The 144179-nt window shown below is 41.8% G+C and overlaps 3 protein-coding genes across 5 annotated transcripts; all 3 read left to right on the forward strand.

Moving 5' to 3' along the window:
* The first annotated feature begins 4340 nt into the window (after window positions 1–4340).
* Window positions 4341–10483, forward strand: LOC306701891 (trypsin inhibitor ClTI-1-like). Its single transcript, XM_079167322.1, has 4 exons — window positions 4341–4453; window positions 8095–8174; window positions 9856–9962; window positions 10296–10483. Exons 1-4 carry the CDS (start codon window positions 4405–4407, stop codon window positions 10345–10347), a joined length of 288 nt encoding a protein of 95 aa, XP_079023448.1. The 5' UTR covers window positions 4341–4404; the 3' UTR covers window positions 10348–10483.
* An 11237-nt stretch (window positions 10484–21720) lies between these two features.
* LOC306702093 (storkhead-box protein 2-like) lies at window positions 21721–83776 on the forward strand. Of its 3 annotated transcripts, none has more exons than XM_079167597.1 (4): window positions 21721–22051; window positions 62121–62273; window positions 74675–77063; window positions 78325–83776. In XM_079167597.1, the coding sequence occupies exons 1-4, from the start codon at window positions 21727–21729 to the stop codon at window positions 78527–78529; spliced, it is 3072 nt and encodes a 1023-aa protein (XP_079023723.1). In that variant the 5' UTR covers window positions 21721–21726; the 3' UTR covers window positions 78530–83776. The 3 variants fall into 3 exon arrangements, with proteins under 3 accessions (XP_079023723.1, XP_079023721.1, XP_079023722.1); XM_079167595.1 differs by lacking the exon at window positions 21721–22051 and adding an exon at window positions 32885–33125; XM_079167596.1 differs by lacking the exon at window positions 21721–22051 and adding an exon at window positions 55346–55440.
* A 4204-nt stretch (window positions 83777–87980) lies between these two features.
* On the forward strand, window positions 87981–118385 carry enpp6 (ectonucleotide pyrophosphatase/phosphodiesterase 6). The gene is made up of 8 exons (XM_079167113.1): window positions 87981–88244; window positions 104346–104525; window positions 106946–107057; window positions 108351–108492; window positions 108596–108775; window positions 113371–113508; window positions 114136–114259; window positions 116484–118385. The coding sequence occupies exons 1-8, from the start codon at window positions 87989–87991 to the stop codon at window positions 116687–116689; spliced, it is 1338 nt and encodes a 445-aa protein (XP_079023239.1). The 5' UTR covers window positions 87981–87988; the 3' UTR covers window positions 116690–118385.
* The last annotated feature ends 25794 nt before the right edge of the window (window positions 118386–144179 follow it).

Here is a 144179-nt window from a genome sequence, read left to right on the forward strand (position 1 = left end):
CTCTTTAAAGTGAACCCTTCAGAATATACATCTCAACATCCACTGCTTTATTTTATCCACTTTTATCCACTTTATTCACACAATTACAGCATGACGACACAAAGGCCATTTTATACTTGTCATTGCATGTATCTGATATGAAAATCATTATTTAGAAGCAGAACTGGATCATGTGCCCTGTTAAAGATATCGGGAATTGTTTTAACAATTACTACCATTTGTGTAAACGATTAGTTTCAGCAAACCAGTAGCAAAACGGTTGCAAAGCCACAGTCACTGCCAGTGTAAATACAACCGTAATGGTGACACTAGCCTACACTGAATTAAGCTTATACAAAAATCATTATCGACCCACGTGGTTTTGTCTAGTTTGACTTGTTAACAAACTGCTCTTATATGTAACACAACAAAAGCTAGTATAGATTAGTTCATCATTTCCAAATCGTTTATCTTCTTCCCATTCTGACGGCGTTCCATGAATGCAGCATAAGGGTGGGGACCATGTCGGTACAGGTGAGACAATCAAATGCGGTAAATCCTGTTTGAGCATTAGATCGGCGAGTTTGAAGGTTTATCCGAAACCAACACACAGGAGGCTGAGTACCAAAGCTGAGCCAAGGCGCTCCTTACCCCAGAAAAAAACCCATATATAATATACAGTCGTCACAGGAAGGATAACATTGTGCTGATACAATTAATTGTGGGTTATTCACTATAACGTGTTTTCCAACAAATATTAAAAGGTTACATTACTACTGCTGGAACAGTGCACATATTTTGCTGTTTTGTTGCAGGGCTTTTTTTTGGTTGGTTTTGTGCAATTTTTGGTCACTTAAATGAACATTATCTGGATTTCGTTCTAGGAGGCTTCCAAGTGTTCACGTCAGTAAGATGATGTCACTGATGTTCACTTCTTCTAAAACATGACACTACTCTGTCACACCAAGTGTTCTCATACAGACTAGGACTTCTCTCCAGTGTCAACCCCTCTGTACTGCACAGCTCAGTATTGCCCGGTCCACTGGCACCACCTACTGGTACTCTTTCAACAACACACACTCAATGTAATGCGGAGAGGAAATAAATTACAGTGATTCAGAAATGTTATTCAGTTCAATTCAATACAACTTTCTAGCCCCGAAAGTGCATTTATAAGCACCCTGATTAAGAAATACACAATAAATAAGGGTTGAAAAAACATTGTCAATCACAAACAGATATAAATATCCAAAGAAAACACAAAGCAATGAGGCCATATAAGGGATAGTATAGTATTGTTCAGTACATTACAATGTGGTATAATAAAGTATAATACAACAGACAGTATAGTATTGGACAATAATACAGTAACATCAGGGATACAAAGATTGTTAGAATATTTGATAATCAAATTCTGAAAAATGTTAAAGAAAATAGACATTGGTTCAACAGTTCATAAATAGAAATGTCTTCTTAAAACCCACATAGACCGTTTTCAAGACATTTCTGACATTCACCCATGTTTTCTTATTTAGGATTTGTTGTTAGGTAACAGCAGAATCTACACACACTCAAGAGCTCACTTACACACATTTGAGTGCTGACATGTTCGTGCAAAGTATTTGGAGATTGTGTTTTTCTCAGTTCTATCGTTTTAGAGCACAGGATTAAAATGACAATAATCATCAATACCATTGCCATAGTTTTATATTTCTTGAAATATTGTTTGGTAATTATGTTTTGTTATTTTACAAAGCAACAAGGTCTTTTAAAAGGAATAAACGTTACACTAACACTATATTCAGTGTATGCTAATCCACTACTGAAGTATTTATAACCTTATCTTTAAACATTGTTTTAGATTTAGATTTCTTATCCTATTCCACTAAATTCATGTTGGCTCTCAAACAACATCTGCATACAGTTAGGAAGCAGATGGTGCTGTGCTTTAAATGATCTGAGCAGTTTTAAGATCAACTAGATTACAACATTTTAAAGCATGTGAATTAATAAATGGTGTATTTTTAGGAGCCACTCGTTATGTCTGTGTATTTATGTCTTTTTATGTCGGGAACCTCACCCAAAAATGAAAGAGTGATTGAAGAGATTAAAGAAACATGATCTTCTCCCGCACCCAGCCGAGTGCTAGTTGCTGGAATTAGTCACTATAGTTGTTATTGTATAGTATAGTTATTTGTTGTTCATAATAACCTGATCAGTTAACTATTCATTTAAGACATATTTGTTTTTACATTATTAATGTGTGCTTTCCAACATAATTTATGATCAATTATCTTGTCCAGACATTTTATTTCAAACACTTTTTCTATTCCAACATCATTTATCATCATTTTTACTTCAAATATAATAAATCTTGGTCCGATGCTTCGCACTCTAAAGTTTAGACTTTTGTTTGGGCATTCTTGATTTTATTCTCTCTTTGATTTCCGTGTGTGCACACGGCCCTACAGTGCCATGCCCTTTTAAGGGGATTGGCTGGGTGTTCACCTGCTGATTGGGATCAACTGGCACACGCCTTTCATTTACGAGGGCACTGGGATTCATCCTGGTGAGAACACAGGTGCAAAAAGTTCTGTTGTTTAAGAACACGTCATGTATCTGACAGAGACTTTTGTCGGAAAACTTTCTCAAGAACAAATTTAAGAAAATAACTTGTGTAAAATGTATTTAGATAGAAGTGAAAACGTTAGTTAAAATGTATATACTTTTAAATTATAAGCATTAATAATATTTACAGAGTAGATATTATCTGTTCAAATTTATTAAATATCAATTACAGTATTGTATAATATAATATATTATAATACAGTATAATATATATTATAGTACAGTATAATACAGTATATTGTAGTTAATTATGATATCATATATTTTACAGTATAATATAGCATATATAACACAGTATAAAATAGTATATCCCAGTACCGTATAAATGGACTTGCATCTGGGCAGTGCTTTTCTGCTCTTCCGGCCACTCAAAGTGCTTGGCATTATGTCATCATTCACCCATTCACATCTATTCATACACTGATGGCCGGGGCTACCATGCACCATCAGGACTGAAATATTTAAATTCACACCCATTCATACACTGATGGCACAGCCTTCGGGAGCAGTTTGGGGTTCTGAGTCTTGCTCAAGGACCCTTCAACATCATACGATAGAAGACATGGACTGGAGGAGATCGCCAATCTTCTGATTGGAAGACGACCCGCTCTACCTCTGAGTCACACTATGATATAGTATAATACAGTACATTATAATATAGTATTTTACAGTACAGTATAATACGATACAGTATATTACAGTACAGTATATTCTGGTTTATAACAGTACAGTATAATATAGTTTATTACAGTATAATATAATATAGTATATCATAGTACATTATAATATAGTATATTATAGTACAGTATAATATAATATGTTACAGTACAGTATAGTATAATACAGTACAGTATAACATAGTTATACAGTATAGTATAGTATGATACAGTACGGTATGATGATGTTTTTAAAGTCCAGTTATTGTATATTAAGTACAGTGTGATATAATATGTTACATTACATTATGATATAGTATTTTACAGTACAGTATAATATAGTGCATTGCAGTACAGTGTATTTAAGTATGGTATAATATAGTATATTATAGTACAGTATGGAGTATATTTAAATATAGTATAGTGCAGTATAGTATAGTATATCATGGTATAGAAGCCTATAGTACGATATTACACTGTACTGTAATATAGTATGTTACAGTACAATTGAATGTATATTATTGTACAGTGTTGTATAGCATATTATGGAACATAGTAATGCATTACACATAGTATATCATGATAGCCTTTAGTAAAGTATAGTTTAGTTGAGGTTACTACAGTATCATGAAACATCTCAGTACATACATGGAAATACATTCTTATAGAATATTTATAACTAAAACAGCATAACTAGGCTTTATATAATCTGAATTTTATGATTAAATGATATACAGTACATCATTTGTTTGTACCTTTACACTGTTAATACTGTATTCAGTTCTGTGACAAAGTAATTTAAACTAATCTAAAGTCTAGTTACTAACTTTCTCCTGAGCTTTGAACTGCATCTCACTATATACCGGCAACATAATGTGTCAAACTGCAGTTTATTTATCTCAAACTATTTCCAAAGTCACAGATGAGCTTTAGCCTGCTTCTATAACTGGATGTTTGTTTTTCCTTTGACTGAATGACATTATTCCGAGAGAAAAATAACCAGGTTTGTGTCACCTGGCCTTTACAATGCAGCCAATCAGAGCACAGCTAGAGCCAGCTCAACAGGTTGTGCTTGAAAGGCAAACATACAGTGTGAAACACACACCTGCTGCCCTCAGAGACACGTCCACAACCTGAAGTCATGAAGCTGACCGTGCTGTTCTGTTCTGTTCTGCTGCTCTCTGTCTCCGGTGAGTTCATTCACAGCATAAACTAATGATCTCTACGAGTCATTTAGTTTCAGAATGTCTTTGACCTTTAAACCAGAAACAATTGAAAGAGTAGGAATTTTCCACTCGTTCTTGGAGTAGCCCTCGTAAAACGCAGTAGGCTACACAGAATAAAGCAGAACACTGTATTGTTGTCTAGAAAAATCTGGAAAAAAACATATTGAAAAAGGATTGAATAATATCACCACACTTCTTTAAGAAGAGAAGATTTTAGGACTCATTAAGGGACAAAGTGATTTGTGGAGATGAGTTTTTTGTCAGTGTGTTGTTCAGAGACTGTAATGTGAAACCTGCTTAACTTCTTTATATGTAAACAAATAATCTAAACATTTAAATAATACGGATATTGGGCATTTTCATCATCTAAAAGTGGTATTTCAAATCACACTGATTACATAACTAACGTATGTGAGCCAAACATTTGTATTTTATGAAAGCAGAACTAAAAAGAAAGAGAAGTGTGTTCTGGACTGGTGGCATGACAACACTAACAGTGGTGGCGTGACAGCACTTTAACAGTGGTGGATCATGTTGTTGTTGTTTTCCCTCTCTATGTTCAGATATTAACTTCCGTGGCTAATATGAACTAACTTAAGCAGCCATGCTTATTTACCAGTGATGCTACAGGCCAAGACCTCACCACATACAGTCGAAAGTCAGGTTTTAAGAAAAACCAAGGACCACAATCTGACTCAATCTGCATTGACAGTGAAATGATGACAGTAACAATCAACCAGAACCCTCTTACCAAATGGCACACACATAAAACTGGGCCTCATTCACCGAAGTTTATTCTTAAATTATGGAGAAAGATCCTAAGAAAAGTCTACGTCACACTCATAATGTGTTTTTAACATGATGAATAGTCTTCGTCAATTAAAGGCGTGTGCCTTTAATTGATCCTAATCAGTAGGGAAGCACCCGGCCAATCCCCATAAAAAGGCATGGCACTGTAGGGCCGTGTGCACAGAAATTGAAACTAGAGAAATAAGTCACGAAGACCCAAACAAAAGTCTACAGAGGGTGAAGCACCGGAAAAAGTTTACAATATTTGGTAATCTGCAAATCAATACTCAAGTAAAAATGATGATAAATAATGTCAAAGTAGAAAGAGTGTATAAAAAGATATTTCTGTGCAAGATAATTGATCCTAAATCATGACATCATATATAATGTAAAAACAAACTTGGATCTTGAAAATACCTCCTGTAATATTCTCTCATTGTTCCATTTATTAATTACTGTGTAGAGATTCGAGGAAACATACAAAACCAACACTAATCACATGTTCATGCTACAGACGAGAGCGATGAGATTTGTAAATTGATCACTTTGTAATCTAGTTGATCTTGAAACTGCACAGATAATGTAGACACACAACATCATCTGTTTTACATTAGTGAGAGCAGGTATGAATTTAGTGGATATATGTTTAAAACGAGAACAATTAAAACTTTGCAAATTAACATTAAAAATAAGGTGGTAAACGCATTATTATTTTGTAACAGTTCTGGGGCAGAGCAGGGACTATTATCCTATATTTATCCCTTTAAGGGGGAAATTTGTCTCCACATTTGACCCATCCTTGTATCAGGGAGCAGTGGCCCATGCCACTGCTCAAGGACACAGAACCGTCAACTCTACGGTTACCAGACAACCCTCTTAGCCCAGTGAGCTAGTAGCCTTTCACTAGGCTCCAAGCAGCTGACACAAGAAGTCAGTCCGTACAGGCTAACAAATCCGACAGGGATCAGGCAAAAATCCCAAAACCCAAAACAAGGCAAAGTCACAAACCATAGAAACTAACACGAGAGAATAATGCTGGAAGACGATGAACACGCGGGGTAGAACAAAGACAATCTGGCATCGGAACAGGGAAAGCATGGGAGTATACATGTGTGGGGTTGACAGAGGGGAAAAACAGGGGCAGGTGATTGACACACTCAGGAGACACACATGGGACTAACAGGGTGTTACATATTTAGTATGAAACATCTTTTTGTTTCAGATTTTGTAAACGTAGTCAAAGAAGTCAGCAACCTTTTTATACAAATCACATTTCCGATAGATCTGCAATTTAATTCCATCCCTACAGGCAATGTGCATAGTAATATTTACAAAAAAAATAATCCCATCAAACTACTGTAAATAACTGCTGTTGGTTGTGAAAGAAGTCATTTGGCCTGCGGGTGAGAAGTAAAACGATTATTTTTGGAAAATTGGCAATAAGAACTGAAATAGGAAACAAGCAATTACTACTACTACTACGACCACTACTACGAACGTTAAAAACCCTTCATACAGCTACCTCTGCTCCGGAATAAACACAGTTACAGGCAGTTTGATTTGTCATCAAAATGAATAAACCTATCATCTGCTGCTCCTGCTAAAGTAGAGCCGGAACGGAGAGAAGACACAATCAGGGAGTAAAAAGTATCAAATAAATACCCTCAATTGTACATCATAATTGTTGACGTTGTCATGGTAACGTGGTGTGTTGCTGTCATCGTCTCTCACACTCCACCACTCACCAGGTGACTCTGTAAGTCCCTGAGGGTTCCATCATGCTGACCTCTTTTTACTTAAGCCCCTCCCACTGTCCCACACACCTGTTCCTACTTCCTCATCCATCATCACCACATTGTTATGCAGCCTAACAGATAGGCCTACTGTTAGAAACAATAATGTCAGGGTAAAGAGGTGAACTGACAGAAGTCAACACTATCAATACCAGACTTTTCATGAGAAATGAAGTTGTTTTTCATGCTGTAGCTTGAAAGTCAGTCCTGAGACACTTTCTTTTCTCAGAAATGTAACATGTTCAGTTTCAACATTTCACAAACAACAGAAGCAAAACACAAAGAGCAGCAAAAGGAAACAAGATGAAGGATTGTGAGACTTTGCTGGGTGACATTCCTCTGGAGACAAAGCTGGTGACATTGTTAGATTCTCACAGAATGGACTTATTGTGTTTGAGGGGTGAGGCAGAGAGAGAGATAGTGTGTACAGTATGTATGTGTGCATATTGGGAATAAGAGCATTTGTACAAACTGAGGACATTTCTATCGTTTCATATCTATCTAAAATCACAAATTTGCCTCAGAGGGCTTTACGAACTGTTCACATATGACATCCTCTGTCCCAGGACCCTCACATCAGAACAGGAAGAACTCCTCAAAAAGCCTTTAACGGGGAGAAAAGAGGAAGAAGCCTTAGGGAGAGCAACAGAGGAGGGATCCCTCTATCAGGATGGACAGAAGTGTGATAGATGTCATGTGAACAACACAACAGAGTTACAACACATTCATACTGAATGTATACACATGCTGGGCTCCATGGAAACAGAGCTCTGACAACTTGATGGAGTCGCAGCAGGGGGCGGGGCTTAGTGAAGGGTCAATTAGGTTTAGGTTAAGTTTAGGTTTAGGTGTTATGTCATTGAGGGTTCTCACAAGGATAGAAGTTAATACTTGTGTGTGTGTCTGTGTGTGTGTGTGTGTGCGTATGTGTGTGTGTGTGTGTGTGTGTGTGTGTGTGTGTGTGTGTGTGTGTGTGTGTGTGTGTGTGTGTGTGTGTGTGTGTGTGTGTGTCTGTGTGTGCAGTCCTGTCCCTGGAGGATGACGCTCCTGTGACAGCGACACATGGATCACCAAAACAAAGTGCCCAGACTGGACCCACACAGGTGAGACTCCTGAGGGTGTTGATCTAATTCTGTATTTCTTTATTGACTGATAGTTTACAGTACAGATGCATCGACACCAATGCTGATATCTGAACGGCTTCTCAACATGTCTGTGGCTAACGGTGCTTACAGCGCTAGCAGTGCAAACTTTGGCAATGCTGACAGAGCTAACCGTTTTAACCTGATGGGGAACTGGAGGGCGGGTGCTACGCTTCTGTAGGCAGAGCAGCGGCTGTGAATTAACCAGTAGTGCACGCTCACATGCACTAACATGCACCAACATGCACTAAAAGCACGCCTGGCTGGTCTGCCTATGTCACCAAAGCAAACACACAGACGGAGAGACTCAGGTAGACATTACTCCTCTTTATCTTTACATTGATAGTAGTTGTTTGCTGCTATATTAATGTTTAGAATGTTAAATAAATGGTGCTGGTATCAGTTCGGTACTCGGTACAGATCAATACTCAATATCAGATCAGTACTCATTATCAGATCAATACTCAATATGAGATCAGTACTCATTATCAGATCGGTACTCGATACAGATCAGTACTCGGTATCAGATCAGTACTCGGTATGAGCCGATTCCGAAAACCCACGTATCGCTATCTATATCAAGACTGAAAAAGTTGGATCAGAGCATCCTTCGTTTACAGAAAAAAAGATTTAAAAAAGATTTGATTTTCTGAGTTACTGTTGTTGCTGCTGCAGAATTGAACAATGCAGCAGGGTATTTACTGAAGCCAGAACCAGAACTGTGGCATTGGACTGCATTGCTTTTAGCTAGGTGTACCTAATAAACTGGCAAGTGATCAAGAGAGCCAAAGAGACCTCGATCTCTCACTTATAATGTCTGAATAAATAGACCAACTAGCTATTACAAGCTGGCTGGACTCCTGCAGTGCTTTATGGCTCGCTCCACTCACAGATCATTTTGAACACATCACACACGTTCTGAAGTCTCTGCACTGGCTTCCATTTAGTTTCAGATTGATGTACTCATCTCTAAGGGCCTTTTTACACCTGAAAGTACAAACCAAGGTCCAAACCAAGAGTCACATTTTTGTTACATTTGATGGTTTCACATGGCGGTGTGCCGGGCGATGCACACTGTCCTCTTCATTGTAATGAAGTAGATCCGTTACATCCAGTGGGCCTGATGCCCAGGAAGCCTCATGTGTGACGACAGAGGTAGAGACACATGTCTGCTCTCACCACACACACACACACACTTGGCTTATTACTGAGATATTCCTTAAAGGAGCTGTGCTACTCTTATAACATGACTGGCCTCCCGGTGTCTTCTGTCTGGTTCGGACCTCAGCCCGGGGGAGGCTTCACTTTCCCTGTCATTTTTTTTTTTATCAAACTGAAAGGTCAGAATGTCCGGACCAAACAAGGTAGGTGTGAAACGGCCCTACATGTACTTATCGGCCACTCTCCATACAAAAAACAAAGGCAAAGACATAGAGTGAAACCACTTTCTGTAGTTCTGGATCGATACTGTAGAATCTCTTGTCACATCAAGGCAACATCATAATTAAATGCCTGTTAATCACTGACAGGAAGTGCAGTTATTTAACAGAATATGATTCAATTATTGTTTAGTACAATGTAAGTTTATGTTACCTAAATGTTATTCATCAATAATCCTGTAACTATCTGTGTTTGTGTCCAGTCTGACTGTGACAAGTATGGGACCTTCTGCACCAAGGAGCTTGATCCAGTATGTGGCAGTGATGGAGAAACCTACAGCACCGAATGTGTTCTCTGCCAGAACAACAGGCATGTAACATGTACACACACACACACACACACACACACACACACACACACACACACACACACACACACACACACACACACACACACACACACACACAAATAATAATAATGAGGATCATGCATGTCCATTGTATTAATATCAGCCAGCATTTATTTACTGTGGACATTGTTTCAGGAAGTGACACTGATTGCAGTGCTAAAGAGCTGCCAGTCACCCGTCATGACAACATCCACACCTGTTGCTGCTTGTATTATTGATACAATAATACCCCCATACACATACACACATAAAGCAAACCACAATGCTGTAATGTGTACTGTTTTTTCTTACAGAGAAAAGAAGACGAATGTGACAATGGCAAGCAGAGGGGAGTGCTCTTCTTAACTGACTGTGTGGCCCAGAAACACACGCACACACACACACACACACACACACACACACATTCACATCTGGCTGTTGAATTGGCGTATCATATCCATTCCCTGTATCTTGCCTTCTCAATAAAGATAACATACTACAACATGTGTATGTTTATTCAGCTCATGAAACATTATATACATTCTGGTAAATATATCCAAAGTTAATTTACACCCTGAGCTCCATGTGTGATCCCTCTTTCAAACACCCTGGCTCTATATACAATGAGAAGTGTTGCACGTGGCAGTCCTATATTCTATGGTTCCTATAAGTTGGGCGACCCATGAGATACAGATATTAACTAGAGACCATCTTGCAAGGGGATCACACCAGCCACGACCCCAAATAAAGAGCATGAAATCCTCACTTCCTACCCCCTTACTCACTCTGATGAACATACCTTGATGAGTCAGAGTGTCAGGAACAATCCCTGTGCAATAACCCTGTAACACTATCATCACCTGGACCTGTGAATTATCATATGTTTAAATGCACTGTTTTTTAACATGCACACACACATATATACATATATTTTATATTAAGGAAAGGGATCTGAACTGCTCTTTGAGTCATGATCTATTTCATTCTAGAGATCTCCATAGGAAGTGTTGATGGTGTCTGCCTTGACACTAGTAGAAATTGTGAGGTTTTCTATATGAAGGCTATATACAGATATATATATATCACATATATATATATATATATATATATATATATATATATATATATATATATACAGTGGCTTGCAAAAGTATTCATACCCCTTGAACTTTTCCACATTTTGTCACATTACATGCCACAAACATAAATATATTTTATTGGAATTTTATGTGAAAGACCAACACAAAGTGTCACACAATTGTGAAGTACAAAGAAAATTATACATGTTTTTACATTTTTTTCACAAATAAAAAACTGAAAAGTGCAGTGTGCAAAATTATTCAGCCCCCTTTTCTCTGAGTGCAACCAATTGCCTTCAGAAGTTGCCTGATGACTGCTGAATGATTGAATGTTGACCTAATGACTAAATAGAGTCCACCTGTGTGTAATCTCATCTCAGTACAAATACAGCTGTTCTGTGACGGCCTCAGAGGTTTGTTAAGAGAATATTGGGGAGCAAACAGGACCATGAAGTCCAAGGAACACACCAGACAGGTCAGAGATAAAGTTGTGGAGAAGTTTAAAGCAGGATTAGGCTATAAAAAGATTTCCCAAGCTTTGAACATGTCACGGAGCACTGTTCAATCCATTATCCGGAAATGGAAAGAGTATGGCACAACTGCAAACCTACCAAGACACGGCCGTCCACCTAAACTTACAGGCTGAACAAGCAGAGCACTGACAAGAGATGCAGCCAAGAGGCCCATGGTGACTCTGGACGAACTGCAGAGATCCACAGCTCAGGTGGGGGAATCTGTCCACAGGACAACTATTGGGCGTGCACTCTACAAATCTGGCCTTTATGGAAGAGTGGCAAGAAGAAAGCCATTGTTAAAAGAAAACCATAAGAAGTCCCGTTTGCAGTTTGCCAGAAACCATGTGGGGGACACAGCAAACATGTGGAAGAAGGTGCTCTGGTCATGATGAGACCAAAATTGAACTTTTTGGCCTAAATGCAAAACGTTATGTGTGGCGGAAACCTAACACTGCACATCACCCTGAACACACCATCCCCACTGTCAAACATGGTGGTGGTAGCATGATGCTCTGGGGGTGCTTCTCTTCAGCAGGGACAGGGAAGTTGGTCAGAGTTGATGGGAAGATGGATGGAGCCAAATACAGGGCAATCTTGGAAGAAAACCTGTTGGAGTCTGCAAAAGACTTGAGACTGGGGCGGAGGTTCACCTTCCAGCAGGACAACGACCCTAAACATAAAGCCAGGGCTACAATGGAATGGTTTAAAACAAAACATATTCATGTGTTAGAATGGCCCAGTCAAAGTCCAGACCTAAATCCCATCGAGAATCTGTGGCAAGATCTGAAAACCGCCGTTCACAAACGCTCTCCATCTAATCTGACTGAGCTTGAGCTGTTTTGCAAAGAAGAATGGGCAAAAATCTCAGTCTCTAGATGTGCAACGCTGGTAGAGACATACCCCAAAAGACTTGCAGCTGTAATTGCAGCAAAAGGCGGTTCCACAAAGTATTGACTCAGGGGGGCTGAATAATTTTGCACACTGCACTTTTCAGTTTTTTATTTGTGTAAAAAATTTAAAAACATGTATAATTTTCTTTGTACTTCACAATTGTGTGACACTTTGTGTTGGTCTTTCACATAAAATTCCAATAAAATATATTTATGTTTGTGGCGTGTAATGTGACAAAATGTGGAAAAGTTCAAGGGGTATGAATACTTTTGCAAGCCACTGTATATATACAGGCACTGTCGCCTCACAGCAAAAGGCAACAGGAACTGGGTTTGGTTTCCAGGCTGGACGGCTCTTGTGCAGACTGCATGTTGTCGCTGTGTCCGTGTCTCTCTGGGTTCATCATAGGTGTGAATCTGAGCATGTCTCTAGGTTCCCTGCGATAGTCTGGCATAGACATCAGACTGAAGCCATGTTTTATTCCTCAGTCTGCTTTTTGCCGTTCTTCTTTGATCTACTTGGTTTCGTGTTGGCTTTGGCTGTTTCTGTGTCCATCTACATGTCTTTACTTGTTCAGTAATCACATACATGACATAATTAAATATGGAGATCAATGCTAGTTATGACACAGAAGGGCTTGTACATGTATCTTCATATGCATATGCTGTGTTCACACAAAATAGAAAAGTTTCCTTTCATGTATCAGGCTGTATCAAAACTAGTATTTGGCCGTGTAGTACTGGCAGAAGCATTGATACTTACTCATGACAGAAACTAACACACGAGTATCGGCTTGTATCAGCATCAGTCGCTTTTGTTGACTTTTTGTTTGATAGGTGTGCTTGTGTGGGAAAAGCCAGCGCAGGGCCCCAGGTGTTGAAACTATGTGCTGCAGGGAGGGGAATGCCTTCTGGGCCCTGGTGGAGAACCTCACCCCCAGACCAGACATACTTTAACATGCCTGATACTGCACCCAGGCTTTGAAGCATGCTGTGTGAATCCCTCTGTGCTACAGCCTGCAGCACGCCCCTCTGCAGGCCAGTAGACATGAGTATGTTTATGGCACAAATGATCGATTACTCTGTTGAGTTCTTTCAATTATCTGATTTTCTATACAAATAGAAGTAAAGCGTAGGGGACCAAGGTAATAAAGTACAGCTATAGTTCATTTAATGGTCTAAAACTAACGTCTAACTTCTTAACTTTCTAACCGAATATCGTTTTAATCTTTACATTAGTTTTGACTTCACCAGATTTGGCATGAGGGCACTGATGTGGGTGAATTAGCCATGTGCTAACCTTAGCCTGGCTCAGAGTGTTCAAACCATAGCTTTAAAACAGACACCCTAATCTCCCTGCTGTAAACACGGGGCCCTGCTGGTTTTTTGGGGGTGTTAAGTTGATCCTGGGTCGCCCAAATCAGTTGTGGAAGAAGTGCTCAGAACTCACCATAGAGTAAAAATACAGTAAATCAGTCAGTCTTGCATTCAAATCTTACTTGAGTAAAAGTACAAAAGTATTAGAATCTAAATATACTTAAAGCTACTACAAGGAACTTTCATTTTGTGTTGATTTTGGTGGCCCCTGTATTGTGTTTCCGAGCCTGCATCCCTTTTGGAAATCTTTCTTTACTGCAGCAGGGCCTGACAGTCTGCTCAGCACAGTGCTGGTTCTGGTTCTCCCGTACCTCATCCCTTCCATAGACAGAGGGCGCAGCAATACGGCTCCCAGCGGGGACCAGCGGAGCAGAGACGAGAAGCTCTGCTCCCGGCCGGAGGAGGAGCTGCTGCCGCGGAGCACTGAGCTCTCTGCTGGAGGACCTGGGTCTGTCCACGGTGGACCGGTCTCTGCTGGAGGACCTGGGTCTGTCCACGGTGGACCGGTCTCTGCTGGAGGATCTGGGTCTGTCCACGGTGGACCGGTCTCTGCTGGAGGACCTGGGTCTGTCCACGGTGGACCGGTCTCTGCTGGAGGACCTGGGTCTGTCCACGGTGGACCGTTCTCTGCTGGAGGATCTGGGTCTGTCCACGGTGGACCGGTCTCTGCTGGAGGATCTGGGTCTGTCCACGGTGGACCGGTCTCTGCTGGAGGATCTGGGTCTGTCCACGGTGGACCGTTCTCTGCTGGAGGATCTGGGTCTGTCCACGGTGGACCGGTCTCTGCTGGAGGACCTGGGTCTGTCCACGGTGGACCGTTCTCTGCTGGAGGACCTGGGTCTGTCCACGGTGGACCGGTCTCTGCTGGAGGATCTGGGTCTGTCCACGGTGGACCGGTCTCTGCTGGAGGACCTGGGTCTGTCCACGGTGGACCGTTCTCTGCTGGAGGACCTGGGTCTGTCCACGGTGGACCGGTCTCTGCTGGAGGACCTGGGTCTGTCCACGGTGGACCGGTCTCTGCTGGAGGATCTGGGTCTGTCCACGGTGGACCGGTCTCTGCTGGAGGATCTGGGTCTGTCCACGGTGGACCGGTCTCTGCTGGAGGACCTGGGTCTGTCCACGGTGGACCGGTCTCTGCTGGAGGACCTGGGTCTGTCCACGGTGGACCGGTCTCTGCTGGAGGACCTGGGTCTGTCCACGGTGGACCGGTCTCTGCTGGAGGATCTGGGTCTGTCCACGGTGGACCGGTCTCTGCTGGAGGATCTGGGTCTGTCCACGGTGGACCGGTCTCTGCTGGAGGACCTGGGTCTGTCCACGGTGGACCGGTCTCTGCTGGAGGACCTGGGTCTGTCCACGGTGGACCGGTCTCTGCTGGAGGACCTGGGTCTGTCCACGGTGGACCGTTCTCCCCGGTGGACCGGTCTCTGCTGGAGGACCTGGGTCTGTCCACGGTGGACCGTTCTCTGCTGGAGGATCTGGGTCTGTCCACGGTGGACCGGTCTCTGCTGGAGGACCTGGGTCTGTCCACGGTGGACCGGTCTCTGCTGGAGTCTGAGCTGAAGGAGTTTCTGGCGAACCTGCATGATTTCATCTGGTTTCACCAGAATCCAACCTGGTGGCACCGATCGATTAAGAATAACTAATAGAAATACACAATGTTCGTATGATGGTCTCATTGACTTACGGAGGTCGTAGAGGATCAGGATTAAATAGAGACTCTTTCAGAACCAGTTAAAAGTTCCTCACAGTTACTTTAGAGTCTCAAAAGTACTCATTATGCAGAACGGTCCATTTCAGAATACGTATTATTATATTATAGTTATTGATGCATTACTGTGTATACAATATAGGTGGTTATGGTGTGGCAAAATGACTTAGCAAGTGGCAATCTTGAAGATTTTCAGTTAAATAACAACATGGTGATTGAGTCTATGGCCCACTCATGACAGTATTGGAATATTCATATATTTATATACACACACAATTCTGAAAAATAGCATATTAATATGGAATTTTGGACGCAGCTCAAGACTCCGGACTGCTAAACTCTTGTTTTCACTCAAATAGAAATTGTAAATCACCCAGGACTGAAATCTAAAGGATTGCAACTTTATTCTACAATAATATATCATAATTAGTTGATCTGTTAAATAATTACAGCTGTAAAACAAATGTAGTGTATATTTACCACTGAAGTGTAGTGGTGTAGAAGTATAAAGAAGCATATAATAGAAATACTCAAGTCAAGTACAAGTACCTCAAAATTGTGTGTAAGAGCAGTACTTGAATAAACGTATTTACATTCCACTAGTGGCCCAGATTAACATCAATGCTGTGAACACTTCCGGAACCGTACACTGTCCCTCACATAACATGACATGTCTGCTCCAAACTACGCAGTGAACGCTCCCTCGTTTCCATTTACAGTTCATACCGCCACCTGCTGGATGTTTGTTGAACTCTCTTCTCCTTTCAATCACTTGCAAACACACTTGCAAACAGCTGATGCATGACAATTAGTAAGTATGCACATACACTGATGTATATAACAATTACTATCATTACACACAGAGTTAGATTTAGTTTTAGATTTAGGCTTTCACTACAAACATAAGCTTTTATAATTGAAATGGTAACTTTGAAAAAAAAAAGACAAATGACTAGAGAAAATGATGGAAGAGATGATTTATTCAGTGAACTAATAAAACAAAAAAGGGCAGGACAAAAAAAGCACAAATAAATGAATGAAATGAAACACCAACAACATGAGTCATCAGCGAGCAGCTCCTCCTCCCAGTCCTTTGTAGCAGTCTGGACCCACGTCCCTGCCTTCTCTTTCATACTCACAGAAAAACATTTTCTCAAGACAATGTGCCTAATTGTAATGGGTTGGCATGCAGAAATAGTGAACATTAATGAGACTCCAGGTGGAGGTGCCAGCAGCTGGAATGATGGTGTGCTGAGGTTGAGAGGCTGCATAGCAAACAAGCTGAGGGGCATACGAGAAGGAGCAGCGATGGAACATGTGTTTCAATAAATATTAAAGAAAAACATATAACGCCACACTAAGTAATGGTTAGGAGCTCAATTTGAAGCCAAATCATTATCAATATTCTAATTTTACTCATTTAAAATAACAAGGAACAAATGCCACCCTTTTGCAAAAGACAGTTTCTTTCATTATTTTTATTTATTTATATTTTATTTCATTTATATTCTTTTTTGTGTACACGTGTAGACATGTTTGAAGATATATATATGTATATGTGTGTGTATGTATGCATGCATCTATGTGTAAGTGTATATATATGTGTATTGACTTTAACAAACATCCAATTGTATCTTAAAGCCACTGGGGGGCGAACGGGAGAACTTGTTCGGACGCCTGTTGTCTGACACAAACAAATCACTGTCCAGTGCGCTGTATCTCTTTCGATCCGTTGATCCATTTATTCCGTTGCACATTGACACCATATCATTAAATCAGCATTGTTTAATCTTACTTGTATCAGTGCATCTTAATTGCTTAGAAACAGAACACCACAGGATAGGACAACACGCTGACACGGTCAAAAGCTGTTTGCTTCCCGTCCACACACCACCAGGCACTTACCTATATGCACTTTTACATCAATGCGCCATCCTGTGGTCAATGTCAGAACTGCATGTCTAAATTCACCTCGTGTTTCCCTCAAAGATAAAAGAAAACAACAAAACTACATTATGGCTCCAACAATCAGAGATGGGCAGTATTTCTATTACTTGTATTTGAAATACTTTTGAGTATTTTGTAATTTGTATTTGATAGGGCCGATAAAAAATCTAACGTAATTTGTAACAAAATACTTTAGAGTGGAGTAATTTTGTATTTAAAATACTCAAAATACTTTCTCCACAAATTAAAAAACAGTTCACGAGTTCAGTCTTCAGATCTTCAAGTTGTCTGTCAAGTTAAATATTTTATCCAAGTGTGACAGATGTCAACTAGCTTGATGTATAATTTATGTCTGGGTCTGGCTACATAGCCTATTGTATATACATGGTGATGGTTATAATATCAAGCTAGCGATCGATGCTAACATGCTAATGACGCTAGCATGCTGTCTAGGCTAGTGCCTAGCCAGTGTTTAGCAAGTTAGCTTATCAGTCGAGTAGCTAGCTATAGGAAGAGGGAGATTGGGAGCTTATATGTCATATGTGATGAATATTTTCTTGTTGATACAAAGCCAACATTTATGGGCTGTTAAGTCCCATAAATAAAAAAAAATATATATACATAATCAATTAAGTAGTTGTCTAATAGCTTTGCTTAGTTACACTGACATTCTGTGACTGTTCTTCCTTTTTGTGGGGTTCACCAGAGCTTTGTGTACATTATATAAACCTGAATGCTCTGCTTTACCAAATTGTGAGAAAACGAAAAATCCAGAAAAAAGTATTTCCTATATTTTAAATACAAAATACATGTATTGTATTTTGTTACATTTTCTGGCACCAGTATTTTGTATTTTACTTTAATAGATTTATTTGAGGGGTATTTACCATGCATTTAATGTATTTTTGCCCATCTCTGCCAACAATGTGTATATATGTATTCGCTAGCTAAACTATTAGTACTATTACTATTTGTATCATGTGCCATGTTTTAGGCACATATGAGTTATATGTCAGGGACTGTTCTATTTTGTTAAAAATGTAAAAATACAATAAAAAGTAAAAAAATAAATAAAAGAGGTGACGGAACAACAGTGACAGACACAAAATACAAGGGTTAGGTAAAGTTGGAAAGATATTCAAAGATTTGGACTTCCCGGTTCAATAATCAAAAACATATTTTTATCAAAATAACAGTTGTATCACAACAAGGAGGAGCCCATTGATGTGTGACGTGATTTTGGTTACATTACATTGCATGATAGTGAAGTAATTGAATATTGTTGTAGTAGGTATTTTCCGCATTGCACTTTGTAGACGGTCCCTGTGCACTCGTCTCGCAGCCGGTGTTACGGTTCAACCAGGGACCCTGTTAACTGGCGACCTTCAGCCGAATGCGTCTGTTGTTGTCCTAGCTACGGCAGCTGTTGTAAATGGGAAGAGAACACGTAGCTGTCCTCGTGAATGCCGCATTGTTTAGTTTTGCAATACAGTGTCAAACCCAAGAATTTAACCAGCCAAGAACACAGAGTGCAAGTTGAGTTGAGTCAAGTTGAGTGCAAGCTGGACACAGAGTCTAGAAATCAGAAGTGCAGTTCTGATTTCTAGACTCTGTGTCCAGCTTGCAATTGAAAATGAATGTCATCAATGTTTTTGACAAATTGAATGTGATTATGTATTTTTTGACTTATTAAAGTCACATTAACTCAACTTGCACTCTGTGTTCTTGGCTGGTTAAATTCTTCATTTTATAGCATTGCCATTTATGTTTTTTTCTGATGCATTAATGTCCACATTGTGTATTTTCACCTCATGAACACATCACAAACGTTTGCCTCATTAATTAGCAGCGCTACAAAGATTTGTTTCGGAAACCAGCTGTATTCAAAAGTGCTCCGTGGTGCACTTCAAAATGCTGCATAGTAAACCGAAGTGCAGTCACAAGTTGATCTGGTTACCTCCGCTCTTAGGAGCGACTACTGACTGTATTTTAGATTTGTGTGTATGCCTCCAGCATGTCGTTGTATCTCTCGTGGCGTAATGGCACTGCCTCTGGCTGCCAACTATTTTTCCACTCAATGATATGAGTTCGAATCCCGTATATACCTTTACATTTCTTTCTTTTTTTTTTTTTTTGACTGTGCCACAGAGTTCTTCTACGTAACACATGTTTCCACAAAACAGGCTCCAAAGACGATTATGTGTTTGTTTGTTTTTATATCAACTTTATTATTTCAAAGGAAGGGGAATTTGCTCTTTTCCTGTTTCAACACATAAACAAGCAAGCGACGTTTCAAACTCGAGTGGACTAGTTTTCCTCAAAAGACGCTCCAACGTCGATTCCGGTATGTTTTCACCAAAGAATGTAAATGAGAAGGTTTGACACTGTATTGCAAAACTAAACAATGCGGCATTCACGAGGACAGCTACGTGTTCTCTTCCCATTTGCAACAGCTGCCGTAGCTAGGACAACAGACGCATTCGGCTGAAGGTCGCCAGTTAACAGGGTCCCTGGTTGAACCGTAACACCGGACAGCACAGCACAGGCCTGTGCTGTGCTGTGCATGTCTAATAGCATTATGGCATTATTTTGAATCTAAAATGTTCCAAAAAGATGAACTATGTGTTGTAAATGTGTTTTACAGCATGTTGCTGTGTGCACCAAAGATGCCAACACTTAAAAACAACATGTCACTTCATATTAGAGTTACTACAACAGGCTGGACTACTGCAGGCAAAGAGGGCTACCTCAATGTCCCCAGACCCTTTATTGCTAAAAACGTGGTTACACCTACTGTAAATCAGATTACCACACCACACACCTGGGCCGCCGTTTAATATTACATTTTAGTGATACACTATTTACAAAGAGGAGAACAGGATTTTTTTCACGAATAGATAGAAGAACATATAGTGGAAAATACGCATATGTGAAATCACACATACAAACTTGCCTAATGTTGTGAAGATAAGAGATAATAACAAAAACTATAGCCTAATGAATCATTTTGTAATAAATCATTATAGTAGGCAAAAAAAAGATAAAATAAACAATTGCTGTTTCATGTCACATGTCACAAAGTGGATTCAGAACAATGTTTAATTCATTTTTGCTTTCTGTTTGTTAAACAGAGAGCAAAAAATGAATTAAATATTAAGATAGCCGGTGTCCACATTCATAAAAGAAAAATGATATACTGAATTTAAGTTTGGAATTGTTCGGAGAGCAGAAGAATACAACACCAACATTCAACATCCTCAAAGTACACACTGACAATAGTTTGTCTGACAAGTACTTTTTTGTTTGTCCTATATTTCTCAGTCTATAGACAACTGAAACATTTGTCTTCACAGACTCAGTTTATATAGCTACACTCTTTTCTTACAGTAATACTAACCCTACTTGTAAAATACGTCGTTACAGAGGGAGCATGAAAACCTCTCTTACTTTAAGGGCTCGTATCCTTAGTTATTCGTTCCCAAACGACCTGTTGCGTTATGAGTCTTAATTTGAAAATGTGGCCCGGAAGATAGTGTACTCAGTCTAGTCAACGCTGCCTTTACGCAGCTCCGTAACGATGCCTGCCACCACTGTACCTGAATGAGACGGTCCTGCGTCCAGCTGTGTTCTCGCGCACCGTACCGAAGCGTGTCAGGCGCGAGACGGGACAATATTTACCGGCGGCTGGAGAGTTCTTACCTATTCGGTAAAAAATAAGACAAAGTGTCCCACGAAATCCGAGTGATACCTGGCGACGAGGAAGAGGGGTGGGAGGGGGGGGTCTCTCCGCATCTGTTGCCTGGGTGAATTCATTAACACGTTAGCATCCAGCTAGCTAGCCTTATTCCAAGGTACCCGACACTACGAGGTGTAAATTACACCGAAAATCACGAATGACATCTCTCGTTACTCGAGGACAGCGCTCGACATGAATCTTCGGTAAATACCGGTTTCGGTTCCGGTGCGATATCTTACGTCCGTAGAAGAAGACAGACCTAACGGTGTAGGAATGGGTTTCATGTAAGGCTAGAGAGCTAACGGGAGCTAGCAGGCTAGCTTCATGGATACACAGTTGTAGGCTATGCGGCTGCTGCAGAGCGTAGCTTGTAGCTACACACCCTGCTAGCTAAGATGGAGTGCTTGTTTCCCATTACGCCTCACTGTGTCTCAGATAGATACATACAATGATAATACTGTATTCGATAGTCAGCTAGAAGGCCGACGCGACAATGGAGTCTTTCCTGCAGATAGCTCCTCATTCCCTGGCTATAGTGCTGTCCAGGGAGGCGGTGGGGGCCGGGGTGTCGGAGAGCGACGCGCTGCCGAGACACCACACCGGCTACGAGATATTTGCCGATTTCAAAGCAGAAAATACCCAGCAACATGTGTGGAACCAGAGGATTACCGAGGCTGTGTCCGAGACCTTCTTCCTGGGATGGATAGACGAGCATGTGCTGCTGATCCAGGGAAAGGAGGACCACCTGGAGGTGCTGAGGGAAGGATGGATGCGGAGGTCCCTCAACCCGCCACGGGGATTCACCATCAAATACCTAGGTATGGCCTGTACACCCCCCCTGCCTGCTAAGGTTAAGGCCGACTCATGTTCGTGTTTTTCCATTGACACGATGCACACATCTCCATTCAGCACGATACTTAACTGATGCCCATCATCATAGCGTGCTGGACTCTGTCTCTGTTGCATTCAGGCTCATTTCTGTCAGAAGTTCCAGTGGCATGAGCCACATCACAGGAAAACTTCATTATAATTTCCATTGAGGTGGATAGAAAATGTAATTGTCTTGCAGTGTCTAGCTTGTAACAAAACCAAATGATTTGGTTTAGTTAGTTTTTCTTACATTGTATTTTTATGCCTGTACATGTTCAGAGCAAGGGGAGAAATCCGTCCCTGTCTGACCGTAATCCTTTGGATTTGGAAACATGTGTAATAGGGTAGACCATTCTTTACATCCTCTGAAGTTTTCATGTTGTACCTGCTATTGGTCGATTAACAGCAGCCGTCTGAGTATACGGTGGGTCAGTCAGTGTGATGCTAGAATCTTAATGTTTCACCTCAAACATGGCCATTCGTTAATCATCACATGACTGAAACCCAGAACATTTAAATGAGATCAAATAATACAGAACCCCAAGTCAGCAAACATGTGTAAAGCAAGGCAAGGCAAGTGTATTTGTATAGCACATTTCAACAACAAGGTAATTCAAGGTGCTTCACATAAAACCATTAAAAGCATCAAAACATAAGGCAAAAGGAGATTTTAAAACAATTAGGAACATTCATTGAAACATTAAAAAGCAGTGTAAGAAATAAAATACAGTAGTAAAATGCAGAAATTGATTAATATCCTTGAATATGGTTCAATTAAAGGCAGCAGCAAACAGAAAAGTCTTGAATCTTGATTTAAAGGAGCTGAGGGTCTCAGCAGACCTGCAGCTTTGTTCTAGATATGTGGAGCAGAAACACTGAACGCTGCTTCTCCATGTTTAGTTCTGACTCTGGGAACAGGAAGTAGACCGGTCCCAGACGACCTAAGGGGTCGGGATGGTTCATAAGGTAGCAGCAGATCAGAGATGTATTTTGGCCCTAAACCATTCAGTGCTTTATAAACCAACAGCAGGATTTTAAAGTCAATTCTTTGTTGGACAGGAAGCCAGTGCAAAGACCTCAGAACTGGAGTGATGTGATCCACTTTCTTGGTCTTAGTGAGGACTCCAGCTGCAGCGTTCTGATTGACTTTTTTACAGAGACCTGTAAACACACCGTTACAGTAGTCCAGTCTACTGAAGATAAATGCGTGGAGTTTTTCCAAAGTCTGTTGAGACATAAATCCTCTAATCCTTGATATATTCTTCAGGTGATAGGAGGCTGATTTTGTAATTGTCTTGATATGACTGTTCAGGTTGAGGCCTGAATCCAGAACTACACCTTATCTTTGTTTAATTGAAGAAAATTCTGGCACATCCAGTTGTTGATTTGTTCAATGCATTTACCCAGTCCTTGTATGGGATTATAGTCCTCTGGTGATATAGTGATGTAGATATATGTGTCGTCTGCATAATTATGATAACACACTTTGTTGTTTTCCATAATCTGAGCTAGTGGAAGCATGTAGATGTTGAACAGAAGAGGCCCCAGTATTGAACCTTGGGGAACACCACATGTCCTTTTAGTCAGCTCTGATGTGTAATTAGCTACAGACACAAAGTATTCTCAGTCCTTCAAGTAGGATTCAAACCAGTTGAGTGCTGTGCCAGAGAGTCCTACCCAGATTTTTTGTCTTTCTAGTAGTATGTCATGGTCGACCGTGTGGAATACAGCACTGAGATCCAGTAATACTAAGACTGAAGTTCTGCCATTGTCTGTGTTTAAGTGGATGTCGTTGAAAACCTTAACAAGAGCAGTTTCAGTGCTGTGGTGCTGTCGGAAGCCTGACTGCAAGACATCAGAACAGTTATTTACAGCCAGGAATTTGTTCAGCTGTTGAAAAACCGCTTTTTCAATTATTTTACTTAAAAATGGGTGTTTGATATTGGCCTATCGTTTTTCATTGTTGCGGAGTCTAAACTAGCCTTCTTTAGGAGTGGTTTAATAACTGCAGTTTTTAAGGCTTGTGGGAAGACACCTCAGAGAAGGGATGTGTTTACAATCTGTAAAAGATCAGAGGTCATGCAGCTTGAAATATTTTATAAAAAGTGTGTTGGTAGAATATCCAAGCAGCAGGAGGATGACTTCAGATGTTGTATAATGTCTTCTAGGCTTCTAAGGTCGATTGAATGAAATTGTGTCATGATATTTGAATGGATGTTATTCAGAGATGGGGACAACACACATCCTGTGGTTGGTGTGGAGGCACTGACTGCTTGTCTAATTTTCTGAATTTTGTCAGTAAAAAGGGAGGCAAATTGATTGCATGCTCAGGTGGATTGGAGCCCAGCAGCTACTGACACTGGAGGGTTTGTTAGCCTGTTGACGGTAGCAAATAAGGCGCGTGTATTGTTATTGTTTTCGGTTATAATGTCAGAGAAGAAGGACTGCCTTACATTTCTAAGTTCCAAATTATAATTGCGAAGTCTAATGCAAACTGAAGGTGTGAACATCTGTAGTTTTTATTTTGAAGCCACTGGTCTAGATCTGATGAGGCTTTCCTCTGTGGCTCAGAGGTAGAGCTTTCTTTCAACCAGGAGATCGTCTGTTTGATCCTCTGCACCCATGTCCATGTGACTTTGGGCAAGACACTTAACCCCAAGTTGCTCCTAAAGCCTGTGTCTAGGTGTGTGAAAGGGTGTGAATGTTAGTTAGTCGTGATGGGCAGGTGGCATTTTGCATGGTAGCTCCTGTCATCACTGTATGAATGGGTGTGAATGGGTGAATGATGACATCTAGTGTTAAAGAGCTTTGAGTGGTCGGAAGACTAGAAAAGAGAAATACAAGTACAGTCCATCCGTGTACCATTCATGTACCGCTTGGTTTTAGGCAGTATGTGCTGCATGTTGCTGATGTGAGCATCAAACAACCCAAACCATAATGAGTATGAAGTCAGCAGTAACGTTGTAGCTGTGAGCGTAGCACGTAGTGTGTGTACAGTCTATTTGTTGGTGAAGACCCAGGCCAAGCTGATATGAAATTATAGGATTTAACCCTGAAGTTAGGAACCCCTACGGCCCAGGCCCACTTAAGGTGGACTGACCTTTTAAGGTGGACCAGCGTTTCTCCTTTCACTTTTTAACTGATAGCATTAATCTGTCAAAATTCTCACCGTCTGTTAAAGGATAAACGGTTGATTATTAACATCCCAACTTCTTTGAAGCTTTGAAGCCACAAAAATGTTTTTCGTGACAGCCCTGTTCTGTTATCAGTCCTGCTCAATGGCTGGTTTGATTTTGGACTTTAAAAAGTTTTGTTGTACTAAAATGAGAATCTTTGAATAGACAGAAAATATATGAGGGAAGCAGTCACTGGGTTCTTGGTCGCCTCTCTAACTAAGGCCCTTCTCCCCTCATCGCTCAGTTTACTAACTCTAGAAAGAGTCCTGGTTGTTCCAAACTTCTTCTGCTCTAGAATAACAGTGCAGGGCCGTTTGGAACGGGCCGATTGCTCGGCAGCAACACTGTGAGCCGAGCAGACGACCTCACACTCAACACTTCCTTGGGTCCTGAGAAATACACCTGCCATGACAGATGCATCCACTAGCAATACTAGAGTACGTGCACCATTTGGGTACAAAAGCTTGCACAAACATCCATATATCCTCGTGCTAAAATCGTCTTTTTTAAAGCTCATATTTAAAAACCGTCTTTGTCACATTTTTGCATTGCACCAAATGTCATTCTTATGCAGAATGATATTGTTTTCCTTTGGATTGGGGTTACCGCCATACAGTTCTACTTTCATAAATAAGAGGGCAATTATGTTGCAAACAAAATATTTCTGTTATTCAAATTCAGTAAAACTCAATAACACTAATGCTGTTGTCTAGCTTGTTGATCACATGCAAGTGATAGTATTATTTTTTCCTTTTGGAGCTATTAAAAAAGTCTTTAAATTCCTTAAATTTGTACTTTAAAAACGTGCAGATACCCTGTAACTGTTTGATAGAGGGAGCGGTTTGTCTCCTTCATATAGTGAAACACTTAGCCTGCAGGTGTGTGTGTGTGTGTGTGTGTGTGTGTGTGTGTGTGTGTGTGTGTGTGTGTGTGTGTGTGTGTGTGTGTGTGTGTGTGTGTGTGTGTGTGTGTGTGTGTGTGTGTGTGTGTGTGTGTGTGTGTGTGTGTGTGTGTGTTTTCTGCTCTGATTAAAGAGAAGAAAGGCAGGAGTTCCATAAATAAAGGTCTTATTCTCCCCATCACCACAGGCATGTACACACACACTATGAGGGTAGAAATGGTCATGGAGGACAAAACGCACGTACATACGTACTTGATTATTTAATGACCGTGTGTGTGTGTGGGGAGCTCAGCCGTGCAGTGTGACTCCTAACACAAAGGCATGCATGCGTTTGTAAGTCCTGCGACTGCACGTGCACACCCACGTGCGTGAGCATATGTGACTCTTAACTAGGCTGACCCGAAGCTCCGGCCGTTGCCATGGTAATCAATGTCCAGCTTAGTATTCCAATGGAAGCTTTTTTTATTTAAAATGATTCTACTGTGTGTGTGCATCACTTCAAACATCACACATGACACCAGGAATAGTAATCCTGCTCTGTTCATTATGCATCAATATTGAAGGGGAATTCTTTGTGTCATTTACTGAGTTTGAAGAGTGATTCGTTGCATTGAATGAGTTGCTGTATTTGTAATAGATATAACAGAGAGCCAGCCCTTTCTAGACTGCAGGGACAATGTTGTTTTTGAAAGGTTCAACTCCAACAAATATGGAATGAAGCAGAATATTTTGTTAGACGAATATATGAATTGTGGAAATGATTACATCTTATCTTTTTCCAATAAATGTTGACTTTTGGACTATACAAAGCTATAAATGTATTAATACTTAGAGGTCTGTGGCAAAGAGGCGTTTCACATGTGATGTGTTGATGGTAAGAACAATATAGAATATCCTTCCTCTCCTACTTCTTCTGCCTTGTTCAGCTCTCCTCAGCAGTATCAATGAGAGCCTGTCTGTGTTTGGCTCTGGGGCACTCAAACAGCTAGGCCTGTGCGTGCTGCAGAACAGTGGAGCTGCTATTAGTCAGAAGATCTAGTTTCAACAACTATGTGGTTACTGCACACCTTTCTCTGTGTGTCTACACACACACACACACACACACCTGATCATGTACAGACAGATGAAGTGAATTTTGAAGGTAATTGAGCTGAGCCTTTCATCAGGAGGAAATTACTATTACCTCACCTTGTGTGTGTGTGTGTGTGTGTGTGTGTGTGTGTGTGTGTGTGTGTGTGTGTGTGTGTGTGTGTGTGTGTGTGTGTGTGTGTGTGTGTGTGTGTGTGTTTGTGTGTGTGTTGGGATGCCAGCTGTGTGTGCCTGCAGGCGTGGAGTTTCCTGGCCCTTTAACTCGTGCCATTTTTCTCTCTCCTCTCTAGTTTGTCTGACTCCCATTTTTGTAACCTTTTAATTCATTTAATTTGAAATAGAAGTTGTGTGCTGACAGGACAGGATTTTTTTTTATGTTAACAAAGCAAAAACATAACAGCTGCATCAACAACCCAACTGCAAATTGACTTCTGCTCTGGCTCTATCAAAGCAGCTCAAAAAGCAGCGCTGGAAGAGATGCTGTAGGGTGAGCGAGACGGGACAAAGGTCCATTAGACCTGCTGTGATGTGAGCAAAGGGTTTATACAGACTCAGCAGTGTACAGTCTACATTTATTGACATAAGTGCTTGTAGGTCAAGATTGACTTCTTCTCTTGTTGGTTGATAGCAGCGTCATCTTTTGCTGTTTCTAGAAGCTGTATCTGACTCTCTTCATGCCGGGGGGGGGGGGGGGTTAAAAAGGGGAGGGATCTCCATTCTTGTTCAAACTATAGGTGGCTGACAACAGGTTGTGTTTATGTCGATGCCGTTGGAACCTTTATGTCGTGTTTAATGCTGTAACCCTGTTAATCCACTGGAGGACAGCAGTTCACAGTCAAATGTGAACCTCTGTACCTCCTCACTGCTGGTGTCACATAAAAGTAACTTATAAATACCCACAAAAGAAGAATTGATCTTCTCAATTTCTTTTTAATGTTTTCAAGGAAATTAATCCAAATGTTGTGTCTGTCTGCTGTTTGTCTGCTCACACTGCTGGAGAGTGACATGTCAGAGGAAACCTGCTTATTTGTCACTGTAACTACACATTTTGTGTTTACAAACTCTTCTGATACAGTTTAGCTTGGCATCGCCACTCTGCGAAACCAATAGAAATATAAGTATAAGTAATGTCAGCGAATACTTTCTTTTATAATAAACACATTGAATGCATTTCCTTACTTACATTTGCAATGTTAATTGGTTTCAAACTTGCATTGATAGCTTGTCATCATCCCACATGAAAAGGTTGGATTGCTGTCACCAGCTGTCCACCAGTGGAATAGCACCGCGCACTAACTTTGATCACAGCCCACCACAGTTAGCACAGAGTGTGTCGTGTCCCCCTCACTGCATCACCACATTACTGTACAAAACTCCACAGGCTTCATTTAAGTGACTGCTGTAGTGCTGTGGTTTCTCATTTCATTTGACTCCAGAAAACAACAGACAGAAACCATTGAGATCATTTACACGTTCATTTCTTATCGGGCTATAGATGTTGTGCACAACAAGGAGGAGGGGCTCAAATGAGCCCAGCTGTACTTAACACAGCGCCACCCAAGGGGGGCATGAAACAATACTACCAGGTTAGGTTAAATCTACACTAACACATCTGTTTGACTGGCCTGACGGGCCTGAACTTACTGGTCCAGAATGGGAAATGTAGAAAGAAATCAAATCAACAAAAAACAGGAAAACATTTGTTATCCTTTTACTTTATTGTCATCTATAGTGGTAGTTTGTACAAACACAAAATTCTAGTGATTATGAAAAGAATTATTGTATTTTTATTAAAATAGTAGCTTTGATTAAAAAAATCTTGGCATTAGTAGTTTTAATCTAATATCAATTTTATATTGTTGTGGAAACAACTACTAAAATTACATTTTACAAGATTACAATTGAACACATGATACCTTCGCCCAAAACTAACTTTTACTCAGTAGACCTTGAACACATCATGTATCTCAATGCAACCTCCGATAACGTTAGCTGTTAGCCACGTTATTCAGCCAAGTAGGTCTGTGCTGCCCACGAGCTGCAAACAGCTTACGTTAACTAGCCCTCCTACCGATCAGGGATCGGCAGCTAGCAAGCATTCATGCATATTGTTACTACACATCGGCCGACGACGATTGGCATTCCGGATAAAGATAACATTTATTTTTCACTTACCCGATCCGACAACTTCATGAAGCATTCCACTTGACCAAACACAGTGTCCTTGCCCTAAAGTGGTAGGGGTAAACGAAAACAATATGTAGTTTGGTGCGATACGTAGTGAATTGGATTAGGACATGAAGCACATCTCCCATGGCCACGGTCATCAGAAATGGGTCAACAAAACCCAAGCTGCTCAACAGCAAAGGACAAGGATGGCCACTCTTAATTTGTACTTGCAATATGCTTTTAACCATTTCCTTGTGCTATTTGTCCAAAACCTCTACATTAAAGGAAATCAGCATACAGTTGTCCCGTAATGTGCAGCTGTTCCTTCAGAACCCTCACATTTCCCTCCAAGAAACCGCTAAAGTTACTGATTTCTTTTCAAAATGGTCCCGTTCCTCCAAACCTGGAGCAAAAGCATGATCTTACTTCTAAACAAAGAAAAATGGGATGGAGCAGCCATAACAAGTTGTGCCGTCTGTTGTCAAACCACTTTGCTTTCCAACTAAATGTAGCACGGTGAAGTTATATAACCACCTGAATTAAGGACTGGGCATTATGGCCAAAATCCTCTATCGCGATATACGTCATTTGATATGTCGATAACAATGTATATGACAATATAGCATGTGTTCTGGTAATTCAATAGATAAACATCTCTATGAAATAACATGATTCTCTTTACTCTTTCGTGAGTCAAATACTTGACAAATGGAAAGTACGAAGTATTTTTCTCATTTAATTAAGAACTTTCGTGCAAAATAATCTGATTCTCTGAGAAACTTGAGTAATCATGGGCTTGTTGTTGTCATTTAGACAATGTAATTGTGTATATACAGTATGATTTCATCACAACATGATACCATTGAAAGACGATGAGTAATCATATTGAATGATCGTAAACATCGCCCCACCACTCAAACATCCAGTGAAGCATTACGGTTCTGTCAAACAACAGATTGAAGCTTTGCTGAACATTCGCTGCTTCCCTCAGCCGGTGCTCATGTTGTTCTACCGGCTCTAATGTTCCACACTAATGTCAAGTGTTGAGCAGCAGAGAAACGGAGACGTGACAAATCACAAAAAACACCTTTTTGAGGCCATCCCAGATTCCTGATCATTTCCCCCTTGATGTTTGATGCAGTTGCAGATGATCTGCCTGTTTAAGCTCTAGTTTGTTGTGTCTGCATGAAGACATGGTAGATCAGGGCTGGAATCCTACCATTGGATTTGATTATGATTCTTGATGTGACAATTTCATTCTGAATGCATTCTAGATTTAAAACCCATGTTTGGATTGAATAGATAGAAAGGGGTGCACTATTCTTTGGTTCTTACTCTATTGAAATGCAGTATGAAACATAACATAGTTAAGCTGAATGGTCATGATAAGGCCACTGTCTGACCAAACAGGAAAATACAAAGAAAGGTCTGAGTTTGTAGATCTCCTTGTGTTACTACCATTACATCACAACATTAGTACTGGATACAGCTGTACAGGTCTTCTGTGGATGGATTATGTTCTTCACCTAACCAGAGATGGTTTGATGTTGTGTGAGTTGGTGCTGGAGTTCAGGGCTCCACTCCACTAACTGGACCTGTGGTTGGATAGAATAGGTAAGTTGAGGACATGGCTGTGCCACAGATGGTCAAGTGTGTGTGTGTGTGTGTGTGTGTGTGTGTGTGTGTGTGTGGGCATCGTAAGGCAGCAGATATTGCTGAAGTAGCAACAAACATCACAATCCTCGATGCTGAAGTTGCAAAAACACACAGTGTCACAGCAAAAATAAAGAAATCACAAAAGGAGACTAGTAGTTAGTGGATATAACGTTAATTTTGGTTCATTTCAATTTAATATGCATATTGACACAAATGTAACAAGGACAATACTGTATAAGCGTCAAGTAATAATGAGCTCATAAAGAAATAGAAAATAAGGTATGATTGATCAAATCAAGTGTGTGTGTGTGTGTGTGTGTGTGTGTGTGAGAGAGAGAGAGAGACTCGGAGTGTGTGTCCACTGCAAGGAGAAGAAGAGGGAGTGTGTTGCTGTGTGTTGCAGCATTTGGTCAGTGTGCTGCGAGCTGAAGAGTCAACCTAAGAGCTCCATGCTGATTGGCTGACTCGTGTACTCTGCTTCCCTCCAAATAGAAGACTTTGAACACACACACACACAGGTCTTAGCGGGTCCTTTCAGAACCACAAATGTGCTCACTGAGTAGCATTCGGCTGTGTTTTCTATGACTGGGTAGCACCGCTCTGCTTTAGCAAAAGGGAAACCTGTGAGTGTCTGTGTGGGTTGACTGACACGATTCTCGCACTCCCCTCCCTATGCCTCCTCCCTCTCCTCCCTCCTCTCCAACAACAACACGGTGAGCGACAGAGTGAGAGCAGACAGGCGAGCAGCAGGCAGAAAGAGAGAGGAGCAAACGGACGAAGGAGAAGACAAAGGAGAAGCAGAATCAGCGCGCTCTGCTCTGGATTAACCCTTTCTCCCCACTAAATGTTGCCTTTTGTGGATTTCTCCCTTTTACATGTCTTCCATCATCCCTGTGCTCAGCCGTGGTACGATGTCTCTCTGTCTCTCACACAGAGATACCCACAGTTTCTTTCCCAGAGGATCAACTACTGGTGTGTGTGAACGGAGTCCTGGAGGAGCGGTCGTGGATGGATGGAGGTAGAAGGGAGGAGTGTCTTCTTTTCCCATGGAGATTTTGTCGTTCTCTCTCCTTCTGCTGGCTGAGCCGCCTCTTTGCTCTCGCTTTCTTTTGTATTAGCGCCCCCGCCCTCACTCCCTCTTTTCCTTCTTCTCTCCCTTTGCTGCTTAGGCTTTTGTCTATCTGACAGGGGTCCAGGCTTGTCTTTTTACCGCCCTCCCTACCCCCTGTGACCGACTCAAAAAGTGCCATCCCCTCATTCCTTCTGCTTCTGCTAAAGCTTAGACCAAACGGGTCTGACGCTGAGCAAAGGAACCAGGCTAGGCTAATTGCTAACCACTGGAGTGGAGTAGACACCTCAGCTTGTGTGTCTGTGTGTGTGTGTGTGTGTGTGTGTGTGTGTGTGTGTGTGTGTGTGTGTGTGTGTGTGTGTGTGTGTGTGTGTGTGTATGAATTCAGACATCACAGCAGAAGCATTAGCTGACAGTTGACCAGTCCTTCCATCGTGGACTTGGTGTGACCTGAGAAGGACGGCAGCAGCAGGAAGGAGAAGTGTGTAGGCAGCTGGAGGTGACCGTAACATGACCATGAGAAAGTCTTGCAAACGCGGGACAGGAATTCTTTATTTCACAACATGGTGATTATTTGATTTTCATTAGTGGATTTATTACCACTTACGTTCCAGGATGGAATTTACGTGAAGAACTGGGGACTTGCAGCCTTGGGTCAACCAGTTGGCTCAAATATTTAGAAGTTTGCTTGTGGGAAAAACTATTTTGACTTGTAGATAGATTTGCTATCTGTCTGCCACCCAGCGTGGTGAGGATGAAGAAGACAAGCAGCCGCACGCTCCGGCGGCCATGGCCCAGCTCTGAACTGTTAGAGCGCCTGCTGCCACCAGCAGCCTCTGTGGAGCCTCACAGGAGTCGACGCTCGCGGAGTGAGAAGGACTACAGAACCCACAAACACAGCAAGAGGAACCACTACCCTCCACAGTATCTGTGTCAGAGTCCACCTGCTTACATACACACAGGTACTGTACAACTGCACAGATGGAAGCACTACCCAGGGTCTCACTGTTACAGAATGGCTTTACACAGGTTTGAGACATCTGTCGGACGCTGTTCATGTGCTGTTTGGGTGCTCTGACACTGGCTGCATAACAGCATTGTTTTCACAAGTTGATGTCTGATTAGAGAGGTCGCTTTACCATTATATACACATGAATACACTTAAATGGCTCTTTGATGAGGGGCTTAGCACTCAAAGTGTCAGTGATGTGAAATGAATATATTTAAAGATACTCCAGTGATTTAGTGCTTTACTTGCATAAAGTAAGGGGACTCCGAGACAGATTTTTTTTAAATAGTCAAAATATGTCCAGTAGTGTTTGTAATATACTGACTTTGAGGTGCCCTGGAGCAAGGCACCATACCCCAACTGCTTTGTGGTGCTGCTCAGTGACCATGAGGTCAGACTGGCTGTTACGGGCAGCTTCAGGTGTGAATGTTTAAAACTATGCAGGTGTGGTCAGTGAAAGATAGAATGAACTGGTGATTGTCCTTCGTGCTCATGTTTGACATCAAAAGGAAATTTCTGAGTATCTGCATCGGTACCATAGATTAAAAAATGGATAAGATGGTTTAGAAGTGCCCTACTTCCGTGTTCACAGCCAGCTACTGAGCTAAGGGACCGGATGACGGTTGTTACCATGGATACTGAATGGTTTCCATGGTAATGGTATGGTAACTCTAACCACCGCCATTTGTGCCAGTTCATTACATATTGTGGTTACCTTGACTGGAATGCAGGTGATGTGTGGTGTTTCTTTACATTTGCTGCTTAGTGAAAACAATGAGCGAGTGATAAATGATTGTTTGTACCTTGAATTATCTAACTATGGCTAGTTCTACATTTCTGCGTGTTGTAATTTTGGTTGCTCCTGGAGCATTGGGACCTGCATGAACTGGAAATTGGAACTAACATGTCTCGATCAAGTTTTTTTTGGCCCCAAATCTAAGTGGTTGAACATTGGGTCTCTGCCGAGTCAGATATGATCAATATTTACACAATGGTTGATTAAATATGTATGTGACACATAACAGCTGTAGACTTCTATGTTCTTCACAAGTAACTTCTTCCTAAAACTGAAACATTTTCAGTTTGTATGCTTCAATTATTGATATTGTAAAAATAAAGTTTATCTGGAGAACGGGACACAACAAAGGGCAGTAAAGTAACGCAACAGAGTACACTAAAGAGTACAGTAAAGAAACAGCAGAGTACAGTAAAGAAACAGCAGAGTACAGTAAAGAACACAGCAGAGTACAGTAAAGAGTATATTAAAGAAACACAGCAGAGTATAGTAAAGTAACACAGCAGAGTAAAGAAACACAGAGTACAGTCAAGTAACACAGCAGAGTACACTAAAGAGTACAGTAAAGAAGCACAGCAGAGTACAGTAAAGAAGCACAACAGAGTACAGTAAAGAAGCACAGCAGAGTACAGTAAAGAAGCACAACAGAGTACAGTAAAGAAGCACAACAGAGTACAGTAAAGAAGCACAACAGAGTACAGTAAAGAAGGACAACAGAGTACAGTAAAGAAGCACAGTAGAGTAAAGTAACACCGCAGAGAACAGTAAAGAGTACAGTCAAGAAACCAGTGGTGGGGCGTGCATTTTATACCTGGGCCTTCACTGCTGTCCTGCAGCTGAAACACAGCTACGGTTATTATTTGTTTCGTGTAAAAATGAAACCAACACCTATAAATACACTAACTGCACAGAATACGCAGAGAGTGCGTCTCCTCTCTGCTCTGACTGCAGCTGGGACTGCTGCGCGAGGCTGCTGTGAGAGTAGCCGCCTGTGAGTGCTTTGGAGCGGCTCACGGCAGCACCCGCTGCTTGTTCACGGCAGTAACTGTAGAACGGTACGTGCTTTCACGTCAGAGTCAAAACACCAGAAAAGTCTCCAACAACACCAGAAAAAGTCACTAGATGTGTTGCTAGTAGCTTTTGACAAAAAAAGTCTCCATGAGGGTTCGGAAAGTTGCCGGATTTAGCGAGAAGGTCGCCAAGTTGGCAAAACTGGCACCGGCTAAATATGTCCCCAGAGCAACATTGGACTAACAATAGTTCCTATCACATATAAAACCAAACAAAAATCCATCTTCATAAAAACAAGTTGTACAAATAATAATATTAAATATAATAATAATAGCATATTAAAGCTACTGCAGATGTAAAAAAAAAATCTGTTAACTTACCAGAGCTGTTGTTCACTTAAAGACAAAGTCCATCCTCCTTTCTTTGTTAATAAAGAGTTTAATCTCACGGTTGTTCAGTACATCCGTGCGTTTTAGTTCCAGTAAGAAGTCCTTCTCAATTCATGGACGCCAGTGAAGACAGTCGAGCCTCCCCAGTTGTATTTCTTGAATACGTTTTAATGCGTTTGAGGGCTGAAAATGTCCACTCTGCAGAGGCAGCAGATATTGGGATTGTCACCTCCCAACATGTCAGGCTAGCCCACTGACCAATTGCGTATGGCTAGGCCAGCTAGAAGGCTCTAGCACAGGGGTCGGCAACCCACTCCGGAGCCGCATGCGGCTCTTCGGCCCGTCTGCTGCGGCTTCCTGAGGCTACATCCACACTAATACGTTTAATACGAGTTTTAACAAACAAAAACTATCTCCGTCCACACGACGTTTCAGCATTGTTTTCGAGATCCAGACTAAAAGGCCTGAAAATGAATATCACGTGACTATTCACTTACACTGGGCATGCAGTGGGTGCCGGTCCAACTGGTTTTCAAACCTACTGGTTTCCTTCCGTGCGTGTGTTGTGTTCGCGTAACAGCAGCAGCTGTTTTCTGCCTCTGTTGCCAGATTTGTCACACATTCACAAACATATTGCTGGAGATCTAAAAGCCACATCTCATATATATTGCGGGGATTACAATTGTATAAGTGAGCACTACATCACAGCCACGTATGATGAAAATATATTTATGGAAAGACCACATCAACCTGGATTCGAATCCTGTCGAGCAAAATGGAAATATGTTCAAAAACGGCCACGCTACGCGATCCGCCACGTGCATCTTACAATGTGAAGTGCCTTTCCTTGTAGTTGGCTGATCATGGTTTGCAGACCTCCGCCCTCGGTAAACTATCAATGGATAAATCCAAAAGAAGACAAGTCACGGAGGAAAATGGAGAGTTTAATTCTGCGTGGACGTATTGCTTTCATAGGGCAAAATGGCTCTTTGGATAGTAAAGGTTGCCGAACCCTGCACGTCAAAGAATACGCCCAACATGTCAAACTAAAGATCTGATTGGTTGAAGACTATGCCAATCAACAATATCGTCCCCATTCACTTAAACTGCACATGGAGGCACTGGTGAGTCTGCAGGCCTCGGGCCTCTCTTCTTACCTAGAGACACAGAGGTGAAATCTGATTGGATAAAAGCTCTACTTAAAACAAGCTGCACTGGAAGCAGAGCAACTGAGGAAGACAGTAGCTGTGCAATGAGAAAATAAGATAATGGGAAAAATATTGTTATAAATGATAATACATGTAGTGTATTAAATTATATTAAATTATAAAATAGCTATAACTTTGTGATTCTGTCTAGGCCAGCAGAGAAGGCCTTGCTGGCCCTGACGGCCCACCACTGCAAGAAACACAGCAGAGTACAGTAAAAAAACACAGCAGAGTGCAGTAAAGAAACGCAGCAGAGTACAGTAAAGAGTATAGTAAAGAAACACAACAGAGTGCAGTAAAGAGTACAGTAAAGAAACACAACAGAGAACAGTAAAGAGTACAGTAAAGTAACAGCAGAGTACAGTAAATAGTATATTAAAGAAACACAGCAGAGTACAGTAAAAAGTATAATAAAGAAACACAGCAGTGTACAGTAAAGTAACACAGCAGAGAACAGTAAAGAAATAGTAGAGAACTGTAAAGAAACACAGCAGAGTACACTAAAGACACACAGTGCAGTAAAGAAACAGCACACTGCTGTCTTTCTTTACTATACTCTTTACTGTAGAGTATAGTAAAGAGCATAGTAAAGAAATGGCACACTACAGTAAAGAGTACAGTAAAAAAACACAACAGAGTACAGTAAAAGACAGCAGAGTATAGTAAAGAGTATTGTAAAGAAACACAGCAGAGTACACTAAAGACTACAGTAAAGAAACAGCAGAAAACAGTAAATAAACACAACAGAGTACAGTAAAGAGTATATTAAAGAAACAGCAGAGTATAGTAAAGAGTATAGAAAACGTACAGTAAAGAAACACAGCAGAGTACAGTAAAGTAACACAGAGTACAGTAAAGAGTATCTTTAGGATCGTCTTTGGAAATCTTTACTAAGGTCATGGGTGTCACTTCCCTTCAATGTTTGAAACAAATGCAAAACATTGCTGTGAATAGCACTCTCACATTTTTATGAGTAGTGCTGACAATATAAGTGTTGATTTAAATAAAATTGGACTAAAACCGAATGTACAGTACCCTCTGTAAACCATCTGCTTTGTTGTATGTTGTGGGTTTACTTTCTTCACTGAGACAGACAAAAATGAAACGACAGTCAATCAAAGCTCGGCTTTGGGACAGGAAGAGGTCTGTGATGAGAGCAGACTGAGAGATAAAGATAGAGAGAAGGTGATGGAGATGAGAGAGGAAGAGCAGGTACTGCGAACAGGATAGGATTAGCATAATACTGTTCAACACAAACAGAAACACCTGATCCAATACAAACATTGGATCAGATTACCGATCAGCACAGCAGAAAAAAAGGGAGCAAATATAACTTTTAGATCCCTGATCATGTTTTTTTTGCCGCGGATACTAATTGCAGATCAATGATGATCCATACTGGCTGATACAGATCTCTTTGTTTGATTATAGCAGCTGGTCTACAAGGCTCCAGACATTTCAACCATCAGACATTCTAAATGTTATTGTTTTACTTTATTTTCATTTAGTGTTTTTTCATAAAAGCACACAATTCAAATGATTAGGAAATAAAAGATTGTATTTTCATTGATTGAAACAATCCTGTTATTAGTAGTTTTAATGTATTATAATCTGCTTAGAGCTACCGTAAACAGCTCATAATTCATCTCTAATATCTATTTAATATTCATGTGAAAACATCTCCTTCAAACTACTGGATTTATTCACACATCATGATAACTTTATAATTTACCTTTGCACAATACTCATTTTCACCGAACAGAGCCTGAACGCATCATAATGTAACTGGATGGAACTTTTGTTCGTTGTCGACCGTGGCTCACTTGGTAGAGAGGGTCGTCTGGTGACCGCAAGGTCAGTGGTTAGATCCTTGGCTGCTTCGTGTCCTGTGTCGAAGTGTCCCTGAGCAAGACACGATCCCCGGGCGCCTGTCAGGGGCAGCCCACTGCTCCCTATATATACAGGGATGGGTCAAGACTAATAAGGGATTGTTTAATCTTTAATCTTTAATTAACTCTGTTACCAGCTCTCATCTGGTCGTTTTCAACACTGATTGGTTGTAACATTATCAGAGATCGACGTACATACATTTATGTGCTGTTTGAGACACATTTCTATCATTCAAATCCCAAATGGTGAAAACTCAAACAAAAAGATGAAATATGGAAGGTGTATATCCTTTTATTAAATCATATTTGATCCATTTGGCAAGACAGGCAGTGAATACAGAGTGTGAGAGAGAACAGTGGTGGGAAGTCTTTACTTGAACACTAATTAAACATTGGCAACATTCATTTTCAGATGTTTTGTAATCATTTTTCTTCAGTATTGTCAGATTGTAGTGTGGATCATTCTTTGCAACATTGAACCTGATTGTTTTACTTCTTGACAGATCATTCATACCAAAGCCCACTGACATGGTTTGAAAGCTATCGGTATCCATGTTTTGTTCTCCAAACCTCTTAAAGTGCACATATTTAGAGAAGGGTAATCAAAGTAGCACTTGGACTTTTCTTACAGAGAGCTGCAACTCCAGTTGTTAAACTGCTGCTGCTGTGCTTCTGCACTTTGATGCTATTGACTGTGTTCATCAGCATTGACCCTGTGTCCTTGTTTATCACTGCAGCACTGCAGAGCAACAAACACCTCCTAGTTTCCCCAGAGGATACATCACTGATACTCATTTATTGGATCAAGTCAAATATTGGTCTATGATGTTGGTTAGATTTTAGAATCCACCAGCCACAGTATACAAAAAAATTCATTTCCAACCCTGCCAATGAGTGTTTCACACCTAGCAGCATAGATTGTAACCAATAATCATATTTAACCTGAATTAAATTAAAGAGCTGTGTTTTTAATTAGCCTCTAACTCACCTTATTACTTATGTCTAAAGCTGTAGGAAGTGAAATTATTATTCAGTGATTATAAATCATATCTTTAACCAGCAAATTCAGCCATCTGATTGTTTCCGATTACGCAATACCTTACTAACATGAGCCTGTGAAAAACAACAGTGATTGATGACCCTCATCCCTGAAGTATTTGGGTTTAGTTTAGTTTCTGTCTACATTTGTTTGCTACTCCAAATCACAATCCTTTAGTTGTTAATGCTTGAGAGGGAGATCGGGGCTGAAGAGATTTGAATGGGATATTTCTGATATGTCAGATTGCTTTCACAAATGGAGTGGAGCTTAGCAGCATACTCCCAGAGCTTCCTCCGGTCTCATAGTAACCTCAGAAAGGCTGCTTGGAATAGAACCAACAACTCTCAGCACGAGAGACTCCGTGCATCCTGAAGCTGCTGGCTCTCATTCATGCACACTCACAACAGTTGACCTCTGTGTGGACAGTGAGAGCTGAGGAAGCTGCTGGTCCTCTGGCTGGTGTGTGTGTGTGTGTGTGTGTGTGTGTGTGTGTGTGTGTGTGTGTGTGTGTGTGTGTGTGTGTGTGTGTGTGTGTGTGTGTGTGTGTGTGTGTGGATAGACTCTTCCATGTGCTCCTTGGGTTGTCTCTCTTATTACATGATGAGTGTCAGATCTGTAACCATGATGGAAATGGGTAGGCTACATTAGAGTTGTAACACTTAGTCAATTTGTCAGTTGGTCGGTCTACATTTATGATTTCATCGTCTATTAAGGCAACACTTGAAAGCAATTATCCATTGTATTAACATTGAACAAGTTATTATTATTGTATTATAAACGTACTAATAAGGAAAGGTGCTCTGAGCTGTCTGTAACTGACCCCTGTCTGTGTGCACTCTGGCTATATGTGTGCGTAATCCAGACTTTGTACTTACACACACTTACACCGTTTTGTTCCAAAGTCATGGGCGGGTTAAGTTTGTCACGTTTGAGGTGATAAAGGAGATTTCTAGGAGAGAGACACTTAGGATGTGATATCGGGAGCTTTGGTCTTATTTGAGGAGAAGATGCAAGTAATCATGTTTCTAGTACTTTTAGTCTCTCCAACCTTTCTGCTGAGTGATTTTAGTTGAAAGGAAGTAAAATGTGTATTATTAGCACTCGTCTTTTTCTTGTTCTTATTGTGTGTGTGTGTGGTAAACTGTAGTGTGTGTCGCAGTGCAAACATAGAAGTGATTGTCTTGTGATGGTTCTTGCAGTGCCACAGGTGGAGCGTGCTGAGATCCTAATGTCCTGCACAAGGCCAGAGACTGGAGAACAGGATTTTAGATCATATCACCATTCTACACGGACCACTGTTTGGATACATTCTGAAAACTTACATATCTACCCCTCCGTTTGCTATGCCAAGATGTATTCCCTCATTATGTGGTTGTTGTTATTGTTAATATGTATGACATTAGCTACAAGTGATTTTCGCTTTAAAAAAAATATGAATTTGATTGGCTTGTGATCACGTTTGTCTGGGTCAAATGAATGACTATAAACAGATGATTATTCCAGCTTTTCTATTTTTATTTCTCATTCCCTATCTCTACATTACCATCTGAGTAATCAATGATTGCATGGTGGAGTAGTGGCTACCACTCTGACCTCTCACCTCGGGAGGGGCCCATGTTCCATTCTGTGTGGAGTTAGCATGTTCTCCTCTTGTCAGCGTGGGTTCCCTGCTCCCACAGTCCACAGACATGCTTGGGTTAATTGATTACTCGTAGGTGTGCAGGTGAGCCTGAGTGGTTGTCTGTCTCTGTGTGTCAGCGCTGCTATAGTCTGGCGGCCTGTCCAGGACCTGTCCATGATCTATCCATGATCTATCCATGATCTATCCATGATCTGTCCAGGACCTGTCCATGATCTGTCCATGATCTGTCCATGATCTGTCCATGATCTATCCATGATCTGTCCAGGACATGTGTTTTCTTTACACATACAGTAACATCAGCAGTGCAAATAGGCTACTAAGACACAGCTTGGTGCTGCTTTCAGTGCATTTCCTCATTATTAACAGGCCTGACAATAAACTGTAGTCTATCATTGGCATCAAAACAAAATATAAATGATAAATACATTATTTTAAAGTATTTCTTTCCATAGGTTGTCATATATAAAAAGACCCTAAACGACACTGTTAGTGGACTACTTGATGACTTTAATCTAGTTATTCAAACGGCATGTGTACAGGTATGCTTTTTGATCCAACAGATCCCTAAGAAGAAGACACCAGTGAATGTCAGAATCTTTGTGAAAATGGCGTAAGTGTCTTTTAAGACGAAATGAACAAGGCTCAGTACTTATTGGAGTGATAGCTGCTGTTCAGTGTGTGATTGTTAATGCCCTCATGTTCAGTCTGTCTACTCCTGTGTCTGCGTGTGGGAGTCCACTTTATCCTTTACTCCTGTCACTCCTCTGTTCCTCCTCTCATCTCTGGTTTTAGAGAATCTCTCTTCCACTGTGCATGTGTGTGCTCTACATTTAGGTGGTCATCTCTAAATTTTAGAGCCTTGATTTCATAAACGGTTGGATCTTGAAAAATAGTTTTTTTACTATGTCTTTTGAAGTGTATGAATTCCCCCATACTACAGGGAGCTCTGTATACAAAGCAGCTCCTCTGCCCTTTTTCTTAATCCATTTTAAGTTACTAAGAGAAACTTTCATTTAGTGTTGATTTTGGCGGTTCCTGTGGACGAAACAAGTAGTGTTTCCAGAAACAAGAGTCCCTTTAGAAAACCTCATTTTACTGCAGCAGGGTCTGACAGTCTGCTCCTCTCAGTCCTGGTTCTGGTTCTCCCGTGCCTCCCTCCCTTCCCTCCAGTAGGTCCAGAAATAAGGCCTGGGCCTCTAGCAGCGTGGCGTCTGTGTTTGCTCCCAGAGAGGAGAAGCTCTGCTCCTGGAGGAGGAGACGCTGCTGTCAGGCGCTGAGCTCTCCTTCTGATATAGTGGAGCTGGATCTGGGTCTGTCCACGGTGGACCGGTCTCTGCTGGAGGACCTGGGTCTGTCCACGGTGGACCGGTCTCTGCTGGAGGATCTGGGTCTGTCTACGGTGGACCGGTCTCTGCTGGAGGATCTGGGTCTGTCCACGGTGGACCGGTCTCTGCTGGAGGATCTGGGTCTGTCCACGGTGGACCGGTCTCTGCTGGAGGACCTGGGTCTGTCCACGGTGGACCGGTCTCTGCTGGAGGATCTGGGTCTGTCCACGGTGGACCGGTCTCTGCTGGAGTCTGAGCTGAAGGAGTTTCTGGTGAACCTGCATGATTTCATCTGGTTTCACCAGAATCCAACCTGGTGGCACCGATCGATTAAGAATAACTAATAGAAATACACAATGTTCGTATGATGGTCTCATTTACTTACGGAGGTCGTAGAGGATCAGGATTAAATAGAGACTCTTTCAGAACCAGTTAAAAGTTCCTCACAGTTACTTTAATGAAAAACATCTCATACCTTTAAATTTGTACCACAGCAGTTTGCGCATCATGAAGCCAAGTCTCAGAGACTGCTATTAATCTTTGATTTCTTACAATATTGGGTCAAACTATGTTGGATCCTGCTGTTGAAATGTATTATACAGGAAGCATGTAAAGCTGCACATGCTGAGGTTGTGAACTCCTTAACCCTCGCTGAGCTGCAGCCGCTGGCAGCCGGACTAGTCTCTCACAGACACACACACAAGCTGATGTAATGGAGTCTCCTCTCCTGTAATGCGATCGTAGCTCCTCCTTTTCTCTGTTTGCTGAGTTATGCTCAGTGCAGCTAGGCACACGCACCAAATGTATTTTTCTCTCACACACACACACACACACACACCTATTCTCACAATTTACATCCTCGCTCTTTTCTCTCACACACACACACACACACACACACACACACACACACACACACACACACACACACACACACACACTCCTGACTCTTGACCAATCGGATGGTCCAAATCCCTGGCCTGGTTTAGAAAGGCTGGGCCCCTGCAGTCCTGGGCTTGCTGTGGCTATTTTAGTCCACTTTCTCTGTCCCTGTCTATCACATGCACACACACACACACAGTAGTAACAGAATGCATATGACATAGCAGTTATAAAGTCAAATGTCAGGGCTCAACACTAACATGTAGAAGCTGTTACATTAGCATTTAGTTGACGAAACTGAAAATGTGGTTGCCATTTTTAGTCACCTTATATTTTGAGTAATTACTGTATGTTTCTATGCAGTTATATGACAGATGAATAATGACAATGTGACATATGTTGTACATGCTTTGCAGTATTGTTTTCTGTCTAGATACTTTGCCCCCAGAGACTTCACAAATATCCTCTTTGTTCAGGTTCATCTGGACCTTTTTCAGTCAAATTGTTTCACCTGACTGTCAAACAACTTTCCTATCTAGTTTCAGGTAACGTTTAGCTTGTCCTCTGAGCAGTGGTGTAGTGACGAGCACTCGGCGTAACTTATTTTTATGTCAACCACTCACTTCTAAAACCCATATATCACATAATACGCCAGTCCAAGGCTAGCCAAAGTTTGAGACGCTCATTCCATATTCTTCACACTATTGTCATGCACAAAGATACACGTAACGTGTACAAAGCAGTGCATGTGATATGAATTTTGTGATAAACAGCTGACTGACCACAGATTGTATTCTTCAGTCACAAGTCAGAATATTTTCACTGACTTTGGAATGAGCCTCCTCAGAGACTTGGTGTACTACGCTGTTGTAAAGCAGCTGTCAACATGTGTGTTTGAGGAGTAGTCTGGCTTGTCAAGCATTTGGGTGTGTTCATGTTTGGCCTTACGTGGCTTAAAGGGGACATATGCTCATTTTCAGGATCATACATGTATTTTGGGTTTCTACTAGACTGTTTTCATGCTTTAATGTTTAAAAAGACACATATTTCTCATACTGTCTGAAAATATCTGCATTCTGAATCACTCCATTTTAGCACATTTCAAAGGAATTGCGTTGCTAGGCAACAGCTTGGGTCCATGTTGACTCTGTCAGTGGATGTCATTCCCATACACTGCAACCGGAAATAAACTGGAACACATGCAGGGGCTGATCACACTAAGACGCGTTGCTACAGGCACGCTGCTTGAAAAAGGTCAGCCAAAACGGCGTGGAAATGGATAATGCGCTAGCTCACTGCAGTCAACAGCAAACTATGACAACATGACATATGAATTCCTCCTTCCCTCTCACATACACTGTAGCTCTCTCACAGAGCAACAGCTAACTAGCTAGCTATTCCTTCCACATCTCATGATAAACATGCCATGTTGTGGATGAGTGCATCCCAAGTCTCTTAAATTGCATCCACATTTCCTTCACTCGTGTCTTTTCCTTGCCTCTAAGTCCCCACCCTCAGAAACCATGCGAGGAGAGAGGAAACAAGGACATATGTTTTAAGAGAAATTAGACTTTCTTTCCTCTGAAGCGTCACGTGAAGCGACATCCATTTCTGATGACAGTGGAACGTCTGTCATTAGTTATGTTCACTCACAAACAAAAGCCTGCAGACTCTGTTTCGACACGTAACTTGTATTTACATTTCTATTATTTAATGCAGGCCAAAATAAAGTCTATAAATGAAGAGCTACTTACAAAAACAAAAAAAAGCCATTCTTAGAATGAATAAACCAACACCAGTATGATTAATATTCCCATGATTGCACACAAATAAAGTTAAGAGAGAAAATTAATAAAAACTGAAATATGTTTTTGAAAATGAACCCTTCAATTTTCCTTCAATTCAATTACTGCCATTCGGCAGCTGAATTTAGGCTACCTAGCCATTTTCTTTTGTATCAAAATGGGACTACAAACGGCATTTTGTTGCGCAACCCTGTTGTACAATGACAGTAAATGAACCTCGTAACCTTGTGTTGACTAACTACCGGCAGTAACTCAAAGTTTATTCAAGAAGAAGGTACCAGGCCTATATAAGTGTCTGATAGACAGATTTAATTACTACAAGAATAAAAAGATGTCTCTAAACTCAGTGGTTTGTGCAAATGCCATCTATGACATGCTCCAGCAAGAGCAGAAGCATTCAAGGCTGAAGAGAGCAGAAGTGCAGTATGCTGTCCTGTGCTTACTAGAGCTGGACACTGAACCAACACATAAACAGCTCAAGCCCCTTGTGCAACTCCTTTCTGAGTTCTTTGAAGAACCTCAGGGCTGACTGCAGACTGGAGCGACTATTGAGGATTGTGCCATCAAAGAACACACAAGGCTGGTCACATGAGGTGCTTTTATTAATCACCATCTACTGGTTGGCACTTGGCTTAGCTTACAATGAGTTGTCCCGAGCCTTTCATGTCCCTAAGCCTGGTGCCCTTCGCCAATCTGAACCGACAGATGGTTTGTTACACAGAACCACATGAGAAGCTATCATTGTAAACAGTTTGGAAAAGGATAGGTACTTGCAAAAAATACTTGGCTGGTGTTGGGATAAACCATCTGTCAATCAACTTTTGCCAAAGCCAGTCATGGATATTTGCTCTTTTTTCAATGAAGAAATATTCTCCGGTTCTGATATAAGTAACGCTATTGCAGCATCTAAGCTAACATCTTCAGGAGCCGCTATTGTTTTTTTGTACGAACAGTCACCACTCACTCAGTGGCATCTCACACATACCTAAACCACACCCGTAGCAGCCGGTAGCTCCTCACGGGATGCTGATTGGTCTGTGGACTGGCTTGCCTGACACAAAGGCATTACTTAAAGTCTGGATCTTTGAGTGATATGTAATCCTCCAATTCTCACATGATCTTGTGACATCACGAGAATCCAGCTACCGTGTAAGGTAAGCCCCTACTCAGGAGGTCATCAAACTGCCCATCGCTAAAGCATTGGATGGGTTGGACAAGCATTTGCATGGCTGGCTCCCCATGATTACCTCAACAGACAGCTCACATCATCCATACAATTGCAGGCAGTATATGATGATAAGGGCCCTGCTAAATAACACCTTTGTGGGGTATCCTGGTTTGACCAAGACAACAGTCCTGAAGAAAATCGGTAAATACAAATAGACCCTGTATCCTCCCTCAGGTGAGGCTAAAGTTAATATTTCCTTTAGCCTCATCTGAGCTGTTAATCCATCAATCCATCATTTACTAAAAATATATTCACTAGTGGTTACCCACTCTCTGCAGGTGGCTTTGGCATGTTGAAGACTTGGTGGAGATCAGTGTTATTTTCGTCTCCTTTTCTTTTGCGATCATCCTCTAAAGGAAATCAGTGTGTTTTTTGTGCCGTAAACAAGCACTTTGTTCCCAGCATATCCTTACCTGTTAACTTATTACCAGCCACAAAAACGAAGCTGGTGTTGTTTTCGCCTTATTAGACAGTTATGTATCATCTTTGTACAACAAGGTTGCGCTACAAAAAGCAGTTTGTATCTCTTTTTTACAACACAAAAAAACAAAACAATAGTTTGTGTGAAGGATGATATAAGGTTCCTCCCAGCCAGGGCAAAGAAGCTGTTCTGAAGTCTGGTGGATCGGCAGCTGATACTTCTGTATCTCTTGCCAACTGGCAGCAGGATGAACAGGCTGTGGGTAGGGTGGGTATTGTCTTTTAATATCCTTTGGGCTCTTTGCAGGCACCTCTTATCAACAATTTCCCTAATACTTCGTATGGTTGCCAGTGTTATTCTGGCAATAGCCCTGAGGGGTTCCGGTGTTAAACACTAGAGTAGAGGGAATGTGGCTGCCAATCCGAACTGCCTGGGGTCTGTTTAGGAGGAAGTCTAATTACTATTTGCAAAATGCGGTACTTAAGCCCAGAGTGCTAAGTTTACCAATCAATTTCATGGGGGAGATATTTTAAAGATATTTCATAAGATATTTTCAAGATGAGTGAGGGCTGAGTGGAGAGCATTGGCTCTGTAGGCAAACTGGTGACGGTCCAGGTTTGCTGGGATTTTGTGTTTGAGGTGCTGGAGAACCAGTTTCTAAAAGCAAATTAGTAGAATAGAGGTGAGTGCCACAGGGGGATATGCATTTAGACTCATCCTGGCTCGATCACACCGCTTCCGATGGCATTTGGTTTGGCCGGTCTGGCTGAGTGATCGAAGATTTTATTCATGTTGATTGTCTTGAGACGAGGATTGGAGTAAGTGCAGCGGATCGCCTATACAATTTCATACAGGCTATTTGATTCATAAGAGTCTCGCATGTGTGAGAAAAGAGCCTCAATGTGATTACTTACAATAAGCAACATACATAATAATGACAGCACATAAACAGTGGGTACATGGACAATGGTGATAGTCCAACATTGCATTGATTAACACACAATGTAGCAAAGTAACGTCAAAACGGATGTAAAACAGTTAACTTACCCCCAGGCCTACTGGGCTGTATGCACCTTTCCTGTGAAGAGGTGGTGTTATTTTGTCTTTGTCTGTCTCTGTTAAATGAGACATATTTCATGTCAGTAAAGAAGTACCTGAAGCCATGTCACATTCATATAACATGCAGAGCAATATTGTATGGTTTACCCTTCATCGGTGACAGTTTGGTTCTTGAAATGAGCCGCTGAACATAAAATGTGTCCACCACGTGAATGCTGGTACTTTTGTTATTATCGTAACGTTCCATGTTATGAACAAACATGTTAGAGTGTGCTGTCATGCCATAAGTTAACGGGTTGTGGATGAAATAAACGCAAACACCTGTTGAATCAACCTCACATTCTATTTCTAAGCGTAAAATGTCAGGCACTTACACTTGTACTGTTTAGCCATCTTCTTCAAATTGTCCAGATGTAGATTTGAGGCGGGACGGGTTTTAAGCTGAACGTCTTTCGTGAAGGCTGCTCTCATGTATCCTCGCTCATGGCTCCTTAGAGATCCCTCCTCACTCCTCAGAGCAGTAATTAGAGCTTTGAGACGGCCTTCAGGATGGCAGACCAAAATGACTTCCAGTTCAAGTGAGGAAATATCAAATAACAGACTTGTACCCTTGGACATGCATTGATAACATGGTTGTCAGCCATTGACTTGAGCTACAAAAGAATATCTGTGGATCTATTCAGAGAAGCATGTATGTAGATCAAGTTGAGACTGGAACAAGTCCATTACAAGAGTGTACCTTCAAAGAACTTTAATAAGTGAAGTGCAACACATATGCTTCAGCTTGACTGATCAACCAAGGATTACAGTCCTCCGACATCCTAAAGAGGGTTTTCATTGTGGTTTTCACTGAACTGAAAAAAGGAAATTAATTGTATTATAGTCGTCATATACATTAGGTACATAAATAAGAATGTAACTTCTGCATTTAACTAATCCCTAGCTCATTGGGAGCAGTGGGCTGCTGGGTTAGGGGTTTAGTGTCTTGCTCAGGGACACTTCGGCACAGGACTCGTAGCAGTCAAGGATCCAACCGGCCTGTGCTTAATCCTTGTGGTCTGGTCTGTTTTGATGGTCACTGGAGTTCCTGGCCGGTGGTGTCCTGCTGAATTCAGGCACCAGCGTCCCCTTTTTTGTTCTGTTGTCGACCCATTTGGACTGACAAGACAGGCTCTGTAGTGGAGGCACAGAACTTTGTGAATGTGTTTGAATTTTATATAGAACTTCGGATTTGCTTTGGACACAATCATTTATGTCATAGGGTGCTTTTCAATAAGCTAACTAACGTATCTCCTTAAATCCTTTCTTTGGCGAAGAAGAGACACAAGGAGAGAAGAGTCGAGGCAACAGGCATTTAACAAACAAGTAATCGTCCCATCAGAGTCGTCATTTTAGAGCAACGTCCATTAGATATGACGTGTGACACAGCTGCATCTGTATTTTATATCTGTCAGCACAGTGTTCTTGACAACATATATATTTGTACTTTTTTATTCAATTCCCAACCAGGCATAATATGACAAGACTGTACTGATGTCATATATTTAGTTAACACACACACACACACACACACACAAAAACTCTCCAACACCTTGTGTTCTTAATGCACACTGGTGTTCCAGCTGTAGCATATCATCTCTTGTCTGTGGATTAGGTTGAGACTTGTTCATGTTGACCAATCAGATGTCAGTCTGACTCAAGATGTGGACTGCTGAGAGAAAAACAGCTTTCTGATGGGATTCTCTAACTTGGTGGTATCCAAACAAATAATCAGGTTCAGAGATGCTCCATATTGACGGTGTTCAAACATGAAGGAATGTAGGGATATAGTTGGTGTCATATTTGTAGCTCAAAAGGCCTCGGTGTGCTTCAAAGAAACTGGGTCATGTGATGTGTCACTGCCAGCAGCATGGCTCTAGGGATGGTCAATCAGGCTGAGATATCTGCAAATACTGGATGGGTTGCTATGAAGTTGTTTTACAGATTTCTTACAAAGTACAAATTGTCACTAACTGTTTTATGCTTTTCGCCAATCACCTGTGCACCTTCAAATGTCCACTATTTGTTTATTTGCAGCTGGCACACGGACCAGTTTGAAACATTTCAAGAGGCATTCTGTACAATGTACAATGTGTTTTATGATTATGTTAGGATTATTTATCGCAGACGCTACTGATTTAGATTTAGGTATACAGTTGATAGCTAATTTATTTATTTCATTACTTACTTTTAAATTAAATTTAGAAAGTGGTATTTATATTTTTTATTCAATATTTATCTATTTAATTTCTGAATTATATATATATATACAATAAATGTATACATATAAATTATTATATGTGTATATATATATATATATATATATATATGTGTGTGTGTGTACATTTATTGTATATACATACAGTATATTGTATATATATATATATATATATATATACATATACCCTCTGATGCTAATTTGTGAATTGTGATTTTGGGCTATACAAAATACATTGAATTGAATATTTATGTATGCATGTATATACAGTATATGTGTAAATATACATACACATGTATGTGTATGTATATGCATGTATTTATGTATATATATAATCTAATATATACTATTAATTGTACATTTATGAATGAATTGATTTGATTAATAATAATTCTGACTCTGCTAGTCTTGGATAGTTTTCAGCCTGAATGGCTGTTGGACCATCCGTTAAGCCCTTTGTTTGACACACTTGGAAAGCCTCACAGAGCTTGGCTATACAGTAAAATACTGTGATTCCCATCTCAACCTTCCTGTCTATATTTTGAAAGAGAAACAACCACGACTAGTTCGCTAAGAAGCTACATGCTAATGAAGGAAACTGGCAAATGTGTCATTTTGTATAAGGCAGGACATTTTCCATATACCGAATCAATAACTGTGGTTCATTGTGCTCAAGAGGTAAATACAACTCTCAGTGAATAATTATCACTTTAGTGTTTTATTCAAAACCTCTATGATTAAAATGTATATTTTACTTCTTAGCATTGCACTCTTTAGATGTCCTGAGAGTGCAATGTCGTAAACAGATTCCAATGCTGAATCAGCAAGGTGCAGTGCTTCTGGGAGAGGCTGCATCCCTTACATCTGACCAAAATAAATTCACATTTCACATATCCCAGGAACCCTTTAAGGCAGAGGTCTTCAACAGGGGTCCGCATTTTTGGTTGATGAGACAATTTTTCATATATATATATTTTTTCTCACTAATTGAAATGTCTATAAATACACATTAACATGGATCCAACATATCGTAGCTAATGGATAAATGGAGGCAGAAGATGTTATCTTTCAGTCAGAAATGCACACATTCAGCGACACACAGGAGCTCTCTCAAGCTGGGCACCGGTTCACTCAAAGCGAGAGACTAGCCTGCACCTGTCCCTCCAAGCCTCCTGCACACAAAGAGGAGGACCCGCCCCTATCGCTGCTGTGCCAATCACGAGGCCGCATGTTACATGCTGGCTCTGTCAGGTTCCCCGTGATTGACCGAGAGCCTATTCAGTCCCCAGCTGACTAAGATCCCAGCGACAAGGACGCACGCTGCAATATTATTTGAAAAGAAGATACTGTTGTTGTTTTTTAAATGACATTTACTTCACCCATGAATCCTTATGTAATCATTTTTGCATCACACTGCAGCATTGTTATGAGCGAAAATGGATCATTTTGTAACTCGACCAAAAAACATGAATCTGTCCATTATTTTAATAGTGCAGTATTATATGCAAGATAACAGGTATGTTTTTGCATGACAGTGGCACTAATAGGCCATCACTCATTTTTCGTTTCCACATTTATGTTTAAAATAAAAACGTCAATTTGAATAGCTTGTATGCATGATTATCATGCAATTGACAGACAATGTTGATGTTGGCATTGGTATCAGTTGACAAGATATGTTTCTACATGTCAGTGGCACAGCCCCCCTACTCACTGTACCTTCACATGTTTAAAATAAAAACATCAATATATCAACCTGTGTGTTATTTGAATAGCTTAGTATTGAATGCACAATATGTTTATACATGGCACTAGGCCCAGTTTAATCTAAAACACAATTTTATACAATAAATATAGTCGGGGGTCCCTGCTCCATCTCTCTATCAGTGTGGGGGTCCTTGGCCTGAAAAACATTGAAGACCCCTGCTTTAAGGCAATGTGAATTACACACTGACCGTGTTAACATGCTCCCTTGCTGTACTGTTGAGTAAATGTTGGTGGATTTGAATGCTTTACTTACTTTTTGAACTGATACAGCATGCTAGTAGAGTGCAAATCAGGGCCCCTGAAAAGAAAAGAAGGGGGACCCCCCTCCTCCCGTTTCAGCTCTTTCTCTCTCTTGTGAACTGTTTCACCCCAACAGTCCACCCCAGCTCAACAAGTCCCAACCAGCTTGTTCCTCAGAGCTGTCTTTTCACATGCTAATCACTTTCACATTACCACAGCCGGCCTTCTAATACTCAATACACCACTGTGTTCTTTATGGGGTCAGATCAGTTTCAATAATTGCAAATGCACACAGACTCACAAATGCACACAGACTCACAAATGCACACAGACTCACAAATGCACACAGAAAGACTCACAAATGCAAACAGAGAGATTCACAAATATATTCCAATGCACACATAAATAAATTACGATTTATATAAATGTAAAAAAAAAAAATCACAAATATATTTCTGCATTTGAATGGATTTGTATGTGGATTTTTCTATTTGGTTGTGGATTTGTATGTATTTGTTTGTGGATCGCACTGCATTTATTTGTGGATTGCTCCACATTTGTGTGTGGGTTTTTTGAGACTCCCCTGACGTGGCTGGATTCGCAAATGCGTTTTTTTCAACATGGACCAATCTGTAGCCAATCAATGTCAGCCTCATTTTCAACCAATCACATGATCGCAGCTCCCCCTTCCCCTCCCCACGAGGCTGCCAAATCGCGTTAATCGCATCATTCTCGCCGCCGGTCTCGCCGGGGACTATTTGGGCCTTTCTCAATATGCGTACTTCTCTGTACTTGTGAACTCGTGGACTTGTGAAACGTCATCAGCCTCAGCCCAAGTACTGTTCCAATTCAAAGTTCACATCAAGCCAAGCCAGGTCCAAATGCCCGGATGTGGCTCGCTCCGCCCATTTTACCGGGGATGCATCGGAGGTGACTTGTCTGTACTTGGGACAGCCAAATATCCCAGAATGCATTTTGCAACAGGAAACAATGGCGGAGGAGAAATCACACAACTGGAATTTTAAACTTTCTAAATACTACTGTTGTTAAGTCACAGAAAGTAATGTTAGGATGTTTTTAGGCGAGAAGTTAGTTTAAGCACCAAATCTGTGGTCGGTTTGTCAAGATTCAGCCGATTTAAAAATCTGCTCCGACTATTTCGGAGATGTGAGGTGTGCTAGGTGTGTGTGTATATATATGTGTATATATATATATATATATATATATAAAATACACTTGTATAATTTTTCATTTTAAATGTAAACGAAAAAAGCAGGGTTGTCATTAGGGCTGCAACAACAAATCGATAAAAATCAATTATTAAAAGAGTTGGCAACGAATTTCATTATGATTCGTTGTGTCGCGCGATTATTACGCCACTCAATAAGTCGCGGAGATGTTTGAGTGTTCAAAGCAGGCCCGGTTGCCTGAATACCGCAGCTAGGAATAATGGAATAGGACTCCGGTTCTATTTTGTGGGTTTTTCTCTGAACTGGGTCCATGATTAAGAGGCAGGGCCGGGGGAAACCTCACCCAGCCCGGACACGGAAAGGATTGACAGATTGATGCTCTTTCTGGATTCTGTGGGTGGTGGTGCATGGCCGTTCTTAGTTGGTGGAGCGATTTGTCTGGTTAACTCCAATAACGAACGAGACTCCGGCATGCTAACTAGTTACGTGGCCCCGTGCGGTCGGCGACCAGCTTCTTAGAGGGACAAGTGCCGTTCAGCCGCACGAGACTGAGCAATAACAGGTCTGTGATTCCCTTAGATGTCCGGGGCTGCACGCGCGCCACACTGAGTGGATCAGCGTGTCTACCCTTCACCGAGAGGCGTGGGTAACCCGCTGAACCCCACTCCTGATATTAGTCCATTGCTTTTTTAGTTATTACTTTAACAGCTCAGGGATGTTCGAGCAACCTGTTTGTGCACTTTCTGAAGATTCTTTGCACCGTGTTCTCTGTACTTGAAGTCTGGACTTGGGTCCAGACTTCAAGTACAGAGAACTTGGAGTCCAGACTTCAAGTCTGTACTTGTTAACTTATTGAGAAAGGCCCTTTGTGTTCATTTGTGTGAACCGCGCTGGACGGCCGGAGAGGGGGCTTATCGCCCTGAAAGCCGTTCAACTGACCGCCATCAACTGTGACCATTGTGGAGTTCCTTTATGGCCATACCTTAGCTTTTTATTGCTGTTGATTGCGTTCATGCCTCAACAATCATAGAAGTGGTGTTCATTGTGAAGATTATCTATGTCTATGTATCAAACATTTTAGTAATTATTAAATAATCCAAAATCAAATGGGAAACTCGCTGCTTTTTGTTGAGAAAACCAGTTTATGCTAACTTTAGAGGTTGGCCTACAAAAATGCGTCATCCCTGCAGCACTCTCTCTCTCTCTCTCTCTGTCAATATCTATACATCTATATCTATATAGATATATGTGTATATGTGTGTGTATGTATTTGTGCAGAACTACTACTTCAACTTCCTTGTAATGATAATATACTGTAACTCCACTGCTATATTTATATAAGCAATCGTTTCATAGTGTGTGTGTGTGCGTGTGTCCTACATCCAGCTTTAGTGTTCTAACTGGGTCACACCAGAACCCAGCTGCAGTACTGCAACACCGGCTAAGAGAGCATATGCGCACGCACACACACACACACACACACACACACACGCAGAGAGGAGCAGAGCAGAGATGTACGTAGCCCAGCAGACAGGCTACAGAGATCTTGAAAGGGAAGAGACTGTGGAGACTGTGTGTGTGTGTGTGTGTGTGTGTGTGTGTGTGTGTGTGTGTGTGTGTGTGTGTGTGTGTGTGTGTGTGTGATAGCCACAAAGAGCAACTGGGGATGCGTTGTCACGGCAACCCTCTTGGCAGCCCGCCCACAAGCTTGTATGTCTGTGGGCATCACACAGTGAGGGAGGGGAGAATAAGCACGGGTGCAGAGTGAGGCTGTGTGTGATTGGTCACACCCCCTTGTCTTTGTTTGGCGCAAGGGATTGTGGGAAGCCCTTGACTGAATGCTCATTTGTGTGTGTGAGTGGGAAAAGAGGGAAGGAGGGGGCTGTATGTGTGTGTGCGCGTGAGACCAGAGGAGGACGACGCCTGTGTTTTGTGTGTGTGAGAGAGAGAGAGGGGAGGGGGAGGAGCAGAATGTGTGTGAGAGAGAGAGGAGGATGAGCCAGTGTGTGTGTGTGAGAGAGGGAAAGAGAGAAAGAGCTGCGCTACCATCAGAAGCTATACTAGGCTTTTTAACTGGATTATATTTGTTTTTTTACAAAAGGAGTGGATTACTATCAGCCAAGGTTTGAATCTGCCTGTCACATGCGGTCTGTCTGTCTTACTGTCTGTTTGTCTGTCTCACTGTTTCATTGGCTAGCCTGTTAGCAGCAGCTGCTAGTTAGCATTAGCAGCATAGCGTCAGAGAGAGAGAGAGGGGGAGAGAGAGAGAGAGAGAGAGAGAGGCACACAGAGAGAAAGGTATGGGTGACTGAAGAATGATGCAGACATATTGTAGGAGAGGTAGATACTGGAGGTTTACAGAAAGCAAGAGAGATGGAAGGATGGAGGGAGAAATGGAGGGTGAGAAAGTGAGGGAGGGAGTGCATGACAAAAGGAGGGGGTGTGGTTTAGTGCTGTGGACAAAGGAGGCTGGCTGATTGTTTACTACCACTGCAGTGAGAGAGACATGGACGATCAATGTTCCATCATCCTCCCTCTATCACACACTCTTTTGATTCACACAGCTGCTCCCCTCTTTCATCCTCTCCTCTGCATCACAGTTTTCTCTCCTAATCTCTCTCCCCTCCGTATCATTTTCTCCTCCTCCTCTCCTGACTAGCTCTCTCTCTCCTTCTCTCTGTTTTTTTGGACAGTGTAGTAGTAATGGAGTGAGCGGTGCTGTAAGCTAACAGCTGCGGCTACAAAATGGCTCTTCTTTACCTCAAACTCAGGGATTCCGTCGGCAGGACTGGATCAGCAACACTCATGCTGATGCAGCTTGTGAAAACACAGTCACACTGTTGAGTTGTGTGTTTGTAATGACAGAGTGTATTGTGTCTCCATGTATGTGAGCTAGCTGCCTGCTACGTGACTTGGTCAGCATGTGCATTCTTCACCTGCAGTAAGAGAGGAAGGAAGCAGTAGTAGTCCTGGTGAAAAGCAGTGATGCTAACATGTAACAGCAGCACAATTTGTCAAACCGCTACTACAGCAAGCAAATATTGTAGTAGTGGTGGTTGTTCTTTAGATTTTAGAGTTTTCGGCATTCTTTTACAACTTGGGTCTTTTTTTGTTCAGTGAAAGGGAAACAAACAAACTCAACAAGATCGATTTGTTTTGGTTACTTCTGTTTCAGCCAGTAAACACAATATAATGTACTGATTGATAATTGACACGCTAAATAACGTTTTGAGAACGACTTTGATGAATAGACAAATGAAACCCACAAAATGTCAAGAAAGACAATATCTGTACAGCTCCACCTTCTGAATTGAAGTTTCTCTCTTACACCAAACTGAGACAGGTTTAATTGACTTTTAACTCATCGTCAAACATCTTGGTATTTCCACTGTTTTAACAATCAGCTAAAGAATCCTCAATTCTCTATCTAAGATATGGAAATATGCCGTCTCTACCTGCTGCAGCGACTCTTTGGCGGCCTTCACATCTTTATAAGCAGACCATTAAATAAGCAAACAATGCTGGTCTTGGTTGTCTTTGAGCGGCTGGAGAAGGTCTCCAGCACACCGTTGTCCCAGTGAGAAGGAAAACTTTCTTGCATAGCTCGCTCTCTTGGTATTGCTGTCTGCGACAGCATCCAACAAAAACTGCCGCCGCTTACATTTATTACCAGTTAGTGTTTGTTCTTGGCAGCTCAGGTTCTGGAGGTCCCTGTCGGCCATAACCTCCCCGCTGCAGCCTGGAGCGCCCTCTCCGGCCAAAACACTGTAATGTACACTTTAAAAATCCTTGTCCATAACATTTTCTTCACTCATATTTTGGGATGCCATTTTTGCTGTTGGAAACATAGCACGTTTGCAATACAAGCAAAAACAACGAGGACATTTTTGAGCAGGAGGTCACAGCTACCAGAGCTGAAGTGGCACTCTGTAGTTCGACGTTGCCTTGATTATATGATCAGTGGTGCCATCTGAACTCCCCCATGAGTTTTAAGAAGCACAATCATACATTCTGTGCAGATGCTGGGTAGCAATTATCTGCAGAGGGACAAAAAAGTCCCGGTACACTGCTGTCTCATCTTTAGTTCTTCTTTTGCTCCACACGGGTCCGTTCCAGTCTGGGTCTGTTGACACTCAGCAGATATAATCATATAGTGAGTGACATGTAGATTCTAATCTTAAGTCTTCATATCCAGTCAGTGTCAGTCGTTCTTATTAGGATTTTCTGAAACATGCTTGATATTTGCGATTGACATCAGGGGCGACCGTGGCTCACTAGGTTAAGAGGGTTGTCTGGTAACCGCAAGGTCGATGTTTCCATCCTTGGCTGGGATGTGTCATGTGTCGAAGTATCTCTGAGCAAGACACTGAAACACCTAACAGCTCCCCGGGCGCCTGTCATAGGCAGCCCACTGCTCCCTATATACATGGATGGGGCAAATGCAGAGACAAATTTCCCCCTTACCGGGATATATATAGTATAATAAGATAAAAATAGAACATTTCGCAAGAAGTTTTGACAGTGTGGCTTCTACTGCCCGAAGACGTCACAATATATAGCTACACACACCGATGTTACCGGCAGTATCGTTGAGGTTCGATTGAGATATCGCTTCTCATCTTGGTTTTAGATGCCTTTGGAAATGATGGGAGCGAACGCTGAGACATCTTTGTGTCTCAATATTGATCAATCGTGATTATGATTTTGGCCATAATCGTGCAGCCCTAGTGTGTGTGTTAGCAATGTGAGCTCCAGCGCAATATACAAAACTGGTACCGTCTGCTGTCTAATGGAGCAGTTGTTTGGAGTTCATGTCGCTCTGCAGGCTCCCTGAGCCAAATGTGTAAGTCTGTGAGATTCCACAGTCATTTTTCTACGACAAGGACAAGATTACCTACAATTAAATCCAAAAATGATGCATGAAGAGTGAAAATTGTCACAGCAGTCATAGCACACGATTCCCAATCGGGCCGCACGTTTGGATATATTTTTCGCAACGCTGTGTGAGGAGAAGTGCTGCTAACTGTTGGATAAACATTATTATTATTAGTATGATTGATTACAGTCAGTGTGCTTTGGCACAAAGGCAGTTTTACTGCAGTTTTACTGCCTTTGTGCCACAAAGCCACACTGAATACAAAATCAGCGGCCAATAATGTTACTTGTATGTCGGAGACGTTTTCCTGTAAATATACAGCTTTTTAAAAATAAGGTCTCCAGTTCTCCTGTAGGCTCAGCTCTCTCCATCCAGGATCTCATCCATGCTGGTAGGTGTCCGTGTTTGTATTGGTATGAGAACATGTGACCGTTCCCTTCTATTTACGGGATTTGCAGAACTCCAGCTGTTACTGATTAGTTCAGGCTACATCCACATTAATACATTTCTGTATTAGTGTATAAAACAGGGTTTTAAAATGAAAACGATCTCCGTCCACACAGACGTTTCAGCATCGTTTTAGAAATTATTTCCGTCCAGATTAACACGTCTCAAAAAGAATATCAAATGACCATTCACGTATACTGGGCAAGTGAGTGCCGGTGTAAACAGGAAATAGATTGGTTGCTTAGTTACAGAAAAGAGTATTATAGTACTGGAGAACATTTATGCTTTTGTTTGTCTACAGTTTCTTTGTTACCTTCACAATAGTTAACAGTCACAAGACGTCCGCTCTGTAGGGCTGATAATGCCTCTGGACACGCCGCTCACCAATCGCTCCAATAACAGCTGCTTTCTCCGCATGTTGGCAGTAGTAGAATTATAAAATGCAGAATTAAACTGCACAACAGCTGCTAGTATAGACAAGATGTTCAGCATCGACTGTAATCTGTTATCCATGTTGAATAAACCTGGTAGACGGTCGGTAATTAAGGCTTTTCTTGTTTGTTTTCTTTCGACGGCGTGACGAATCAGGGAAAACCCAATCAAGTAGCCAACGCGGGTGTCTGCGTCATCATTTTCAAAGGTTAACATGGAAAACAATGTTAACACACTGTTTGGCAGGTATAATGTGTGCCATGCACATCATCTGGCTGTCTTGCTAACATTTGCTCATTGATAATCTGCTGCATGCTAACATTTGCTAATTAACACTAAGCACAAAGTATAGCTTAGGCTGATGGGAATGTCACAAGTTTTGCAGGATTTTGTATAAACCAAAAGTATTGGACATATTAAAAGTGTTGGTGCTGGATGAAAGTAAAGAGATCATTATCTTTATTAAATGAAATGTCTGTACCAAATATCTCGGTAGTCAATCCAATAGCAGTGGTGATTTCAGTCTAAATGGTGGACAGACAGACAGACAGTCAGAAGCATTTTTACAGCCACGTTGTCATGGCTAAAAGGTCAAAAAATGCTGTACAATTATCTTAATGTAGTGTTGATGTAATATTTCTATGACTATTTGTAGAGCTGTAACAGTTAGTGTTGGCATGTCAGTCAGTACACTGCGGCGAAAGCAAATGAATCGCCAGAGCTGGAAGACCTGCCTGTGGATTCCCGATGAAAAGCATCTCTTGTGCTTATATTTTAGTATTATTAGTAGTATTGGTTATGGTAGCAGTTGTAGTGGCAGTATTAGTAGGCAGGAGTCGTCTTGTTTGTAGCAAAGTAGTAGCAGTAATAGCAGTAGTACAAATGTCACTAGAAGATGCAGCAGTGGTACTAATAGTAAATGGACTGTACTTGTATTTCTCTTTTCTAGTCTTCCGACCACTCAAAGCTCTTTTACACTACGCGTCACCATTCACCCATTCACACCCATTCTCACACTGATGGGAGGAGCTACCATGCAAGGTGCCACCTGCCCATCAGGACTATCTAACATTCAAACACTAGGCACACAGTAGCTACAGGAGCAATTTGGGGTTAAGTGTCTTGCCCAAGGACACATCGACAGATGTACATCAAGCCGGGATCAAACCACCGATTCTCTGATTAAAGGACGACCCTGCTCTACCACTGAGCCTCAGTTGCCCCCAAATAGTAGTCATAACAGCAGTCATACTAATAGTAGTAGTAGCTAAACTAGCACTGACAGCAGTGGTACTAATAATAGTAGTAGTTAAACTAGTACTAACAGCAGTGGTACTAATAGTAGTAGTAGTTAAACTAGTACTAACAGCAGTGGTACCGGGGACCTCTTCATATATGCCATATGCTGTAGACCTGTCCCAGCCCTTGTCTGAACATACTGGCCCCTGTAGTGTAGACACACGGTGAGAAGCAACAGGAAATGGCCTCTCACTCAGCTGTTCTTCTGAACACATATGGGACCCCCCCCCCTCCCCATATGGGTTTGAGGTGCCAAAACATGAAATAATATATATTATTTGATTGTACTGAATGAATGTATCAAAACTGGATAGGTTTTATAGAATGAAATGATATATGTCATGAATTGATACAATTATTTCAAAAGGAAATAGTGGACTCGGACACAAAAATATGCACGTCATGTCATTGACCCACGTATATTACAATATGAACGTACAAACATGACATTTGTGATGCTAAATTTCACCTCATTCAGCTCCAGCTCTTTCTACAGGATTCCTAGTGATACTAATGTGTTCCCTACATCTCATCTACCATTTCACACAAACTTGTTTCTGTAGTTTCCGTGCAGATTGACTGGGTTCAGTGGTGGTGATCTCTAATGATATTTTGGTTCAGTCACACTCGACAATACTTGTGCTTTCAGGATTGGACGGGTGTCCTTTTTTTAATCTGTTAAATCAGCTGTATTGTCTTCTGTCTTTACCTTATTTCTTCTGTAAGTTCTACACTTTATAACTGGACTTTACAATTAAGCAGCATGGAGGACATTGTCAGAATCATCACAAATGTCATGTTTGTACGTTCATTCATTGGTGATTGCTCATTATGCTACACTCTCCTGAAATTGAAAGATGATTTTTTTAAATGTATAGTGGCCAAGTGCATTTTTCTTACCCAAATTGGTCATGGAACTGCAAAGTGACACCTGATATTAACATGTCCCCATTAGCTGACGCCTCAGCGGTCGCTAATCTTCCTGGAGTCCACAGAAAGGACAAACGTAATACATACAAAATATGATACAAACAGTACAGTCAGAATAGTTAAAATAGTACAGTCAGATACAAAGTACAGTCAGAGACTAGGATGTATATTATCAGAACCGACCATGTACATTATGCATCCATAACTACTACAAAGAAGGAGGTGGTCTGGCTCACATTGTGATCAGATCAGTCAAGTGTAATGCAGTATCTACACATTCTTAACAGTTTCCTTGGCTGGTGTTCACACACACACACACACTAGTTTATTTTGAGTCAATCTCACATACACTGTCCTCCTGCTACAAATGCTAGAGCACCAAATGTGTATTAATCCACCACTGAAAATAGTCCTCAACAAATGCGCTACTTCCTCCTGTTTGAGTCCTGTTTGATAAAAACTACAATGACCAAATGTTTAATGAAATTACAGAATCGTATTTAAAAATGAAACTATGTATTTTGATATGTTTCTAAAGACTTAGAGACACAGAGGCACAGACAGTGTTGAGACACCTTATTGGATAATATGTATTGGATAACCAACAGTAGAGAGATGACAGGAAATGAGGGAAGAGAAAGATGGGGTCCTCAGCCAGACAACCGAGACAGCCAGGGGTTTTATTTTTGAATGTATCTGAGAGGTAGATCTGAGACCTGAGACTGCATAGTCTACAGGTCCTACAGGTCCTGATTATAGCACATTTTGATCCACTATCATTCAAAGTGACTGATTTATGTGATTTCTGTCTTTTCACAGGTGATGTGTCACCCATCAGTATGTCCCCCATCAGCCAATCGCAATTCATCCCTTTGGGAGAGGTATTGCTATTGGCTATCTCAGCTATGAACTCCGCCCACAAACCTGTCACTCAGGAGGCCCTAACTGAACACCTGCAGACATGTTTTCCAGGTAACACCAGCGCACACACCTACACGGGTCCACAGCTAACCCCATCCATCAGCCTCTGTCTACTGCTGCATGTCTACTGCTGCATGTTATAAATTAAATACAAAGATACAGATCATTTGTGTGTTTAGTGTTGTTATAGCAGCTGGTATAAAAGACTCAAGATGTTTTTGTCACCACCACCTGAAAAAGAAAATTGAATAGCTAACATTTAAAAAAAATGAAATAAGTTGTATGTTTCATTTTACTGAAAATATTTCCAAGTTAAATATAATTTTGTTGAAACACATGTTGTCAACCTGTGAAGTAGACAGCCATAGACATGGTGTGTCCACATGCTTCTTTTTACCCAGCAGTTTCTCCTGGAGTACGTTATTTAAAGAAAAGAGACATGTGGGTAACAGGTTTGCACCACCCAAGCGTCATGCTTAGTGGTTGGTGCTGACTGATGTCAGGGAATTTACCATTTACAATAAATGCTTCCACAGTTTGATTAAGGAAGCTCTCATAGAATCCGAGCCAAACAGGAGAGAAGAGGCCAATCCCGCCCCCTCTCTCAAACCGGCCTTGCAATTATGTGTTTCAAAGTTCGATCTAAGCAAACGATGCTTGAAGCAAAGGAGGTGGGGTCACTTTGCGAACAAAAGCGATTGTGTCCCTGGTCTGGTTGTGCCATGAGCCAGAGATGGTGAAGCATGAATGAAGCAGCTGATGTTGCATAAGTAATGCAGTGCTCTATTATACTCTGATGATTTTGTTGGAAATACAAAATAATGCAGACTAAGTTCCCTTTGTTTTCAGTTTTGTGATAAATGTAATACCTTTGAGCTTTTATTATTTCCACCAAGAAAATTGTTGCGCGTGTGTAAATCTGTGAGTGAGTGTACACCTCTGTGTCAGTCCACGGTTTATATCTCACTCTGCTGCAGCAAACTGCATATTATTTTGGGTGGCCAGTTATGGCTGCAGGCTCGGGGACTTCTTTTGGTTGCAGTGACTCACAATTTCTCAAAACACCTTTTACTTCCTGTTTTATACTGCCACTGACTGTCTGCTGACTCCTCACTCTCTATTGTCAACCAGCCCGCGGCTGGTAGGGGCCGCTAGTGGTAACACTGCAGAGTGCATCACCGACCTCATCGCTTTGTCGCAGTAGGTGGGATAACAGTTTGCAGTGTCTAAAGCTAACAGACCTACCATACACACCATAGATATAAAATAAGAGTGGAACGGACACTCCCATTCAAATCAACCTAGCCGGATGATCAGAGCATGGAGGGTTGCCATTTCGAGTGTTGTAGCAGGCTAACGTCAGTATAAACTAAACAGACTTACGTTGTAGCGGGTTAACTTCTGTATAAACCAGTGGCGGGCCGTGCATTTTATACCTGGGCCTTCACTGCTGTCCTGCAGCTGACCCACCTCCTAATGACCTCATTATGACAACACAGCTACGGTTATAATTTGTTTCTGGGGGTGTAACAATACACGTATTTGTATTAAACCGTTCGGTACGAGGCTTACGAACCGAACAATACGTTTGAATAATACTAGTGCATTTGGAAAATTCAGAAGCTTAAATTGTGGGAAATATTATGTTTTCTGCGCTTATGTAGGAGACAACGTGCTGTGTGACCGCTAAACCCGGAACAAAAAACATAAAAAATAAAAACAGCTGAGTTACCGCGTGTGTTCTGGGAGGCTACGCTAAACTAGGTTAACGGGATAACAGTGGAACACGCATTCTGCTACACACTCGAGGGCACGGGCCATTAAGTTGTAAAAAAACAAACGCAGTTCACTCACCAAATGCTGATCACCTAAAGACGCACTCCATCCTCCTTTCTTTGTTGACAAAGAGTTTAATCCAAAGGTTAAATCCCAACTCACAAATCCGTTTCTCCTCCTCCTTCAGCCATTGAGTGTTAAAAAAACAAAGCTAGGTAAAAAAAATTTAAATCTACACCAAGCAAAATGCAAAAGATGTCATAATTTCTTCCATATCTTTCAATTTGAAGCCGTTCAACTGTCCGCCATCAACCATGAAAAAATAACCTCTATTTCTGCTCAGTACGTGTTGTGGAAGTCCCAGATATCACGGGAAACTAAACGCCGTCATGTCTGGTTCATAACATAGTCCAGAGGAGCTCCGTGGATTTCATCCAGCTCACTGTGTCTAGCGAGGCACACGTCGGCTGTTTACTACAGCTGTATGAACACAAAATAAACTGATTTGGCTGTGATTTAACGGCAATAAACCGACAAAAAGGGACTCCGAAATAACTACGTAATGATGCCGATTTGTACTTGTTTTCTCAATTTAGCGCGGATCAATCAGTGCTAGGCTATGCTAACATTATAGCAGCTCCATCAACACTCACAATAACGTCATCTACACGTAAATACGGCAGCGTCTATTTCATTGTTTGTACCATATGGTTTACACACACATTTATACACATAGTTTGGTCCGGTCTCTACTGATATGAGAGATCATAGAGCTCTGGGTGAACACAGACGGCTACAGTATTTCTTTCCTGATTCAACAACGGCAGGAAGTCAGTGATGACAGGAGAAACATCTCAACGCTGATTGGCTATCGCGCTCGAGCGTCACGCGATTTTTTCTCAGAAGTTCAAATATTTCAACTTCTGCGTTTGGGGCGATTTGGCGTTTGACGCGAATCTGCGTCAATCACGCCGCGTCAAACGCACCGCGCCATCGCAAATTCGCGTTCATCGCATCCGTTCATAGACGTTGTATGTAATCTGGCCGCGTTCATCGCATTTGGTGTGAACACACCTTTACGGTTGTAGCGGGCTAGCTTTTCGTCGTGGGCGCACGAGCGTTGCCTTTCTACTGGAGAGGAATAAAGGATTGCTGGATTTAATGGGAGTAACTGGTGTTTGTAAACTTCCTTGCATAACAACTTACATGCACGACAACTTTGAGCTGATTGCTTGCATAACGGTACATCACAGCTTGTTTTTGAGTTTGAATAAAATGTGTTTTATAACATCTTATTACTACACACTACTGAGTGCACCTTTTATTAGTGTCTAGACAGTCGTGCGTTCATTGTATTCATTCAACATTACAGCAGTGGCTGTTGCAGACACACCTGACAGAGATCTACACACTACTGAGTGCACCTTTCTAGGCTGGTCATTTATTTAATGTGGCACACAAATTAAAGCAAACTAATACGGTTCAGTACTGCAGACATCAAGAAATGTAGTGTAAGTATGACCAGCACAGACATTACAGTACATTTTTTTTTTACTAAATTCAGTGTTTCACCAAAGTTCAACAGTTCATCATCAGAATGTGTGTCTTCTGCTTTCTTTTATCAGACAAATTCTACATTTTCTATGGTAAAGTTATGAAGTTAAAACATTTTTAACTCAAGTTGTGCGATCTAAAGCACATCTGCATCTGTGTGTCTACCGAAATCTTTCCCTTGACTATGTAGGCTGTACAAATACATTTGAAACGACACAGTGGTAACAAAACTTTACTTCTCTGAGGATTTAGATCCAACCAGTCCAACCACTGCTTAAGGATGCAGGGGTCCACTGGCCATCAGCAAGTTCGGGAAGACTGTGTGGCCCCACACAGACACAGACAACATAGAATAGAACACCGCCTGTCTGACACGGCCAATGTAATACTTTCCATATTAAGGGAGGATTCAAGCGGCCCCTCCCAATTTGGACTGATCTTCGTTTTTGTTGAAATCTGATTGTCTCAGTCATTTTCACCGTGAAAGTGACTGAGACAAGTGTTCCAGCTCACCTAGGCTTGTCTGGCCGGTCTTCTTTGAGTCAGTGCAGTAGTGACGTGCTTATACAAACTGAGGCGGCAGATGTCAGCAAGACCTTTAAGTGTCTTAAAGGTCTTCAGCATCACTGAGGCTTAGTGGTAGAGCAGGTCGTCCTTCAATCAGAGGATCGGCGGTTTGATCCCCGGCTCTGCTAGTCCATGTTGATGTGTCCTTGGGCAAGACACTTAACCCCAAATTGGTGTATGAATGGTTAGTTAGTCCTGATGGGCAGGTGGCACCTTGCATGGTAGGCTCTGTCATCAGTGTGTGAATGGATGAATGATGACATAAAGTGCTTTGAGTGGTCGGAAGACTAGAAAAGCGCTATAAAAGCACAGTCCATTTACCATCCATCAGATTCTCTTTATACAACAAAAGCTGTATTAGTGTTCAAATTACTGGCACATTTTTTTTGGCTGTGCTTAAATGGCACTGGCACAAAAGGCATCTCCACCTCTAAGTCCCAGACTAAATTTGAGTCCCAGTGCGTCCCTGGAAGAGTAACCCTGAGCAGCTGTGGCTCAGCTGGTAGAGCAGGTTTACTCCACTAATCACAGGGTTGGCGTATTGATGTTTCTGTGTCCTGAGGCGGCTGGTTGAAATGGTAGACGGTAGGACAATGTGTGGAGTTTCCGCACACTCTTCAGAAACATGCGGGATAGGTTGATTGGAGACTAAATGTTAATGTCAACTGGGATTGGCTCCTGTGAATCGTATTTCTGCAGATATTTAAGTGGACTGACCCGACTGAGGATGATGATTTAGGATTATCATTAGAAAATCTGCTGTTTCATTTTACAGTCAATCATTCATTAGGGCTATAATGTCACTGCTGTTCCCCAGGGCTCAAGTGATGTTCTCACATCTTGTTCTGTCCAACAGTTCTAACCAAAATATTTGTGAAGCTAGAACCAGAGACTGCTGAAAATAAGTTCATCAGTTATCAAAGTTGTTGCTCATTTATTTTCTATCAACTGATTGGTTAATTCAAATTATTATTCCAATTATACTATGAATATACTATATTTCTTAATTTCTTCTCATCTTTTAGCGGGCAGTAAATGTTTTTTGTTGTGTTCCATGGTGGACCTAATCCGTCTTTGTACATTGCATGGGTTTCCCTCATTTGAGAACTTGCTCATGTCACCAAAGCAACTGCACTTGTATGATGTAATAACAGGCAACACACACACACACACACACACACACACACACACACACAGCTGTCTGCCCAGCTGCTATGCAGTCTATCAATGAGTTTTAATGTGTATGGCTCAGTCATCTCCTCACACTGATTTTTAAGGATAATTTTGCCCATATGGGTAAATTAGTTTGCAATGATGTGATCACTCTAACATTGAATAAAGCCGACCTGTTCCCTCATTTCTGTGACCCAGGCGTTTTTATGCTTTAATCAAGTATTTTCTCCATTATTGATGACCTAGTAAAGACAATTTTAACTTTCTTGGTTACTTTAACGGGATAGTTCAACATTTAGCAACATATGCTTATTGGATATTAATAACAATCTTATGTACAAAAGACAGTTAACCTCCTACCTACGGGAGCCCCCTTAGGAGGGGGCGACAGAGTGTACACATGTAGTACAAATCACTTCTGAGAACGAATGAAATGATATTTTAAAATATTTAAAAAACGTACATGACGAAGAACTTCTGATAAAATGTGTGTGTGTAAACCGTATGGTGAATACAGCTGGATGAAATCCACGGAGCTCCTCCGGACTATGTTATGAACCCAGACATGATGGCGTTTAGTTTCCCATGATATCTGGGACTTCCACAACACATACTAAGCAGAAATAGAGGTTATTTTTTCCACAGTTGATGGCGGACAGTTGAACGGCTTTCAGGGCGATAAGCCGCGCCCCCTCTATTTATACACATAGTTTGGTCCGGTCTCTACTGATATGAGGTATCATATAGCTCTGGGTGAACACAGACGGCTACAGTATTTATTTCCTGATTCTACAACGCTGGCAGCCTTGTGGGGAGGGGAGGGGGGAGCTGCGCTCATGTGATTGGTTGAAAATTAGGCTGACATCTGATTGGCTACAGATAGGTCTATGTTGAAAAAAACGCATTTGCGAATCCAGCGACGTCAGGGGAGTCTCAATAAACCCACACACAAATGTGAAGCGATTTACAAATAAATGCAGTGCGATCCGCAAACGAATACATACATATCCACACGCAAATAGAAAAATACACACATAAATACACACAAATGCAGAAATATATTTGTGATTTTTTTTTAACATTTATATAAATCGTAATTTATTTATGTGTGCATTGGAATGTATTTGTGAATCGTTCTGCGTGCATTTGTGAGTCAAATTTATTTGTAAATCCTTCTGTGTGTATTTGTAAATCGAATATATTTGTGAATCTTTCTGTTTGCATTTGCAATTATTGAAACTGATCTGACCCCATAAAGAACAACTTCCAGTGCGATCAAGGAGCGAGGAAATTACAATTAAGAGACTTGGGATGTACCCCATGAGTGGCCTCCTGAAGTTCTGTCGTCACAGCGAGGTTGCCAGGTTTGGAACTAGATCCTGCGTAGAGACCGGGGACCATGTGACCACTAGGAGTCTTCCTAAACAGCACAACGCGTTTCCTCTTGAGAAACACTCAAACAGTTGTTAAGGACACTTTTACTAAAGAACTGAAAAGTAGTTTCACATTCAGGCCAAACTATATGAATCCAATATGCCCCTCTGTAGAGCAGTGAGTTGATAATGTCACCAGCTCTAGGGAAGAGGGACATTTTTCTGCTCCCCAGAACTTAAATGATGCTGCAGAGCCGTGGTTAGCCTCTGAATGCTGCTGAGCAATATCATAATTCATGTTTTGTGTGCGTATTGCAGATCTTTAAAGCTCTTTTAGTGAGTCCAACATAAATCAGACCACAGAGACATCAGCATGAAGACAACATGAAGAATGTATTTGAGTCTGTGGATGCATAAAATAGTTGGTGTGACTCTGACAAGAACATTGTGCAGAGTGGCTAAGTACACTAAGGCTGTGTGGGTGCTGTGGTTCTCTACAACTTTGGAGTACCCAAGTAAAGCAGTTTCAGGGTCAGGAATTAAAGCAAGTTTAAAAACTGAAGAACTATTGAAACAGAATTGTAGTGCAGTTTAGCTTCAGAGCAGTGTAGTCCATGTTATATTATAAACTAAAAGAGTTGAGCCTGTTGTTAAAGGGCAGGATTTTATTCTGTTAAGTGCTTCCTTCCATTCATCATCAGCAGCGTTGAACCGGTATTCGACACATACTGATATTTTGATTCATTACTTGCAACTGGAAATCAAATGCCTGGCTTACAACAAGAAAATAAGTATTTAGTGCGATTTTGGCCGTTATTGTAATTTAGTTTTTTTACAAAACATAACACCATAAGAACAGAAGTGCAAACATAACACTACTTCTCTGCATGAGTGGGTCATAAAGGTAATACAAAGAGTCTGAACCTGGGCACACTGGGCTCTGTAGATAGCCTGTGCCTGGAACAAATAGAACAGTAGTGGACCTGATCCCGCATAGCCTCCAAGGTCCAATCCTCACCTACGTCCAGAGACCAGACCGTTTTTACAATATCAGCTATAGAGCGCCGAAGCTCAAAAAGATTATATAGAAATGGCATCTTTTAGGCATGGGTTGGACTCTAGAAGAGGGTCAACAGCAGAGGGGGGATGGATGGGAAACCAGAGTATTGCCTCGTACAGAGACGCTGACCTGAAAGTATCTCAAACAGTGAACTCCAGGAATAGAAATCGGTCAATACGTTTCTTAAAAGAGGCGAATGTGCCGTCTATGTAACGATGGTAGTAGCAACACCCTGATTGTACCGCAGCTCAGGCTGGACGAACGGACACCATTCATCCAACTTATTAGGAAAATGAATGAGTAGTATTATAATTATTCTTAAAACCAACCTTTATAATCATCCCTCACAGTTCACGCACCACTTCCTGCTTCCACTTTGACCCGCTGTTCTGCTGAGATGAGATATTATGAACAACATCTCAGGTGCACTCACTTTCAGCATTACTGGCAGATAACATCAATGCAGTGCACCAACTGCTTTCAGGTACCAACCAGTCTGGACCCGGAACTCTCAGAATCTCTCATTCACACTATTGTCATCATTAGTAGTAGAGCGACTGTGTCTAAATGGAGAGCAGGGTCGTCCTTCAATCAGAGGATCGGCAGTTCGATACCCGGCTCCGCTAGTCACATGTCGATGAGCAAGACACTCAACCCCAAAAACCCGTAGCTGTGCCTACGGTGTGTGAATGTGATAGAATGCGATAGGCAGGTGTCACTTAGCCCCTGCCATCAGTGTGTGAATGGGTGAATGGCGACAAGTAGTGTGAAAGCACCTTGAGTGGTCGGAAAGACTAGAAAGACATATACAAGTCCATTTACCATTACCATTTAGTAGAAGACAAGTCCTCCCCTGATGCAATGGGAAATGTGATACGGCACATTTGGATTTTTATTACATTGTGTGAGCGTGTTGATGTCGAGATTAGTCCATCCTGAATCCAGAACAGCAGCTTTCAGACACAGACTGCTTCTGTCTCGCGTCTGGCCTTTTTATCAACAAGATGGAGGGAAAAGGGGATGGACAGACACTGTGTGTGTGTGTGTGTGTGTGTGTGTGTGTGTGTGTGTGTGTGTGTGTGTGTGTGTGTGTGTGTGTGTGTGTGTGTGTGTGTGTGTGTGTGTGTGTGTGTGTGTGTGTGTGTGTGTGTGTGTGTGTGTGTGTGTGTGTGCTCTGTCTGTCTGCATGGAGTTGCATCATTCTGGCTGGGCTGAAAGGCTGCTATGATGTAACTGGCAGTAATACCTTGAGACTGACAGTGGGAAAGAGAGAGAGAGAGAGAGGGGTTAATGGAGGGAAGAGAAAGGAGGAGAGAACACAAAAGAAGGAAAGAGAAGAAGCAGAAAGGATACAGAAGGCATTTGTAAACTGAAGTGAAGGTGTACACTAACAGAAAGAGGACAGCTGACTGTGGCTCTGCTCACTGAAGTGACTGGTCAAATCACAAATAGTCCTGATGTTCCAGTTAAGGAAACGTTATTGCAGAACAAGTGGAAGGAATAGTTGAAGCTTGTATTTGTGTGTGTGAGCGTGTTTCTTACAGTTCAGTGGACGCACACAGCAGTCAAAAGAAACGCAGTAACATCTGTTTTGTGCTTAACTGCTACTGGAATCTGAAGGAAGGACGTTTGTACAAAAATATCATTTAAATGGATAGAAGAGCGAGGACAGCAGGAGCCTTCTTCCAACACTCCAGGTGTCTCTGTGGAAACATTTGAGTCAGGTCATCAGTAATAGATTTTCCTTCGAAAGAGGTTAAAAAAAACATATTTGATAATTGTAAATGATACTGAGATTTGGTAATGGTTTATTTTAACCAATTATTCTTGTTTATATTTTGATCTCCGTCTTGCCTCTCTAAAAAGAGAAGGAGAGACACCAGCTTTCTCTTAATGATTATCTTTTCAACTATTTTTACACAGCCTGAATGTTTTAAATATCATATGCATAAGGTAGAGGAAGGAACAGGATAATGGTTCTAAAAAAAACATCTTCCAGGCACAGAAAAGGCACAAGTCTAACTCATTTGTGAAGAAGTGCCCCCAACATCTCTCAAAACCCCACAAATCCAATATTGGGTGTATTCTTCTCTTCACACTGAAATACTCTTCTGTCCATCTCTGTCATATTTACACACCAGACACATGGACATTCAGCTGGATGTTAGGGTAATGGAGCAGTTAGGGGTTTGGTGCCTTGCTCTAGGGAACCTTGGTGGTGCCCAGTAGGTGAACCGGCACCGCTCCAGCTCACACTCCACACTTGAACCTCCTCCTTTTCCAGAGCCAAGTCCTCCCAGACTGAGCTCCTGTCGCCCCATACAAAAAGGATTCTTACATGAAGGAATAACTGAAGCACATAACTACAGTTCTTTAAATTGTTCTTTACTGGATAACATTCAAAGCCATTTCATGGGTAACAGTAGACCGTGTCAGCTTATCATTTATATGTAAAACCAAAGCAAATGCTCATTTCTATAACTGAAAGTTTGAGATTTTTACATCACAGGTGATTAAGGGTTAGAGTTAGTTTGAATGCACATGGAATTAAAATGTGTGTTGACATGGAGACTGGTATAGAAGTTTAGTGTGGTAGAACTGTAGTATAACTGGCATGATTAGGTATTTGTCATAGTCATAGATAAGGGGAGTTTAAAAGAGGAAACATCACTGACAAAGTTGAGATATTGCTATATATTCACACCGTCTCTCCTCAAAGGCATTCATGCTGTTGCACGTTGTAGGTGTTAAGTGACAGAGGTGTGGAGAATGAAAGGGGAGCACAGAGGGAGAAGTTAAAATCCTGCATACTTTCATACCTCCACACAGCTGGCCAATCACTGCATACAATGGGCCGTGTTGTCTGATTGTTTGTTCCAGAAAGTTAGAAACGCACACTATGTTTAAAGCATAATGAGGCCTTTACATAATCAATGTCTGTGGAGGGATGCCGGATCTAATCAACCTTTCAACCATCGGGGAAAACCAGTTACCTTTCATCTGGCTTCTTTTAATATTTATTCATTACTGTATTTGCAGGGCTCAACGCTAACTGTTAAAAGTTGTTAGCTTAGCTTGTGGTTGCTGAAATAAAAAATGTGTTTGCCATTTTTAGTCGCCTTAAATTTAAGTTACATCTGTATGCTGATCTTAAATGTCAGCTTGATAGTGAAAATGTGAATGTTGTACATGCTTTCCAGGATCATTTTCTGTCCACCTCAAACTGCATGCAAGAAAACACGTTACTGCAGCGGGGTCACGTTACAGCAGCGGGGTCACGTTCTGCAGCGGGGTCACGTTACTGCAGCGGGGTCACGTACTGCAGCGGGGTCACGTTCTGCAGCGGGGTCACGTTCTGCAGCGGGGTCACGTTCTGCAGCGGGGTCACGTTACTGCAGCGGGGTCACGTTACAGCAGCGGGGTCACGTTACAGCAGCGGGGTCACTTTACAGCAGCGGGTCACGTACTGCAGCAGGGTCACTTTACAGCAGCGGGGTCACGTTCTGCAGCGGGGTCACGTTACAGCAGCGGGGTCACGTTACAGCAGCGGGGTCACGTTACTGCAGCGGGGTCACTTTACAGCAGCGGGTCACGTTACAGCAGCGGGGTCACGTTACAGCAGCGGGGTCACGTTACTGCAGCGGGGTCACTTTACAGCAGCGGGTCACGTACTGCAGCGGGGTCACGTTACAGCAGCGGGGTCACGTTACTGCAGCGGGGTCACGTTACTGCAGCGGGGTCACGTTACTGCAGCGGGGTCACGTTCTGCAGCGGGGTCACTTTACAGCAGCGGGTCACGTACTGCAGCGGGGTCACGTTACAGCAGCGGGGTCACGTTACAGCAGCGGGGTCACGTTACAGCAGCGGGGTCACGTTACAGCAGCGGGGTCACTTTACAGCAGCGGGTCGCGTACTGCAGCGGGGTCGCGTTCTGCAGCGGGGTCGCGTTACTGCAGCGGGGTCGCGTTACTGCAGCGGGGTCGCGTTACTGCAGCGGGGTCGCGTTACAGCAGCGGGGTCGCGTTACAGCAGCGGGGTCACGTTACTGCAGCGGGGTCACGTTACAGCAGCGGGGTCACGTTCTGCAGCGGGGTCACGTTACAGCAGCGGGGTCGCGTTACTGCAGCAGGGTCGCGTTACTGCAGCGGGGTCACGTTCTGCAGCGGGGTCGCGTTACAGCAGCGGGGTCGCGTTACTGCAGCGGGGTCACGTTACAGCAGCGGGGTCACGTTACAGCAGCGGGGTCACGTTACTGCAGCGGGGTCACGTTCTGCAGCGGGGTCACGTTACAGCAGCGGGGTCACGTTACTGCAGCGGGGTCACGTTACAGCAGCGGGGTCACGTTACAGCAGCGGGGTCACGTTACAGCAGCGGGGTCACGTTACTGCAGCGGGGTCACGTTCTGCAGCGGGGTCACGTTACAGCAGCGGGGTCACGTTACTGCAGCGGGGTCACGTTACAGCAGCGGGGTCACGTTACAGCAGCGGGGTCACGTTCCTGGTTTTTATATGTTGAAAAGTGGTTGCCACTGTTGCTAACCAACAACCATGAATTGTTTGCCAATTTTTGATTGATTTGAATGTTTTTACAAACTGCGACCTGCAGTGTATATAGATTTATGTGGATAATATTACACCGTTTTTTACAGATCATTTTTTTTGTTCTCTGTTTACAGTAAATGAAACCAAGTGTGGAATACTTCAAATGTTTCGACCCTTTTAGTCTACAAATTGTTTTTAAAAAGACCCAAAAAAGACATTTAGTTCAAAGGACCTGTAGGGGCCCTTAATGTTGGCAAGATGAGTAATAGTTTCATTACGGTTTTTACTGTTTTTATACATTACTGTTTTTCATAAAAAGTGTTGTTAAACCGAATAAAAAGAGAATGTAATGTGGACCTGTGTGAAATGTATCTGCTCTAACTACTTCTTGTCTCTGATTTTGTTCAGGTGTTCCCACACCAACGGAGGAGGTTCTGCACCACACGCTGAGCATGCTGGTCCGTGAGCGGAAGATCTACCCAACACCAGACGGATATTTTATTGTAACCCCTCAGACTTACTTCATCACTCCGAGCCTAATCCGAACCAGCTCCAAGTGGTACCACTTAGACGAACGTTCTGCTGACCGACACCAGCAGCAGCAGCAGCATCAGAACCAACAGCAGCATCAGCAGACGCAGTGCACCTCCCCTCTCTCTGGCACCATCACCCCGTCCACCTCTGGAGCCGTGCGCGATCGAACACACCCAAAGTCCAGCCAAAACCACAGTGGAGGAGGTGGGGATTCTTTTTACAACAACAGTTACCGTGGAGACGACCACCCTAGCCACCACACCACCCTGCAGCGTCGATCTCCCAAAGACCACCGGGAGGCGTACTCGTCCCCGCACTCCCCACAAACACCTCCTCAGCAAGCAGCAGGCAACACAGAAAAGAGTCGCAGCACCCTTGGGTTCCCCTTCAAGACGGACACGCTCACCAAACACCGAAGTGGGGGAGGAGGGGGGGGAACTGGAGAGGTAGAGAAACAGGCAGGTGGAGGAAGTGGTACAGGAAGTCGGAAATTTGGTTTGAAGCTGTTCCGTCTGAGCTTTAAGAAGGACAAGACCAAGCAGTTGGCCACCTTCTCTGCACAGTTCCCCCCAGAGGAGTGGCCGCTCCGCGACGAGGAGGCACCCAGCCAGCTGCCACGCAATGTAGAGATGGAGATCATCCGCCGAATCAACCCTGACCTCACTGTGGAGAACCTCGCCCGGCACACAGCGGTCATGAAGCGCCTTGAAGAAGAGCGTGCGCAGAGGAGCAAAGCGTCATCAGCCAATCAGAGCTCCAGGAGTAGGAGAAGCGGGGGTAGACACAGGAAGCAGTCTCAGACCAAACTCAGCCGCTCACATAGCAAGACGAGAGCGCCCCGCGGCGAGCCCGCCGATGGTTCCCACCTGGAGCTGGCCGACAGGGACTACAGAGCCTACTCGTCCTCACTGGCTCGGTCACCGAGGGAACACGCCCTGGCCATGGAGCGGCAACGGGCCCGCCTTCACCTGGCACATAGCAACCCCAACATCCTCGACTCTTCCCACCTGCCTGTCACGCCAGAGTGGGATGTGTCCGGAGAGCTTGCCAAACGGCGCACAGAAATGCCTTTCCCCGAGCCAAGCCATGGCCCATCAGCCCACCACTCCAAAGTCCACCGCTCACACTCCCACACCCAGGAGAGGAAGTCCAGGAACGAGCGCAGCGACAAGGCAAAGGAACGCTCCAGGTCCATGGACAATTCCAAAGGACCACTTGGAGCTGGGATTATTGGACCACCTGATTATTACGACGACCGGAGCCGTTACTATACTGACGATGGCACCCTGCGAGCCAATCAGAGCTCTTCTCACTACTCTCGTGCCACCCCTCCTTCAGCTAAACTGCCTGTGGATTCTCTCGGGTTGGATAGCGGCCGGAGTTTAGAGAAGAGTAAGAGCAGGGACAGCCTGCCGGCATACTCACCCAAACCACTACCCAGCGTCGTCCCTCCTGATGATTACTTCCAATGCGCTGGCTCCTCTGAGGCTGCTCTCACAGCAGCTAACCCGCTGGGAACTCTAGGCAAAAGTAGCCATGAGGGATTAAAACTAGGCAGCGCCGACAGGCATATGGACAGACAGACACCCCATCCTCTAGAAAGTAAGGAGGACCTGTCAAAGGTGGGACCTAAGGGTGGCAGCCTGCCTCCAATACCCCTGTCTATTCCTGACCCCCCCCTTCCTAATGGAAGACCTCCCCACAGTGCCTCCTCTGGTCAGGAGAAACGTAAGGAGATCTTTAGTAAAGACACACTCTTCAAACCTCCTCCCAGCCTCCCTTTGCCAGGCTACAGCTCCCTGAGAAAACCCCCATCCCTCACCTCCTCTCCTCTGTCCTCGTCCTGCGATGCACTTGATTCCCAGGAGGCCTTTGATGCTCCCAAACCTCTGGTGGCCACTCCGTCCATTTCCCAACAGGGCATTGAACCCACTACCAGTGCTGCAGAGGCCTCCTTTGACTACTACAACGTCTCAGACGACGATGAACTGGAGGAGGGGGGGGACAAAAGTCGAGGAGAGGACGAAAAGGCTGGAGGAGGTGTTGTCGGGATGGGTGGAGGTGGAGCAGGGACCATGCAGTGGCTATTGGAGCGAGAGAAGGAGAGGGATCTACAGAGGAGGTTTGAAAGAACCCTCACCTTCCCTGGTGCTAAAGAGAACCTTCCAGAGCCCAGTCAGAACCAGCAGTCAGCCCACTCTGCTAGACTTGACAGTATGGACTCCAGCTCCGTCACTGTTGACAGTGGATTCAACTCACCACGGTGAGAACATGTATTTACATACTGCATGCATACAATATAGGCATATTTACAACTCTCATTTTCCATTTATGTGATGCGATGGCCTGCATTGTTGAATAGCAAAACGTTTCCACTCATTTCTCTTTAGAGGCAAGCTGATTGTTTTGTAGCCTCACTGGCACTCCAGAGAGGAGATTGCAAGAACAAATCATGTCCTTCTTTGTGCTGTTGTGAAACAAGTATTATCAGTAGTTTTACAGTATATGTATACAACGATCCACAGGCTGACGTGTATAAAAGTTATTAAATCCAAAGAGCATGGAGTAGAAGCACTGCTGGTTCTTTGTCCTCATCACACTGGCGCTCTTTGGATCCTTCAGGTTTACTCTGCTTCATTCATCTTGTGAAGGGCTCATTGCATGGGTGAAATTCATTATGGCCTCAAAAAAGTACAACTTGACAGGTCTGATAAGTGATTCTGGAACCAGCTATCTGAATCCAAGCATACCGTTGTCTTTAACAAACCATATAAATAATATATTTTGTCTCTGCAGCTGCTGACATAGTGGTAAAAAAATGAATACGTAGTTATTGTTGTCGGCCCTGAAATTCCATATTGGTGCATCTTTGATTGTTGTGGCTGATACCAATACAAAAGCCACTAAAATGTGAAGAGGTCATTAGATATTTCTAGTGTTTTTCTAATACAGCACCAGTGTTCAGAGAGCCTCTACAATAAAGAACGTGCCCCCCATGCTCTCAGCTCTGATCCTGGATGTGTTTTTGAACCAGACACTGGTGCTGTGACCAGGAGAGACGCTCTGTGGAAGAGGTGAACTGTGACCAGGACACACTCCTGTGTTTCTCTCGTTGAAATCTGACATTTTCACATGACAGACAATGAACAAAGGCATTAAAGTGTGAGTGTAGCAGTTGTAAGAGTGTAGTGTGGGGCCACAGCAGACTGACTCATATATTTATCAAAATTCAAAGTCAGTCAGTCGGTAATGTTATTGAGCATGTATATGAATATATAAATAAAACCTTTAGGTAAGAACAAGCTGAATTAAAGAAAGAGAAAGGCAGACACATTGTGATGTGCATAGAGAGTATTGTGTGGAGTCATCCTTATCCTTGTTAATGCACATTCCTCTGTGATGTGAGTGTGTGGTCCTGCTGTCTTGTTTCCTCTCGTTTGTCTCAACAGTAGCGGAAGCTTCAAGAACTTCATGTGGTGTTGTGGTTCTATCATTTCTCATTGTGTGTCCCTGTCTCTCTGCAGAACAAGGGAGAGCCTAGCGTCTAACACCTCTTCCATAATGGAGAGCAACCGTCGGCAGAACCTGGCGCTGAGCCCCGGCCACCTCGGTATCACCACCGGCACCGCCACCCCCTTCTCCTTCCGCGCCATCCCAGAACCCGCCGGCACCCAACCGGAGAAACTCCAGAAGCCCAGCGCTTGCCTTGCGTCAATCACCAGCGTCTAGGGGCGGAGCTACTGTAAGAACTGGGTGGAGCCCCGGGAGCCAATGGAGAGGGGCCAGAAAATAAAAGTCCCACCCCCAAAGGACTGTTACATCTTTAGACTGACATCAGTGGAGCTGCCACAGGCCCACTGTGGAACTATAGCTATTAACACATACACAAACAGAGAGAGACATTTACACCACCAGGAAACTGCTCTCTGTCGCTCTCACACACACACAGACATATACACACCAGGCCACTGGGCAGACTCTGACCATGTCATTCTACAGCCTCTAGTTTACACACTGCTGTTGTGTTGTTTCACTATCACGTGGGTTCTAGTGTGCGTGTGTGAGTGAGTGCGTGTGTGTGTGTGTGTGTGTGTGTGGGTTATGTTTGTATAATCTGTAATCTCAGGTCATGTTATTTCCACTCTCATTCCAGCTGCTTCAGATCAGCGCATCTCCCTCTAGTGGTGTCTGGTGGTACTACACACTGAAGAGACGCTGCTCTGCTGACTGCTGTTACTGATGGTACACACATTGCCACTGATCCAGCTCCTACTCACTTGTCTCTGTTAGCTCTTCTCTAAATTCACCACCGGCAGACACCTTGTAAGGTGCAGTGCCCACAAGAAATTACAGACAATGAATAACCATCTGTCCAAAGTGCATCAACAAAGTGAGGGAGTTAGACAGTCCAATGAGTAACCTGTAACCAGGGCTGTTTTCACGAGAACACTCTGTAGAATGAAGCTGAGCAGTTCTTGTGTCTGCTGGATGCCATGATGCCCATTTGAACTGGCTGAGCACTGTAGTGGCAGTTTAGACCAGCTGCTGTCAGATATGTGGACAGCTCCAGGGATGAGACTTCTGATTACAGACTCTTTCATGGGGGCAGATCTTCCTCCACTTTTCTCTCTTTTTAACGTTACCCCCTCATGTCCACGGGATGCAGCTCATGTCTCTGTCATGGCTGCTCTTTTCTCCACAACAGGCCGTAACAGGTACGATGAGTACGATGGCGAGCTCAATACACTGCTCTTAAGGCCACAAGACGAGACTTTATTGATCCCTGAGGGGAAAGTCACACCACAGAAAACTAATTCTATTTGAAAGAAATATTCAAGAAATCAGAGCGGTGACAGTATACACATACCTAACACATTATAAGTGAGTTTATATATACAGTGTATAAATGCCTATATTTATTGACAGTTGACATGAAATTAATATTTAATGACATGCTGCATTTTGTTATTGACTTTGTCTTTATGTACATATAGAAGAACTACTTTTCTTGTTTGTTGAGAGTCACTTCACAGCCGTGTTCAGATATGAGATGTTGAGGTCCTGCCGATGATGTCACAGCCTGTAACCATGTACAGGGAAACGTATTCATGCTGACCGCTGAGGTAGCTAACTTCACATGACATAATAACATGTCCACTATGTCCGTCACAATGCTAAACATTCCTTTTAATAACCCGAGCTGAGATTGATGGATGTTGGTGATGAACAGCAGGGTGGTGGTGGAGGCCATTGTTAGAGTTTAACTTGGAGCTCTGCAGAGAATCATTTCATAAACTATGACGTTCATACTTCTATAAGATCACTGTTGACATGAAACAGCGCTGGATTTGATCCAGAAGGAGACGTAGACTACTCATCTAGTTACTTTGGTCCTTATTCATCAGAACTTAATCAGTTAGGTTCATTGTTCTCCGTTCAGTAGGGTTATGCTGACTTTGTCGCCATGCTCTGTTCTCATGACGCCCACAGCACAACGCACGTCTGTTGAGATGTTAGCTACGTATGCTATGCAGGAAACAGACGAGGCTCATTGTGCAATGAACTTGGAACATAAACTGACATGGACCAAAGGTGGAGATGTCATTATATTCATGATTTATTTATTCATTTTTTATCACCAGTGAGCTGACACACGTACACCTGAGGAGGAATAGAGCAGCCATCGCGTTCGTGTAATTCCCTTTTTGTTAACGCTCCTTAGAGCTCAGGTGAGACCTCAGGTGTTCAGAAGGTGGAGACCAGCTAAATGTAATGACTCATTCATGGAGGAGCTGTGAAGGAGCCAATCGTTGTTCATGGAGCCGTCGCCTTGCTTCTGCCCGACAGTACGGACCTCAGCGCTATGTGGCAACATCACAGCAGGACCTCAATATAAGACAGAAACAGAAAGAAAGAGAAACAGCATTAGAAACAAAGCCCCTTAACTCCAGAGCAGTGCAGACGAGATAAACGTGTGACGTCAGGCTGCTTGAGGACGTGACGCGGCTGCGTCCTGTGGACATGAGGGGCTACGGTCACATCCCTGTTGAGTTTCACAGCTAAGCTGTTAGCTGACTTCCTGTAGCCAGCAAACACCACGGTCTGTTTTCAGTTTGAAATGAAACGCTGGCATCAGACAAAGTAGACGCTGCTGCTGGTGTACTTGAGGTGGCTGAGCGTCCAGCAGAGAAGATGAGACATGAGGGGATCGAGACGACTCATCCAGACCAGTGTTATACACAACAAGCAGGGACGACACATTGTTTTTGGGTTTCAGTATTTCTTTAGTTGCACACAACATTACCATGAATTTACATTTCTGTCAAGTTCATGGCTACTTGAGTATTTCTTCAAAAAGTTTTGAGTCACATCCCTGAGCCACTCTCACTCCTGGTGCTACGATGTATTATGGCCAGTGACGGCCATGATAATAGTCATAATAAAAAGGTGATGAGAGAGTTGGAATATAGTAAATGGATGCTTAACAGTTGTATAATCGGTTTCACCTGCATACGTTTTGGCTATGACCATTTAGTCCCTTCTATGAAGCATGTGGGTGAACAGGACTGGGATCACACAGTGACGGACAGATGCTGACTACGGCACAGGGACCGCTCTCAACATGTGTCGGTCTCATTGTAACCAGACCTGAGCTGAGCTGGATTTACCCATCTCTGAAAAAAACCTGCAGTCCTATAGGCCAATCATTTCCCATCCCTCTATAGGCTCAGGGAGCTGTCAGTCATCCCAGTGTTGTCGTCCAATAGGCTCCTCTACAACTACCTCCACAGCAGCAAAAACACAGCCCGTCCTTTCTACTATCTCACTGTCATCAGCCTCTAGCCTGTGAATGTCTGCACACACTCGCACACACACACACACACACACATATACACACTAACACACTACACATCAAAGTGCTGGACTCCCTATTGTTTTCCTTTCTTCACTAACAAGGTTCTAATAATGGTACACGATAGCATTGTGGTTCAGCTGCTAACCCCCGCAGCCCAAACGCACTCCTGATCCTCCTCATCCTCCTCCTCATCCTCCTCCTGCTCCTCATCCTCCTCCTCATCCCAGCCTCTAGTGGTACCTGACTTCCTGTGTGGTGAACCTCTTTCCTGATCCCAGTAAGGGACTTAAACCCAAATAGTGTTGTCCTTTTCACCAACAAGGCGTGCAACACACTATCCTGACATACAGCTATGCAAGCTAGCCCGCTGTGACCCGACACAAAGAAGGAAACGTCCCGTTCAGTGAGGATATGCACACTGTAGGACTCGTACATTTTGTTCAGACATGAGCTGCAGATGAAGTTTACGTCACATGGACCCTCATAGGTACATGTAAAGTCTAAATTAGCCTCGAGGGGCTCCCAATGCTTGAAACAAACCAGTCGATGCAGCGTGACGTCTTCTACCTGTTCCCTAGTGTGCTCTCATTTACCTTACTGGAAACAACATCTGTAGAGTTTGTAGCCAAGCACTTCATTTGAAGTGTGCTGGCCCTTTAAGTGTTCCTCAGTAAAAGATAACAGTGTAGCTGCTTTTAGTTTAACAGTAGTGTATATCAGGATATGTGTTGCTCTCACCTCGAGTTGATTTGCCCGCTGTATGGCAGGACCTGATGGATTTATTTTCATGTATCTCATGGAGCTCAATGTGAGGTGCTCAGTTCCTTGTGCCCAGCTGTCCTTGTCACAGCTAACTCTACTGTAGGTCTGGGAGACTGTAGGCACCGTGACCGACCAGTAACCCTCGCCGGCTTCCCGCCTGCAAAACGCATTGTGTTTGTGGGAACCGAACCCCTGAAATGGTAGACTGGAACTTGAACTCTTCGCCGCCATGTGCTGAGAACAAATGGAACAAACACCTCTTCCATGAAACTCCTTTCCTCCCTGTAACATTCACTCTGCATCGTGCCACTACAGAAGGGTACAACCTCATGTCTGACCACTACAGCTACACGCTTCAGCTCTGTACCAGGGGACGGCTTTACAGTCTCCACCTAACGGACCGATGCTGCTGTTCTATGGACACGGTCACTAATCTATCAATACTTAATGATTCTGACCTCTATCCACAATTGAAAGAGATTCATAGTCTTCAGTATTCTGGGGCTGTAGCCCGTAGTCTACACTGTCAGCAGTGTTCTAACACCACTGAAGGGGTTTAGTCCCTCTTCTGTCCAGACTCTGGAGTTTGTGTCCGTAATAGGGTTTTTGTCACTGCTCTTACCCAACAGTAAGCTTCCAATCAATTACATTAGTGCTTTACTTTAATTGGACTAGAAGTCCAATTCTACCTCTACAGTCGGGTTTGTAGTGTCCTCTGTTCCCACATAGTTGAGCCTTATCTATGACATAGACTCCGTTAGTCAAGTTCTAGTCTCTGTTCCACCTTTACCATTTAGAGGGTGCCCTGTTCCTACAAATACAGCGGTTTCAGTCCCTGTTGTACCACTGATCTTGGGTTTGCCACTATACTGATGTTGAGTTCTTGTCCCTACGGTGAAGTTTAATCTCTATTGTCCCCACAGCTCTGAGGGTTTAGCTCCGGTTCCACAGCCACAGTGGGGTTCTTGTCCCCGTCCCACCAATAAAATGACTGTGGTTCCCTGCATGGTGGAGGTCATGGGTTCCATCATTTATGTCTGATGATTGCACTGCCCCCCCCCCCCCCTCCCTGCTACTGTCTGGCCCTGTGGCCCCTCCATCAACCCCCCCGTCTCCTCCAGCCACAGCCCTGTAACCTTCCATCCCTTTTCTACACTGACAGTCCATGAAATGTCTTCCCTTAACATCGGCGGTGGTTTATAAAGTGGAGGTTCAACAATAACATTGTTTCTAATGGTGACGGTATGTCATACCTGTAAATGATGTTTATCTGTCATGCCTAGTCAAATAATTTAAACAATAAAAAGGGGGATTTTTTTTAAATGTCTATAATATCTGAAAGTCCCTTTGATGTGTAGTACTGGTGTTACCGTTGTTGTAGTGTATGTGATACCCTAATGGGATTGTGTTACTTTTTAAGATAATAAAATAACAATGTTTGGTTACGCCACTGTTGTGTGTTTTAATGTGATCATCTGTTTTATGAGAGCTCGATGCTGACAGCACAGGGACACACACCGTAGGAGACAATATTCAGCTGGGGTCACACTAGGAGTGTGTTAATGAGCACATTAATAATGTTTTATTTGTATGCAGCACAGTGTGCTTTACAATAGAGGAAGATAGACGTGGAATGAACATTTAAAAAACGTAAGACTTATCAAACGTAAACTCTGACAAATGTGGCATCTTGTGAACGATAAATATTCGCTACCTCTGCGTCTGAGGCCAGAAGCAAACAGATTCTGCTTGAAACAAATTCAAATTCACTACAAGTCTCGATTTTACTGAAATAAGCATTTTTCAGCCAATCAGAACGTCTCCCCTAAAGGGCGTGGCTTCACAGGTGGTATCTGTGTCGGTACAAACCACTGATAACACGTCATCAAAAGATGTTTTAAATAATAAAGTCAGTGCCCAAATGTGTAGCATGAACATATACATCAGTACATAGAATGCAAAAGAAAAATACATTTTAAAAACATTGTATCAGTGTAAAGCAAGTGCAAAAAATGACTTTTGGAACTTTATGAATTTAGCAAGTCAAGAAAGTCACAGTTTGTCATAAAACTGTTAAAGTATGAATCTGAAAACATTTCATTAGAAAGACTAAACACACAAAAGTCACATAAATGACGTTTCTCTCTGAAGCTACGACGTCCGTGTGTTTCGTACCGGCATAAAGGCCCAATCCCACGGACTTCCTCATCCATTCATTTATTGCCAAAAACTGTAGCATCATTCAGCAGAGATGTACAGTTTCATCCACATAACTATAGAAACGTACATTGTGCTCTCTAATGATGTCACAAGTGGCAGCACGATATTGAGAATTCATTTTGTTGTTGTTGCAGATCTGCTTTGCTCAGTTGAGACAGCTCAGCAGAATCAGGTCATTGCTTCCACCTGCAGACCCGGAGAGTCATTCGTGCTTTTATCTCCTCCAGACTCGACTACTGCAACGCACTTTATTCTGTATCAGCAGGCGAAACAGAGAAGTGACCACATCACACCAATCCTTCTGCCCTTCACTGGTTACCTGGGAGTTTTAGAATTGATTTTAAGATTTGACTGCTTGTTTTTAAAGCCTTTAAATACCTCGTTCCATCCTATATCTGTGATCTGCTGAGTCCTCATGAGCAGCTCTGCCCTGAGATCTTTGGGCAGAGCTTTACTAAACGCTCCAAATTCACGACTAGTCGCTGAAGGTGACCGGGCCCCTAAGCTGTGGAACTCTCTTCCTGGTAATCTAAGGCAGGACAGTTAAGTATCCTCTTTTAAATATCCTCTGAAGACTCACTCATACCGGCTGACTTATTTTCACATCTGACAGATTTTATTTGATTTACTTATTTATTTATTTGACCTGTTTGATTGTGTTTCTTATTTGCTTTCATGTTCATTGTGAAGCACTTTGTAACTTTGTTTTGGAAAGGTGCTATGTAAATAAAGTTATTGTTATTAATATTGTAATAGTTTGCACTGCAACTATCTTTTCAAGTGTCGCTAATGAATTGGTTTGTTTTGGCCGGACTGAACTTATTCATTACTCCATTTCCTTTCAGATAATCGACAGACTCTGAACCTGTTGAGCTAAAAATGCCTAAAATGACGTTCCCAAAATGAATCAGGACAAGTTCCTCAACCATAAAGCATATCTGCATAATTCTGCTCTCCTTTGAAAGGTAAGAAACTGGAATATGAATCCATTAGAAGTTGACTTTTTTCTAATAACATTCCAATTTAAATGGAGATGCAATGAATGAAACAATCAGATCTGTTTCCTCGCCGGGTCTACGATCTCAATTTCAAAGGCAATTTCACCATTAAATGATCAATGGATGACGATGCATGAATATACTGTACATGTGATGAAAATACACTAAAATACAACATTTATGATACACATATACAATTTATGAAGATATAGGCCGACTCAGGCAGTCTCCATGTTTTGGCCATGTTTACATGTTGAGTGTTAATACATATCGCCATAATACCAATAAAGACATGTAACAAAGACACTGAAATAGTGATGAGTATAAAGCATTGAGCGGGGACAAAATGAATATCAATCAACATTCCTAAGTGACCGAAGAGCTCCATGATATAAGGAGTGCAAGGCCTGCAGGGCTGAAACTGTGTTCCTACATTAATGTGAATCAGGGGAGCAGCATGATGTCAGGCTCCTTGCTGTCTGTCGCCGCCTAGTGGCTGTATCACAGTACTACGAGCCACAGCTCACTTACGCCTGGGCCTTTCGGTGCATTAGAAAGCTGCGGATTTCTAGTTTCAGGCAATGTCAAGCGTGGTAATGTATGTAGACTGACGAGAAAATGATCACAACTTGCAATTATATTTACAAAGGCTAGATTTGTACAACTTGATTGTTAAAATACTTGGCAGTAAGACATAGTTTGGACAACACGCAGCTGGTTTACAGATTCTGAAAGCTGAAGACTCCATTGATTTTCAAAACAGTATGACATGCTTATCTTCTATTAATAGACCGTCTTCCATTGCTGCTTTTTGTAAGTAGGCCACAGGGGTGAACGGGTCTGTCGGGTTCAGCAATGTGTAATCCTCAGTGTAGCAACAGTATTTAAAGCAGATGACCCAAGAAGCCTAGTTGCTATTTTAGACTGTCTGAATGATGTCAACTGTTGGATAGCACAACATTTTCTTCAACTCAATAACTCAAAATCCGAGATCATAATATTTAGTCCCCCAAACCCGATCAGTCCCATTAAAACTGCCCTCGGCCCCGTCCGTTAACATAAAGTCCACTGCCAGAAATGTAGGAGTAGTTTTTGATTCAGATTTAAGCTTCAAACCACAAGTCACAACAGTCTTCCAGTCCTGTTTTCTACAAATTAGAACCATCGCCAAAACCAAAGGAATGCTTGATTACTGTAACTTCCTTCTTTCTGGCATCAACCAAAAGTCTCTCTCTCGCCTCCAACTAGTTCACACTGCAGCAGCTCGGCTCTCACTGCTTCTAACAGACGACATCACATCACCCCAATCCTGGCCTCTCTCCACTGGCTCCCTGTACGTTTTAGAATTGATTTTACTGATCTCTTTTAAAGCACGTATGGTCTGGCCCCAACATATATATAGAGGAAATGTTGACCCCCTATGAGCCAGCTCGCAGCCTCAGATCCTCGGGTGGGGGCCCTTCTGTTCCAAAGTCGAGGCTGAAAACTAAAGGTGCCTTTTCCATCAGGGTCCCTCAGCTTTGGAACAAGCTGCCTGAAGAGACACGGCTGTCAGAATCAGTAATCTCTTTTAAATCACTTCTTAAAACACATTTTTACAGACTGGCTTTTATGTGACGTCGTCACTTTTCTATTTTGTTTTTAGTTGTTGATTTTACTAAATTATTTTACTACATTTTGTTTTTTTATTAGTTTTTTTATAGAGAACTTTGCTTCAGCTTTGACATTTCTTTTGATAAAACACAGTGCGGTCAGAAATTCAGAGGCATCGTCGATGTGTAACCCTGTTGTTATTACGAGCTCTAGAATGTGACCATGCTGATCACAATCATAAATCAAAATGATAATACATGTAGTGTATTTGTGAAAAATTATGAAATTATAAAATAGCTATAACTTTGTGATTCTGTTTTGGCCAGCAGAGAAGGCGTAGCTGGCCCTGACGGCCCACCACTGCTGTAGTCTCATAGACTGTATGTACTGTAGTCTAATAGAATGTATATTATAGTCTCATAGACTGTATGTACTGTAGTCTAATAGAATGTATATTATAGTCTCATAGACTGTATGTACTGTAGTCTAATAGAATGTATATTATAGTCTCATACTGTATATAGTGTAGTCTAATAGACTGTATATTGTAGTTTGCGGCTGTTTCAGCTCACAGCTTGGGGCAGTAGTGCGTAGATCGGCCTCCATAGCGCTTCTGGTGGAGTTTTATTAATAGAGAGCACAAGGCAACTACAGTAGCATACTGGCTGCGGCCGGCCTGTAGCCCCGCCCACCGCATCGTGTGCACCAGGACATGATCCCCACACAGATCAGTTCCAGGGTAAAGGGTCACAGCACAGCATGGCCCCGAGACAAACACCTGCTCTCTGCCAGCGGCTCCTCCCGCCGCTGCTGCTGCTGCTCGGAGCCGGACAGCAGTGTCTCGCTGCCCATCCGTTGCTCGTGTTCCTCATCGATGGGTTCCGTTATGACTACATGGACGACCTGCAGGCTCTACCCGGATTCCGCGAGCTCGTGGGCAATGGGGTGAAGGTGGACTACATGACTCCGGACTTCCCGAGTTTATCATACCCCAACTACTTCTCATTAATGACAGGTAATCCATCCATCCATCCATCTGTCATCTATTGCATTCAAATGAATGTGAACATTTAAAATAACCCAACTATGTTGCCAAAAAAGCATCAAAATAATAAAGTATACAATATTATTAATATGAATACAACACAAAATTAACAGACCATTACGATTATTATAATGATAGATGTACAGTATTACGATGACATTTGAACAAACAACACCGTGTCGGTGTGGTTGCTGCTGGTGGTGTTTCTGCCTTGTGACTATTATGTAAATCTGTCTGTGTGCTTGTCATGTGTGCAGCTTGTGCAGATGCTCCACTAGCTTTGCTGTCTGTTGAACCGTAGCGCTGCAACGGATACATTATATAACTAGAAAATGCATTTCCTGCTGAAAATGCGTTGGAATGCTAAAAGCTGAAATTAATTGCAAAAACATTGCTGAAAATAGATATCCAATTTAAAAAAAATTGCAAAAAGCTTAATAATTCAAAAAGTTTAAAGATTACAAATGGCTGAAAATACAGAAATGGGAGACTACCTGTCTGAAAAATGTTGTAGCCTGAAAGCATTTAAACTGCACTGCTGAAAACCCTTCTAGTTGAAATGTTTAACTATGGCGTCTGTAGCTGAAAGTATGAGGAAGAAGAAGGCTTTGAAAGTTGAAGAAGTTTAAGAGGATTTGAAGATTCAAAAAAAGATTGCAAAAAGCTGAATAATTCAAAAAGTTTAAAGATTACAAATATGAAAAGTCATATCACCCATCTCCTGAAAGAGCTGAACATTTTAATAGTCGAACGGTTTCTGTAGCTTAAAAAAGGGAAAAGTCCTCTCAAAATCTCTAAGACTAAATGAATATATGAGAGACACAGAGAGAGAGAGAGAGATAGACTGAGTGAATGAGTGTGAGAAAGAGACAGACTCAGACAGTTAGATGGACTGAGTGAGTGAGACAGGCAGACAGACAGTTATATGTACTGAGTGAGTGAGTGAGACAGACAGACAGACAGTTATATGTACTGAGTGAGTGAGTGAGACAGACAGACAGACAGACAGACAGACAGACAGACAGACAGACAGACAGACAGACAGACAGACGGTCTAAAAATGCCTTTGACTGAATATCTCCAAGTCGTGTGTGTGTGTAGAGAGAGAGCGTGCCTGTGTGTATCTGGTTGCCATGGTGAGGACGCACCTGGTGTTAGAAGCAGACTGATTATTAAGAAGCGATTTTCAACAAAACTACCTGTCGAACATATGCTCTTTATACCAAAACCAGTCAATCTCAAAAAACATCAATCTCCATTGATATTTCATTCAAAAAAGATTGCAAAAAATTGAATTCAAAACGTTTAAAGATTAGAAACATGAAGAGATATAGCACCCCTCTGCTGAAAGAGCTGAACATTTTGATATTTGAACGGTTTCTGTGGCTTAAAGAAATGTCAGCAGTAGTGATATTTGTAGTAGTAGTAGTAGTAGTAGAAGTTGTAGTTGTAGTAGAAGTATTATAAGTAGTAGAAGTACTAGTAGCATTTGAATAAGTACTCGTAGTAGCAGTAGTGATTTTTGTAGTGGGTAGCAAAACTTGTAGTTATAGTAGAAGTATTATTACTAGTAGAAGTATTAATAATTAGAAGTAGTAGAAGTAGTAGTATCAGTAATTGTAGTAATAGCTATAGTAGTGGTCGTGGTATTTAATAAAACAGTAGTAGTAGTAGAAGTAGTAGTAGTAGTAGTAGCAGTCTTACTAATATATGTAGTAGTATTAGTACTGGTGTAGCATGAATAGCAGTAGTAGTAGTAGTTGTAGTACAAGTAATAGTAGTAGTGGTAGTAATAGCAGTAGTGGTAGTAATAATATTGATGGTAGCAGTAATAGCAGTAGCAGGAGTAGTAGTAGTAATACTAGAAATATTAGCAGCTGTAGTAGTAGTTGTTGCAGTATTAGTAAGAGCATGAATTATTTCAACAAAAAAGCCTAATTTTAAGCTTAATGTTTAAATACAATTAATCCATAAGGCTTTTATTTTGAAAGGGTGGGACTGGGTGGGGGAGAGAGGGGGAGAGGAGACAGAATCATAATGTTTGACACACATAAACAGAGGTTATTAAATGACAGGTTTCATCACAAGCATTTCAGCTTAAATTCACTCTCTGGGGCTTTTCCTCTAAAAGTATCCAAGACCTGAATGAGAGACACACACAGCGATAGATAGAGAGAGGAGTGAGTGCACGCTTGACAGCATTCCAACAACTAGACAAATAGAGGTTTTGGGTGTGGTGTGTCTCGTGTTTGGTGGATAATCAACAATAGTCTTTGCGTGTGCTTACAGGCTACACTCTGCGTTCAATAAATCAACCGCACACTAGAGTGGAAAAACAACTATCAGTGCCAACAGCAACATTTCTGTGAACTCAAAAATGACTTTGATTATATCACGAACTGTAGCCTGCATCAAACAATGCACCGCTTCATCGAAAAGTAGATTTTTGCTGTGTACATTGATAAATGAATATTAAACAGCATGTAGTCAACTACTGATGCTAACACACTCCCATCGGCCGAGATGTGTTTATTTATTAATTTCTTGCATACGGTCATTATATTGCCTTCACTTTTATTTTGAAATATTCTTGTTTCCGGGTTACCTGTTGTGCTCTACGTCTCGTTTTAAAGGAAAAAACAAAAAAGGGATTTGCAAAAACGAAATACGGCTCGTTATTTGACTTTGTTTCTTTGGTATTTCCGTTTTTGAATTCAGAACCAAAAACGGAAATACGAGCGCCCATTTCCGTGTTCCCGTTTTTGGTTTGAAACGAAAAACGAGAATAGCATGGTATTTCCGTATTTTAGTTTTTCCGAATTAACAGTAAAACAGATGACCCCGATGACCCACCAGTTGCAACATTTGATCCGTCCAGCAGGAGGAGCAGTGATTGTGGAAGCTGCCATCAGAGTGGAACTAGTGCTGCTGGGCATTTCTGCAGTGCACCTGGAATCAGCTGTTCCTATCATACTTTATGAGTTTGAGGGGATGTGTTTCCCACACAGAGCATACTTTTAGTGAAGCGCTTGTTATTATCATATCATACGGTCATAATACTATTGTACTGAGGCTTTTTGTAAACCACTGATACAGACTCTGGTTACTGATCATACTTTCTCTTCTGTGCCATGAAAACTCCAAGAGATGCTCTGTTCAACAGAACTGCATGAAAAATGAAAGCAATACAGGAGTAATGGAACCAGTAACAATGACCTGTGTGTGTGTGTGTGTGTGTGTGTGTGTGTGTGTGTGTGTGTGTGTGTGTGTGTGTGTGTGTGTGTGTGACAGTGTGTGCTCCTAACGAGGCATATAATTGATGTCATCATAGAAGGCTGCACGCCGCTGAGGGGTCACACAGGAATAACTGTGCAGTCAAACTGCATATGGAAGTGGCCACTTTTAATGGTTGAGCTGGTCTGGTTGAGGAGCAATCCAGTTCAGGACTTAAAGTACAATTATAAAGATAAGTGAGTGGCTGTCTACATTTGGTATGCTGGAGAACGAGGAATAGATAAATCAAATATTCAAAGGAAACTAAGCAAGGTATTACGTAACATTGGGGTTTAAAGAAGAGTACAAAATAATGTAAAAAAGGGTATTAACTTGACCTTCTGTTTTACACACAATGTCCAGAGTCTCCCCCCTTTTCTGACAGGTAGATGTACTCCAGGGACAAATGTAGTACCCATAAGCCAGAGAAAGAACAGCTCTCTATTTATGTCCATCTGACAATCAATGGTCATCTTTTAGATCTGGTAAATAGGCAGCTGCCGTGTGCAGAGCAGCCATGCAAGAAAGTTCAGTCCCATAGTCCAGCAGCATCTCAAGAGACAAGTAGTCTGCTCATCGTCCGTGACCCATCAACCCATCAACCCAGGCTACCGGCTTAAAGTTAGGCCAACAGCAGAGGTATTCAATTCAAATTCCAAAAGGTCCAGATTGAGAAAATCTCCTCTTGCAAAGTCCGGAACATTACTATGATATCTAACTTGTACTATGTAGTGGCATATATATATTCAAGAAGTCTAGTAGTAGTAACGTCTCTGTGTAGTCAACAACTGTCAAATCAAATAAAGAAAGTACACATTTATATTTTAACAATTATTCTCAGTTTTCAAATTTAACTGGATGGGTTATAAATACTACATAGAAATACATAAATAAATGTTCTTCTCGCACTTCAAATAAAATAAGGACTCCATCTAAAAATACAATACACACAAACATCATTTTTGAAAAACCTGCATCTTAAAAGAAAGTTTTGATTTTAGAAAAATGAATGAAAAAGAAAAATGAAAGAGTGTGGCTGGATGAACTTTTTTCTTCTCTTTTGTTGAATCGATTTCACATCATAACGGTCTCAGTCAACTTTATAATAAACAATCTCTACACATCTACACAGCTTGCCCTCAGTTCAGACTGGAGTGTTTGGTCTAAAGATGTGTGTTAAAACACACATTGGAGCTTTTGCCATCACCATTGTTAATTGCTCTTTTGACTTTCAGCACACGTTTCTTCAGTCTAAAACCCTCCTGCTCAGTGAGGCCAGACTCCTCTCTCTGTCTTATGTGGAGTCTGGCTGAGTTATAAAACAAAACCAAATCCGGGAAAAACTCCTACATTTTACACTTTCTTTTGCAAGAATGTTTTCATAACTTCTGCATTGTAGCTACATCTTTTCCTTCTGGCTGCTACTTAAATTAAAACCCTGAACATCGCTGCTGTCCGACACACACCCCTCACTGTCACTGCCGTCTGACTGTCCCTGCCCCCTACCCGTCTTTTTGTCCTCCCCAACCTTACCCGTGTTAGCCTCACTGCTTGTGTTTTGTTTCTTTTTTTTTCCTCTTAGTTGCAGATTTTGGCTCCCCTACTTCCTCCTCCACCATCTCAGCCTCTTCCACCTGCTTCTCCCACACATTCAGTTCTCCACCCGCCTGTGCTTCTTCTACCTCACCTGACTCCTGTATTCCACTAACCTGCTCTGTTAGGTCTACAGGTTTCTCACTACCACTGTTTTCACCCTTTTTCTTGCCTTCTCCTCCATCCTCACCATTTCCCACCTTACCCAAAGCCTCTCCCTCACTGTCCTAGACACACAATCACTCACACCGTGCACATCACTCATACTCACCCCGTGTACGGCAAGCACGGGGCGGTCCGCGGAACCACAATGGGCCGCTCAGATGCCACAGCCGGGCTCGCAGGAGTCTCCTGCTGCAGGAGACTCCTGCTGCGAGCCCGCCGCTCCTTTGCGACCGGTGGAGCGGCGGACGGCCACGCAACAGCGCCGAGCGCCACACCCGGGTCAGGTGAAGTCGGGTCCCCCCGCCTCGGACAGGCCCTCACGGTATGCCCCTCCTCACCGCAACCGAAACATTTCATCGCAGATGATGTTGCAAAAATCACATAAGCAGGTACTTAAGATATTGAAGCAGCTCCTCTAGATATCGAAGCAGCTCGTTTTGATATCGAAGCACTCACTAGATATCGAAGCAGCTACTCTAGATATCAAAGCACTCACTAGATATCGAAGCAGCTACTCTAGATATCGAAGCAGTTACTCTAGATATCGAAGCAGCTCCTTTAGATATAGAAGCAGCTACTCTAGATATCGAAGCAGCTCCTCTAGATATCGAAGCAGCTACTCTAGATATCGAAGCAGCTCCTTTAGATATCGAAGCAGCTACTCTAGATATTGAAGCAGCTCCTTTAGATATAGAAGCAGCTACTCTAGATATCGAAGAAGCTACTCTAGATATCGAAGCAGCTCCTTTAGATATCGAAGCAGCTCCTCTAGATATCGAAGCAGCTCCTCTAGATATCGAAGCAGCTCCTTTTAGATATCGAAGCAGCTCCTCTAGATATCGAAGCAGCTACTCTAGATATCGAAGCAGCTCCTTTAGATATCGAAGCAGCCCCTCTAGATATCGAAGCAGCCCCTCTAGATATCGAAGCAGCTACTCTAGATATCGAAGCAGCTCCTCTAGATATCGAAGCAGCTCCTTTAGATATAGAAGCAGCTACTCTAGATATCGAAGCAGCTCCTCTAGATATCGAAGCAGCTCCTTTAGATATAGAAGCAGCTACTCTAGATATCGAAGCAGCTCCTCTAGATATCGAAGCAGCTCCTCTAGATATCGAAGCAGCTCCTTTAGATATCGAAGCAGCTACTCTAGATATCGAAGCAGCTCCTCTAGATATCGAAGCAGCTCCTTTAGATATCGAAGCAGCTCCTCTAGATATCGAAGCAGCTCCTTTTAGATATCGAAGCAGCTCCTCTAGATATCGAAGCAGCTACTCTAGATATCGAAGCAGCCCCTCTAGATATCGAAGCAGCTCCTCTAGATATCGAAGCAGCTACTCTAGATATCGAAGCAGCTCCTCTAGATATCGAAGCAGCTACTCTAGATATCGAAGCAGCTCCTCTAGATATCGAAGCAGCTACTCTAGATATCGAAGCAGCTCCTTTAGATATCGAAGCAGCTACTCTAGATATCGAAGCAGCTCCTTTTAGATATTAAAGCAGCTACTCTAGATATCGAAGCAGCTCCTTTTAGATATCGAAGCAGCTCCTCTAGATATCGAAGCAGCTACTCTAGATATCGAAGCAGCTCCTTTAGATATCGAAGCAGCTACTCTAGATATCGAAGCAGCTCCTTTAGATATCGAAGCAGCCCCTCTAGATATCGAAGCAGCTCCTCTAGATATCGAAGCAGCTACTCTAGATATCGAAGCAGCTCCTCTAGATATCGAAGCAGCTACTCTAGATATCGAAGCAGCTCCTTTAGATATCGAAGCAGCTCCTCTAGATATCGAAGCAGCTCCTTTTAGATATCGAAGCAGCTCCTCTAGATATCGAAGCAGCTACTCTAGATATCGAAGCAGCCCCTCTAGATATCGAAGCAGCTCCTTTTAGATATCGATGCAGCTCCTCTAGATATCGAAGCAGCTACTCTAGATATCGAAGCAGCTCCTTTAGATATCGAAGCAGCTACTCTAGATATCGAAGCAGCTCCTTTAGATATCGAAGCAGCTACTCTAGATATCGAAGCAGCTCCTTTAGATATCGAAGCAGCTAAATATTGTACTTTTTACTCCACTACATCTCAGAGGTAATAAAAGTACGTTTTACTCTAATACATCTCAGAGGTAATAAAAGTACGTTTTACTCTAATACATCTCAGAGGTAAATAATGTACTTTTTACTCTACAACATCTCAGAGGTAAATAATGTACTTTTTACATTATATATCTATTGGGGCCTCTACACACGCATGCTCGAGGATCTCATTTGTACTTGCGAGTATTGACAGTGATTTGCTCTCATAGATCGAGGCTAAGTGTTTTTTCTTTGTTACTATTTTCCACCTCCAAAGTAGACCAGCACACAGCCACTTTGCTAAACTTTGTCTCATCCAGTGTGTCAGACGGTCTACCACATCAGCAGACTACAGAACGTATTGCACAGCAGACTTAAAATAGTATGACATTGTTTTCATTAAATTACAACATCTCAGAGAACAAATTTATGTTGGACATGTTTTGAATATGGAGAAAGTTTTGAACATGAGCACAAATATTGCTGAAACACATCTGAGCTATTAAAATCCAGGGTTTATACATTAAATGCATTCATGTATCATTGACATGCATTGTGCAACATACATATTTAATGAAGTTACTTCCCAAAACAAAATGTACAAAAGACAAGGGACGAGTAAATCATCCAGACATGTAGTGACACAACAGAGATAAGTTGATTTACAGGAGAATAAATATGTTAAAGCAATACAGAATGCCTTAGCGCCTCACTACATTATGTTCCATTATATTTTTGTATTTTGAATTGTCACCTGCTGCCTGAATTTTGTGTCTTCCTTTATATAAATGTATACTTTTCCACCATTAATTGGTCCACAAATTCACCCGAATGCAGGACATGAAGTGTTTGACTCTCAAACGTTTCTGGTAGAGGACATGCAGACCTTCCATTCAATGTTTGTTCCCCCCCGTTGAAACAAAACCTACGACCTAAATAGGTCCTTGACGGCACGTCACATTGGCAAACCTTTGTATTGCTGAAACAGCTCCTCTAGGTCAGAGAACTGAAGCTATTGGCAGAGATCACAAGCTGTTTGTATTTGGTGAGTCAGGCTGAAATGAAATGACACTAATTGTGTTGGACAATATTGTCCTCCTTGGGACCAATCATGCAGAATGTTGACTGTGCATAATCACACAGCAACAGCAGGGCAGGACATTACTCCAATATATCTATACAGAGATATTATTAATTGTTTGATGCCATATTATTGCTCTGAATGTCAACTAGAGAACCTTTAAAACTCAATACTCAAATGTGCAAGTCTTAAAGGGAAATGTAAATAAACTATTTTATTTCAACTTTAAAATGTAACGTGATGTATGTATTGTAGCGTGAACGGGTCCGGGGCAGGCTCACACCTAACACGGTGGTAACTCCGTCGGTAATCCGACCAACCGTAGTGGGTTTTCGTGTCCCACATAGGTGTCAGGAAAATACCTTCGGCCTGAGTCGTTAGGATTACGGAATTATTGTCTTTCTGAGAGTATTGTATGGCTACGCCCTAGGCGCTCTCAGTAGGATGCAACCCTAACATTTGTAAGTGACTGGGATCCAAACTAAGTACTCTGGTTCTTTAGAATAATTTAACCCTCTTCCCCTGTCCCTAAAACGTGTGATACACAGGTGACAACAGACTCTACCAGAGGAGTTTAAGGTAAGTTCCCTGGGTGAAGACTTGGCAGTGTTAGTCAAAAAATGGTCTTAATGCCTTAAAATAGGCAATAGTAAAGTATAGACGTTCTAAATAACTATTCATACTGGGTGGTAAGGCTGTTGTTTTATTAAGCTTTTCTCACAACAGTCACATACAACAATTTAAATTCAATGAAACAGTCTTAGTGCTACAAAAACTAACAGTCACAGACAGCTATTCAATGAAACAGTCATAGTGCTTCAAAAGCTAATACTATCAGTCCTGGTTTAACAGGCTCTCTCAGTCAGCTCTCGCTGTGAGTTTTTTCCATGCTGTCTTCTGATAGCAGAAGCGTCTTCCAGTCACCCCTAAGGGTGTAAGACCTTTAAGCCTAATCTTCTTATTAAAGAAGTGTGATCCAGTCTCTATGCTGGAACCGGCTCTTCTTCTGATAGCAGAAGGGTCTTCTAATCACCTCTCAGGGTGAAGACTCTAGTCACCTCTAAGGGTGAAGACCGAGTTCCCTCAGTTATGCTGCTGCTTTTATTCTGGTCTGAGACTGGTACCTCCCCTGGTTTCATGCGTCACTCACACATGAGTAATCCTGTTTTCAGGTCAAACACAGGATGTAAGGATCATACAAGGCTTGAGTGACTATTTTATATAAGGTATCTATGCAGTTTATGTTAAATCACTTCTATCATGAAATAAAACAGGTTATATGTTAAATCACTTCTATCATGAAATAAAACAGGTTATATGTTAAATCACTTCTATCATGAAATAAAACAGGTTATATGTTGAATCACTTCTGTCATGAAATAAAACAGGTTATATGTTAAATCACTTCTATCATGAAATAAAACAGGTTATATGTTAAATCACTTCTATCATGAAATAATACAGGTTATATGTTAAATCACTTCTGTCATGAAATAAAACAGGTTATATGTTAAATCACTTCTATCATGAAATAAAACAGGTTATATGTTAAATCACTTCTGTCATGAAATAAAACAGGTTATATGTTAAATCACTTCTGTCATGAAATAAAACAGGTTATATGTTAAATCACTTCTATCATGAAATAATACAGGTTATATGTTAAATCACTTCTATCATGAAATAATACAGGTTATATGTTAAATCACTTCTATCATGAAATAAAACAGGTTATATGTTAAATCACTTCTATCATGAAATAAAACAGGTTATATGTTAAATCACTTCTATCATGAAATAATACAGGTTATATGTTGTAATAGTTATATTTTTATGCTTTCATACTTTTCTACAATCTTGCAGTATGTATTGCAAGAACATCAGTCTGCATTTAAAGTGGGATTATAGAATCTGTTGCTGCTTTATCCCATATGAAAACCTCCTTCAGCTCAGTTCATTAAATCCCTGCAGCCATCTAAGTGCAGCAAGACAGATATTTGAGATGGATAAAGCCAAGAAACAGTGCCATTATGCATCAGCTGTGTTTACTTTGATAAAATCACATGCAAATGACATCAGGCTACTAAAAATGACCACACAAACTTCTACTCACACAAGTCGGATTGGTTATAACTCTGTTTTATGCTTAGATGTTTTATTACTGAGGCTTGTTGGTCCTTCAGAACCTCCTTTAAATTTTGGTTGAGTCATTGTTATGCTCCATCGTGAGTGGCTCAGCTGTTTCAGTTCTGATCTACTGTATATTTCACTTCACCCAGCCCTTTAGGACATAGAACATATACAAGAACCAAAATAGCAGGCGTTGAAGCCCTCACAGCCTATACTACTACCCAGTGCTCTGATGTAAACAGTCCTGCCGTGCTAACTGTTGTCCAGCTGATCAAAAACTAACTTTAAACAAACTTCAACTGAGTACTGTGAAATGTTTGGCAGTTGGTAATTATAAAACTAACTTCATACTGTTGTTTAACTGGCAACATTGTCTTCTCTCCTCTGACACAACTTGTAAAAACTCTGTATGAATTAGTTAATTTAAGTCCATCACGATTATTGTCACCTGCGCTCACTCAGATCCTGATGCGTCAGTGTAGTTTTGTCAAAAATATTCTGCAGTAACGATACATAGGCAGCAGCTGCATTTTCTTCTCTCTTCTTCCCGACATTGAGTTGACACACTCATGGCAATTTAACTTTTCCATTTTGAAATGGTATTGAATACAGATGTTTTTCAAGGTACTGTATCAAAGTTTGAAATTCAAGTATCGTGACAACACTGTATCTTGTCAGGAGATGTAGCTTGGTGGAAAAGACATAACAGCAGTGTGACAATGTTGTAAATTGTTTAATTGATCTGATTTACTTTGATTGTGATTGCATTGAAACAGGAAGTGCTTTTACTTTGAAGCCAGGAAGTTGCATGATACGTGGCTTCTTGACGCTAACAATGATTATGATAGTAGAAACTAGAACATTTCGCAAGAAATTTTGACAGTGTGGCTTCTACTGCCCGAAGACGTCGCAATACATAGCTACACACGCCGATGTTACCGGTGGTGTCGTTCAGGTTTGATTGAGATAGGGCTTCTCTCTTTTCTGCATTTTAGATTCATACTCTTGGATTCAATCTTGTATTCGTGATGGACAGTCCACAAATGGCTCCCGTCTTTCTGTACTGGACATATACATCTTTGTTTGAGAAGCCTTTGGAAATGATGGGAGCTAACGCTCCCATCATTTCTGTACGAACCTCATTCTGAGCTTCATGTTAAGATAGTTACTCTATGGGGCTTTTATTTTGAAAGGGTGGGACTGGGTGGGTGAGAGAGGGAGAGAGGAGACATATTCATAATGTTTGAAACACAAACACAGAGGTTATTAAATGACAGGCTTCATCACAAGTATTCCAGTTAGAATTCACTCTGTGGGGCTTTTATTTTGAAATGGGAGGGGGGGGGGCTCTCTAAAAATATATAAGACTCGAATGACTGTATGATAGAGAGAGAGACAGAAAGAAAGAGAGAGACAGAGTGAGTGAGTGAGACAGGGAGACAGACATTTGTACTGAGTGAGACAGTCAGACAGACAGTTTTATTTACTGAGTGAGTGAGACAGAGACAGACACAGATACAGACAGACAGGAGGTCTAACAATGCCTTTGACTGAATATTATGGGGTCAGATCAGTCTCAATAATCGCAAATGCACACAGATAGACTCACAAATGCAAACAGAAAGATTCACAAATGCGCACAGAACAATTCACAAATATATTCGATTTACAAATGCACACAGAAGGATTTACAAATATATTCGATTTACAAATGCACGCAGAACAATTCACAAATACATTCCAATGCACAAATAAATAAATTACGATTTATATGAATGTAAAAAAAAAAATCACAAATATATTTCTGCATTTGTATGTATTTGTGTGTGGATTTGTATGTATTTGTGTGTGGATTTGTATGTATTTATTTGTGGATCGCACTGCATTCATTTGCAAATCGCTTCACATTCGTGTACGGATTTTTGAGACTGTTCTGCCCTCGCTGGATTCACAAATGCGTTTTTTTCAACATAGACCTGTCTGTAGCCAATCAGATGTCAGCCTCATTTTCAACCAATCACATGAGCGCAGCTTCATACATATTCATACATATTGTAGCCGTCTGTGTTCACCCAGAGCTCTACGATACCTCATATCAGTAGAGACCGGACCAAACTATGTGTGTGTAAACCATATGGTACAAACAATGAGGCCACTAGGCTGCTAGCGTAATGCTGCGGTTCACACCAAACACGATTCGCGCCGCGTTAATCGCGCCGCCGTTCTCGCCGGGGGACTATTTGTGTTTATTCGCGTGAATCGGTGAATCGCGCTGGACACGCCGGTGAGGGAGCGCGGCTTATCGCCCTGATAGCCGTTCAACTGTCCGCCGTCAACTGTGGAAAAAATAACCTCTATTTCTGCTTAGTATGTGTTGTGGAAGTCCCAGATATCACGGGGAACCAAACGCCGTCATGTCTGGTTCATAACATAGTCCGGAGGAGCTCCGTGGATTTCATCGAACTGTATTCTGTATTCCTCATATCAGTAGAGACCGGACCAAACTATGTGTATAAATGTTATTTCGGAGTTCCTTTTTGTTGGTTTATTGCCGTTAAATCATAGCCAAATCAGTTTATGTTGTGTTCATACAGCTATGGTAAACAGCCGACGTGTGGCTTGCTAGACACAGTGAATACAGTTCGATGAAATCCACAGAGCTCCACGGAGCTCCTCCGGACTATGCCGCGCTCCCTCACCGGCGCGTCCAGCGCGATTCACCGATTCACGCGAATGAACACAAATAGTCCCCCGGCGAGAACGGCGGCGCGATTAACGCGGCGCGAATCGTGTTTGGTGTGAACCGCAGCATTACGCTAGCAGCCTAGTGGCCTCATTGTTTGTACCAAATGGTTTACACACACATAGTTTGGTCCGGTCTCTACTGATATGAGGTATCGTAGAGCTCTGGGTGAACACAGACGGCTACAATATGTATGAATATGTATGAAGCTGCTCTCATGTGATTGGTTGAAAATGAGGCTGACATCTGATTGGCTACAGACAGGTCTATGTTGAAAAAAACGCATTTGTGAATCCAGCGAGGGCAGAACAGTCTCAAAAATCCGTACACGAATGTGAAGCGATTTGCAAATGAATGCAGTGCGATCCACAAATAAATACATACAAATCCACACACAAATACATACAAATGCAGAAATATATTTGTGATTTTTTTTTTTTACATTTATATAAATCGTAATTTATTTATTTGTGCATTGGAATGTATTTGTGAATTGTTCTGCGTGCATTTGTAAATCGAATATATTTGTAAATCCTTCTGTGTGCATTTGTAAATCGAATATATTTGTGAATTGTTCTGTGCGCATTTGTGAATCTTTCTGTTTGCATTTGTGAGTCTATCTGTGTGCATTTGCGATTATTGAGACTGATCTGACCCCATAGAATATCGCCAAGTCGTGTGTGTGTGTGTGTAGAGAGAGAGAGAGAGAGCGTGCGTGCGTGTAACTGGTTGCCATGGTGAGGACGCACCTGGTGTTAGAGGCAGACTGATTAAGAAACATTACAGTAAACAGTGATTTTGAACAAAACTCCTGCCTCCTTTTAACAAAAAGCAGGAGTCTGAGTGCCAAAATATGGATACCGTGAGGAAGATAAGACTCTGCCGAACGCGCTGATGTGGTTTTTATGTTTGTGGTGTTAAAAATGTGAGCTCCAGAGCAATATACAAAACTGGTACCGTCTGCTTTCTTTGAGAAAAGAGTGGTCAGATTTAACATGGAGTCTAATGGAGCAGTTGGTTGGAGTTCATGTCGCTCTGCAGCTCTTTTAGCCAAATGTGTAAGTCTGTTGGATTCCACAGTCATTTATTTACGACAAGGACAAGATTAGCTACTTTAAAATCCAAAAAGTATGCATGAAGAGTGAACATTGTGGAGTCAAAGGCAGAAGACATATTTTTTTCACAAGAATCTCAAGCTCCTCTTCACTCTAGCGGTGACATCATGCACTCTAAACTGTGCAATACACACCCATTATAAAGTCAGAAACAGACCCAAATGTTCCTGAAACTTAATCTGTGACTTCATGAAAACTGTGCAAGCTATCAAAATGTCCATTTGGCTCAATAACGTCCAGCGTTTTGTCTACGTTTTAAACTTTAAATCATTTTTCTCTCTTCACGCCGAAACCTGATTCAAGTCAATGGGGCAATTTTGCTCAGTTTTTCAGGATTTTCGAGAAAACCGCTGGGTGAATCTCTTATAGCACACGATTCCCGATCGGGCCGCACGTTTTTATATATTTTTTGCGCCGCAGTTGGCAACGCTGTGTGAGGAGAAGCGCGGCAAACTTTTGGATAAACATTATTGTTGGAATGATAAGCATTCCAACAATAATGTTTTTGCACATTTTTTTTTGAATGGGTTTCTGAGAATATTTTCAAATCCTCTTAAACTTCTTCAACTTTCAAATCCTTCTACCTCATACTTTCAGCTACAGACACCATTTTAACTTTAAACTGTTGAGAACATCCTGATCTATTGCCTTATAATTCAGCTTTTTGATATCTTTTATACTTTTTGAACTGTCCCATTTTAACTTTTATGATTTTTCAGTCCTTTTCTGCCTTTATAATGGGTGTGTATTGCGCAGCTTAGAGTGCGTGATGTCACCGCTAGAGTGAAGAGCAGCTTGAGATTCTGGTGAAAAAAATATTTGTCTTTTGCCACTGAAAAAAATATTTGAAACTGAAAAAAAAAAGATTTGAATCTGAAAAAAAGATTTGAAACCGAAAAAAAAAGATTTGAATCTGAAAATATAAAATCTGAAACTGAAAAATGAAAAAAAAAATGTATTCAAAAAAATTCCAGAACTGAATCAAAATGATATTCAAACCAAAAAAACTTTTCATTCACTTATTTTTATTTTGAATACATTGCTGTATTTTTCAGTGTTCAAGACCACAACTTGAACTTTCAGGTAAAAAATTTTTTTTCAAATGAACAAAACTTTTGGGCTGGATGTAGCTCCATAATGTAGAAGCATTTTTTGGTCTAGCTCTTCCACAGTCGAGCCAGCAGCAACATAACAGGTGATATGGCCTATAATCTTGAGAAATTTTGCAATGTTCTGAAAATCATAAATTATTGAAAATAATTCTCCTAGAATGTAATGATAAAAATAGATTATTTGAAAATAACCGAGTGGCTAGAGGAAGAGTTGTGTGTGTGAGTGATGCATCCCTTTGAGTCCTCTATCTTACTAAGCTCCATAAACAAAAGCCCATCCTGGCCAACAGGATGTGAGTTTTGGAGCCTGCCCCCTGGCGATGTGCTGATGTGTGTTTTGATAGAGCAAATTCTCCTGTTGAAAGAATCACTGGCAGCACACACACAAACACACAGTTCATTGACACCTCTGCTATCCCCATGCCAGTCAGTCCTGCTTGATGATGACTCTTTCTTGATTTAGCCTGAATTTAATGAATTTGCTTTAGATCAAAACCAACAATATGTTAGTCCGTCCCCTAATACTTTCTGACTTCCCTTCCTGTGTCTGTGGCAGCTTCAAACCCATTGGTTTTACTGTAGAAGCTTTAAAAACACTGCATTTATAGTTTCATTTCTGATGACGGCTCAGTATGTTTTCTAAAAACTACAGTGTGTGTGTTCATGGTAAAGTGTGGATGAACGGATTTTTGACAACAATAGAACTCTTTAGCACAGAGAAATAATATCTGGCTTTGGATATCAAGCTATGCTTTTTTTAAATGATTTTTGTTTATTTGTGTCAGGTCGTCACTGTGACATTCATCAGATGACTGGAAACTACATGTGGGATGAAGCCTCAAAAAAGGAGTTTCTGATTGGGACCAACGTTGACAGTCGGTTGCCTCTTTGGTGGGATGGATCAGAGCCATTATGGGTCACCCTGCAGAAACTGGGAAAGAAGGTTTTCATGTACTACTGGCCTGGTGAGCACACCCATTGTTAACATGAACACTCAACTGAAACTGTCTTCTATTTTCACCAATACAGCTGTCTACACAGCCTGTGTCACGTCCTGCATTATTCTCGCAGCAGGCATGTTAATAATTAACCATTAATCAGTTAAATTAATTTTGACCAATTAATCGACCGGTTATTTGTCAAACAGTTTATAAAAAAATATGATAAAATGTAATTTAAAAAATAATAATTTTAAAAGTTTGTTGTATGGTTAAAGAAAAAATAGGCTATATAATGCGCTACTGGGGGAGATAATGAGACAGCGGTTTGCTGCCCACGCTAGAGTCGTTCAAAGCTATAATGCCACTATGTTGCTCCTTGGAAACGACTACAGCACCCCGGTTTATGATCACATAAGGGTATAATATGCAACAAATTACCATAAAAAACAATGTATTGTGTTGTTAGTACAGTTTGTTTTGTAAGTATTCCTGTGTGTATGTGTTTTCCCTGTCAGTTTCTCTGATGTATGGTGTTATATCGAACAGTCAGTTTTAGTTTTAGAGCCGAGAGCACAGAGAGAGCAGACAGCCAACAGCAGGATGAAGCCTGCCTGGAGCTGCATTCATTCAAAATACGGCACCTTCCTGCAGGTTCGTGAGGATGTGGGGATATGTTTATTTGTGCTTTAGAATAGATTAGAATCCGAAAATAACATTTAATTATTCTTATTCACGGCTTTCTTCCCACTAACACCGGTCCCTCTCTTTATTCACACAAGATTGAAGCAACAAAAGGTTGTCATATTCAAGTAGAGTCACAAAGCATCCATCCATCTATTTTCTGCTGCTAATCCAGGGCCGGGTCGCTGAGCAAACAGGATTAGCAAAGTGGTCAAGAACTCCCTTTCCCCAACAAAGTTTTCCAGGTCGTACTAGTGGATCCCAAGGCATTACCCAAGGCATTAGAAATATCGTCTTCTACCAGTCAGGACGCTCACAGGAAACAGAGGAAATGCTCCCAGGAGGCATCCTGATCAGATGCCCGAACGATCTCAACTGACCCCTACATAATCTCATTCTTTCAGTCACTACCCAAGTAGCCTCAGACTTGGAGGTGCTGCCTGTCGTCCCGACTACTACAACCAAATCACGTCTGGATGGGCAAACTCCCATGAACCCCCAAGGGTAAAGAGATGGTCCACTGTTCCACAACCAGGACGGAATCCGCATTGTTCCTCATGCATATGAGGTTGAATTATTGGTTTGCGCTACCTTTCCAGAACCCTGGAATCAGCTTTGCCTGGGAGACAGGGCAGTGGGATCTAAACTATTTAAAAAAAAAGGGAAAAGCCACCCACCCATTCCACACACAGTGTCTTTGACCTTCGTGGGACACTGAAGAGGTGTATCAACCAAGACAGCCAAACAATGTCCAGCGCCTTCAGAATATCAGGGCCAATTTGATCAATACATGGCATCCTGCCACTGGGGAGCTTTTTAACTATCTCTGAGACCTCTGCCAGTGATATCGGTGAGGTTTCCCCCAAATCTTCAAGTCTGCTTCCTCAGAGGACATGTTGGTCAGGTTCAGGGGTTCCTTAAAGTCAAAGTCAAGAGGGGAAAGAACCAAATCTGGTGTGGGAGGTGGAGCGTACCTATACCAGCTAGAAATATTCAAGTTCCCTAGGGTGTGAGGCGCCTAGCAGGTTTAGGGATACTCACCAGAGGAAGGCTCTGACTGTTGATTGTCTGAACCTTGTAGTAGGGCTTCGTTATTGAACTTCTGTGCTAGCCATGAATCGGCCATAACAAACACCTTGTTCAAGCAAGGTGATTCATCAATGTACTTGGTACCAGAACGAAAGATTGTTGATAGACTTTGTGGTTGTGATTCAGATCTGTGGCCACGTGTCTTAGACACTTGTGAAGAGAGAAGCAGAGCTGTCAACTGATTACCACCTAGTGGTGCATTGATTCTGATGATAAACCTAAATGTGTAGGGAGGGTGAACTAAGAACGTGTGGCTGAGGCCCCTGTCCTACCTTCATAAGAATTTCTCGTGCATCCAGGGGGAGATTGGGGACATGGAATCCGAGTCGGCCATGTTCAAACCCTCCAATGTTAGGAGTTGTGGTCAGAAGGTTGTTTGTGCCCGTCATGGCGGCAGCCTAAGAAACCCACTGGAGGACATGTGTGGTGAAGGAGCTGAAGAAGGCAGTCTATCTGGCTTGGTTGTCCCAGGGATCTCCTGATGTAGCAGACTGGTCCCAGGATCCTGTGTACATTCCACAATATAGAGCACTTCACTGTTGCAAACATAAACATTCCAAATGTGTCCCAATTTATTTCCTGTGTCAGGGCAAGGAATTTATAAAAGAAGGATTAGTTAATTTGGAGATAAAACCATCAACGTTAGTAAGAAATAATCTTTCGTTTGTCTTCAGGCTGTGAGGTGGAGATTTTGAATGTCCGTCCATCATTCTGTGAGGAATATGTCTACAACCCATCAGAGAAAAACCTTACAAAGTCAATAGTGAATGCTCTTAATGTCCTGAGGTAAGAACACAATGATGTCCTGTGATTTATGGCTTACTTTTAAGTGGGTTCAGTTCCAGAAATCCAGAAAACCTCATTCAAAAATCCGACATTTGTAACAATGCTAATAACTTGAAATTAGTGCTGGGCATGTAGTTTTTTTTAAATTAAGCGGATATTTTTAACACAAGAACCGGGCATCGAGCGGTGAACAGTGTGGCGTCACTTCCTTCATTTCCTTCTCTTCCTGCTGCTGCAGCCGCTCCCCCCTACATTCCCCTGGGTCCTAAGTTCCTCCAAGTATGCTTCTTATCACCCTCTATGTACCAACGCACATTTATAACAAATACCACACATATTACATAGTAATCAGCGTTGCATATGTGTCGACCAAAATAGCAAAAATATCAAAAAATAAATGATTCATTTAAATTGTTTTCTTTAGAGTTTTTAAAGTTTTTTGGAATATGTATAATAAGCATAACATTTAGTTATGGCTACTGAGAATTTAACAAACATAAAAAAAAGAAAAAAAACATGACGTAGATAGGTTTGCAGTTTTCAAGGTGTATATTTCAAATTGCATCTATTACACACATGAAGATAAAGTTATGAACACCGGCTGAATATCTATTATCAGAATCATTATAACTGTATTCTAACTGCTACTGTGTAAAGGGAATACTGCTGTTAAAAATAACCTTATTTGTGTAAAGTGTTTGCAAACCAAATGTTATTGCCCTTCTGTTCATATAGCAGTACTTTTAAAATAAAAGTGCGCAATACACTACTTTTGAATTCATTATTGAACTTTGCGCATAACAATGCGATTAATTGCAAAAACATCATGCGATTAATCGCGATTAAAAATGTTAATCATTGCCCAGCACTACTTAAAATTCAGCCTTTCTTAACAGTATCTTGTGTGGCTTGCTATCATATTCAGATAAAGACTAGTTGTTTTTTGACAGTCTAATACAGTTGTTTGTTCAAAATGTATATTTTATGGATATGGACGGAATCCAGTGACAATGACATAAGTACCAGCACTGGGTTGCTTTTAACTCAACAAGTCGATCAGATTAACTGTTGTAGAGTATTACTAATAAAGATGTCCCGCAGATGGTATTGATGGTACCGCAGATGGTAAATATATATAGCCTGAAAGGTGGACATTGTGTAGGCTCATATGTTTATTTTCATGTGACAGTGACAAAAAGATTTTACAATAATGTAACTATTCAAATATAGGAACTAATGATAGCAGCAGATACCCAAAGGAGTGTGTGTGTGTGTGTGTGTGTGTGTGTGTAGCTCAGGCGAAGCGACCATGGCAGCAATATATTATGAGAAAATAGATGTGGAGGGCCATCACTTTGGTCCGGAGTCCCCGGAGGTTAGAACAGCTGTACGACAACTGGATCTCGCTATGCAGACACTCAACCGCAAAATAAAAGTCAGTAATATCACTACTACTGTTACTACAATTACAGCTAGTACTGCGCTCCCTGTCATGCAGTTAATTTTCCATCTGTTTCTGTCTCTTGTGATTCTGTCAGGAGAAAAAGATGGTGAACCAGCTGAACATTGTGGTATTTTCAGACCATGGTATGACAAAGCTCCAGTGGATGGAGAAGGTCATAGAGCTGGACAAGTACATCAACATGTCAGCTATTGTCAAGATGATGGACAGAGGACCCATAGTCAGTCTGTGGCCCAAAAATAACAAGTACCAAGAGGTAAAGCCACAATCTGTATTTCCTTTCACAAGAGAGCTGGGATTGGCTTTGTTCATGGCTGATAAGCCAGTAGAGGCTCATGTTCTTTAATGACTGCTTGGTCCAGGGTTTGAATTATGGGGAGGGATTGGGGAGGTCTGAACCCCCTAATTAAGACTTGGACCCCCTCCCAAAAGAAGCAAAAACACCATGTCCGTGAGGTCAAAACATTTATACATCCTTCTTCCCTGTAATCATAAATAATACAATATATGTCAGGAGAGACTTCCTTTAGAGGGAACAATACATTCCTTACATGTAGAGATGCACCAATTGTGAAATTGTGGGTTGATACTGATTTAACAATTCGGCTGATAGCCGATGCCAAAATCGATGTTTCTGATGATGTTGTTACTTTGTTTTTGTTGTTATTTATTGCACTATTTTGCCAGGGAAACAAAGACAACTTCCTATAAAAAAATAACTGAGCTGTCATCTAGCAATTCATTACACTGGCTTTGAATGAGCACCAATTCAATCAATTTTTTATTTGTCCAATAGAACAACACCTTTCACGATTGATAAACTAGTGGACTAGTAGCGGCAAAAACCCCCCACTGTGAAATATTGCCACATGGCCGACCCTTTTTCACTTTCATTTGTAAACAAACCACACGTGCAAGTCACCCGTCCTCCTGCCAGAGTCGTGTCCAGCTAGTGGCTTCTTCTCCGAATCAGTGGCTGGTTAATGTTGCTGAGACCAACCGCGAATAACCAACACAACAGTTAGCCGGCGCTAAACTGATGCAACACTACAGATAAACAACGGCCACTGCGATCGTTGAATATCATTTTATTTGCTTATAAGGAGATGGTAGTCAACAAGGCGAATATCAGCTGACACCGATGTTCGGCTGATAAATCGGTGCGTCCCTATTGACATGTTGCACAATACATTTAAATGTGAAGTGTCTTTGGTGATAAGACCCATTGTGATGTGGTCTATATAGTTCAGAAATATTTCTCCCGGAGTGGTGTTGTTGGTAAGGAGAGTTGGCAGAAGATCTGAATGATGGGATGTGGAGCAGGACTGGGCACTGAAGTGATTGAGACTGGAGATGAAGGGACGGAGGAGGATCGGGTTGGTTTATCTGAAATGACCACTGACGCAGCAGAGAGTAAAACTGTTTTTAAGTTTCACAGCAAAGATATGATTGGCTAAGGGAGATAGTGTCAAAATCTGGTCCATACTCAGCTGATTTAGTAGGAGCTGGAGAACCGGAGAGAGAGAGGTTGTGAATGAATAGGAGCGTTAGGAGAGTCTCCCTGACTGAACTTCTGCTAAGTTTCATTTCCCATATTCATGCCTGGAAGCATCTTGTAATACGATTTCAGACACCCCTAAAGTGAACTATACCATTTCCTAACCTTGAGGCTAGTTGCTTGCACGTGTCACACAAGCCAGTGAAAACACTATGTAGGCAGCTAGTTGCTATCTAGATAGTTTAAAGCACTTAACTTTCTTTCCTTTAGAGTGTCTGAATCAGTTTCTCCATGTTTAGTTCTGACTCTGGGAACAGAAAGTAGACCAGTCCCAGATGACCTAAGGGGTCGGGATGGTTCATAAGGTAGCAGCAGATCAGAGATGTATTTTGGCCCTAAACCATGGAGTGACATGGTAAGGGACATGGTTTATGTTTAGTTCATGACATGATGAGGAGTTGAGAGAACCCTCACTGCCTCAGGATACATGCTGTTACAGAAACAAGTAGTTCTTAATACTACGCAGCCTTTTTCCTGGAAGGAGGACAAAAAATGCATTGGTTTAAAATAAGTTGTTGTTCGGTAAGGTGAGAAATAGGACTCCATCAATAGTAGCATACTTTTTGAAGGTAAAATGTTTTCATGATAAATTGGTGGAATAATAATTATGGCCAGAGTCACCAAGTAGCACCATTCTATAAAAGTTGATGACTTTAGCCTCCCTGATTGTCTTTTTATGATTCATCTGTGGGTTGGTCAGGGTGGCTGTGTGGATAGTGGGGGAGCATGTGAACCGATTGGTCTTATGCCCTCCTGCTAAAAGGTCCCGCTAGTCAGTGAAAGTATGCAGCTGGTGACTCCAAGAGCTTTCTACACCCTCTGGACAACAGTGACATTAAGCAGAGATAGAGACAAGGGAGAGAAAGAGAAAAATAAATAGTGTAGGATTTGGAAATGAACCATATCTCTTTTTGTTCTCTCTTTTTACTCCAGCATAATTGATTTAAAGTAAAACCATCAATGCATTTAAGTAACTGGTTTACTTGGAACTTGACTTCTAGATTTCCCCTGTAGAATGTTGATTTGTTGGCATAGCTCCTAATCTGCTTTTTACATATAGCACATATGTAAGGAGTTGCAGGAAGGAAAGCGAGATCATTCCAGTTTGAGATGCATCATAGATTTGTACGGGGTCTCTTACCAGTTGGACATGCCCAGAAAACCTTCATTGGCAGGTCCCCAGGAGGCGTCCTGATCAGATACAGGGAAGGAGCAGCAGCTCTACTATCACCCTTTCGCTCTACATTACATTACATAATGTCGCTTTTATCCAAAGCGACTTACAATAAGTGTAGTCAACATAGGTATTCAAGAGAACTACTAGTCAACAGAAGTCATAAGTGCATCTTCTTTGTTAAACAAGCATCTAAGAGCATAAACCAGAGCAAACGTACAGTGCAGAAACAAACAAATACAATAAGTGCAACAAACTAGTATGAATACAATAAGTGCAACAAACTAGTATGAATACAATAAGTGCAACAAACTAGTATGAATACAATAAGTGCTAAGTGGAAGGCTCAGGGTAGTACTTCTTGAAGAGGTGAGTTTTCAGCCTGCGCCGAAAGATGGGCAGCGACTCTGCTGTCCTGAGGTCAGTGGGGAGTTCATTCCACTATTGTGGGGCCAGGACAGAAAACAGCCGTGACCGGGTCGATCGGCCGCAGGGACCTCTGAGTGACGGGGCAGCAGAGCGAAGTGGTCGGGCGGGGGTGTAGGGCTTGACCATGGCCTGGAGATAGGAAGGAGCTGTTCCTTTCACTGCCCTGTAGGCTAGCACCAGAGTCTTAAACAGGAGAGCGGACACACAGACACGTATCTCAGTGAACTGTGCAGACAGCTTTCAAAAAAGTACAAGGCACATCATATTTTCTGCATACAAGAATTCACGCCTTTAGTTACATCATAGGAAAGGGAGTATAGGTTTTTGGACACGTTGTATTGTTCTGCTCATTATCTGGAGTCTTACAGGTGCGTTCAACTGGGAGTCAGTTCATACAGAGGTCGGAAACAATGGTTTCCTGTTTCTTCTTCTCGTGTGTGCATGTGAACAACCTTGGAAGACAGGACATTGGTTTCATGAAATGATTAAATACCTCTGTCGGACTGCAGTGTTCTTTTTCTGTATCTCTGAACTATTCACATCAGTTGTACAACATCTTTTAAAACTCCCCAATATACTAGAATATATTTTACCATTATAATACTTAATCATTACAATACTTAATACGTATTTTGCCATTACAATGGTCCGGTACGACGCCTGTTGATCTCAGGCTCCATTTTATCTTCACTCTGGCAATGATATTTTTTTAACGGAGAAGCCTAACCAGGGACAGGGTCACACATTAGCCTTCTCTAGAAATCCTATTTGCAAGATATCTGTGGCACTCATCTGACTAGTGGTGGCACTCCTCTGACTAGTGGTGGCACTCATCTGACTAGTGGTGGCACTCCTCTAACTAGTGGTGGCACTCCCCTGACTAGTGGTGGCACTCCTCTGACTAATGGTGGCACTCCCCTGACTAGTGGTGGCACTCCCCTGACTAGTGGTGGCACTCCTCTGACTAATGGTGGCACTCCCCTGACTAGTGGTGGCACTCCCCTGACTAGTGGTGGCACTCCTCTGACTACTGGTGGCACTGGCAGCTTGTGGCAGCTACTGACACCTACATATAAGCAGAGGAAGAGTGAAGATATTTTCAGACTTGTATTTTTGGATTGGACTTTTTATGGGTTTTAATTTTAAAACGTTTTTATATATATACTTTTAAATGATAATAAAACGGATGATTTATTTCAATTAATTTAGCCGATTGCTGTAAATTACTATAAAAGTAATAATTTGGAAAGAGTGTATTATGTTCCCTTTTGTTTCAAAACCAACAAAATCATACTTCAATAAAGTTTATGAGATACAAAAAATGTGGTTACTCCAAGGATGTATACAGAGAACAGGTGGCTCAGGTGACTCAACTAAAATCCATACTATGATGATAAAACTGATTTACGGCGGCTGACCTATCGTGACAGCAATGGGTGTTCTCAGGAAATGTGGCTCCGCCCGCTCAGCTCGGCAGCTTCTTGACGGGTGCCGAACGAGTGCCGCTCGCTTACCACTGTTGTGACACCTGACTGACACTTGCCACAGACTAGCCACTGCGGTGCCAGGGCCACAAGGAGGATCTCGGCCTTGCTGGGTTATTGAGGGATATGTTGATGGTTTGTTATTAAAACCATTCAATTAACGTGTGTGTGTGTGTGTGTGTGTGTGTGTGTGTGTCTTATTCCAGGTGTATGCCGCATTGTCCCAGATCCGTAACATGCGTGTCTATGCCAGAGAGGAGATCCCTGAACGGTTCCATTTCAAAGGAGGGAAGTTTGTTTCCCCCCTGACACTGGTGGCTGATCCTGGCTGGTTTATCACTCAGGTAACTTTATTTATACACACATGAAGGCAGGGGTGTCAAACTCAAGGCCCGCCACGTCATTTTATGTGGCCCGCTAATCCGCCAGCAAAAAAAAAAAAAGATAATAAAAATATCCCCATAGTCGAAATTATGAGAAAGAAAGTCAAAATTATGAGATACTTAAACACAACAGTCATAGAAGCAGCTCTTTGGCAGGTTACCCTACATTTGAGATAGACATTACATTTATTTAACTGCATGTACAATATTTGTACACTTGAATAAACGATAATCAAATACAGAGACAGTTATTGAACATTATGTTAGGGAGTGGTTACATTTATACAGTTACAACCGGCCCTTTGAGGGAAACCATAATGCTGATGTGGCCCAGGGTGAAAATGAGTTTGACACCCTTAACACTGAATGTAACCTTAACTTAGGTGTGTTTAAAAGAAAACTTTAAAAGGGCACCTTTAAAATTGAAAGTCCTCTGTTGACTTTAGAAATAGCAGTTGACAAAAGGTGCATTTAGTAGCTCTTCTGGATCACATGTGGATTGGTATGGTTTCAGCCAATAAAATCTTACTTTATTCTGTCTTTTGTCTAAATCATTTAGTGTGTGCGTGTTTGTTTGTGTGTCCCTAGAACAAGGCAAAACTTCCATACTGGAGCAACGACTCTGGGGAGCCGTCATTATGGCAAAATGGTTGGCATGGTTATGACAACGAGTTCCTCGACATGAGAGGGATTTTCTTGGCAACAGGACCTGGTAACAAATGTTTCATATTTTAATAGTAGGCCTACAATCTGTTTATTATTTGATTCCTATGACCTCTCTGCTTCACAATTCAATCTGTCCTAAAGCAACCCAAGCCCTCTCCTGTTATCCACTATCTAAAGCAGACATGACCAACAACCCAGGTTGGACTGGGTCCTGGGTGATTTTTGAGGCAGACGGAGAATATGAATGTATGGCCAATAGTTTGTGAAGTTCAAAATAGTAAATTGTAATATCAGGACACTATTGTCATCCAAATCATTCTTTTTTTTATTTTTACGTTTCTTAACTACATCTGAATACTACAAAAAACATTTAGACATGTGGAAATTGATTCAAGCTTTGCATTTTTCGGCAATAGGATAGCTTCTGTTCTGGAAACTGCTCAGAAATGCAGATATACACAAGGTCTCTAGTTTGTGTTTTTTAAGTTTCATGGGAATTATCCTAGAGGTCACATCTGTATGGAGTTTACCCCAAACTGCATGGGATTAGGATAAAGTGGGGAAAAGGAAATTCGTGGGTACCCAAAGAACTCATTCTAATTCTCATATCTTGAGGGGAGAGGTCAAAGGGGGTCCTTTTGAAAGTCACCATACCAAAATGTAGCCTAACTTTGGGGCATTATTCAGCATGAGACGGTTGGTACCAATGGATTCATTAGGCCGTCTAGTGTTGTACGATATCAGTATCTTAACATAAGCTTTAAGGCCTCAAAGAGTTAAACAGGTTGCAAGACTTTGAACTATTAAAGTGTAAGTCAGCTTTTTGATAACTTTTACAGTTTTCACATTATCACAGCTTATGTCTCAGCTGTTTTTAGACATTTTCTGAGTTTGTAATAGGTGTGTATTGTGCTGCTTAGAGTGAGTAACCTCACAATTAATGTGGAGAGGAGCTTTAACATTTTCGGGAAAGAATATGTTAAACTTGCTCACATTCCCACAATTTTCACTTTTCATGCATAATTTCTGGTCACAACGTAGAAAATCTGGTGCTGGTCGCAGACATAATACTATGGAACCCAACGGACTTACTCATTTGGCCATAAGAGCCTAAAAGTGACAGGAACACCAAGCAGCTGCCCCACACTGATGTTAACTCTGATCAAAACCAAAAAGATCATGTGACTGAGGAGTCACTTAACATACCACAGCAACCTTTGATTGCTGCTAGACAGACAGGTGATTTAGATGAGCTAATTTGTGCAGTTTAACACATACACAGTCAAGACTTGCACATTGTTCAGGTGTTGCTCCACTTAGAGTACTTGTACTGTCAGCCAAAACCTCCATTCAAACCTTACAATGTTCCACATCGTTCATACATTATTGGTATTTTTAAACTTTTAAAGCTGGCAATAGTACTAAATGTCTTCAAATGGTTCAGAATGCTGCAGCTAGAAACTTAACTAAGAAAATTGGATTAATTTTCCCAGCAGCCATTTGATATTTATATAGCAGGGTAAACACAGGTGTAATTAATAAGTCAATTAAGGTCCCATTCTAATTTGTCTGTCACAGCCATTCCAATGAGCCAACAAGTACAAAACCAGGGCCTAAATGGAACAATTAATGTCATCAATGATGACATAGTAATCATTATGTAAAATTGGCTGCTGTGATAGGATCTATTTCACCAGTTTTAGCTTCCTTTCATTGGCTACCTATTCATATCATATATTTTAAATTGTTAAATCTCAGAATCGGAATCAGAAACTGTTTATTTGACAAGAACGTTACACATACAAGGAATTTGGCTCGGTGATTCGGTTTCTACCTGCCTGATCTCCTTTAACATTATACTCCAATCAGGACTCTCAGAATATAGTGAAAACAAGGTCAGCAGGCCAAAGGGCATTTACCAGAGACAGCCTGATTCTGTCTCAACTCCCTCCAAAATAAAAGTCCCATAGAGTAACTACACACACGATAACAAGATGTTTTCCATACAAATATTACTTTTTGTCTAACGAGTTAATTAATAGATTTTTACCTTTGACAGTATTAAAGTTTAGCCTCCGGCTTTTATAGAATGTATTTTGGTTTCTTGTATGTAATGCAGTTCAGCTTTCAACTCTGCCAGTTTTACAATTCAGTTTTTCAGGATTTCTGTATTTTCAGTAATGCTTTGCAATTCATTTCCGCTGTTAACATTCACATTTATTTGCTAATTTGAGATTTAGATCTAATTACATTTACTTAACTTCATTCAGACTTCAAGAAAAATTTTCGGGCTGCTCCAATTCGAGTGGTGGACATCTACAACGTGATGTGCTGGACGTTGGGAGTGAAACCTTTGCCAAATAATGGGTCCTGGTCTCGGGTTGAGTACTTCCTGAATGGCTCTGATGGTCCATCCCTACCCACAACCCTCTGCTGTATGGGAATGTTAGGAATACTGCTTGCACTATGGGACTAAAGCATCAACGAGTTCAGTGTTCATGGCATCTGATTGTATCTAGAAATGATCTGCTAGAAAGAATAAGAACAGTAATGCATCTAAAAGTAATGGAAGAGAAATAAAAGTCAATCTTGAAATTGTTAAGGACCAAGAACTTGAGGGCTTAAAGTGCCTGGACAGTTTTCTAGGACCTCATCAACACTTCCCAATTGGACCGGGAAAAAAATAATTTTACATGACCACAGAACCTTACAACGGACTTCCATTCTGGGTCTGTAATGCCGTGTTCACACCAAACGCGACGCGAATCGCGCCACGATTGTTTGTACCATATGGTTTACACACACACACATGTATACACATAGTTTGGTCCGGTTTCTATTGATATGAGATATCGTAGAGCTCTGGGTGAACACAGGCGGATACAGTATTAATTTCCTGATTCAACAACGGCAGGACGTCAGTGATGACAGGAGAAACAGCTCAATGCTGATAGGCTATCGCGCCGCAGCGTCACGCCATTTTTTCGCCGAAGTTCAAAGATTTCAACTCACGCGTTTGGGGCGTTTTGTCGTTTGACGCAAATTCGCCAAACGAGCTGCGCCATCGCAAATTTGCGTCACTCCAGTCTCATTGCGTCTGTGCATAGACTTTGTATGTAATCTACTCGCGTGAATAATTCGCGCCGTGTTTGGTGTGAAAGCAGCATAAGAACTCTGAACTCACATCGTCTCTTGCTTTTCCAGCTCTCTGATCAACATGTTGATGTCTGAGATGGTACATACCTTGAATGTCCAGCATAACAACACTTTGTTAATTCTGTTATCTTCTGCAATTTCTCTCGCTAACCACTCGTTGTCAATCATAGTGAAACATTAAAAGTTAAATATACAACATGTCAGCTGGACTTTTTTTTACAAAGTTCTTTCCAGGAACTTCCAGGAAGCGCTCAAGGAAATGATACAGACCTGTGAAAAGAAGCATTGCTGATTCCTGGGTATTTGTAAGCTTGAAGCTGTTGAATGCAAACCTCTTCTCTCGATTCTTGCCATTTTTGTTCCAAGATCAAAGTTTCTCCAGAAAACAGTGATGCATAGAAAAAAGCCCCTGTGTATCCAGATAAGAAGGAATCATTTTGGATATGGTGAATGGACTGTACTTGTATAGCGCTTTTCAACCATTTTCACACTAGCTAACACTCATACAGCTTTTGGGGTTAAGTGTCTTGCTCAAGGACACATCGACATGTGACTAGCGGAGCCGGGGATCGAACCGCCGATCCTCTGATTGAAGGACGACCCTGCTCTCCACTTAGCCCACAGAAGTCGCCCACAGAAGAGCACTTTTAAATTGATAGACTTCATAAAGTCAGTATGCTGATGTTGCCTGCTTTCAGTATGTCTAACAGCTAGAATAGGAATTAGGAGGAATAATGAAAGCTATACTTTCTTTTTTTTGGCAAGGCACAGATAGGCTACATATAGGTTTTGGTAGGTTCACTCTGTATGATGGTTGATTATAAGTGAGATGCTTATTTGGATTGGGCAACAACTTTATTCCATTGCGCAATCCTGTATTGTATAATGTGTAAAGATAAAGCTGGACCTTGAACTCAGCTATTCATGTCTTTGCGTTGGATCTTTACGACTCTGTATGACACACGTTTTGTGAAATGTGCTTTATAAATAAATTTGCTTTAATTTGGAAAACATGACTGTGTGTCCATCAGGATTTTATCATAGTGCTTAACCACTTCTTATGTGCTAACACTTTAGAATGAGGAAGAGCGGTGAATCTATTGGGATTAAACCACAAAGCTTTTGCTAGTCAATATATTTCAGTTAATGACAAAAGGAATTTATCATTTATATTAAATGGTTATTCAGTTAGATTTGGCAGAGCGGCTCAGCTGTTTGTGGGAGCTCTCAATGAATCATGAACATACATCTTAGCTAAATCAACAACACAAAATAGCACATATGGAGGTGGGGTGGTGGAGGGAGCTAATGAGTGAATACTCACATAGAACGTGAAAATCACGCACTGAAAAAAGCTCAGCATCTTTTTGAGTCAAGCCGGGTCTTGACTTCAGGAGTCTAATCCAGATTCACCCCTCCAATCGATCAGAGGGCAAATCTGGTCCGAGACCTTGGTCTGTACCGATGTTCGACTCAGACTATCTGGTAATGTATCCAGTCCACTCTCTTAAACCTTCTGAACCGTTCGCAGCCTCATCGGGACTGCTCCGATATTATATCAAACATGTTTGATATTCAAGGGGTGGAAATCTGGATGATAACTTCACTGCTTCTTGAGCTGGACCATGATAGCTAATGAGAGAGAAAACCCGGGGCTGCTGACCGTGTTTCCAAGTAACCGTTATCGTTCTAGCCCTTGAAGCAAACATTAGCTATAGTAAACTACTGTTGACAGATATTAAAACTCACCTCCAGTTCTCGCTGAAGCCATACACTGTGGCTCAGAGTATGTATGTATATATATATATATATATATATATATATACACACAGGCAAGTATTTAGCATTTTTGCATCGTTTTTTGCCACGCCCTCTTGTGTAAAGGCCTAAACACATTGTGTAAACAGTTGTTATTAACAGTATTGGTAAGAATCCGGCATATGAAGCCTTTTTTTTTTTAAATGTAACGGTCCTGAATGTGTGCATCAGCCAAAACAACACAAATAACGTATTATGAGCAGGTGGAAACTCAAATATACATAATTTATCAACAATAAAGCGTTTGCATTCTGCATACAAATATAGAGTTTCTGACAGTTTATAGGAATATTCTACACATCAGTAACCACGCAGAAGTCCAATAATGAATACCAACCCGTTACTGTAAATCATCTCTCTCACGCACACACGTGCACGTGCATCACTGAAAGCAATGGAAACAGAATGGTGACGTGAACCAACATATTAGAGCTGCGGGCCTTCGAAATTTGCCCTTGGACAAACTGATCGCTTGTATTAATTTATCGATCAGATCATTAAAACATGTTTCTGTAGGAATTAACATCAAGATTTCCTGTCTCGAACGCTTCCGCCGTGATGCACTTTCCAGTCTTTTTGCTGTCAGTTTCTTCGGCAATCGCCATCAAAGTGTAAGTAATATTAATTCATACATATCAAAGAATCTACGTGTCAAATTTCATGAATATATATGCATGTGGACATGTCTAAATACTACAGGAATGTGACTTTGATGAGAGAAAGCAGAAAGAACACTTTGGTGATGCTTGGGCGACGGTCTATATACTATTACTTTTTTTTACTTTTTGCGACATGCTACACAATCACTTTTTCCAAATATTTATTTATTTTTTATGATTTTTCTGACATACTGTACTATGACTTGTTTATACATTTTTTTCCACATAACATACTTTATTGCATCTTTTTACATGCTATAAGACATACTATAGTATGGTTGCAGGTCACGTGACTCCCAAATGTGACAGGAGACCGTGAGTCTAAAGCTAGCTTTATTATTTTAGCTTATGTCCATAAGGATATTCCTCATGAGCTTGTATTTAATGTCTGTTTATGCAGCGGAGGACTGTTGATCCGGACCTGATGGAGACTCTGAGGTAAGACCTGTTCTCAGCAGGGACCTGAACGTTCTGTTGTTACCATGTCTACCAAAATGCGCATCTTTTCAAAATTCACTCCGTCTGTCCAGAAACGAAAGTTCAGTCAGTCAGAAAAGCAGAAATATCTACCTTCACTCGACGAAATCTCTCAAAAGAAACCTTCAAACTGTGATTTTAATTGCATCAGGAACTCTACTTGTGACCTACTGTCAAGTTGTGAGAACTATTTGCTGCAAAGAAGTGAGATTTATACACTTTCTAAACCCCTGTGGTCTTCAATGCATTTTACCATTGAGACTGTGGATCCCCAAAATACACCAATATGTCTGCTAATATTGGTAATATTTTCAATTATCAGTGTAAATTCATCCACTAGGGTTGACTTTTGACTGTTGTGACCAAGTTTAAACACGTTTTGGTCTAATTTAAACCAACGCTTTTGTTTTGTTAGCTAACGTTAGCTGTTTAGACCCGACCGTATAGCATTAAGCTAGCACACACTGAGAAATGCTAATACAAATATTGTTTCTATATATTTATACAACTTCTAGGGGATATGGATCATAAGTGATGCACGCATGACAATATATTTAATCCGTATTATTTCAATGTGTTCACAATTCACACGTTTCCTACATACTCGTGATGTTTTTCATATATGAGGAGACTATTTTACACCAAACCTCGCTCAAAAACGTGTCACTTTTATGTCCTCGTGCCCTGAACATTAACATGATGCGCAGCAGAGAGTGAAACAACCACAAAAGGATAATTATTTTATAGAAAAGGCGCGGACATGTTTCCCACTTTTAGTCAATCAGCAAGACAGCTTTAAATTGACTTTTTTGAACGTAGTCTGGTGTAAATCTCGCTGTGTAAAATGTATCTGAGTGTAGATGTACTCTGTTTAAACTGTGCTAAGCTTCCAGGCTGATTGTAATTATCTACACACGTTTTTACGTGCAGGCACATATTAATGTTTACAATAAACAGCGGACAGAAATCAGTACATTATCCAGCCTAATCCTTCATATGCTCAATAATTATGAAAACAAAATGGTGTTGTGAATATCAGAGCAGGTCAGGTGTCATTTTAATCACGTGACAGTAAACTGTGTTGTGTACCGTGAAACTCTCAGTGGTGACTGTGTTCATTGGTTTGATACCAGCAGCCTGTAGACATATGGAAGGCCTCCTGCAGTAACAACACTGTGAAACAATTGCAAACATTTTGCACTTTACTGTGTTTTTTTCTGCATATAGTTATAGCGTATAGTTTATTGTATGACATCTACTTTCTGTCTAGTCATACTGCTTTGTGCTACTGATCCTTTTAGTGTTTTTAGTGTGATATGTGATGTGAGAAAGTACCATGTTGTGCGTCAGTGGTCTGAGGGTTGTGTGTGTTTTTACCCTCAGATGGCCCGACGGATCGTGTACAGCAGCGTCCAGATCCCGGACCCTAACCGGCCCGGAGTCTCACGGACCATCCTCAGGATCAGAGGACCCGCCTCCCAGATCGGCACCTCACCTGGACCCTCACCTGGACCCCCACCTGACTACGACCCTGGCAGCACGGTTACTGGGGTCCTTCGTAGCATCCCCCCAAGCTCACCCCAAAGGCGAGGCAAAAGAAGGTACCCTGAGGGACCCGGTGAGCCTGTAAAGGTAAGTCCAAAGAACAGGAGGCTGAATCTGGAGTGGAGGAACCAGTTTAACAGCTGGTGGTGCAACAAGGCCCCTGGACCTCCAGGCATTGTGAAGCACCAGGAACAAGGTGGATCTATTCCGGTAAGTCCACCTAAACTCCCTCAGGGACCCGGTGAGCCTGTAAAGGTAAGTCCCGGTCAGCGTCGCCCGTTATGGGACCACCCTGGGCCGGAGTGGGCGAGGAACGTGAGTCTTTATCTGGAGAGGAGAGACCAGTTCGACAGCTGGCGGTGCAACAGAGGCCCTGAACCTCCAGGTAATGTTCAGCACCGCAATCCTGGTAAGCACCTTTATTCATTTGAACTGAATTTAGCTGACTTTAGCTGACTTTGAAAAAAAGCCGTCGCCGTCTACCGGCTTTTTTTCATGCATCCTGAAACTTGTCCAGGTGCAGTGTTTTAAAAGTGACTGCCACTCTCCCACAGGGAGGGGGGGGGGGGGGGGGGAACAGAGAGGGGAAACTGCACTCAAAGCCGTCATGCCACTGGTCACACAGACTTCGGTTTGCGGCAAACTCTCTGGGTTATCCACAGAGCTGTAGAAAGATGTTAGTCCAGTAAGGTCCAAGTTCTCTGGTTGCAGGAGGAACGGCTGCTTGTCGTAGCCCGACCGCGCTGCTCTCCTCAGCAGCAGCCAAGCTGTGTCGAGCCAGCTTGGGCCACAGTTGTGAAGCAGTCTTTGAGCTATCCGGAGTCTCAAGGAGGCAATTTTGGACTGGATGTCAATCAGTCCGTGCCCTCCTTCATCAACAGGCAGGTACAGAGCTGCTGCCCGGACCCAGTGCCAGTCTACGCTGGCTCTCTGGACGTCCTCTATTAGGCCTCTCGGTGGCGTCAGAGCAATAAGTTTGTGCCGAAGAGTTGACTCAACTAAATTATTGGCAACCAGAACTCTTCCCCTGTACGACAACTGGAGTAGCAACCATTTCCATTTAGACAACCGAGCGCAGACTTCCTCCTTCACTTCCTCCCAGTTCTTTCCCCCACTCAGGTCCACCAGGCAGACGGGGCAAAAAAGCCCAAAAACACATCATCTGCATATGATGTAATATTTTATTACTACAAACAGAAGTAATAAAAGTACTACTTTATCAGAAACATGATCCCTGTCCGTGTTTTACTGTTATATATGGATATTACATATGCATTAGTTTGTATCATTATTCCTGCTGCAGATGTTTCAGGTGGAGCTCATTCTAACTCTTTTACACTCTGTTGTTCAGTTTGGATAGTTAGGAAGGGTTTGAAAAATGATAATGTGCAAAGACTAAAGCTGCCAGACAAGTGGAGTGGAGTAAAACGTACAATATTTCCCTCTGAGATATAGTGGAGTGGAAGTACAAAGTTGATTAAAATAGAAATACTCCAGCAAAGTACCTTGAATTTAAGTACAGTACAAATATACTTGGTTACATTCCACCATTGATCATAATGTTTACTCTAACCACTCACAGCTTATCAGAACCTTACAATGTACTGCTTTTTATAATAATATAGAGCAGGATCCAGTTCAGTCTATTGGTCCGGCCCTCCACAACAGACCCTGTTTCTCATGTGCCCACCATGGTCCAGAGAGAGATCCAAGTGTTCTGGAGGTGAGAGAGTCCCAACGAACATTACACAAAGAGAGAGAAAACGTAATGTCTGGTCAAGAATCAAGACGAAGGCTTTACATTCAGTTCAGTTACTGTGTGATGTCCAAACCACTTGGCACGTCTTCCTCTCATAGTAACTGTCAGCAGCATGTTAAGCTGAATGATTTGATGTGATGAAAGCTCGATGCACTCTGTGACATGATGTTCTTCAGTGTACTTGAGTGTAAAAGTCTTTGCAAACCTAGATCTGTATTTTTCATGTACGTTTTTTGAAATCCGTCATCCGATGAAAAACATGTTGCACAGGAACCTTGCACACCGAGTCCGTTGCACTTTATTGTTACACCGACCAATCACATACGTTGTAAATCATCTCACGTGACGCTACTCAGCCAATCGAATATCTGTATTCTGAAACGCATCGTTCGTGAGCCGAGTGAGATTTGCACACAGACACGGGAGATGGAGAGAAGGCGAGAAGTAAGTCAGAGAATTGTACATGGCGTGCTCTAAAAAGATACGTGGACCACGAAAACAGAGCTTTTAACAAAGAATGGACGAACTCTTATTTGTTCATTCTTCCTGCTGACGCTACTAAACGACTCGTATGTTCAGATACCGTGGACATTATTAAATGCGCCGATGTGAAACGCCACTACGAGACCAAACATACATCTTTAGACCAAACACTCCAGTCTGAACTTAGGGCAAGATGTTGAGATGTGTAGAGATTGTTTATTATAAAGTTCACTGAGACCGTTATGATGTGAAATGGATTTAACAAAGAGAAGAAAAAAGTTCACTCCAGCCACACTTTCCTTTTTTCCTTTTCATACATTTTTCTAAAATCAAGCAATTTCTGATGCAAGCTTTTCAAAGATTCATTTTTGTGTATTTTATTTTTAGATGGATCCCTTATTTTACTTGAAATGAGAGAACAACATTTATATATGTATTTCTATGTATTATTTATAAGCCGTCCAGTTAAATTTGAAAACGTAATTATATATTAGATTTTAAAATGTAATTGATGTGTACTTTCTTTATTTGATTTGACCGTTGTTGACTACACAGATACTTTGTTACTACTACTAGGCTTCTTGAATATATATATGACACTAAATAGCGCAAGTTAGATATTATTGTAATGTTCCGGACCTTTGCATGAGGAGATTTTCTCAATCTGGACCTTTCGGAATTTTAATTGAATACCCCTGGTCTATACTCTGAAAATTGTCTCTGTATTTTCACCATATTGCTAATATGAATTAGCATATTAGTGTAGTTTGTAGTTAGCTTTACACTACTTTGTCTAACCAATGAGGGAGGCAGAAATGTTGTATGTAAATTTGAGAGAGAGAGAGAGAGAGAGAGAGAGAGAGAGAGAGAGAGAGACTGCACATTTATTGAAAGCCAGCAGTGACTCTTATGATTAGAAATATTGTTTATGTAGATCAGGGGTGTCCAAACTTTTTTCAAAGAGGGCCAGATTTGATAATGTGAAGATGCCCAAGGGCCAACAGTCCCTGCTGACATTATTTTAAACAATACAAGTTGCCTATACATACACTATTATTTAATAATTATATTTTCAATGACACAGCAGGGATAATTTTATTTTAAATATGATCTTTAAAATGTGGCATTCTGGTGTACTCTGAGAAGAAAATTAAGTGGTAAGACATTTACTTTAAGCAAAAAACTAATTTATTATTCAGTTATTAATCAGTATTTCAGCTCTGGTTGAACAGCTGGATAGTTTTTTTTCAATCTATTATTATTATTAACCTTTTATGTAGACAAAATCCATTGAGAACGAGGTCTCATTTTCAAAAGTTTGTCATTTAAAAACAAAGATAGCAAGAGTAGCGAGAACCATCGCCTGTACAAATAAAGTGATTAGTTTTCATTGAACCCCGTTACTGTATTAACTTCCACTGTTACTGTAAAGCTGTTAGAATTGTGGCCTATCTTCTATTTGCAATTAATATGCATTCAATCCAGTTCAATTATTTAAATTAGAATGAAGAGTAAAGTAATAGCTGTGATCTATACACACCTCTGCATTAGCAACCCGCTGAAATGAAGATACAGGCACCTTAACCCTCTCTATCATTACTTCAGGGCCCTGTTGGGACCGGAAGTACCCTGGCTGTGGTCATCACAGTGAACAGTGTCTGGGAGTGTGATGAGAGGGCACGTGAGCCCTTGTTACTGTAGTTCATCTCCTTGGAACAGAGGCAGCATTTAGCATACCCTGCTTTATCAATATTTCTAAAACACTGCGACAGCAGGAAGCTGTACTCACGTCTGTTTAGAGACCTCCACCTTTATCCATGCCCAGCTCCACCTTTATCCAGGCCCAGCTCCTTCACATCTCAGCCCTGCATCAAGCTGCGCTACACAAACAGCGTCCTCTCCCTGAAGCTCTTTGACCTCATCATCTCATCAGTATCTGGGCCTCATCATCGTGGTCTTAAAAGTTATTGTCACCACGAAATCATCCTCATTCTACTTTGAGTTAAAAAGAACAACCTGCCAGCAGATCCGCCGGTGTTCCGGTTTAACGTTAACGAGTGACCGCGTGAACTGAACCGGGCATGTTTCATCGCGTTACGTTTTTTTTCCTCCTAAATCGCGATAATGACGAATGTTAACAAAGTTCCGCATGCAGTGGACGTTATCCTTAACCGAGCAAGTCTGAACTGTAACGGAGGGAAAGACGGTGTAGACATCTTAACGCTGATTGGCCAAGACTCGACACGTCAAAGATGTTTTATTGCGAAGATCACGTCATCACCTTTTTTCCTCGTCTCAATCCAATCTGAGAAACGCTGGCTGGCCAGATGACCCCCCCCCCCCTAATGAGAAAACATCTACGGATCACGTGGATGATATATTTTTCATTCAAAACGGCTAATTTCGCTGAAAAGCAACAAGTTTGCAGGTATGCATTTGACTCGTGGGCCCGCGAAAAAGACCGCTGCTGTGTGGCCAAGTTATTTTGGAGTTGCTTCGCTTTTCTAGCATGGTCGCTCTCTGATAGCTTGTTGAAGTATTAGCATGTTTTTTCTCGTAGTGTCTCTTTACATTATATCACTTAAACAAGGCAACAGTCTCATGACAAACTAGGCAGACACAGTTGTTTCGGTTTTCGGTGAAAAAATATGAAAGCGGCGGCCCTCGGTATCGACTTTCCTTATTTTACTTGCCGTAGCCATGACAGTTGAAGGGTCAGAGACAATTAAAAAAAGCCAGACAGTTACAGAGTGGTGCTGCCACCATGAGGTGAAAAGAGGAATTGCATGTTGAATTTGTATGATTTATTCATTCCGTTTTGACTGTGCTGGCGGGCCATAAATAATGCATTTTAAGAGAGAAGGCGCGGGCCGTATAAAATCTGACCTCGGGCCGTGATTGGCCCGCGGGCCGGACTTTGGACATGCCTGATGTAGATAAACCTCCAATATAATACAGAACTAGGTTATATAAAAGTGTGACCACAGGCCACGGCAAGGCCCGGATTGGGTTTCGAATTGACAGTGCACTGCACCTCTAACACCAGCTCAAACCACTAAAAAGCCCACAGATTATCTTTAAGGGTACATGTGGCGGTGAATGATTTATTGAGACCAAGGATTACCCCAAGATTAAGACATTTATTTCAACAATTTCATATGTTAAAAATAATAAAAGGTATATATCGAATATACTTGGTGAACCAGTTTATAATAAAAGATAAAACCATTTAAAACAAAGCCATACAAAACAAAACCATGAATAGAACTAAATTGATAAATTAAACAAAACAGCAGTGGCAGTCAACGTCTCCTGCCTACTCACTGCACAACACCCATTTGGAAAGCTTGACGGGGAAGTGGGAATCTCTTCGGAGCTGGACCTAGAGCAAAGCAAGACAAAGGGTGAAACCCACAGCAAATATGCCTCAACTTAAGAAGCCAAAGTCCACATCTACCGAAGCCTGGGAGTCAGAGAGAGGGAAAGATGCTGCTCATGGTATGACCTATTTATGGTGGACCAAACAAATTGGCAACCAGGAAGTAGTAGGGGTTAAGGCCTACCCAGCCCTACAGTAGCCCATGAGGAACATTTCGTTGCCAGCTACATAAGGTTAACCAAAATGTAACGTTTTTGACTCAAACTTCTCTCTTGTGTGGTTTATGTTTCTACCTGAAAAGATAGAGAACAGAGACAGAGAGAAGGAAGAGAAGAGAGGAAAAGGAGACATCAAGAAGCAGAAAAAGAGCAGAAAGGAGACAGCAAGAAGCAGAAAAGAGTGGGAAGGAGACATCAAGAAGCAGAAAAGAGTAGAAAGGAGACATCAAGAAGCAGAAAAAGAGCAGAAAGGAGACATCAAGAAGCAGAAAAGAGTAGGAAGGAGACATCAAGAAGCAGAAAAGAGTAGGAAGGAGACATCAAGAAGCAGAAAAGAGTAGAAAGGAGACATCAAGAAGCAGAAAAGAGTAGAAAGGAGACATCAAGAAGCAGAAAAAGAGAAGAAAGGAGACAGCAAGAAGCAGAAAAGAGTGGGAAGGAGACATCAAGAAGCAGAAAAGAGTAGAAAGGAGACATCAAGAAGCAGAAAAAGAGCAGAAAGGAGACATCAAGAAGCAGAAAAGAGTAGGAAGGAGACATCAAGAAGCAGAAAAGAGTAGAAAGGAGACATCAAGAAGCAGAAAAAGAGTAAAAAGGAGACATCAAGAAGCAGAAAAAGAGCAGAAAGGAGACATCAAGAAGCAGAAAAGAGTAGGAAGGAGACATCAAGAAGCAGAAAAGAGTAGAAAGGAGACATCAAGAAGCAGAAAAAGAGCAGAAAGGAGACATCAAGAAGCAGGTGATTTAATGTAGCCAACACTATGAAGACATAAATACACATTGTAGTTGCACAATTAAAGAGTAAGTATTAATTTCCACTCAGTAGTTTAAATGTTAAGAGAGAGGTCGGTGACAGCCTTCATTACTGTTGTTGATTTTACGATCACCTGAGAATTCATTGTAACACATGAAAAAAACTCATAATTTTTTTTCGTCAGAGGTTTTCTGAAATGTTCAGTGTAATCCTGTTCAGGGTGGTCTTGTAAAATCTAAAGTCATTCTACGATCTTCACTCCAAACTAAGTTCTAAAGTTGGCCCCCCTGACCTTATCGTGAACCAGTTTCTATTTATGATTTTTAACTTGTTTACACATACGCAGTATTTACATTTGGTTTATTTGCACCCTATTGATAATCATAGCTGTATGGCAGAAAGAGTGAGAAAATGAAAAGAAGGGCTGTTATAAAGAAATAACATTATTTAGAGAGAGGAGGAGGCATCCGGTTGTTATGACTGGACTGGGACAGTGTTGGAACAATTACTCATGGAAAGCAACTATCACATGAAACGAAGAGCCAGGTTTCATGTGCTGCATCGTCACGCCTGGACACAAAGAACAGGCAGCTCAATCCCACGAAGAACCCGTCAAAGATCGTCAAACCATTGAACTCAGCTCAGCGGCAAAATACGCCTCTGAAAAAAGGAAACACTCAACTGCAGTCTGACAACAACCCGTTAGATGGCAGTAACGGGCCGCACGGCATGTAGTCTACCGGAAATCCATGAACAGAAGAAGAAGCAGCAGGCGGCCTCTTTTCCATAACAACCGTGAACGCTTTCTCCTGATTGGCTGATTTTACATCCTGTGTTTACTGTTTTCAGGCTTTGCTAGCAGATGCTATTTTAAACCACACTGCCTTCGTGAGCGGTGGATTAACAGGTACATCTTACAAAAGGAGTAAGTCAATAATAAGATACTTGGCTGTCGGCGGCCATTTCACTGAAGGAATGTGATAAATACAAATAGTGGACACGGATAAAAAAGCCCTTTAGTTGGAGCGAAATGGGCTAAACCTGCTGCTGCTGTTGAGACTATAGTTCTGTGGGATGATCAACTCTGACTGAATGTAAAAATACCGGCTTCTCGTGAAGACAAGTGAGTGGTCCAACGGTTCTTCTGTGGAGTCGTCGGGGTTCCCCGGGGATGGACGTCTGGACGCCATTTCTAATGTTCAGTCAGAATGTCTTGATGATGCTTTGGGGTTGTGACAAACAGCGGTGGAACCACGTCTCTCCCAGCTCCTGCTTCGTCCCACGTAAACACGGCTGTGCCCGCTGTGGAGCCCCGTAACGTGACGACACAGTGCCGCTGGTAACGGTACAGAAGACACATATCAGCTACTGTACCTCCCAACCGAGAGGTGCGGTATTCATATCCGTTACTTCAGTGAACTTAGCGTTGCAATTATCTAAAAATACACCGCAAGAAGTAAAATGATTCTATTCAAATATACTCAAATAAATGAAGGAAAATACCGTAAAGTAAATGGTCCCTGTGGGTGTTACTGTCGGTAGAGGTGAAGTTAATTTGAACTACTTTATATACAGTTTGGTGGTTTTATCTATATCAATAATGCATCATATATTATAAGTTCATTATATGTTTTGAATCTGAAATCTGGATCAGTATCTAACCATTAGATAAGATAAGACCGTAAGATAAAGTGACGTATAAAGTAAAGTAAGAGAAAAACATTTCCCTCTGAAGTACAGTTGCATGAAATGAAATTAAGACTCAAGTAAAAGTACCTCAAAATTCTCCTTAAAGTTTGGTAACTTAAAGAGTAACTGCAGACTTAATGTGTTTTTCAGCTATAAACTAAATGATATGACTGAAACACATCAATGCTTAATATTTACATTTGTTACTCTATTCTTTTTACTTTTTCTGTAACCACAGTGTAACGTTAGCGTTACAATCATAGCAAAGCACAAGCCTGTTCTCTCCTTTCTCCTTCTTAGCGTTGTTTAATTTGACTCACTAGTTAGTTAGCTAGCTAACGTTAGCTTGCTAATTCCAACATGTTTTCAGAATCAGCTTTATTACGCATACATGGAATTTGACTCCGGTTTACACTTTGGTCTCAATGTACAAACACAAGTTTACAAATAAACAAGAGAAATATAAAAAACATAAAACAAGGACAACAAAAACAGTAGAACAGATGTAAGTATAAACATTTAACGACTATGTACATATAAATATATATCCAAAAGTATATATATATATATATATGAACATAAACCTATACAACAACAATGACAGTGGACTTGAGGTGATAGTGCAAATGGAGGTAATAGTGCTAACGTTACACTGGTTGGTCCCTGTCTTATAAACAGTAGATCCGTCAAATTCAGTGACCTTTGATAATTTGCTATTTCTCAAGCTACTGTCATATTTGTCGATTCTGTGTCAAGACTTTCGTCATTCAGAAGTGGATAATGGTTTCATCGCTCAGCCTCTTCCTCACTCTTTTGCATTTGTTTTTAATTATGCAGTGGGTGGACTTAGGCTCAGACCTGGGAGTAAAGTTACACTTTAATAATAATAACTTTTTTAGTTGTGTTGTTGTTGTTGTTTTTTGCAAGCAATGAACAGAAGTTGCCATATTTGGAATGCGGAGGAGTGACGTAGAGATACGGATCAGGCCGGATACGGTTCTGGTCAATCACAGTAAGCAGGTGGCACCTTGCATGGTAGCCCCTGCCATCAGTGTCAGCATGAGTGTGAGTGGGGTGAATGAGGACATGTAGTGTTGAAGAGCATTGAGTGGTCAGAAGACTAGAAAAGAGAAATACAAGCACAGTCCATTTACCATTTACCAAGCAGCTAACAATGTCCATACTGTCTGTTCACAGCTTAGCTGCAGTGCCTGTGATGGATCACAACAACCCAGAGATTATGACAGATCCTGGTGGAGAACTTGGTCTAACAGCAGGTATGCACACACACACACACACACACAGTTATTAACATACTCAATATTTCCCTCACAAAGTATAGGACAGTGGCACGTTTTATGTTGTGTTGTGTCTGCACTCCAGCACATTGGGTTTGAAGTGAAACAATGAGTGTGAGGTTGTTTACATCCACATCATGTGTCATTAGTGAAGGAACAGTAGCTCTGCTCCCCAGACCTCAAGGTCTTCAAGGTGACCCTGGTGCTTTTTTTCTCTGCTGTGTAGCCTGTTAGCGAGCTCCTCAAATCCATACATCCAATAGTTTAAAGTTGTACTTGTTAGATCAGAGATGATTCAGTTTTTATAGCCTAGACATGATCAATGAGAGGAGCTTTTGTATTTGACGAAGGCTCACTGTTGGTGAAGTTGGTGTCAATCATCTGGTTTGCTCTACACACTCAAATCCCAGTGTAGTGTGTATTGGGAAATTGGGACACAGTGAATATCTTAAGTGGAGGACTTAAAACTCCTACCAACATAAAAAGACAGATTTATTTAGATTCCATCTTCTATGCTTCTGGTTCAAACACAAAGGGGTGGTAGGACCTCTCAAAAGACTTCCCTTCAATCAGTTTACATTTCTAACCCTTACGCATATGTGACAAGTTGGAAAACATGCACTTTTATAAGTTAAGGAAAATAGTTTCATGGTCTATTGTGTTGAATGTGATGTGATTGAGAGGATCATTCATAGATAACTTGACGATTTACTGAAAACACGAGTTAAAACTCATCAGACATGAATATGTGGTTGAAATAATAAGATTGTGTTTTCTTGCACCGTTTGCTTTGTTCTGAATTGTGTAGTTTGAGATACGTAGTGTTGGGCCAAATCCCAATGTCCCCCCTTACGGACTCACGGACTTTGAGGCGCGCTCCCGTGAAGTCCGTGAGGGTTTAGGGATGTCCTACTGTCAAATCATCGAGTGTTTGAGGCTCTCTTGCAGACATTTTGAGCCCTTTATGAACCCTTTCATAAAGCATGGTATGCTGACTTAGCCTAAGGGAATTACCCACAAATCATTGCAATGTGACGTTAAACACGGGGTAACCAGTGGACGCATGGAAACGTACAAAAAAAAGGTAAACAAAGAGGACGGCTCACGTGTGTTCAGCCTGGAGTATTAGATTTACACAGAAACATTAAGGGTTAAAGATGGAACAAACAATAAACATGAAATCAGAGAATATTTATTTATTTATTCATCAAATATTAGATTTTGTCATTGAAGCTGACAAAAACGAGTAAATAGATTATATGAAATTACTTCTCATCTTGTGAGTAAAGATCCTGGAAGACGTTCAAATCAGGGAGTACAAAGTATAAAATGAATACACAATTATACATCATATTTGTTGTCGTTTTCATGGTAACGTGATATGTTGCAGTAAAGTGCTGTCCCATTCCACCATCTCAAGCCCTCACAGTCTCTCACACTCAACCACTTACCAGGTGACGTCAGGTTTAGATGGGACATTGGGATTTGGCCCGTAGTGTTAAACTGTGATCTACATAGTGGTCTTGATCTTGAGACTGAGATCGATTGCTTTGGTCTCCGCCAAGTTGCGTTGAAAATACCCGCGATCTTTTTCCCTGTTGTTTTTCGATGGACATTAAACTTCTGCTGAGAAACAAACTATATATCACTCTCGTGATTATTCATCCCCCCTTTTTCTGGGGGTGTAACACATGGCATTTCATTACCTTCATGTTTCCTGAGAATCCGTGGAAAGTAATCCAAGATCCAGTCTGGCTCTTTTTGAACATGTTGGTGATGCTGTCATTTGTTTTGTTTGTCTGATGATTGTGTTTTTTGTTTGTCTCTCTCTTCCAGACCAGGAGAATTCTGAGTCAATCTGTCCAGAAAAAGAGCAGGTTAGTTCAGTAAAACATGTTTCTGTCTATTAATGGTAATAATTGATAGGGGGGTTTGCTTGTATTGAGGAACCCAGAGAGAATTACAGCTCACCCTGCAGCTCCAGGAGCTTTAAATCATCTTAGCTTTGGTCGCATGGACTACAGAACATGGACTACAGATCACGGACTACAGAACATGGACTACAGAACATGGACTACAGAACATGGACTACAGATCACGGACTACAGAACATGGACTACAGAACATGGACTACAGATCACGGACTACAGATCATGGACTATAGATTCACAATACAAACACTAAGGCCACAGACATAAAGTACATACTTTAGAAGAGATAAAGCATGATCAAATATAAATGAATAAACAACTTCTATGATTGGGAGTTTCAAGTCTGTTTCTCCTCTGACCACACTCCTGGATCACTGATGGGTGTGGTCACAAGTGTCACAAAGTCCTTGAGTACACTGTTACATCAACGCATCGAAGTGACTGGAGGTCAGCAAAGACAGGATTCAGGGGGTGTTAAGTCCAAAAGGAGAGAGCTAAAGCGTTGAAACAGTCCCCTCTAGTTTACTCCTAGCTGCAGGTAATTGTCGGCCATATCTTTTTTTGAAAAGTTGAAGCGGTCTTATAAAACAAACAATTTTGCGACATTTTGAGGCTTAAGCAAGCTGTATAACTGAATCGGTACAGCAGTGATACAAAGTTGTGAGAGAGCTTATAAAATGTAAAGAGCATTCATAGATGATCTTCTAGAAAGCACTAGCTCTACGATTGATTTCCCTTTGTCTTTCAGAGGAGTTCCTGCATGGTGACCGAGGATCTGACCACTAATGGTACTATGTGTACATCATGTAGCATGCTGCTGGAAGAACTGTGTCCAAAAACACTCTATTATCAGACAATTGTTGTGTATTTGGAGCACCCATCTCTGTCCCAGATCTACATACTCATCTTATACAGGATGTACTACATCTAACTGTCACTATATACTGTTTTAGCAGTTACTACACAGAACAATCAACATACATAACTGCTTTATACTAACAGGTGATGTCCAGCAAGCTGAGACTTTTGAATGTCACTGCAAACTAGATGTCCAAAGTGTCCCTCTTAAAAACAGATGCCTTATTTTATTAGAGAAACATCATTTTGCTTTGGTCACTAGGAAAAAGGAGTTTTAGTACCCATACAGATGTAGAATGTCACTTCACATTTTTTTCCTGCAGTTTGATTCATTTTTAAAAGCTGAAAATGCCAATTGATAAGCTAATGACATAAAGACATTTTACCAATGTTTTGTCTTTATTTTACATTTATTTAACCAGATAAGTCAATTGAGAACCAGTTCTCATTTACAATGACCGCCTGGCCGAAAAGGCAGCAACAGGAGGCAAGTCGTTACATCTCAATCAATCTCATCCAAACATTACAACATCCTAATATGTACAGCATATAAAAGACAACGGTGTCCTAGAGAAGCAAACTCAGAAACAGTTGCAGTGATCAGAGACTATCGTTTGTAATGAGTTATTGAAGGAGGGTAACAGAATGAGGGTGTGGAGTTTTTGGCTTCTTTTGTTGTTTAACCCCCCACCCCTGGTCTGCCCCTCCAGGTTCCTGGTCACAGAGGTCCCTCTCCCGTTCCTTGCAGCGAGCTGAGTCTTTGCTCAGGAGCACCTTTAATCCCAGTCTGAAGTGGCTGTTCCACGGTCGCAGTCAAGATGAGGAAGAGGTAGAGGGAAATTTTGTGGTCGCTCACAATCTGGTGTCCCGGTCCTCTGCACGTCTCCTGCGTCTGCAACAAGCTCTTCTGACCGTGGCACCCCAGTGGCAGCCGGTCAGCTGGGCACAGAGAGGATCTCCACAGGTGGGTTCTGGATTTCAGCAGGTGTTGATGTGTGTGTGATCCCCTCAAACTCATGTTTGAGAGAAAGAAGGAAGAACCTTTTATTTCTCTGATGCATGCTTTCATCATGTTGTCAGACACGCTGCAGCCCGTTTAGTTTTGGACCAATATTTGAAACAGGTCCAATACTGTACTGGATCTCCCCGCTGCACTGGTCTCTAGTGGTAGTTTTTATGAAACAAAAGAGTTTTATGCCGTCATCGGAGACGTGATGATTACAGGTTGTCCATCAGTCCTTCTCATTCTCGTGAAGGAGATATCTCAGGAACGCCTGGAGGGAATTTCTTCAAATCTTCAAATTTACCATGAACGTCCACTTGGACTCGAGGATGAACTGATTAGATTTTGGAGGTGAAAGATCACTGTGACCTAAAAAATGTTTGGCCATTACCGAAGATTTCCAATAATTTTATGACAATTTCACACAAATGTCTAACATGATAAATGAAGACATTTCGGGCATACAATACATATAATACATATGGTTGGTACACGCACAGTCGATAGGCAGTAATCCTAGTTTCCTTGTGATTCATGTGTGTTTATTGTTTAAACTAAGCTGCAGTCATTTTGTGCAGAGTTATTAGCGGTTTTAGTTCTTTTTTTTGAGCATCTCTGCAGTATTTCTGTTGTCTTCTGCTTGATTGAAGCATATACAACTCTTATGAATCAAATCGGTGAATGAGAACATTGACAGAGCATAAATACAAGTAACAGAGCATAAATACAAAGACTACAGCGGACAAGATGAGCGCTTTACAGGTTAATACTGGACTGACGAGAGATGAGTAATGATGGGGGTCGGGGACCAGACTATTCTGTGTGGTTCCATGCGTCGCTGGGCGTATATGTGATATAGAGGGTGTAGATTTGTCAGTAAGGGGAGTTGTTAGCAGAACAAGATGTTTAAATAATTGAGAAAATGAGATAAAGAAGTGAAATAAAAAGATAAAAAGAGGCAAAAATGAAGAATTAAAGTTCGTATTGTGATTAGGGAGAAGAAGCAATGTCATAATTTTCGAACTCTCCTCTCTCCTCCTCCCCCATCAGGTCTGTGTTAAAGGCGTCCCAGCAGAGGGTGACGTTCTCCTCCTGCCCTCCTCCTTCGTCCTGCAGGGGCACTACACAGCCCTGTGGAGGCTGCTGGAGCAGCGCTCCCTGCTGCTCTTCATACACGAGTACACCAGGAGGGCTCGCCTGACGGCAGCGTACATATCCAGAGTGAACCAGCTGCTGGAGGAGCAGCTGGAGAAATCACAGCGGTTACCTAACCAGGTGAGGCTAAACTATTCTGTGTCATGTCAAACACAATGAGAATCAGCACAACTGTGCAGCTTTTAAGAGAAAATTCGGCACCTTTTATGTGGATGTCCAACCAGTGTTGATGGTAAATGTAGTCCATTTAGCAATAGTTCCTCAGTGCTGCTATATTGACCCAGAGACCAGTAGAGCTGTGAATCTTCACTCACCTCACGATTCCATTTCCAGTCATTGATGCATCGCAATGTTTCGCTACTTTTTCAATAATTAATAGAAGCAGTCAGATAAATGTGAACTGCCTTTTTATTTAGAAAGCTTTCAAAAACCAGATTACAACAGTCTAATATAGAAAAAAGCTGCATTTCTTTCAACACCTGTATCTGTGTGAGCCACCTCACTACATTACAAAACCAAATCAAGTCCCTCTACAGGGAACTACAAGAGTGCTGTAAAGCACAACAATAAGTCGGTGAGACCAGGGCTGATGGCCTATATATTGTTGGTTTCTTTATATCTTTATTTTTTATGTATTTTAAAATGACTTGAGTGAACATTTGTTTAACAGTGCTATTGTCTGCCTTGTCCTGTTGAAAGGAGATCTGCAGTGCGTATATTTAAACTAAATATATATAAACTAGCTAAACTAAATGCAGTTGTCCACTCATAATCAAAAAACTAAAAACATATGAATGAAAGACACACTGTGTTATAACACTTAAAATCATTGATCAGCAGATGGCCGCATCTTTTTTGGCCGCAACACAATATTGTAAACTTAGAATAAAAAATAAACGAACAATGTTCGGGTAGTGGCCTTCCCTGGTGTTGGCTCAGTGTAATACTATTGAAATACCTGGTCCATCCTGGCAAGTAGTCAGTATACGAGCTCATTTTAAACCAATAGAAAGCTAAATCATCAGAGCCGCTGGATTCCCAGATTGCACTTCAGCCAATGCTTCCACCTCTTTTGTTCACATGGTCTGTTTACCTGCATTCAACCAAAGCCTGCTCCAACGTAATTGGTCAGTTCTACTCAGACTACAAACAGAAACCAAAATCCAGTTGCCTACAGATTCTACATATGAATGAATATGAATCTGTTTAAAGAGATTACTCTCTGAATGGCAAGGTCAAGTCAAGCCTATTTGATTTATATAGCTCAATATCACAATTTACAATTCTTAAAAACTCCCTTCAACAGGAGAAAAATTGAGAAAACAGAGGACAGACAGACATGTAGTAGATGTTGTTTGTACAAAATAACCATCAGAATAACATCACAGTATCGACAATCCATTTGACAAAATTATAGATATTTATATTCTATGAATATATATGAAGAAGATTGATTGAAGAGGACGTCAAGCAGCTTCCAGCTGTCGCCAAACAGGTAGCGCCTGAGCCACACGATGAAGACGACGGACAAACAGAAGCAAGACTGGAGCACATCCTTCACACAAGAGAGGAGCATGAAACAAACCCAGGGAGAGAGGTCCTGGGTTAGCGCAGACAGAGAGTAGTGTCACTGCCAAATAAATACATACTGCAGATAAATACTGAAGCACCCAGACTGCCCTGATACCTGTGTGTCCTGCACTGAATCTGGTTTCCCAGCCAGTTTATTGAGTCTTGGCTGAAATGTGCACTGCAAACAAATGGAAATAGTCCTTGCACTATTTAAAACAACACAGCAACCCTGTCAACACCTGTTCAGTTACATATAGTAATGAGTCAGGTTTACTGATAAGGCTGGGTATTCTGTACAAGCTTAAATATGTCAATATCTCAGAATATGAACATGACTTAGGGTGGGAGGCTGGCCACACACAGGAGGGAGGTTCATTCAGTTGTTGGTGTTTGGGTGTATAATGGGTCTCCTGGCTGAGTCCGACATAAACCCACTTGGGGATATTGACTTGCTTGGTGTTGTAAACAAACAGTGTTCTGTGAATGACAAGTCAAACTCATCCCCTCTCTCAAACTCGAGATTTTGTGTGTCAAAGTTCAATCAGACTGAACTCTGTGCAGAGTGAAGGAGCTGGGTTCATTGGAGACCGGAAGCAAATGTGTCTTACCCCAATTACAATAGGATGTGACAATCTACGATGTGAGATACGGTAGACTTATAACTGAAATGGTGTCAGTTCAATACATATACATCAACAGGTTGTATTATTTATTGCTATCATTTTACTAATTGAATACAAACCACAGCATCCGCCTCTGGCTGCAGATTTGTGTTACTTTGTGTTCCTGTCGTGCTGCTCGGAACCATCCAGACAACAATAGGATTCTGTGAAGAAACATCTTTCCATTTGTTAAGCTGTTGTTATCAAGCTTCCTCGTGATTGGCTCAGCTGTTACAGATCGATGAGACCAGTGATGTGACACACGGCTGTATCCAATAAAGCTGATTCTGAAACCGAATAGCATGTGAGCTTAAAGACACCCACACAAATATGTCTCTATGCTAGCAGCCCCAAGTGGTCGTCTTTAGGCACAGCATTGCTTTGAGCCAAATGCTAACATTGGCATGCTAACATACTCACAATGACAATGCTAATATGCTAACGTTTAGCATGTGTTATGTTTACCACGTTCACCCTCTTAGTTTAGCTTGTTAGCATGCTAACATCTCCTTATCTGCACTGACTGCACAGGAATGTCATTAGCGTTGCAGGTTTTTGTTCAGAAACCAAAGTACTGGACACATTCTGACCTGATGTTGGCGCTAAATGAAGAGTTAGAGGATCACCAAAGTTTACAGTTCATCCCGAGGGGACCATGAATGTGTGTACCATATGTACTTGCAAGACATCCAATAGTTGTTGAGATATTTCACTAAAAAACTAAAAATGTCAACCTGCTGCTGATGGTAGAAGATTAATGTCACGCCAAATCATCCAACAGTTGAGATATTTCAGTCTGGTGGTGTACACAGCTAGAGAGCTTACATCAACTGTGTGCGCAGCTTTATAATCTTTTTGACTTGTTTTTTGATCAGATGGTTCTTCTTCGACAGAATTCTTGTATGGTTGCTTGTGTTTAAACAGCATTTAATGTTCGAGACCATCACTTCTTCTCAATAGAATAAGGATTAAAAAAAATAAAATATGTTTGTATTGCTCAAAATAAGATATTGAAAAAATTATCCTTTTGTTACCGGTGGTGATGCTAGGGTACAGCATCAGTAGAAATATTTCAAATGATACCTATGGTGCTTATTCACTAACACAAGCATTCTCCTCTCCTTTCCAGACCCCGTCCAGCTGGTCTTCAGCGAGCGTTGGTCTCGGTTCACTGAGTCAGGAGCTTCGGGTCCATCTCAACCACTGGTCTTGTCTGTTCTCCAAAGTCCACTCTGACCGCTACCTGAGACCAGCTCTTGTCCAGCAGACGCGGCTGCTGGTGGAAATCAAACAGACTCTGGACTTACTTGGTCTGCAGGCACTGGTTTTGATGGAACATTATGTGTATGTCATTCTGTGTGCTATAGCTCGGACCGAATTAGACTCTGTACCAAGAGAAGTCCTGGAGGATATTTTAGCTGGAACAGACCTTTATAACCAGGCAGTGGGAGAGCAGAAAGCACAGCACAGCACCACCCAGCTGAGGACTGCAGTATTACAGCAGGCGCATAATTCCACACTGGACTGTAGTCTTCCAAACAGTAAAGTCCGTCACCCTGCTGCCTTCACAGTCAAAGAGCTGATGATGATTTTAGCGGTGCATCAAGCAGACATGGCAGCCAAGCAGCTGCACTGCTGGGCCTCTGAACAGAGCTGTCCCATCTGTCAGGTCCACACCAACCACGAGGCCTACACATGTTCAGACAGCTCTGCTGGTCAGGTGGCCAATCCACTCAGATCTGCACTAAAATCTGAGTGGACCTGGGAGCAGCTGCAGCACACCTACCTTATTTCCTCTCCTCTCTTCTCTATTCATCATCAGTCATCATCTAGTCACACTTGCCATAAGACTCCTCCTGTTTACATCCCTGACCCTCATTTGGACAGTACTATCTTTGAAAACCACCATCCTGTGTTAGCCAAGCCCACCTTTGTTCAACACAGACCAGAGGACTCTAACAAAGACCAAACCAGCCAGTGCCAAACATGCATATCCCAGACGGATCTAGTCCAGACTACTATGGAAGCTTTAGACTCAGTCCAACCAAATCTAGAAAGTGTGGAAAACCGTAAACTATTGCAGACCAAGACCATTTCCCCCCCTTCACCCACCCCCCACTGTCTTTCAGCCCTGCCTCTGTCAGGGGTCTGCCAACAGGACCATTCCTCAGTAGAGCTACTTTTTCAGGTACTAGTTTCCTCCAATGACCTGCTGGCTCCACTGGTGTCACATACACCTACACCAGGGGCTCCACCTGAACCACTGCGCCCAGATACAATGACAGATGACCTGATCATTTTAAATGCTCCCAGTATAAATCCAGCTGATTCAGAATGGAATATTCTGAGTACACAGCTGAGCAAGGACCGGAATGTGGAAGGAACTCAGCAGGAACGGGCTGAACTGAAACTAACAACCAGGTAAGAAGCTGCTGTCAGGTAATGTCAAGATCAACCAGCCACTGACTGTTGTCTCGATTGTTGATGCGCTATTGTTAAGCAATTTGGTTGGCTATCAGATCATCTGAGACACGTTTGACACTCCATGCTGGGCAACAGCAGGCAATAGCCATGTATTATATGCTGGCAATTCACATGAACGCGCATCGCTAAGCCTACAGTATAGGCTTAAGGTTGGTTGGTGTAACTGATGTAAAGTTCCTTCTAAAGACTGGTCTTAACAAAGACTCACTTATCAGCACCAGGCTTAGCAGAAACTAGCTGGTGCAACGCGCTCCCAGATCTTCCACATCCAAGGGGCCAGAGATCAAGTGCACTAGCATTTCCGTTCCCCGCACCCCAGCCCTCTGTCTCTGTCTCGCTCACATGAACAACAGTACATTACATTACATTATAACTTTTAGGAGCTAACTATTCAAGTGGTCATCCTGGGAAGTTAATTTACCTCGAAGGTTCTTTCCCAATGTAAGTCTAGCCCTGGGGTTTGGATGTGAGGTAATAGTCGGATGCTAGTTTCCTGTTAGAACACATTGACTACGTTTACATGCATACTACTGCTACTACTACTACTAATAATACATTTTATTTATCTTGCGCTTTTCAAAATTCTCAGACACTTTACAAACATTAAAATCATCATAAAAAAGCTCAACACTAAAAACATAGAACACGCATTCGTCGTGCATTAAAAGCAGTTCTGTAAAGGTGGGTTTTGATTTGTGATTTGAATATGGAAAGGTCAGTGCAGTCTCGGATGTGTTTGGGGAGAGAGTTCCAGAGGGAGGGGGCAGCTATGCAGAAGGCTCTGTCGCCCCATAATCCACTATCATTCCAAATATGACAATATTCAAAACTTGGATATGGGTCATCTTATTCCAAACTATTAGTGGAATATTTATTTTCATTTGCCATGTAACCAGCTTAGTCGGAATATTGTCTTTTTCGTAATAAGGTCAAAAAACTGAATATTTGATGCATATTTGGAGAAAAACTGAGAGAGTCAAGTAAATCCAAGCAATTACATTTCAATATTCATTAAGATGCACAAAACTGATGTTCTTTTGACTATTGTAGATGGATATAGGTCATCAACAAAGTCCTCGTGAGTCATGGAGGGACCTGACTGGAGAACTGAGTTTCTGTGCAGTGTTGTGGATGGTTAACATATCTTAATATATGTTGTGTTTCATCTTGACCTGTGACCAGCTGGTTAGAATTCCATAAACACAGGATGTCCAACGGATGCGATTGTCACCATACGTCAATATAAGCAATGGTATTACCTGGTATTGTTAAAAAATCCAAAGCAGCCCTATTAGGGTTTAGAGAGGTATGTTAGGGTCGGATGGAGACTCCCGTATCTTTAGGGTCCAAAGTTCTTTACAACAGGGTTTTTCTATAAGCGATTTATAAATCATAAAATACAGTATTTTTTTATACACACATGCAGTATCAAATACAAACTGTGAGAGGTGTACAATGTAGACAGCTGATGTATGTCCCCTGATCTGAGTCTATTTCTGTTAGAATGAGGAAACGTTACAGGGTGAATAAGTTGATCTTACAACATCCACCAGTAATGTGGTCTGAAAAATGTTCAGTGTTATATTGATCTTCATGTGACCACACTGTCTGTTGCCCAGTCCAGTCCGTGTGTGATAACTGTAGTGTTTGTGTCTTTCAGCTCAGGTTTTAGAAGGGATGGAAACCTAGAGAAGGAGGAGACGGGGGGAGCAGAGGGGACAACAGTAGAGCTAGACGGTCTTCGTTGGCCCCACTCGGTCCAGTGGTTGGACCTTGGTCAGTCGCTGTTGTTTGCGGATCTGTTTGGACAGTACCGCACCCTGCTGTGGACTCTCTGCAGCAAAGCCCTGTGGCTGCAGCTGCATGTGCCACGAGCAGGAAACAGTGCAGGAAGCATCAACCTCCAAGACAAACACAGGGGCTTCCAGATCCTGCACAGGATGAGTCAAGCTTCAGAGACAGGTGAGAAGATAATCAACAGTGTGGAGGTGTGCATGCTGCAGGTCATACAACACAGTCATTCATTATTTATTCACTTATTAAAAGCAGCAATGTGAAGCTTCACTACGAGACAAACAACAACTCTTTAGAGCAAACGTACCCACTCACATGTGAAATGAAGTCACAGATAATAAACAATCCCTGGACATCTAAAAAGTGTTTTTATCAGTGAACTATTTGTGACAGTTACGTGATCGCACCTCGCACCGGCTTCACTACGGCGAGTATAAACTAAACTTAAGGTGTCCACATTACAGGTGTAAAAATCACCTGTAAGCTGACGCTTCCAACCACCAGCAGTAGTTAAGGACAAGAGTCTACCGATTGCTCATTGTCTGCCAGGAGTGTAGACTCCTCCCTTGCAATCAGCAAAGCTATTCAGCTAATGAGACTCAATCACACCTCCTCAGACAACAGAAACTCACACAGCTCTCACAACTGAAGACAGTCTAAGTACTGCTATAAAGATAACTAGTAAAAGCAAGAATAAGATACTTATTATGTTCCAAGTGAGCCAGAAGTGCAGTTGTTTCTCCAGAAGATGAATACACACTGACCAAAATGACCATAATAACATTCAGCGTGTATGTACTGTTTATTTATATTTCCTCACTATAAGCGTTTGAGCTTTTACTAGCACAACGTTGTGTCCCACATCACTTTGTTGTTGGAAAAACTGCATCCGGGGGAACATCAACAGTAGCAGAACATGTTTGTCTCTACCTGATGGTACATGGATGGACTGTACTTGTATTTCTCTTTTCTAGTCTTTCGACTACTCAAAGCTCTTTAACACTACATGTCATCATTCACCCATTCACACCCATTCATACAATGATGACACGGGCTACCATGCAAGGTGCCACCATCAGGACTCACTAACCATTCATACAACACACCGTGTAGGCACAGCTATGACTCATCGACAGGGAATAGCGGAGCCGGAGATCGAACCACCGATTCTCTGACTGAAGGAATGATGAGCCACAGTCGCCCTGATGATGTGTTGTGATATTCAAACGTACCTGGACATTGAAATGATGCTTTTTAATGTGATGTTTTTGT

Source organism: Pholis gunnellus, assembly GCF_910591455.1.
Source record: "Pholis gunnellus genome assembly, chromosome: 10".
Taxonomy (NCBI): Eukaryota; Metazoa; Chordata; class Actinopteri; order Perciformes; family Pholidae; genus Pholis; species Pholis gunnellus.

Bases quoted from the DNA above. Each gene is read 5' to 3' on its own strand.
- enpp6 (XM_079167113.1), top strand. From the start codon at position 87,989: ATGGCCCCGAGACAAACACCTGCTCTCTGCCAGCGGCTCCTCCCGCCG. The intron at 108,493-108,595 runs GTCAGTAATATC...TGATTCTGTCAG, and splicing joins CACTCAACCGCAAAATAAAA to GAGAAAAAGATGGTGAACCA. The intron at 114,260-116,483 runs GTAACAAATGTT...AACTTCATTCAG, and splicing joins TTTCTTGGCAACAGGACCTG to ACTTCAAGAAAAATTTTCGG.
- LOC306702093 (XM_079167597.1), top strand. From the start codon at position 21,727: ATGGAGTCTTTCCTGCAGATAGCTCCTCATTCCCTGGCTATAGTGCTG. The intron at 22,052-62,120 runs GTATGGCCTGTA...GTCTTTTCACAG, and splicing joins ATTCACCATCAAATACCTAG to GTGATGTGTCACCCATCAGT. The intron at 77,064-78,324 runs GTGAGAACATGT...GTCTCTCTGCAG, and splicing joins AGTGGATTCAACTCACCACG to AACAAGGGAGAGCCTAGCGT.
- LOC306701891 (XM_079167322.1), top strand. From the start codon at position 4,405: ATGAAGCTGACCGTGCTGTTCTGTTCTGTTCTGCTGCTCTCTGTCTCC. The intron at 8,175-9,855 runs GTGAGACTCCTG...GTTTGTGTCCAG, and splicing joins CCCAGACTGGACCCACACAG to TCTGACTGTGACAAGTATGG. The intron at 9,963-10,295 runs GCATGTAACATG...TTTTTCTTACAG, and splicing joins GTTCTCTGCCAGAACAACAG to AGAAAAGAAGACGAATGTGA.